The 125,754-nt window shown below is 49.2% G+C and overlaps 6 protein-coding genes and 1 non-coding gene across 18 annotated transcripts; 4 read left to right on the forward strand and 3 right to left on the reverse strand.

Moving 5' to 3' along the window:
- Positions 1-448: 448 nt before the first annotated feature.
- CS (citrate synthase) lies at positions 449-30,783 on the forward strand. 2 transcript variants are annotated; one of them, XM_055246826.2, is made up of 11 exons: positions 449-710; positions 14,493-14,543; positions 15,112-15,219; positions 17,325-17,390; positions 18,196-18,327; positions 18,581-18,769; positions 25,959-26,158; positions 27,024-27,153; positions 27,277-27,378; positions 28,359-28,568; positions 28,901-30,783. In XM_055246826.2, exons 1-11 carry the CDS (start codon positions 669-671, stop codon positions 29,069-29,071), a joined length of 1,401 nt encoding a protein of 466 aa, XP_055102801.2. In that variant the 5' UTR covers positions 449-668; the 3' UTR covers positions 29,072-30,783. The 2 variants fall into 2 exon arrangements, with proteins under 2 accessions (XP_055102801.2, XP_063477430.1); XM_063621360.1 differs by lacking the exon at positions 449-710 and adding an exon at positions 9,864-9,945.
- A 739-nt stretch (positions 30,784-31,522) lies between these two features.
- Positions 31,523-35,781, reverse strand: COQ10A (coenzyme Q10A). Of its 4 annotated transcripts, none has more exons than XM_055247695.2 (5): positions 35,258-35,781; positions 34,562-34,708; positions 33,241-33,433; positions 32,931-33,032; positions 31,523-32,339 (listed from the first exon to the last, which is right to left on the reverse strand). In XM_055247695.2, exons 1-5 carry the CDS (start codon positions 35,389-35,391, stop codon positions 32,172-32,174), a joined length of 744 nt encoding a protein of 247 aa, XP_055103670.1. In that variant the 5' UTR covers positions 35,392-35,781; the 3' UTR covers positions 31,523-32,171. The 4 variants fall into 4 exon arrangements, with proteins under 4 accessions (XP_055103670.1, XP_063477445.1, XP_055103671.1 ...); XM_063621375.1 differs by having other exon boundaries at positions 33,236-33,433; positions 35,258-35,776; XM_055247696.2 differs by having other exon boundaries at positions 35,077-35,766.
- Positions 35,782-46,786: 11,005 nt separating this feature from the next.
- ANKRD52 (ankyrin repeat domain 52) lies at positions 46,787-67,861 on the forward strand. Of its 2 annotated transcripts, XM_063620126.1 has the most exons (29): positions 46,787-46,956; positions 47,288-47,371; positions 47,838-47,916; positions 48,114-48,184; positions 49,210-49,410; positions 49,934-50,021; positions 50,166-50,308; positions 50,607-50,819; positions 51,084-51,162; positions 51,478-51,592; positions 51,794-51,876; positions 51,983-52,100; positions 52,310-52,378; positions 52,565-52,705; positions 52,785-52,865; positions 56,285-56,396; positions 56,589-56,660; positions 56,930-57,131; positions 57,380-57,467; positions 57,544-57,661; positions 59,936-60,155; positions 60,340-60,427; positions 60,541-60,624; positions 60,733-60,878; positions 61,095-61,177; positions 61,397-61,479; positions 61,654-61,745; positions 62,138-62,292; positions 67,562-67,861. In XM_063620126.1, exons 1-29 carry the CDS (start codon positions 46,930-46,932, stop codon positions 67,823-67,825), a joined length of 3,399 nt encoding a protein of 1,132 aa, XP_063476196.1. In that variant the 5' UTR covers positions 46,787-46,929; the 3' UTR covers positions 67,826-67,861. The 2 variants fall into 2 exon arrangements, with proteins under 2 accessions (XP_063476196.1, XP_055104014.1); XM_055248039.2 differs by having other exon boundaries at positions 62,138-67,723.
- On the reverse strand, positions 67,684-75,309 carry SLC39A5 (solute carrier family 39 member 5). The gene is made up of 13 exons (XM_055248041.1): positions 75,238-75,309; positions 75,069-75,124; positions 74,491-74,533; positions 73,802-74,159; positions 72,494-72,677; positions 70,555-70,717; positions 70,216-70,385; positions 69,838-69,978; positions 69,038-69,134; positions 68,784-68,948; positions 68,519-68,599; positions 68,190-68,380; positions 67,684-67,942 (listed from the first exon to the last, which is right to left on the reverse strand). Exons 4-13 carry the CDS (start codon positions 74,086-74,088, stop codon positions 67,799-67,801), a joined length of 1,623 nt encoding a protein of 540 aa, XP_055104016.1. The 5' UTR covers positions 74,089-74,159; positions 74,491-74,533; positions 75,069-75,124; positions 75,238-75,309; the 3' UTR covers positions 67,684-67,798.
- A 196-nt stretch (positions 75,310-75,505) lies between these two features.
- On the reverse strand, positions 75,506-83,355 carry NABP2 (nucleic acid binding protein 2). Of its 4 annotated transcripts, XM_055249073.2 has the most exons (8): positions 83,144-83,352; positions 81,433-81,453; positions 80,126-80,227; positions 79,548-79,686; positions 79,363-79,434; positions 78,798-78,879; positions 78,639-78,702; positions 75,506-76,352 (listed from the first exon to the last, which is right to left on the reverse strand). In XM_055249073.2, the coding sequence occupies exons 3-8, from the start codon at positions 80,202-80,204 to the stop codon at positions 76,153-76,155; spliced, it is 636 nt and encodes a 211-aa protein (XP_055105048.1). In that variant the 5' UTR covers positions 80,205-80,227; positions 81,433-81,453; positions 83,144-83,352; the 3' UTR covers positions 75,506-76,152. The 4 variants fall into 4 exon arrangements, with proteins under 4 accessions (XP_055105048.1, XP_055105046.1, XP_055105047.1 ...); XM_055249071.2 differs by lacking the exon at positions 81,433-81,453 and having other exon boundaries at positions 83,144-83,355; XM_055249072.2 differs by lacking the exons at positions 81,433-81,453; positions 83,144-83,352 and adding an exon at positions 81,326-81,345.
- A 5-nt stretch (positions 83,356-83,360) lies between these two features.
- On the forward strand, positions 83,361-111,310 carry RNF41 (ring finger protein 41). 4 transcript variants are annotated; one of them, XM_063621373.1, is made up of 8 exons: positions 83,374-83,583; positions 88,866-89,050; positions 96,591-96,645; positions 101,096-101,208; positions 104,985-105,256; positions 107,547-107,682; positions 108,086-108,189; positions 109,036-111,310. In XM_063621373.1, the coding sequence occupies exons 4-8, from the start codon at positions 101,119-101,121 to the stop codon at positions 109,385-109,387; spliced, it is 954 nt and encodes a 317-aa protein (XP_063477443.1). In that variant the 5' UTR covers positions 83,374-83,583; positions 88,866-89,050; positions 96,591-96,645; positions 101,096-101,118; the 3' UTR covers positions 109,388-111,310. The 4 variants fall into 4 exon arrangements, with proteins under 4 accessions (XP_055104492.1, XP_063477443.1, XP_055104493.1 ...); XM_055248517.2 differs by lacking the exon at positions 96,591-96,645 and having other exon boundaries at positions 83,361-83,583; XM_063621372.1 differs by lacking the exons at positions 83,374-83,583; positions 96,591-96,645 and adding an exon at positions 83,586-83,751.
- LOC129467103 (U6 spliceosomal RNA) lies at positions 98,620-98,723 on the forward strand. The gene has a single exon (XR_008652252.1). It is a non-coding gene; the product is annotated as a U6 spliceosomal RNA (small nuclear RNA).
- Positions 111,311-125,754: the final 14,444 nt, after the last annotated feature.

The following is a 125,754-nucleotide window of genomic DNA, read 5'->3' on the forward strand; positions in this document are numbered from 1 at the left end:
TCAAATGATCTCCACCAAGCAGCTAACTCTGGCATCATAGCCTGTTGTCCACATGATGTCACCTCCATGGCCGTGAAGCCATTAACCAAAGACCTTCCTCAAGAAAGCGCGCCAAGGCGGTAGGAGGATCAGGCAATGATCAGTTTCCATGATAGCATATTACAGAATTGGCTCCAAGGACCTTCAGAGGTCGAGTCCTGGAGCGTCTCCTTTAGTATTCGCCTCAGAGATAACCCCAAACGTGTTAAGGTCAAAGGGAAAAGCCAAGAGGGAAGTTAACTGAGTTCTCAGGCACCTACTTAGCCACCCGCACTTCCCCGCCCGCCACCCATCCACCCTTAATTAGCCCTAATCCGGGCGGTCCAATCCTCCCCGTCACAACTGCTGTCAAGGGCTAAGGTCCCGCCCCGCTTCCATAACGGACCAATGGCCGGGCCCGGGGAGAGTCCCCTGAGAGGGGCGGGCTTGGGTTCCGGCCAGTGGGCGGGGCCTCCTTGAGGACCCCGGGCTGGGCGCCGCCGCCGGTTCGTCTACTCTTTCCCTGAGCCGCCTCCTTTCAACCTTGTCAACCAGTCGGCGCGGCCTCTGGTGCAGCGGCGGCGGCTCCTGTTCCTGCCGCAGCTCTCTCCCCTTCTTACCTCCCCACCAGATCCCGGAGATCGCTCGCCATGGCTTTACTTACTGCGGCCGCCCGGCTCTTGGGAACCAAGGTGAGCAGCGAGGGGAGGGAGCACGCCGTCCCAGGGTGGGGCTGAGGCGACCGCAGGCCCTCCGGCGCCGGGGTCTCCCTCCCACACCCGTGCGCACCCTGCGCGCCTTAAAGGACCCTGCGCTTGGCTGGCCGCCAGCCCTGCGTGAAGCTCCCAGGACCATGTTCCACGCTTCCCTTCTGGCTCCTGGGGGTGAAGTGCACGCCGTCCGCCCTCGGCCCGCAGTCTAGAGCGCGTGAGGAGGCCGACCCTGCTGTCACCCCGCATGTCTGAAATGAAAGGGGAAGGAATGCGTGGCCCTGAAATAGCAAGGAGCCGAGACAGGAACCTCTGGTAGAAGACTAGAGATGCGGTGTTCCACTGGAGTTACAGTCAGTTTTGTGGAGGGAGCGGGAGTGAAGAGATGTGCTCACTCTGGAGCAGTGGCTAATTTCGTCTTCTTTGTAGGAAGGGCCTTGTCAGTTCCCGAACTGCCTGTTTCCATTTCTCCAAGCCTGTTATTTAAGCCTTCGGTGACCACGCCAAGCACAAGAGTGGGTCATTCAGGCCCTCCTCTTTGTCCTTGGGACTCTTGCACTTTTTATATAGGAGGAGCTTGGGTGGGGTGGAGCACTTCTATACAACCTCCTGCATGACTGTCATACATGATTGCAGAAAGAACCAGAAAGGTGGTTCCACCAAACTGCAGGCCAATAAATGAAGATCCTTGGCAAGAGATACTAATGCCAAGGTCACATGACCGTCATACTACTTGGTTACCCAGGTTATGCCGTTCATCTTAAGTCTACTTTATCCAGGAACTTTCTCTCCTTTGGGGTCCTTTACTTGGTATTGATTGCCTTTTGGGTCATAGAAATACTGTTGCAGGTAATGATGCCTCCAATTTCAAATTGCAGCACTTTTAGTTCTAAGTAACTTGGCCCTTTTAGACAGAAACTGCTGTGCTGAGGGAGTCCCAGCCCTCTAATCCAAGCAGGGGACGGTCCCACAAGTGACCTTGACTTCTGCAAAGAACTTAGTTTTTTCTGCGGATAATTTAAAGCTGACAGCATCTGAAGGAAAGGAAAGTCTTAGGATGGTTTTGGCTTGCTATATGTAATTTTTTTTTTTTTTTTTTTGTGGTAGGATATTGCTCTGTCACTCAAGCTGGAGTCTTGTGGTGTGACCAAGGCTTCCTGCAGCCTCCACCTCCTGGGCTCAAGCAATCCTCCCACTTCAGCTTCCCAAGTAGCTGGGACCACAGGTGTGCACCGCCACGCCTGGCTAATTTTTTTTTATTTTTAGTAGAGGCAGCGTCTCCTTATGTTGCCCAGGCTGGTCTTGAACTCCTGAGCTCAAGTAATCTTCCTGCCTCGGCCTCCCAAAGCACTGGGATTACAGGTGTGAACCGCTGCACCTGGCCTGCTGTGCGTTATTTTTCATGGTTGGCACAAAGTGAAACTTGTAAGATTTACCTTGGTTCTTCCAGGCACCCAGTGGCAAGTACTAGCTGAGCATTTGGGAGATGCTTGTCTTACTTGGCTGTTGCTTCTCCTGCTGCTGGGGAAAAGGGTAAGGAAACCTCTTGGGAAATGAAGCAAGTTCTAGATAGCGTTTTGGCAGAAGGGGGGACACTATAATTAGCTCATTTCTGAGCTGCTGACCCAGACCAGATAGTCTAACCCTGCAGTGAATGTGAAAAAGCCTTAGGATTTACCTATTGAATTTATTTTGCTCCTTAAGCCCATAGGGAAGCTCAGAACACTTTTGGGATGACAGAGCTACATAATTATGGTACCATTATTTTCCTATTAGAGATGGCCTGACGATCCTAGTAACCTATCAGTTGAAAGCCATTAGAAGGCTTTTGACCCTTAAAAGTAGGCCAGGTGCAGTGGCTCACACCTGTAACCTCAGCACTTTGGGAGGCAGAGGCGGGTGGATCACCTGAGGTCGGGAATTTGAGACCAGCCTGACCAACATGGAGAAACCCCGTCTCTACGAAAAATACAAAATTAGCCAGGCATGGTGGCACATGCCTGTCATCACAGCTACTTGGGAGGCTGAGGCAGGAGGATCGCTCAAACCCAGGAGGCGGATGTTGTGGTGAGCCCAGATCGCGCCATTGCACTCCAGCCTGGGCAACAAGAGCGAAACTCCATTTCAAAAAAAAAGGCGGGGGGGTGGTAGCAAAGCCCAATAATGAGTTTATTGGACTGGAAATCTCCTGAGAAATAAGCAATATGAGCAGGATACCAAGAAGCTTGTTGGCTTGTCAGCATTGCTAGCACCTGCCTGCGCTTTCTAGCTTAGCCTGTGGATAATGGTAGTCATAATTGGTAATTTTACTTTTGCTAGTAAGGTAGACTTTGGGAAGCAGTAATTTCTCACCAGGGAGAACTGACTTTTACCACTTTGAGTCTCAGCGTCAGGTGTAGTTTTACTTTTCTGAGAATAAATTTTTTTTTGTTTTGAGACAGAGTCTTGCTCTGTCACTCAGGCTGGAGTGCAGTGGCGTAATCTCCGCTCGCTGTAACCTCTGCCTCCCAGGCTCAAGCGATTCTCGTGACTCAGCCTCCAGAGTAGCTGGGGTTAGCAGGTGTGCACCACCACGCCCAGCTAATTTTTTGTACTTTTGGTAGAGACGGGGTTTCACCGTATTGGCCAGACTGGCGAATTTTTTTAACCTTACTAGGAGACAAAATGTGAATTAGTCATTATTCTATTGTTCTACTTTCACTGTCACATAATTTAAAACCCCTGAGGTAGAGAGACATTAATTCAGAGAGCTTTGAGATTATTTGACTTCTTGTTTATCCAAATGCATTAATGCTAAGCAGTGGCCTTAGTATTATCTGTGGGTCAGTTTTGTGACATCAAAAATGTCTTTTCACAGATGATCTGGGTTTGGATTTGGGCTAGGAATTGAAGTAGGGCTACAGTTCACTTCTGGACTTTTGAAGTCAACATGCTTCACCAACCCTAGTTAAAGGGAACTGTCTCTTGAGCCACTGAAAATTGCTTCTCCAAGCTAGTATGTTTGAAACTGAGTAAATCAATTCAAAGATGTTTCTAGATTACTTCTTGACTTTTTCAAGACACTTAAATGCAAAGGAACCAATGGTTTCTTTACATAGGACTTATACCACTGTACAACATCACCTGTATAAGTCCTACTCAGAAATTGGGTTCAACACAACTGAGTTGGTTTTGTCCTGCAAAATATTTAGTTAGGTTTTAAAGCCCAAATTTTTTAAAGGTAAGGGCTCATATCTCTGTGCCTTCACTTTGACTATCAGCCTACCCAAAGTAACGGTGATTCCTTGATACTAGAATGGCAGGGGAAGCCTTATGGGGTGTTAGTGGTGAGATGATTGCTTTTGGTCTTCCTGGTGGCCTTTAGGTTGGTAGCAGGTGAATGAATGCATGGGGAGGCAGGAAGAATAGTATGGTAGGTAGCAGTGATAGAGTTGGCATTCCTGACTTAAAATCCAAGGGGCAGCAGAAGGGAAACCAGACTTGGTGGATTTCAATAAAGCCACACAATGATTCCTTCTGCCCTGTGTCAATGCTTTATGCAACAGAGTAGGATGTGAAATTTAAAACTGTAATGAGGCAACTGTAGCAATAGATCTTTCTTAGCATCTGATTGTCTTTCAGTTCTGGCTTCAACTGTGCTTCAGCTGCACAAATTCCTTAGTTCTCTGTTTTGGGTTTTTTTGGGGGTGGGGGGTGCTGGAGTGCAGTGGTGCAAACATGGCTTGCTATTACTACAGCCTCAACCTCATGGGCTCAAGCAATCCTCCCGAGTAGCTGGGACCGCAGGCACACACAGCCACGCCTGGATAATTTTTTTGTAGTTTTTTTAGAGACAGGGTTTTGCCATGTTGTCCAGGCTGGTTTCGAACTCCTGGGCTCAAGCAATCCACCAGTCTCAGCTTCCCAAAGTGCTGGGATTACAGGCATGAGCCACTGCACCCAGCCCTCTGTATTTCTTTTAACATGATGCTATTTTAAAAGGTCTGTAAACTCACAGTGGGCATTGTCACCCGTAATGCTTGTTTATGTTGCAGTTTCCTGGATCCTACCTTCAGATTATGATTCTGCAGAGTAGGATGGGATCTGGAAAAGTTTCTTGTAAATCCCAAAAGTGTCAGGGAGGTAAAACTTGTAAGAACTTTTTTTTTTTTTTTTGAGACAGAGTTTCGCTCTGTCGCCCAGGCTAGAGTGTGGTGGCTGGATCCCGTCTCACTGAAAGCCCCGCCTCCAGGGTTCACGCCATTCTCCTGCCTCAGCCTCCCGAGTAGCTGGGACAATAGGCGCCCACCACTGCACCCCGCTAATTTTTTGTATTTTTAGTAGAGATGGGGTTTCACCGTGTTAGCCAGGATGGTCTCGATCTCCTAACCTCGTGATCCGCCTGCCTCCGCCTCCCAAAGTGCTGGGATTACAGGCGTGAGCCGCCGCACCCGGCCGTAAAACTTCTAAGAACTTCTAGCAGAAGTAAGGGAATAGTTTCTAATTCCTGAGAAAGTATTATGGTGACAGATCCTATATTCTTTATTCACTAGTATATACTTAGTGTACACATAATAAGTAGGTGTTCAATAATTTTTTTTTTTTTTCTTGAGATGGAGTCTCATTCTGTCACCCAGGCTGGCGTGCAGTGGTGTGATCTCGGCTCACTGCAACCTCTGCCTCCTGGGTTCAAGCGATTCTCCTGCCTCAGCCTCCCTAGTAGCTGGGACTACAGGCGCATGCCACCACACCGGGCTAATTTTTGTATTTTTAGTAGAGATGGGGTTTCACCAAGTTGGCCAGGATGGTCTTGAACTCCTGACCTCGCGATCCACCCGCCTCAGCCTCCCAAAATGCTGGGATTACAGGCATGAGCCACCGTGCCCGGCCAAGAAATATTTATTAGCTAGGCATGATGGCTCATGTCTATAATTCCACCACTTTGGGAGGCTGAGGTAGGAGGATCACTTGAGCCCAGTAGTTTGAGATCAGCCTGGCAACATAGCAAGACCTGTCTCTTAAAAAAAAAAAAAAAAGTTCATTAAATTAAAGTACAGTAAGTGTTGGCCGGGCACAGTGGCTCACGCCTGTAATCCCAGCACTTTGGGAGACTGAGGCGGGCGGATCACTTGAGGTCAGGAGTTCGAGACCAGCCTGGCCAACATGGTGAAACTCCGTCTCTACTAAAAATACAAAAATTAGCCAATCTTGGTGACAGGTGCCTGTAATCCCAGCTACTAGGGAGGCTGAGGCACAAGAATCGCTTGAATCTGGGTGGCAGAGGTTGCAGTGAGCTGAGATCATGCCACTGCACTCCAGCCTGGGCAATAGAGTGAGACTCATCTCAACAAAAGAACAGGAAGTGTTCCTACTGAAAGGATAGTTTAATACTTGTGATTCCTGGCTGGGCACGGTGGCAGGCACCTATAATCCCAGCTACTCGGGAGGCTGAGGCAGGAGAATCGCTTAAACCCAGAGGGTGGAGGTTTCAGTGAGCCGAGATCGCACCACTGCACTCCAGCCTGGGTGACAGAGACTCTGTCTCAAAAAACAAAAATAGACTTGCAATTCCTTTCTGAAGATGGAAGCTGGAGGAGTATCTTTTGCAGTCCTCCTTACTGAGTGATCAGTGCATCTTTTTTTTTTTTTTTTTTTTTTTGAGATGGAGTCTTGCCCTGTAGCCCAGGCTGGAGTACAGTGGCATGATCTCGGCTCACTGCAACCTCTGATTCCTGGGTTCAAGCAATTGTCCTTTCTCAGCCTCCCGATTAGCTAAGATTACAGGTGTGCGCCACCACACCCGACTAATTTTTGTATTTTTAGTAGAGACAGGGTTTCATCATCTTGGCCAGACTGGTCTTGAACCCCTCACCTCAGGTGATCGGCCTACCTTGGCCTCCCAAAGTGCTGGGATTACAGGCATGAGCCACTGCACCCAGCCGTGATCAGTGACTATTCACGTGAAGAGACTGTTGGAAAATGACAATTAGGTAGAATTATTAAGGAAATGTCTGTAAGTATGAAGGAGGTCAAAGTATGAAATCTGTAGATTGCTCAGGCTTTTAAGTGGCCTGACCATGTAATGCCAAACTGACTTCCAGTATCACCATTGTGAAACACACACATTAAATGGCTTTAGTTCTCTGACCTGGTTCTGGGGAGAGAGGAGCCTTTGTCCTACTTGTGTTCGTGTTCTCTGAATGCATGTTCTTCCTTCTGCATTGGAAGTGTCTGTAGCACAGGATTTTTTCCTACTGGTTATTAGTGTATTGTGTTTGCTCCATCAGCTAAGCCAGTCCTGCTGGCTTGGCAAGCTCTGATCTTTTGTTGATGAAGGACGAAGTCCCTGTTAAAATCAGGAGCTTCTCCCCCAAGGTTTTTCTGTTTTGTTTTCTAATTTTTTTTTATTTTTTATTTTTTATTTATTTATTTTTATTTTATTTTTATTTTTTTTTGAGACGGAGTCTTGCTCTGTCGCCCAGGCTGGAGTGCAGTGGCACGATCTCGGCTCACTGCAAGCTCCGTCTCCCTGGTTCACGCCATTCTCCTGCCTCAGCCTCCCGCGTAGCTGGGACTACAGGCGCCCGCCACCATGCCCGGCTAATTTTTTGTATTTTTAGTAGAGATGGGGTTTCACCATGTTAGCCAGGATGGTCTCGATCTCTTGACCTTGTGATCCGCCCGCCTCGGCCTCCCAAAGTGCTGGGATTACAGCCTTGAGCCACCATGCCCGGCCTCTAATTTTTTTTAGTGTTATTATTTTGAGACGGAGTCTTGCTCTGTCACCCAGGCTGGAGTGCAGTGGCACGATCTCAGCTCACTGCAACCTCCGTTTCCCGGGTCCAAGCGATTCTCCTGCTTCAGCCTCCCGAGTAACTGGGACTATAGGCATGTGCCACCACGCCTGGCTAATTTTTGTATTTTTAGTAGAGATGGGGTTTCACCATGTTGGCCAGGCTGGTCTTGAACTCCTGACATCAGGTGATCCACCCGCCTTGGCCTCCCAAGGTGTTGGGATTACAGGCGTGAGCCACTGCATCCAGCCTGTTTTCTAATTTTTTAAATTATTTGTTGTAGAGACAGAGTCTTGCTTTTTAATTCGGAAATGCTGGGATTATAGGCATGAGCCACTGCGCCCAGCCTCCCCCAAGGTTTTAATGTTGGTTATGTGGATATGTGGTAGGACATATCCTGGATATGCGGAAGGACGGACAGAGTCTGGATGTACCTAGGATAGAGAATCAAAGAAAATTTGGCTTCTTGACTGTAGGGTGAGGGTGCCAGATGTGGAACAGTGATGGTAATAGGCTAAGGAGTAAGAGGAAAATAACCTATATTGAGTAAGTGGGGTTTTTTTGTTTTGTTTTGTTTTTTGAGATAGTCTTTTCTGTTGCCCAGGCTGGAGTGAGTAGCACAATCTCAGCTCACTGCAGCTTCAGCCTCCTGGGTTCAAGCGATTCTTCTGCCCAGCCTCCTGTTGGAAATGCTTGTTCCCTGGTGCCGTAAAGAAATAGCACTTGAACATAAATTTAATTAATTTAATTTAATTTACTCAGCAAGGCCTTTTTTTTTTGAGATGGAGTCTCGCTCTGTCGCCCAGGCTGGAGTGCAGTGGTGCAAACTCGGCTCACTGCAAGCTCTGCCTCCCAGGTTCACGCCATTCTCCTGCCTCAGCCTCCTGAGTAGCTGGGACTACAGGCGCCCGCCATGACGCCCGGCTAATTTTGTGTGTGTGTGTGTGTGTGTGTGTATTTTTTTAGTAGAGACGGGGTTTCACCCTGTTAGCCAGGATGGTCTCGATCTCCTGACAACATGATCCGCCCGCCTTGGCCTCCCAAAGTGCTGGGATTACAGGTGTGAGCCACTGCGCCCGGCCATCAAGGCCATCTTTATACTTTCTGCAGAAAGGGTACACGCCAGCAGTTTTGCCACGAGAGTACACTGAGCAAAGGAAACAGGGTCATTTATACCCTGACACATCCACCCTACTGCTGTGTCCAATTCCAGTTTCCATTTGCTGGAATGGGACCTCACATTTTGCATTTGTCCTGATTGGCTAGCAACTTAGAACTTTTTTTTTTTTTTTTTAGACCAAGTCTCGCTCTGTCAACCAGGCTGGAGTGCAGTGGCACAATCTCGGCTCGCTGCAGGCTCCGCCTCCCGGAGCTTCTCCTGCCTCGGCCTCCCAAGTAGCTGGGACTACAGGCACCTGCCACCACACCTGGCTAATTTTTTGTATTTTTTAATAGAGACGGGGTTTCACCGTGTTAGCCAGGATGGTCTTGATCTCCTGACCCCGTGATCCGCCTGCCTCAGCCTCCCAAAGTGCTGGGATTACAGGCGTGAGCCACCGCACCCAGCCGCAACTTAGAACTTTTGGCAGAGGAGAACAAAGGAAGGTGTGAGTCACCATACCTGGCCTCTTTCAATTTTTATATTTTTTCATCTTACCACATTTGAGGGCTACAGCCCACCTCTATCAGTAATAGCAGACTCACTAGAGGAGTTCTTGTAATGGGTGGCAACAAATGAGCTCTTAGTGGTTGTGGGGGAAACCTCTTCGTGATTGTGATAACCCCACCTCCACCCTATAGAGAATACTGGCTGTCAGACATTGTGAGCCAGGCCCTTGTCTTTGGAAGTAGCCCTCTCCATCTCTCCCCATGAAGGAGCTGACCTATTGAGTGAGATGACTGCCTGATTCACCTGAGAGCTGCTGTTCCAGTAAGGTGACTCTACAGGTGGCATGCATCCAGAAGCCAAAAGCCCAACTGTTACACCTCCAGGGTTAGGGGAGAAGCTGGGAGGTAGAAGTTCAGGGATGATTCAGAGGTTTGTAATCTACCTGTCTCATCACTCATCAATGAACATAACCTGAGTGTACTGTTCAGAGCCATTCAGCAGCTTTCTTTGGCAGCCATGGGGTAGAGGAAATGAAATGTAGCCTTTGGTGTTACAGTCTTCAAGCACCTCCTGTCTAGAGTCATTTGCTCTGCTGGTGGCCATTAGGGTTAGTTAAATTTGTTTCCTCTCCCTGAGGCTCCTCCCTTCTTGGTTCCTTAAAAAGAAAACTGGTATCTTTTCCTTGATGGCTGTTAAAAAAAAAAGAAAAGAAAGAAAGAAAATTGGAACTTTATTTTGTATTCCACAGCTAGAAGGAATTATCCATTCACCTCTGCCTCAAGCTTGACTGCTTCTTTCCTGGGATCCAACTCCCAGGAAGTTCTGACACTTGATGGTAGGTGATAGGCCAACACATTTCTAAGAAACAAATATTTACTGAATTCAGCTATGCACAAGGCACTGTTCTAGATGCTTTTATGAAAATTATTTAGTTTACTTAACTACTCTGAAATTGGCTTTTATTATTACCATTTTAGAAATGTAAAAACTGAGACTTAGAAATTAGGTTACATAGCCAAGATAACACAGGGGGAAAGTGGCAGAACGTTAATTTAGGACTTGGTCCTTGGTAATTTCATATCTCAACTGTTTGGATTCAGTAGGTCTGAGGCCCAAGAAATGTGAATACTTCTGGCGAGGAGGTCACATTTTAAGTAACAAGACTTGACTACTTTTGCATATATGTCCTTATTGGAGCCTGAGAATCAGACTCTGAGTTAAGTAGTGTGTTATCTTAATTATGGAAATGGGAAGAGAAATAGTAGTTAATTGTTTTCCTTTGGTTGTCTTAGTTAATTAGTAATGGAGCTAGGACTAGAACCCAGACTTCCTTTCCTAACTCCAAATCAAGTGCTGTGTACTCTACATCATTAGATAAAGTTGTCCTAAGTTGAATTTTTTCTACTCTATCCTTTTGAGCAATCTTACCAATGAATTGCTGCCTTTAAAATTCCTCTGGTAACTTTTTTTTTTTTAAGCTTCAGGTTTAGCAAAAAACATGACTGAACCTGACACCGAAGGGTGCTAGAAAGTGGCTATCAGGCTGAGTGCGGTGGCTCACGCCTGTAATCCCAGCACTTTGGGAGGCCGAGGTGGTGGATCAGAAGGTCAGAAGTTCGAGACCAGTCTGGCCAACATAGTGAAACCCCATCTCTACTAAAAATACAAAAAATTAGCGGGGTGTGTTGGTGTGCACCTGTAATTTTAGCTACTCAGGAGGCTGAGGCAGGAGAATCGTGTGAACCCAGGAGAGAGAGGTTGCAATGAGCTGAGATCGTGCCATTGGACTCCAGCCTGGGTGACAGTGCGAGACTCCTTCTCAAAAACAAACAAAAACAAAAAACAGAAAATCTGCCAGGCACTGTGGCTCATGCCTGTAGTCCCAGCATTTTGGGAGGCTGAGGCAAGTGGATCATTTGAGGTCAGGAGTTTGAGACCAGCCTGGCCAACGTGGTGAAACCCTGTCTCTACTAAAAAACTACAAAAATTAGCTGGGCATGGTGGTCGGTGCTTGTAGTCCCGGCTACTCGTGAGGCTGAGGCAGGAGAATTGCTTGAACCTGGGAGGCAGAGGTTGCAGTGAGCCGAGATCAAGTCACTGCACTCAGCCTGGGCAACAGAGCAAGACTCTGTCTCAAAACAAAACAAAACAAAGTCAGCTGGTTGCAGTGGCTCATGCCTGTAATCTTAGCACTATGGGAGACTGAGGTAAGAGGATCGCTTGAGCCCAGGAGTTCAAAACCAGCCGGGGCAATATAGCAAGACCCCCGTCTCCATAAGAAAAGTTTAAAAGATAAAATTAGCTGGCCGGGCACAGTGGCTCACACCTTTAATCCCAGCACTTTGGGAGGCCGAGGCGGGCGGATCACGAGGTCAGGAGATCAAGACCATCCTGGCTAACACAGTGAAACCCTGTCTCTACTAAAATACAAAAAATTAGCCAGGCGTGGTGGCGGGCGCCTGTAGTCCCAGCTACTTGGGAGCCTGAGGCAGGAGAATGGCGTTGAACCTGGGAGGCAGAGCTTGCAGTGAGCTGAGATTGTGCCACTGCACTCCAGCCTGGGAGACAGAGTGAGACTCCGTCTCAAAAAAAATAAAAAATAAAAAAATAAAAATAAAAAAAAAAATCACCACAGCAAACAACCACCTGCAATTAAAAGGTCTCTTGCTGGGCTGATGTAGTCTCTGGGACACGGGGCCTCTATAATAGGGAATCTGTGGGACTCTAAACCATGGAATAGCTTGAACAAGGTTAACTGTAGAACAATAGTTTGAACTTATTAACATGTTTTCTTTGCCCACTTTTTTTGTGAAAGAAAGGGCAAAGTTACATCTTCAGTGCTGGGTTCAGCTTCCTGTTTGCCCATGTAGGTGCAGGGCTATGAAGGGCTGTTTGTGCTGCCTATTTCTTGCTCAAATGATCCTCAGTAAGATAAGAGGAGACTCTTTAGGAAGTTAAGAAAAGGAGTTAAGGACAGCCCTGGTAACAACTTGAGGTGTTCCTCCTTTGCTTTGGGAACATACTGGCTTGGTCTATGCTCTCTGAATTTACCTTTGGATTGATTCTTGTAAAAGTAATCTTTTCTGGCTGGGTGCGGTGGTGCATACCTATAATCCCAGCACTTTGGGAGGCTGAGAATGGAGGATCACTTGAGCCCAGGATCACTGGAGACCAGCCTGGGCAACATAGCAAGACCCCATCTCTACAAAAATTTTTTTTTTTTTTAATTAGCTGGGTTTGGTGATGTGCGCCTGTAATCCCGGCTACTCAGGAGGCTGAGGTGGAAGTATCACTTGAGCCCAGGAATTGAAGGCTACAGTGAGCTATTAACATGCCACTATACTCCAGCCTGGGGGAAAGAGTGACCTTTCTGAAGGGCTTCTTTTCGTTCCTCCTCTCCACCCCAACAGAAATAGGGGAACTAAATTTTAAAAATTCTAAAAATCTGGGAGGTCGAGGTAGGCATATCACCAGATGTCAGGAGTTTGAGACCAGCCTGGACAACATGATGAAACTCTTGTCTCTACTAAAAATACAAAAATTAGCCAAGCATGGTGGTGTGTGCCTATAATCCCAGCTACTCAGGAGGCTGAGGCACGAGAATCACTTGAACCCGGGAGCCAGAGATCGCGCCACTGCACTCCAGCCTGGGCGACAGAATGAGACTCCATCTCAAAAAAAAAAAAAAAAAATCTAAGAAGCCTTCAGCCCTATAGAACTCTCACCCCAGGCAGGTAGCAATTTTTTGCACAGAGAGCAGTGCAGTAGTTACTAGAAAAGGTGTCTCTGGTCTTTTGACAAAAGGAGGACAGGTGCAGCCTTGCTCCAGGATTAGTTTATTTCTGTGTGTAATCTTCTAAGTTTGCAAAGCACTTTTATGTCCACTGTAATTTAATTATCATAGGACTATTCTGTAAGGTGTGTGGTGAGTATTAGAGCCATTTTATAGAGCAGGAAACTTAGGCTTAATTTGATTATCTCAATTTGTTTTCAAAATCTAGTACAGAAAAATTAATTTCCTTGCCTCAGGCCGTATTTCTAGTTAGTAACCTGATTGGTCATCTTATTTCAAAGTTGGTGTATGGCCGGGTGCGGTGGCTTACGCCTGTAATCCCAGCGCTTTGAGAGGCCAAGGCAGGCGGATCACCTGAGGTCAGGAGTTTGAGACCAGCCTGGCCAATATGGTGAAACCCCGTCTCTACTAAAAGTACAAAAAAATTAGCCAAGCGTGGTGGTGCATGCCTGTAATCCCAGCTACTAGGGAGGCCAAGGCAGGAGAATCACTTGAATCCGGAAGGTGGAGGTTGCGGTGAGCTGAGATTGTGCCATTGCACTCCAGTCTGGGCAACAAGAATGAAACTGTCTCAAAAAAAAAAAAAAGAAAAGAAGAAAACTCACAAAGTTGGTGTGGAACTTTTATTGCAACTTGACAATCTTCTCAGAGATGTATTTTTTATTTGAGGAAAAAAGAAACTACCTGTACACATAGAAAAGCATAAACTAGCTAAACTATTTTCTCTCTCTTTTTTTTTTTTTTTTTTTTTTTGACAGAGTCTTGCTCATTTGCCCAGGCTGGAGTGCAATGGCACAATCTTGGCTCACTGCAACCTCTGCCTCCAAGGTTTAAGCCATTCTGCCACCTCAGTCTCCTGAGTAGCTGGGATTACAGCTGCCTGCCCATACCACGCCTAGCTAATTTTTGTATTTTTAGTAGAGACGGGGTTTCACCATGTTGGCCAGGCTGGTCTTGAACTCCTGACCTCAGGTGATCCACCCACCTCAGCCTCCCAAAGTACTGGGATTACAGACGTGAGCCACCGCACCCAGCCAAACTAATTATTTTCTTTTGACACTTTTAGAAACTTTGCAAGTTTCCATTTCTGCTAATGAGTAGTTTTCTGTCAGCTTCTTTGTAGATAATCTTTGTGCTTTTTCCAGGAGGGTCAGAAGTACCGTTGTGAACGGCTGTCCTCTGCCTGTGGTCTTTCCCAGACTAGAGAGGTTGAAGTGCTGCCGAAAGACCAGGTGCAGGAGAGATCTTACTAGCAGTGTTAAGTAATTGCTCAGTTTCCTCGTTCGTTTTCCTTGGGGTCACTCAAAAATATTGACAACTGCCCTGTTCTGGAACCCAGATGATGGGAAAGAGTCTGTCTTCAAGGAATGCTAGTGAAGCTGTAGATGAAAAAAAGCAGTTAAACCTCCTGCTGTCTCCATAGTGGTAACTCCTTCCAAACTGTTTGGGGACTTTTACAGCTTTCTTATGTCAAACTGCCCTAAGAGGCTAAGATGAAGAGAGAGAGGTTGAGTCACTGTAATTCCTTCTTGTTAATACAAAGGAGGGAGGGGTAACAGTTACATAAGGTTTTCTTTTTTGCTTTGCAGAATGCATCTTGTCTTGTTCTTGCAGCCCGGCATGCCAGTGCTTCCTCCACGGTAAGGTTTGGAAAAGAAGACTAAGAATAAGAATCATTGCGGCCAGCCTGACCTTGGGGCAGAGGATTTGGCAACCACCTGGCCTCTTATTATCCTGAATATTTCCTGGAAGTGTTTGTTATTATTGTTATTGTTATAGCTGCTATTATTATTATACTACTATTTAACAAATAATTTACTCAGTGGTATAGTGAGATGGGAATATCAATACATTTGCCTAATTCTTTTAAATGTTTTAAATAGTGTAAAATATACATAACATAAAATTTACCATTTTAATCATTTTTAAGTATATGCTTTAGTGGCAGTAGATATGTTTACATCATTGTGCAAGCATCCACCTCCAGAACTTTTGTCTGCCCAAACCAAGAAACTGTTCCCATTAAACATTAACTCCTGATTCCTTCCTCCCCCTGCCTAATTCTTTTACTCTCATTGTGCAGAGTAGTTGACCAGACTTCCCTGGCAGATAAAGCCAACTTCTAAAAAGCAAATTCTTGACACCTACTTTGCAGGAAATCTAATAAACTTTTAGACCATCGCTTAGCCCTTCTACTTTTCTTTTTAGAATTTGAAAGACATATTGGCTGACCTGATACCTAAGGAGCAGGCCAGAATTAAGACCTTCAGGCAGCAACATGGCAAGACGGTGGTGGGCCAAATCACTGTGGACATGGTAAGGGTTATGTGGCTTTGGCTGGGAAAAGTAGCTCTGTAATGTGCTTCAACAAAAGTAACGTTCTCTCCACTGACTATTCAAAAGCATTCTGTCCCATAGGCCCTGTAGGACAGCTTTAGGATGACTTTTCCCCATCCTTCAGATTCTGAGCAGCTCAGCTGATAGTTTCTCAACAGTTTTTAGCTTATTGGTCTCCATCCCCTTCTTCTAGAATGGAACTCATTCTGTTTGTTTTGATTGGTTGGAATTTGAGGGTAGGGTATGTTGGGGAGTGGTTGAGTGGGCAGGAGAAAAAAAGTGAAATACAATAAGAAAAGGAATCAGAGGCAGAAATATTAAAGATAGTAGGCTGGGCGCTATGGCTGATGCCTATTATCCCAACATTTTGGGAGGCTGCAGATGGAGAATCACTTGAGGCCAGGAGTTAACAACCAGCTTGATCAACAAAGGAAGATACCATCTCTATGAAAGAAAAATTTTAAAAATTAGCCAGAGATAGTGGGATGCCCCTGTAGTCCCAGCTACTGGGGAGGCAGAGGCAGGAGGATTGCTTGAGCCCAGGAGTTCAGGGCTGCAGTGAGCCATAATTATGCCACTGTAGTATAGCCTGGGCAACAGAGGGAGACTCTATCTCTAAAACAAACAAAAAAGAAAGATAGTGATTTCTCAACTTAAAAAATTTCATTTCCAGGCCTGTTGCAGTGGCTCATGCCTGTAATCCCAGCACTTTGGGAGGCCGAGGCGGGTGGCTCACCTGAGGTCAGGAGTTCGAGACCAGCCTGGCCAACATGGTAAAACTCCGTCTCTACTAAAAAATATAAAAATTAGCTGGGCATGGTGGCAGGCAACTGTAATTCCAGCTACTCAGGGAGGCAGGAGAATCACTTAAACCCAGGAGGCAGAGGTTGCAGTGAGCCGAGATTGCGCCATTGCACTCCAGCCTGGGTAAGAGTGAGACTCCATCTGGGGGAAACAAAAAAAAAAGATCAGCCTGGGCAACATGGCTGGCAAAACCCTGTTTCTTTTCTTTTTTTTTTTTTTTTTTTTAAGACGGAGTCTCACTGAGTCACCAGGCTGGAGTACAGTGGCGTGATCTCGGCCCACTACAACCTCTGCCTCCCAGGTTCAAGCAATTCTGCCTCAGCCTCCCAAGTAGCTGGGATTACAGGCCCGCGCTACCATGCCCAGCTGATTTTTGTATTTTTCGTAGAGACGGGGTTTCACCATGTTGGCCAGGATGGTCTCGATATCCTGACCTCGTGGTCCGCCCGCCTTGGCCTCCCAAAGTGCTGGGATTACAGGCGTGAGCCACTGCGCCCGGCCTAAACCCCATTTCTTAAAAAAAAAAAAAAAAAAAAAAAAAAGAAATACAAAAAATTAGCCAGACATGGTGGCACGTGCCTATAATCCCAGCTACTCAAGAGGCTGAAGTGGGTGGATCACCTGAACCTGCAAGTCCAGGCTGCAGTAAGCCGTGATTGTGCCACTGCGCTCCAGCCTGAGTGACAGACTCTGTGAGAGGCTCTAGGGATCTTCCCTCCTCCTCAGCCTCCCAAAGTGCTGGGATTACAGGCATGAGCCCCACCGCACCTGGCCACAAAGTTTCTTTTTTTTTTTTCCTTTTTTTTTTTTTTTTTTGAGATGGAGTTTTGCTCTTGTCACCTAGGCTGAAGTGCAATGGTGTGATCTTGGCTCACTGCAATCTCTGCCTCCTGGGTTCAAGCGATTCTCCTGCCTCAGCCTCCCAGGTAGCTGGGATTACAGGCACATAGACCATGCCCGTTAATTTTTTTATTTTTAGTGGAGACAGGGTTTCACCGTGTTGGCCAAGGCTGGTCTCAAACTCCTGACCTCAGGTGATCCACCTGCCTCGGCTTCCCAAAGTGCTGGGATTACAGGTGTCAGCCACTGTGCCTGGCCACAAAGTTTAATTCTTTAGTAAGCTGACTCCTCAGACATCTCTCACCAAATGAAGTCTTACAAGTCTAAGAATAAATTTTCTCTCCCAGATCCCATGAAGCTCTAACAAGTTCTAGTCTGAATCATTCTGATTACTGGCCACAGTCTCTCTTTTTTTTTCCTTTTTTCTTCATCCTCTTTAGATGTATGGTGGCATGAGAGGCATGAAGGGATTGGTCTATGAAACATCAGTTCTTGATCCTGATGAGGTAAGACATTTTCATGTCAATTACTAATAATCATTAAGTTTGTGCAAATATGCAAACCGTGGATTAGACCAGTAAGGGTAAGCACAAAACAGAGCACCTAGCTTCATATATTGGAAGGTAGAGAAGACATATGTATGGAATAATTGAAGAACAAATTTACCTTTTAAATATATCAACTAGTAAAAATAAAAGTACAAAACCAGAAGTAAGTTATGTGAAGATTTAAGCTTTAAAAGTTCTGTTCTGGGCCGGGTGCAGTGGCTCACGCCTATAATCCCAGCACTTTGGGAGGCTGAGGCGGGCAGATCATGCGGTCAGGAGGTTGAGACCGTCCTGGCTAACACGGTGAAACCCTGTCTGTACTAAAAATACAAAAAATTAGCCGGGCATGGTGGCAGGCACCTGTAGTCCCAGCTACTCGGGAGGCTGAGGCAGGAGAATGGTGTGAACCCAGGAGGCGGAGTTTGCAGTGAGCTGAGATCGCGCCACTGCACTCCAGCCTGGGCGACAGTGTGAGACTCCGTCTCAAAAAATATATATATATATTAAAAATTATATTCTGGGCTAGGCATGATGGCTTGCCCCTGTAATCCTAGCACTTTTGGAGGCCAAGGTGGAGCATTGCTTGAGGCCAGAAGATTGGGACCAGTCTGAGCAACATAGCAAGACCCCACCTCTACAAAAACAATAATTAATTAACATAAAAAGTCCTACTCTAACTTGTTGTAAGGTCTGATGAGTAAGACCAGTCGTGTGACTTCCAGGCTATAAACTTGATTTGTAATTCTCTCTCTTCTCTCTCAAGGGCATCCGTTTCCGAGGCTTTAGTATCCCTGAATGCCAGAAACTGCTACCCAAGGCTAAGGGTGGGGAAGAACCCCTGCCTGAGGGCTTATTTTGGCTGCTGGTAACTGGGCATATCCCAACAGAGGAACAGGTAAAGCAGAAGGATGTTATTAGCTCTTCTCATTACCCTTCTTCATTGCCTTTCTCTAATCTCAGACACTTAATGCTGATCCGGCATTTATAGAGATGTGTAGTGAGGGGAAGGAATCAGAGCAGAGTTCTGCTGTGTAAATGGATTGGGTTGAACTCTCTTGGGTTTTCTTTACTCAGATGTTGCTGTCCTTTTTTATTTTTCTCCTTCCTTGTCCTTGCTGGTGTTCTGAGCACTGTCTCTTTTTCCACAGGTATCTTGGCTCTCAAAAGAGTGGGCAAAGAGGGCAGCTCTGCCTTCCCATGTGGTCACCATGCTGGACAACTTTCCCACCAATCTACACCCCATGTCTCAGCTCAGTGCAGCCGTTACAGCCCTCAACAGTGAAAGTAACTTTGCCCGAGCATATGCACAGGGTATCAGCCGAACCAAGTACTGGGAGGTAGGAAATTTGGGTGGGGTGATCGGTGTGTGATGGGGATTCAAAAGACTTGACTGAAGAGAGGGAAAAAATACAGAATCTTCAGAAAAATTACCTCCGAATTAATCAGAAACTAACTTAACAAATTTTCATTGGAAGCTTGTTTTTTGTCAGTTGTTGGAATTACAGAGCTAAGTAGAGCATGGTTTCTATCACCAAGACTGTTTGTTTGGTTAGGCTGACACACGTGTAAAAAAAGAAATTATTAAAATTCCATAGTCGGCCGGGCACGGTGGCTCATGCCTATAATCCCAGCAATTGGGGAGGCCAAGGCGGGCATATCACGAGGTCAGGAGTTCAAGACTAGTCTGGCCAATATGGTGAAACCCCATCTCTACTGAAAATACAAAAATTAGCCAGACGTGATGGCGGGTGCCTGTAATCCCACATACTCAGGAGGCTGAGGCAGAAGAATCACTTGAACCTGGGAGGTGGAGGTTTCAGTGAGCCGAGATCGCACCACTGCACTCCAGCCTGGGCGACAGAGTGAGACTCCATCTAAAAAAAAATTCCATAGTCTTGCTGTAACAGAGGTATGTACACACGGCTGTTGAAATGGAAAAGAGACCTAGGTAGGTGGCTCATGCCTATAATCCCAGTGACTCATGAGGCTGAGGTGGGAGGATTGCTTAAGGCCAGGAGTTTGAGATCAGCCTGGGCAACATAGTGAGATCCCATCTGGACATTAAAAAGGAAAAAACAAGAAAAGAAAAGGATGTGACTTAACTGCAGGGTCCCTGAGGAAGGTTTCACAGGGCAGTCTCACGCTAGCGCCAGAGGGTCACTTTCCCTCCCCATCTTCTTCAAATACAGAAAACTTTGAGAAATCTTACAAGTTGGGAGAACAGCAGTTGCAACTCTGGAGTCTAGGAGGACTAATGCCAGTCAGTCATGTTCTCGGCTAGCCAACCTAAGATACCCATCAGGAGTGGGAGAGTGGTTAGTATCCTTGGAGTATGCTCCAGATCCAGAAACAAATGAGCTTTATTCTCTGAAAATGAAAAGTGTCCTTAATAGTTTACAACTCTGGTTAGGGTATGGAAAGATTGTTTCTTATCCCAATGCATAGTACATAATTCCTTCCATCCTCTTCTAGTACCCCACAAACTCAAACACTGGGTAAAAGTACAAATGATCTGGCTAGGTTTACAGGAGAATGTACCATTTTCTTCTGTTTCTTTTTTTTTTTTTTTTTTTGAGACGGAGTCTCGCTCTTTCACCCAGGCTGGAGTGCAGTGGTGCGATCTCGGCTCACTGCAGGCTCCGCCCCCCGGGGTTCACACCATTCTCCTGCCTCAGCCTCCCGCGTAGCTGGGACTACAGGCGCCTGCCACCTCGCCCGGCTAATTTTTTTTCTTTGTATTTTTAGTAGAGACGGGGTTTCACCGTGTTAGCCAGGATGGTCTCGATCTCCTGACCTCGTGATCCGCCCACCTCGGCCTCCCAAAGTGCTGGGATTACAGGCATGAGCCACCGCACCCGGCCTTTCTTTTGTTTCTTATTTGGAGATAGGTAGTATAGGAACAGAAAATTTTCTTTTTACAAAGCAGGTACATTAAATGATTTTTGGCCAGGAGGTGCCAGCCACCAGGAAGGCCCTAAAGAGTTCACTGTGGTGCAAGACACAGAAGAGCATGATCCACTGCTCTGATGCAACCCCCTTGGGTCCTTGGCAAATCTAGATTCATTTAGTTGGTCAATATTAATTCGGCACCAACTGTGTGTGGAGAATTGTGTTTGCAGTTGAGGAAGACAGAGAGCATTTAAAATTGATATTAACTTGGTTGGCATTGGGGAGTTGGTATCAGAATGATGCAAAATATATACATTCACACCACATAAAGCATTTATTTATAAAGGCTTATTTATAAACACTTTAGGTGGTATGAATGTGTATATTTGTACCTGCACACATTAGCAGGTACAAAAGATCATATAATCTTAATATTTTATTTTTCATTTTCTTTATTTATTTTATTTTTTTGAGATGGAGTCTTGCTGTCACCCAGGCTGGAGTGAAATGGCATGTGAGCCACTGTGCCCAGCCATTTTTATTTTTATTTTTTTAGAAATAGGTCTCTCTCTAGTCACCCAGGCCAGGATGCAGTGGCATGATCATAGCTCACTGTAACCTCGAACTCCTGGACTCAAGTGATCCTCCCGCCTCAGCCTCCCAAGTAACAAGGACTACAGGCACATGCCACCATGCCTAGCTGGCATTACAGGCACACACCACCACTCCTGCCTAATTTTTGTGTGTGGTTTTTTTTTTTTTTTTTTTTTTGAGACGGTGTCTTGCACTGTCACCCAGGTTGGCGTGCAATGGCACGATCTTGGCTCACTGCAACCTCCACCTCCCAGGTTCACACGATTCTCCTGCCTCAGCCTCCCGAGTAGCTAGGATTACAGGCGCACACCACCACACCCGGCTAACTTTTTGTATTTTTAGTAGAGACAGGGTTTCACTATGTTGGCCAGGCTGGTCTCGAACCTCTGACCTCGTGATCTGCCCACCTCGGCCTCCCAAAGTGCTGGGATTACAGGCTTGAGCCACTGCACCTGGCCTTGTCTTTTTAATAGAGACAGGGTTTCACCATGTTGGCTAGGCCGGTCTAGAATGGCTGGTGCAGAACTCCTGACCTCAGGTGATTCGCCCACCTCTTCCCAAAGTGCTGAGATTATAGGCGTGAGCCACCACGGCCTTTTTGTTTGTTTTGTTTTGTTTTTTTGAGATGGAGTCTCACTCTGTTGCCCAGGCTGGAGTGCAGTGATGCAGTCTCAGGTCACCACAACCTCTGCCTCCTGAGTTCAAGCGATTCTCCTGCCTCAGCCTCCCTAGTAGCTGGGACTACAGGTGCACACCACCACGCCTGGCTAATTTTTGTTTTTTGTTTCTTTGTTTTTGTTTTTGTTTTTGGTTTTTTTGAGATGGAGTCTCGCTCCGTTGCCCAGGCTGGAGTGCAGTGGCGTGATCTCAGCTGATTGCAAGCTCCGCCTCCCTGGTTCAAGCGATTCTCCTGCCTCAGCCTCCCGAGTAGCTGGGACTACAGGCACCCACCACCATGCCTGGCTAGTTTTTTGTATTTTTAGTAGAGTCAGGGTTTCACCATGTTAGCCAGGATTGTCTTGATCTCCTGACCTTGTGATCCACCCGCCTCGGCCTCCCAAAGTGCTGGGATTACAGGCGTGAGCCACCGCGCCTGGCCTTGTTTTTTTTGTTTTGTCTTGTCTTGTCTTGTTTTGTTTTGTTTTGAGACAGAGTCTCGCTCTGTTGCCCAGGCTGGAGTGCAGTGGAGGGATCTCCACTCACTGCAAGCTCCGCCTCCCGGGTTGACGCCATTCTCCTGCCTCAGCCTCCCGAGTAGCTGAGACTACAGGTGCCCGCCACCACGCCCGGCTAATTTTTTCTATTTTTAGTAGAGACAGGGTTTCACCGTGTTAGCCAGGATGGTCTCGATCTCTTGACCTCGTGATCTGCCCACCTTGGCCTTCCAAAGTGCTGGGATTACAGGCGTGAGCCACCGCGCCCGTCCAGGCCTTGTGTTTTTAATAGAGACAGGGTTTCACTCTGTTGGCCAGGCTGATCTCGAACTCCTGACCTTGTGATCTGCCTGCCTCGGCCTCACAAAGTGCTGGGGATTATAGGAGTGAGCCATGGTGCCCAGCCTTCTTGAGCTTTTAAGGAGTTTTTTTTACATATACCTTAAGAGGATGATCTTCTGCACGAACATTTCTTCTATAATAATTTCCATTAGGCCGGGCGCAGTGGCTCACGCTTGTAATCCCAGCATTTTGGGAGGCCGAGGCGGGCGGATCGTGAGGTCAGGAGATCGAGACCACGGTGAAACCCCATCTCTACTAAAAATACAAAAAATTAGCTGGGCGTGGTGGCGGGCACCTGTAGTCCCAGCTACTCGGAGAGGCTGAGGCAGGAGAATGGCGTGAACCCGGGAGGCGGAGCTTGCAGTGAGCCGAGATCGCGCCACTGCACTCCAGCCTGGGTGACACAGCGAGACTCCGTCTCAAAAAAAAATAATAATAATAATTTCCATTAACTCTAGATGAATAGTGTAATCTCTTGAGTTGAAAGAGTTTAATTAGCTTCTAGGCCTCTGATTGACTTAAGATCACTCAGAACAAGGAGATTGATTGCTCTGATGCAACCAGCTGTTTAATTGTGAAGTAGCCTTAAGCTGTTGAATTTAGTCAAATTTGTGAAGTAGCTGACAGATCAAGTTTTGCTAGTAGGCCAGGCATGAGGACTCATGCTTGTAATCCCAGCACTTTGGGAGGCCACGGCAGGCAGATCACTTGAGGTCAGGAGTTCAAGACCAGTCTGGCCAACATGGCAAACCCCATCTCTACAAAAAAATACAAAAATTAGCTGGGCGTTGTGGTGCACACCTGTAATCCCAACTGCTCGGGAGGATGAGGTAGGAGAATCGCTTGAACCTAGGAGGCAGAGGTTGCAGTGAGCCAAGATAACACCACTGCACTCCAGCCTGGGTGAGGATAAACCAAAAATATATGCTTTTTATTTACCAACTTTTTTTTTTTTTTTTTTTTTTTTTTTTTTTTTTTTTTTTTTTTTGAGACAGAGTCTTGCTGTGTCGCTCAGGCTGCAGTGCAGTGGCACGACCTCGGCTCACTGCAACCTCCGCCTCCCAGGTTCAAGCAATTTTCCTGCCTTGGCCTCCCGAGTAGCTGGGACCACAGGCGCACGCCACCACGCCCATCTAATTTTTGTATTTTTAGTAGAGATGGGGTTTTGCCTTGTTGGCCAGGATGGTCTTGATCTGTTGACCTCGTGATCCGCGCGCCTCAGCCTCCCAAAGTTCTGGGATTACAGGCATGAGCCACCGTGCTTTGCCTGTTTATCAGCTTTTTAAAAAGTGGCATGGGCTGGGTGCAGTGGCTCACGCCTGTAATCTCAACACTTTGGGAGGCCGAGGAGGGTGGATAACCTGCGGTCAGGAGTTCGAGACCGACCTGGCCAATATGGTGAAACCCCATCTCTACTAAAGATACAAAAAATTAGCCAGGCATGGTGGCGCACGCCTGTAAGCCCAGCTACTCAGAAGGCCACGGCACAAGAATCGCTTGAACCCTGGAGGCGGAGGTTGCAGTGAGCTGAGATCGCGCCATTGCACTCCAGCCTGGGCGACAGGGTAAGACTCCGTCTCAAAAAATAAAAGTGGCATGAGTTAATAACGTAAGCTAGGTAATGCTTCTTGGCTACGTGGGTGACCTTGTGCAAGTTAACTTAGCTAAGCCCCAATTTCCTCATCTATAAAAAGAGGTATATGTTACCTTACAGGATTATTGTAAGAAAAGAAAAAGTAATACTGCAAATAATATAACTAGCACAGTACCTGTTGCATAGTAAGTGCTTAAAGAATGGAAGCCTCGGCCAGGTGCGGTGGCTCGCTCCTGTAATCCCAGAACTTTGAGGGGCCAAGGCGGGCAGATCACCTGAGGTCGGGAGTTCAAGACTAGCCTGACCAACATGGTGAAACCCCCCTCTACTAAAAATACAAAATTAAGCCAGGCATGGTGGTGCATCCTGTAATTTCAGCTACTCAGGAGGCTGAGGCAGGAGGATGGCATGAACCCGGGAGGCAGAGCTTGCAGTAAGCCGAGATCGCGCCACTGCACTCCAGCCTGGGTAACAGAGCGAGAATCCATCTCAAAAAAAACAAAAAAGAATGGAAGCCTTTGTTATTAAACAACAATTGAATATCACTGTTTGATCCTTGGCACATACAGTGAATTTTCTTTGAAAGATGGAACATAGAATTCATTATTAAAACCTAGTGTCTTTTTTTTTATTTTTTGAGATGGAGTCTCACTCTGTCACCCAGGCTGGAGGGCAGTGGCATGATCTCGGCTCACTGCAAGCTCCACCTCCCGGATTCATGCCATTCTCCTGCCTCAACCTCCCGAGTAGCTGGGACTACAGGCACCTGCCACCACACCCGGCTAATTTTTTGTATTTTTAGTAGAGACGGGGTTTCACCATGTTAGCCAGGATGGTCTTGATCTCCTGACCTCGTGATCTGCCCGCCTCGGCCTCTGAAAGTGCTGGGATTACAGGCATAAGCCACCGTGCCCAACCCCTTTTTTTTTTTTTTTTTTTTTTTTTTTTAAGACAGAGTCTCGCTCTGTGGTCCAGGCTGGAGTGCAGTGGCACAATCTTGGCTCACTGCAACCTCCACCTCCCGGGTTCAGGCAATTCTCCTGCCTCAGCCTCCCGAGTAGCTGGGATTATAGGCGCCTACCCACACCACGCCTGGCTGATTTTTTGTATTTTTAGAAGAGACCAGGTTTCACCATGTTGGCCAGGCTGGTGTTGAACTCCTGACCTCAAATGATCTGCCAGCCTCAGCCTCCCAAAGTGCTGGCATTATAGGCGTGAGCTGCCGTGCCTGGCTGTAAAACCTAGTGTCTTAACACATTGAACGTCAAGTCATGGTGTAGTGAAAAAGATCATGATTAAACATATCAGAGGGCCAGCCATGGTGGCTCACACCTGTAATCCCAGTACTTTGGGAGGCCAAGGCAGGCAGATCACCTGAGGTCGGGAGTTTCTAGACTAGCCTAACCAACATAGAGAAACCCCGTCTCTACTAAAAATACAAAATTAGCCGGGCATGGTGGCACATGCCTGTAATCCCAGCTACTCAGGAGGCTGAGGCAAGAGAATCACTTGAACTTGGGAGGCGGAGGTTGCACTGAGCTAAGATTGCGCCATTGCATTCCAGCCTGGGCAACAAGAGTGAAACTGTCTCAAAAAACCATATCAGAGTTCAAACTTGACTTTGGCATTTAACCTAATACTATGAGCCTTAGTTTGCTCATCTTTAAAATGGCAGTCATTATATACTTTGTAGTAGTAAGCGTTGGGAATAATGTTTTAGTGTACATTAGATGGTATTACAAATCACTTAGTGCCTGGGTCATAATAGTTATTTGGTGAAATGGTTATGATTGTTATTCTCTACTTTCAAACACACTCAATATATAACAACCCATCATATAACTAACCATCAACCCAAATAGCCCCAATTCATGGAGGACAGACAATATCCCTGCCTAATTCTTCTTTGCTGATAATTCCTTTTTTTTCTCCATCTTGCTCCCCTTCTGTCAGTTGATTTATGAAGACTCTATGGATCTAATCGCAAAGCTACCTTGTGTTGCAGCAAAGATCTACCGAAATCTCTACAGAGAAGGCAGCAGTATTGGGGCCATTGACTCTAAGCTGGACTGGTCTCACAATTTCACCAACATGTTAGGCTATACTGACCATCAGTTCACTGAGCTCATGCGCCTGTACCTCACCATCCACAGGTGAGCTAGACCTAGCAACCATAGCCACTAGGTGCCTCAATTGGTGGGAAATTTTTTTAAAAGCTCCTTTATGTTCTCATCTTCTGAGAACAGGTGATAGGCAGCAAGAAGACAGAAATGTGGCATAAAGGATGATACAAGGCAAGAAAGGGGTCTAGTAAGCAAGGTCAGGAGGCCTAAAGAAATTACTGTAACCATGCTAAGAACAAGATGGTGCTTCTGGCTGGGAAAAGGCACTAGCTGCTCACATTAGATGGTCCTTCAACTTTCCAGGAGCTCCCTCTTTGGGGCCATTGCTATTAAAGCTAGGTTGGAGTCATGGAGCAGAGCATACAGGCATCATCAACCAGTAACCTCTCCAGCTCTGTGGATGAGTGAACAAAAGCTGGTAATGAGATTAGGATGCTTTTTTGGTTTTTTTTTTTTAGATGGAGTCTTGCTCTGTCGCCAGGTTGGGGTGCAGTGGTGCAATCTTGGCTCACTGCAACCTGCACCTCCAGGTTCAAGTGATTCTGCTGCCTCGGCCTCCCAAGTAGCTGGGACTACAGGTGTGTGCCATCACGCCCAGCTAATTTTTGTTATTTTTAGCAGAGACGGGGTTTTACCATGTTGGCCAGGATGGTCTTGATCTCTTGACCTCATGATCCACCCGCCTTGGCCTCCCAAAGTGCTAGGATTATAGGCGTGAGCCACTGTGCCTGGCCAAGATTAGGATGTCTTTTACAAGAGTTTAGGTATAACTGACTGGCTATAGGCTGGCATGAGCCCATAACTAGGCTAGTAAGTGGCAAATAAGAGAACAGCAAGGTTTCCATAATCTGCTCTTTCTTTCTCCCCTTGGCTCTCCCTTCTTACTTCCCCACAGTGACCATGAGGGCGGCAATGTAAGTGCCCATACCAGCCACTTGGTGGGCAGTGCCCTTTCAGACCCTTACCTGTCCTTTGCAGCAGCCATGAACGGGCTGGCAGGGCCTCTCCACGGCCTGGCAAATCAGGTAAGACTATTCTTTTTATTTTCCTGCTACATGTTTTCCTTACCCCATGCTTTGTTTCTGATCTTGCCATTCTCTTCTGGCATATGTATTAACATTCCCTTTTTTCCCAAACCTTACCCATAGGAAGTGCTTGTCTGGCTAACACAGCTGCAGAAGGAAGTTGGCAAAGATGTGTCAGATGAGAAGTTACAAGACTACATCTGGAACACACTCAACTCGGGACGGGTAAGCAGAGATGCTTAACAAATGGGAAAGAAACCAAGACCCAAGTTCTGCAATTTGGAAGAATTAATAAGAAAAGAATGAAAGATGTCCCTAAATTAGAGATTTTTTTTTTTCTTCATTTATCTACCTTGAAGAATTTAGAAAAGAATTTCTAGGTGGGTACAATGGCATGCACCTGTAGTCCCACCTACTTGGGAGGCTGAGGCAAGAGGATTGCTTGAGGCCAGGAGTTTAAGGCTGCAGTGTGCTAAGATCGCTCCTGTGAATAGCCACTACACTCCAGCCAGGACAACACAGCAAGACCCCGTTATCTAAAAAACAATTTTAAATAGGTTGAGTGTGGTGGCTCACGCTTATAATCTTAGCACTTTGGGAGTCCAGGTTGGGTTGGATCACTTGAGCCCGGGAGTTTGAGACCAGCCTGAGCAACATAGACCCTATCTTTTTTTTTTTTTTTTTAAGACAGAGTCTTGCTCTTGTTGCCCAGGTTAGAATGCAGTGGCGCAACCTCAGCTCACTGCAACCTCCGCCTCTCAGGTTCAAGCGATTCTCCTGACTCACCCTCTGGAATAGCTGGGATTACAGGCATGCGCCACCATGCCCAGCTAATTTTGTATTTTTAGTAGAGACGGGGTTTCTCCGAGTTGGTCAGTTGGTCAGGCTAGTCTAGAACTCCCAACCTCAGGTGATCTGCCCATCTCGGCCTCCCAAATTGCTGGGATTACAGGCATGAGCCACCGCACCCAGCCAGACCCCATCTTTGCCAAAAAAAAAAAAAAGCCAGGTGTGTTGCTGTGCACCTGTGGTCCCAGCTACTCTGGAGGCTGAAGTGGGAGGATTGCCTGAGCCTGGGAGGTCGAGGCTGCCGTGAGATGTGATCATGCCACTGCACTCCAGCCTGGGTGACAGAGTGAGATCCTGTCTCAAAAAATAAAAGAATTTCTACTGAGAATACTATCTTTTTTCCTCACTCTTTACAGGTTGTTCCAGGCTATGGCCATGCAGTACTAAGGAAGACTGATCCACGATATACCTGTCAGCGAGAGTTTGCTCTGAAACACCTGCCTAATGACCCCATGTTTAAGTTGGTTGCTCAGCTATACAGGATTGTGCCTAATGTCCTCTTAGAGCAGGGTAAGGCCAAGAATCCTTGGCCCAATGTAGATGCTCACAGTGGAGTGCTGCTCCAGGTAAGTCCTCCTTTCCCTCTTTTCCCTCTAATTTGTACCAAACCCTATTGTTATCTGCCATGCACAAAGTCAATTAACTCCTAGTCAGAGCAAGGACTTCCCTCACAGAGCATTTTGATAAAGTTGACTATGAGAGGGTTGGGGATTGGGGTTGCTCTGTTTTCAGAATCCCAATTGCTATACTTTTCTCAGTGTCATTTCTATTTAAGGTTGACTGGGCTAAGTCCTTGGAGAAAAACGGAAAATTGAGCTTTTAAGGTTTCTATCACCCAGGACTTGTACATGCCACTGCCTCTGCCTTAAACAAAATATTTTTCTCTTCTACCTTACAGTATTATGGCATGACGGAGATGAATTACTACACGGTCCTGTTTGGGGTGTCACGAGCATTGGGTGTACTGGCACAGCTCATCTGGAGCCGAGCCTTAGGCTTCCCTCTAGAAAGGCCCAAGTCCATGAGCACAGAGGGTCTGATGAAGTTTGTGGACTCTAAGTCAGGGTAAAACTGGAGACTGGGGGAAAGTGACTACCAGAAAGTGAGGAAGCCTAAATAAAAAGTATACTTTTGTTTCAGGGGGCCTTTAAAGACTTAAGGTTAAATTATATCTGAGGCACTGATATGTTTGAGGTTAAAATATAAATTAAGACTTTAAAAGATGAAAAATGGTCCCTTCCCTAATAAGCTCCCTTCCCCTGCCTGGTATGAGTTGCCCATCATAGGCATGGTCCTGGAGGATGACCAGGACTAATGCATGTGGTGAGTAGGTTTGGCCCCCTCACTATCTCTAGAGTGAGAATCTGGCTCCTGTTTCCATGGGTCAAAGCCGGTTGCAGAGAATCTGCAGTCACTTCAGAGCTTTAGCTTCTTCTCTGCCAAGCCCTCAATAAGCCAGCAAACCAGGACTCTGCCCCTTCTGTTTCCATAGGAATCATGTTGGATAGTCATCTGTACCAAGCCCCTTGGCCCTCTCCCATGCACACAAACACCTCCTAGCAAGACCTGTTGGTTAGCTGGACATGGTTTGGCAATTTTTTTATACTACCAAGTGACCATAAAGGCATGGCATTTGTTGTGACCGGCACCCAATGTTTGATTTCTTTTTTAAAAGCTATCCAATTAAAATTAAGGTCTGGGAGTGTTCTGTTTCCCATTACTTTAATACTCACCTCCTCCCAGACTTTCTACACCTGTTACACTTCAGGCTGAGGATGTTCTAGACCTCCCTCTCTTGGTCCCTACTAGAGACCTCTCAGCAGATCTGTGGGCCCAGTCATTGGGTTTTATCAGTGCTTAATGTGAACTAAATTTTTTACTTCCACAGAATACAAGCCACTACCTTCTGACCTCCCCACCCCGCACCAACCCCCATCTTTTAATATGCTGTGGGGCATAGAACAGGGACTCTGGAATGACCAGCATGATATTTTCAGAGTCTTGTCCCTGGGGTATTAGCACCTCTTTTTGAACAGAGAATTGATTCAAGATTGGACATGGTCTCCTCTGATTATCAGGTACTGGGGCTGAGGGCATTAAAAATAGTAAGCCTTGGCTGGGCGCGGTGGCTCACGCCTGTAATCCTAGCACTTTGGGAGGCTGAGGCGGGCGGATCACAAGGTCAGGAGATGGAGACCATCCTGGCTAATACAGTGAAACCCCGTCTCTACTAAAAATAAAAAAAAAAATTAGCCAGGTGTGGTGGTGGGCGCCTGTAGTCCCAGCTACTCGGGAGGCTGAGGCAGGAGAATGGCGTGAACCCGGGAGGCGGAGCTTGCAGTGAGCCGAGATCGTGCCAGTGCACTCCAGCCTGGGTGACAGAGTGAGACTCCATCTCAAAAAAAAAAAAAAAAAGAAAAAAAATAGTAAGCCTCCCTCCTGGTCCCCTGCCTCAAGAAATTGCCTCCTTAATTATCAACATCTTTTTCCTCTCTTTCCCTGAGAGATCACAGTACAATGTTTGTTTCAGAAGCCTCATTAGCACAGGTTTTCAGCAACTCAGAATGCTCTACTTCTTTTTCTTTGAGAAAGGATTTCGATACACTCCTGCTGTGCCCCCATCTTTCCTCCAAACTCCTGCCTGTGTTTGTGTGGATACCCAGTCCCAGAACCACACTGTTGAGTTGGACACACTGTAAACCCCTGGGTAACTGTGAAGTCATGATGCAGACTTCAGGTTGTTCTGTACAAAATGCAAAATAAATGTTTTTATTAACAATGCTTGAGCCTACTATTAAATAAGGCCTGGAAGAATCTTTATTATGAGGTAAAGAATCTGGCTAGCAAGATCCTGAACTTAGTGGGTTATAAGTAAAGTAATCTGTATCCATTTATCTTTAGGCAGGTTTGGCTTTCTTTTACCTTAACCAGAGGAAAGCCTCCCTGAGAAACTTCCAGAGGAGATTTCTGTCCTTCCTCAAGGTTAGGAAGTCCTTGATGTTTAGCCCCTAACCTTGCTAATTTTGTTGTAAAGTAACATACTCAAGGGCTATAGCTGAGATTCTCACTTGCTTATGTGACTAATCCAAGAACTGGTCTAGCCCACTGAGAGAAAGGAACAAACTGTACCAAGGACGAATGGGCTAGTACTGCTACCTCAGGACCAGAGCCACTAGAGGGCTCTGGTACTTCTTGGAGTGCCTGCTCTTTACAGCTTCTCTGAGGGAGGTCCCAAAAATAACAAGAGGTGGTCCTGAGGGCATCACATATATGGGAGGTCCGAGACCAGATGATTCTGTCCTGAGATCCCTGCTGCAACTGACCTTCTGAAAAAGTCTATAAATAGACAAGGGGGTGGGTACTAGGTCCTGGCTTGTAGAATGTGCTACTATAGTTAGCAGGGACACTGTGTCCAAGAGGCCTTCTTACACCTTCACTCCCCCAGGAAGAGAAGCCATAACTTCCTTCTACTCTACTATATCTACATTATTGCCCCAAGAAACAATATAATAAAGCCAAATTCACACTGTCACAATTTATTGAAATTTTATAAAAACTCAGGCCAACTGGAAGAATAAGGTACAACTCAAGAGTACAAAGACAACTCCGTTTCCGTTCAGTACTTTTCTCCTTGGCTCTGGTGGTAAGAAAGCCCCTTGCTCTCTAGTAGCCAAGCAGCATGGACTTATAGTCTTAAAATGAGGCTCTATGTATTTCAGGCTGGAGGCAGGTTGCCTTTTCTCCTGAGGAATCTCAGGCAGTGTAAAAGTTACTTACCACTCAGTACCTCTGTGCCAGAAGAAAAGCTCAATTGATTCAATCCTTAGAAAAGTTACTATCATCCCCTGGTCAGACACTAAGGTGTCTTGATAAGGTCCAGAGACAACCACATAGTCCTTATTCTAATTCATAGTGAAAAGGCTGCAGGCATATGGTGCTCCTACGATGGGCCTGACCCTTTCCTAAGCACATCTCATTTCCACATCCTTTGCCTTCTCTTTCCCCCAACATTTCCAGCCAGCATAGAACCCAATTTCTGGGGAATTGAGAGGAGAAACAGTATTATGAACACAGACTCCTTTCAAATTGGAACAGGAGCCAAACCAAATAAATAAGAGAATTGCATAGGGAAGTGGGGTAGGAGGGAGGTCAGGGAGCAATCCCTTGCCTCAGGTCTGGTGCACCTCATGGAACATCAGTTCACGGGGGATGGCTGTTTCTGGACCAAACTTGGTGGCTGCCCGACGCTCAAAGGCAGCAACATTCTGTTTGACAACCTCATCAAAAAACATGGTGGCCAGCTGGGAGTGCAGCAGAGAACGAAATTCAAAGGAAATCTGGGAATGGGTAAGAGACAGTCAGAAACTTCCAGACCATGTTGGATAGTCCCTGGCCAAATGCAAGGAAACTGTTCCTCAGTGCCTTTTCTCCCCCCTCCCCATCCAGTTCGTTGGATCCCCATAAGAGCCCTAACTTGGGACTGAGCACAGAGTACAAGTCTGACACAAGCTCAGACTAACTGACTTGGGAAATGCTAGCTATACTTAAAGAATAACCCTGTCAGGTCTGTGCGGTGGCTCACGCCTGTAATCCCAGCACTTTGGGAGGCCAAGGCGGACAGATCACCTGAGGCCAGGAGTTTGAAAGCAGCCTGGCCAAAATGGTGAAACCCCGTCTCTACTAAAAGTACAAAAATCAGTCGGGCTTGGTGGCGGGCTCCTGTAATCCCAGCTACTTGGGAGGCTGAGGCAGGAAAATCGCTTGAACCCGGGAGGTGGAGGTTGCAGTGAGCCGAGATCGTGCCATTGCACTCCAGCCTGGGTGACGGAGCAAGACTCCATCTCAAATAAATTAATAACCCTGTCACAGTACCCCAACCCTTCCTCATACCCAGTCCTCGTCCTCTGCTACACAACCTCCTGACTCACCGAAAAGTCCACAGTGCAGGTTCGGGGATAGGCAGGAATACCAGGGCTGAATCGCCAAATGGTCTCCAAGTGGTTGAAGAGCTTGCCATCAGTACAAACAGCCTAGAATAGGGTAATCAGGTAGTTAAATAACATTACTAAGTATAGGATACAATATAAAGGAATTGAAAGCCATTTTCCTTCTTTTCTGATACTAGGGAAATACTTGACACATGGACATAAAGTCATTACAAGGAAGGCCAAAATAGCACTTTTATATGAAACTGCTAAAAACAAAAAATCTTGTCAATCCCTCCCATACAGGCCTCACCTTGACCATGTGAGGTTTGACCATGGAAACTGCAGAGGTGTAACGTTCCATGACAGGTGGAAAGCCAACCTCCAGCTGGGCTTTCAAGTGACCCGTACGGCTGGATACCACCAGAGACTTCTTACACCAGGGCACAAACTCACGATACTCCTGGACATTGGACACCACCTCATACATCTCCTGCATTGAGTACCTAGGAGAAGAAGAATCATAGGCCAAGGAGCTGCCAGCTGGGTCAGGTTCCTCCTTGCTATAGGTCCCTAATTCATACCTTTGCCCACTAACCATGCACCTTCAGGAATCAGAGATCCCAAATAAGCCTGGATGAATAACTTCCCAAAAGCAAACGTGTAAATCCTTATGATATTGTTATCTTATATTTTGCAGTTTACAGAATGCTTTTGCATTCATTGTTTATTTTGATTTTAAGAGGGACCATCTAGGGAGAACAGAGGCTGTCAATTTTACTGGTGATCACACAAGGATCAGATCCCAGCTCTTAACAATTTTTTAACAATGTGGCCTTAGGAAATTACCTGTGTCTCCATTTTCTCACCTGATTTATAGGTTTATTGTGAGAATTAAATGAGAAATATCTATGTAAAACATCTAAGTCAAGCTGCTAGCATGTAGCAAGTGCTCGATAAGTTAGCTATTATGCTCAAAATATACTAAAAAGGTTACGCTGCAAATTTACACATACTATGTACCCATAAAAAATTTTTTTAAATGGTCACCAGAAAAATACACCCTGTTTTTTGTTTGTTTTGTTTTTTGAGACAGTCTTGCTCTGTCGCCCAGGCTGGAGTGCAGTGGGGCAATCTCAGCTCACTACAACCTCTGCCTCCCAGGTTCAAGCGATTCTCCTGCCTCAGCCTCCCAAGTAGCTGGGATTAAAGGCGCCTGCCACCGCGCCAGGCTGATTTTTGTGTGTGTGTGTGTTTTTTTTTTTTTTTTTAGTGGAGACAGGGTTTCACCATGTTGGCCAGGCTGGTCTTGACCTCCTGACCTAAAACGATTGGCCCGCCTCAGCCTCCCAAAGTCCTGGGATTACAGGCGTGAGCCACTGCACCCAGCTACGCCCTGTTAAAGTATACTCCAACCCTAGTCTCATGTCACTTAAGCACATGCACAGCAACCAAGAAGGAAGAAATTAAGGTCGGGAGGGTGGCAGGGGAGGATTGAGGATCAGTATTGTAGCTGGGGAGGGGGATGGCTAGGGATGAATCTTGCCCACTAATGATACCCTGACATTCTTGCCTGGACATGGTTATTTGGAGGGAAAGGGGAAGTGGAAGGATGCAAGGCAGAGAATGCTTACCCCATGATTCTACGCTCGGAGTAAGCCTTTCGCTTGTTGGTGAAGGGAGCAGCAAATCCCATGAAGGAACGGCTTGAAGGTAAGCCAGCCTCAGCCGCCAAGATCTGGGCAGCCCGAGGCAAGAGGAGGCTGCAGGAGGTCAGAAACCTAAGGCCAAAGGAAAGAGGAGCCAACCTTATAGTTCTTTGTAATCCTCTATCATTTGTAGGTGAAGGAGAAGAAGAGTGCATCCCAGACGAAGGTCGTCCAGACAAGCTTTCCCCCCAGCACCTGCTGCAGCCTGCTAGGCTCTCTCTGGCCAGGGAGTCACGAGTGCAAAAGGTCGAGGGCAGCTAAGGACAGGGCTGGGGGCGGGGTGGGGGGGGATGAGAAAAAGCGGGGTGTGTGGGAAGCGCCAGTTGCCTTTGACTGGGCCTACGCTACTGCTGAAAGCTAAGACTCTTAAGGAAGCATCACTGTCCCCGGGGACCCCAGGGCGCCCGCGAGGGCCCAGACTCTAGAGGTTGGACACTCACCCCGAGAACTTCCCTTCTCGTACAGCTTGCAAAAGCATTATCCAAAGCTCTACATTAGCTCCCAGGGCATGATTGCTGCCAGTCCCCGCCGCGCCTGCATCCCAGTATAGCACCCCTCCACCGCGGAACCCCGGGGTCCGCAGCGACCCCCTGCCCTCAGCCGCGGTCGCCTCCCTCTCACCTCATTGGTCGCGGCGGCCGCAGAGGGCCTGGGGGCGGGGCTGGGTGCGCGCCCGGGCGGAGCGACAGCGGGCAGCAGCGCTCAGCTGCCGCGCGCGTCCCAGCCGGGACCCGCCGCGAGCCCGCCCAGGCCATGCGCGCGACCCTGCCTGGCCCTCTAAGTTCTGACGCGGGCTGCGCCCTCCTCACTCCAAAGGCAGAGCGGCAAGAGGCAGCGGCCGGGCTGGTTCGGGACCTCGGAGCGCAGGGGCGACGGGAGGCGGCAGCACCTCTCGCCTTGCTCCCGTCCAGGCTGCCGGGTAGGCTAGAACTGAAGCCGGGACCGCTGCTCCCGCTGATCTCGGTACCCCCACGTCACGCTGTTGCCATGGCTCGGGCCTGGGAGAGGAAGGAAGGAAGGAAGGGGACAACGCCGCCTGTCGGGAGATGTAGTTTCACACCTCTGGCGAGAAAGGGCACTGGGGTGTGCGTTTGAGAAGCTGCAAAGATGGTTCAGGGGACTGAGGTCGCCTGTGGTCACAGGACCCGATACGTAGGCACAGAGGCGACTTCGTGGGCGTGTCTACCGCAGATATCTGTAGATCCTCTGAACGCCGCTCTTAGCGCCTTAGGTTCTCTAGAGGGACAGGGTGAATAGGATAAATGTATATATGAAAGGGAGTTTATTAGGAAGAATTGCCTCACAGGATCACAAGGTAAAGTCTCATATTAGGCCGTCTGCAAGTTGAGGAGCAAGGAGGCCAGTGGTGGATCAGTCCAAGTCCCAAAACCTCAAAAGTAGGGAAGCCGGCAGTGCAGCCTTCAGTTTGTGGCCAAAGCCCTGAGAGCCCCTGGCAAACCACTGGTGTAAGTCCAAGAGTCCAAAAGCTGAAGAACTTGGAGTCTGATGTTCGAGGGCAGGAAGCATCCAGCACGAGAGAAAGATGAAGGCCGGAAGACTCAGCAAGTCGGCTTCTTCCACCTACTTTTACTTTTATTTATTTATTTATTTATTTATTTATTTATTTAAGACAGAGTCTCGCTCTGTTGCCCAGACTGGAGTGCAGTGGTACGATCTCAGCTCACTGCAACCTCCGCCTCCCAGGTTCAAGCGATCCTCCTGCCTCACCACCCCTGCCCCGCCCGCCTCCCCAGTACCTGGGATTACAGGTATGCGCCACCACACCCAGCTAATTTTTGTATTTTTAGTAGAGATGGGGTTTCGCCATGTTGGCCAGGCTGGTCTCGAATGACCTTAGGTGATCCACCCGCCTCGGCTTCCCAAAGTGCTGGGATTACAGGTGTCAGCCACCATGCCTAGCCCTGCCTACTTTTTCTAGCGTCGCTGGCAGCGGATTGGATGGTGCCCACCATTAAGACTGGGTCACCTTCTTCCAGTCCACTGACTTAAATGTTAATCTCCTTTGGCAACACCCTCACAGACACTCAGGAACAACACTTTGCCTCCTTCAGTCCAATCAAGTTGACACTCAATATTAACCATCACAGAGCCTTTATCATATTCGGCCTTGTTTATAGTTAGAAGCACTGTTAATCTTTGTAGCTTCCACAAGTGGTTAGTGCTGAGTTCTACATTTTTTTTTTTTTTTTTTTGAGACAGAGTCTCGCTCTGTCGCCCAGGCTGGGGTGCAGTGGCGCAATCTCGGCTCACTGCAAGCTCCGCCTCCCGGGTTCACGCCATTCTCCTGCCTCAGCCTCTCCAAGTAGCTGGGACTACAGGCACCCGCCACCACGCCCGGCTAATTTTTTGTATTTTTAGTAGAGAGGGGGTTTCACCGTGGTCTCGATCTCCTGACCTCGTGATCCGCCCGCCTCGGCCTCCCAAAGTGCTGGGATTACAAGCGTGAGCCACCGCGCCCGGCCTGTTCTACATTTTTGGGAAAGGAGATTAACATTCCAAGCTCTGGGCTAAGATTGCATAGTTTTTGCCTTTAATTTTTGTAGAAAGAAGTCGAGGTAGGAAGAACCAGATATTCTTAGGACAGAGAACCATCTTTGTCTGAAAAGTGTGCACTTGATGAAGAGTGAGACCTCACGGACAGAAACCCAGGCAATTAAACATCACTATACTACTTTTCATGACTCAAGGAGAAAAAAAAATGCTCTTGGCTAGGCATGGTGGCTCACTCCTGTAATCCCAGCACTTTGGGAGGCTGAGGCAGGTGGATCACTTGAGGTCAGGAGTTCAAGACCAGCCTGGCCAACATAATGAGACCCTATCTCTACTAAAAATACAAAAATTAGCCAGGTATGGTGGCGGGCGCCTCTAATCCCAGCTACTCAGGAGGCTGAGGCAGGAGAACTGCTTGAACCCAGGAAGTGGAGGTTGGAGTGAGCTGAGATTGTGCCACTGCACTCCAGCCTGAGCAACAGCAACAGAGCAAGACTCCATCTCAAAAAAAAAAAAAAGAAAGAAAGAAAGAAAAGAAAGCAAGAAAGAAAGAGAAGAAATGCTCTTGATAAAAGTCTGGTGGGCCAGGCGTGGTGGCTCACGCCTGTAATCTCAGCACTTTGGGAGGCTGAGGAGGGTGGATCACGAGGTCAGGAGATCAAGACCATCCTGGCTAACACGGTGAAACCGCGTCTCTACTAAAAATACAAAAAATTAGCCAGGCGTGGTGGCGGGCGCCTGTAGTCCCAGCTACTCAGGAGGCTGAGGCAGGAGAATGGCATGAACCCAGGGAGCAGAGCTTGCAGTGAGCCAAGATCGTGCCACTGCACTCCAGCCTGGGCAACAGTGCAAGACTCCATCTCAAAAAAAAAAAAAAAAAAAAAACAGTCAGGTGAACAAAAGACAAAAAGGAAGGGAAGAAAGAAATCAACAATTAGAAAGAGACTGGGCTAGGTGCAGTGGCTCATGCCTGTAATCCCAGCACTTTGGGAGGCTGAGGTGGATCACTTGAGGCCAGGAGTTCAAGACCAGCCTGGGCAACATAGTGAGACCTTGTCTCTCCAAAAAGAAAAGAGAAAAAAAGAGAGAGACTAGGCCAGGCGCAGTGGCTCATGCCTGTAATCTCAGCACTTTGGGAGGCCAAGGCGGGCGGATCACGAGGTCAGGAGATCGAGACCATCCTGGCTGACACGGTGAAACTCCGTCTCTACTAAAAATACAAAAAATTAGCCGGGTGTGGTGGCGGGCACCTGTGGTCCCAGCTACTCGGGAGGCTGAGGCAGGAGAATGGCGTGAACCTGGGAGGTGGAGCTTGCAGTGAGCTGCGATCCCGCCACTGCACTCCAGCCTGAGCGTCAGAGCGAGACTCCGTCTCAAAAAAAAAAAAAAAGAAAAAGAAAAAAGAGAGACTAAGACTAGAACTAGGTGGGTGCAAGAGAATGGTGGTGCCTGCTGTTGAGTTTTAAGAAATTCATGCTATTACAGTACAAGCCTTTCCTCTGCTTGCTTTCTAAATCTTCAGTCAAGCTCTCCACTTTCAGGAAATCTTTCCCTGAGAAGTGTTGTATGTGGTGGTTATGCGGAAGGGCAGGGGATGAAGTAAATAAAGACTGTGTTGCAGCCAGGCATGGTGGCTCATACCTGTAATCCCAGCACTTTGGGAGGTGAAGGTTGTGGATCACCCAAGCGGCTCGGGAGTTTGAGACCAGCCTGGGCAATATGGTGAAACCTTGTCTCTACAAAAAATACAAAATAATTTAGCCAGGCGTGGTGGCACATGCCTGTAATCCCAGCTACTTGGGAGTCTGAGTCGGATCACCTGGGCCCAGGAGGTTGCGGCTGCAATGAGCCGTGATTGCACCACTGCACTCCAGTCTGTGTGATGGGAGTGAGACGCTGTCTCAAAAAAAAAAAAAAAAAAAAAAAAAAAGACTGTTGCAATGCTGGTCTAATTAATGTGGAAGAGACATCTGGTCTAGAAACAGGGAAGCTCTTGGGCTGCGCACGGTGGCTCACGCCTGTAATCCCAGCACTTTGGGAGGCCAAGGCGGGCGGATCACAAGATCAGGAGATCGAAACCATCCTGGCCAACGTGGCAAAAACCCATTTCTACAAAAAATACAAAACACGTCCAGGCGCAGTGGCTCACTGCCTGTAATCCCAGCACTTTGGGAGGCTGAGGCGGGTGGATCACAAGGTCAGGAGATGACCATCTTGGCTAACATGGTGAAACCCTGTCTCTACTAAAAATACAAAAAATTAGCTGGGCGTGGTGGTGGGCGCCTGTAGTCCTGGCTACTCGGGAGGCTGAGGTTGAGGCAGGAGAATGGCGTGAACCAGGGAAGCGGAGGTTGCAGTAGGCCGAGATCACGCCACTGCAGTCTAGCCTGAGCAACACAGCGAGACTCCGTCTCAAAAACAAAACAAAACAAAACAAAAAGCCAGATGTGGTGGTGCGCACCTATAGTCCCAGCTACTTGGGAGGCTGTGGCAGAGAATCACTTGAGCCCGGGAGGCAGAGGTTGCAGTGAGTGGAGATTGTGCCACTGCACTCCAGCCTGGACAACAGACGGAGACTCTGTCTCAAAAAAAAGGCGGGGCGAGACAGCTCACGCCTGTAATCCCAGCACTTTGGGAGGCCAAGCAGACGGATCACCTGAGGTTGGGAGTTCAAGACCAGCCTGACCAACAAGGAGAGACCTCATCTCTACTAAAAATACAAAATTAGCCAGGCGTGGTGGTGCATGCCTGTAATCCCAGCTACTCGGGAGGCTGAGGTAGGAGAATCACTTGAACCCCAGAGGCAGAGGTTGCGGTGAGCCTAGATGGCGCCATTACACTCCAGCCTGGGCAATAAGAGCAAAACTCTGTCTCAAAAAAAAAAGTTTAGGCCGGGCGCAGTGGCTCAAGCTTGTAATCCCAGCACTTTGGGAGGCCGAGGCGGGCAGATCACGAGGTCAGGAGATCTAGACCACAGTGAAACCCCGTCTCTACTAAAAAATACAAAAAATTAGCCAGGCGTGGTGGTGGGCACCTGTAGTCCCAGCTACTTGGAGAGGCTGAGGCAGGAGAATGGCGTGAACCCGGGAGGCAGAGCTTGCAGTGAGCCGAGATTGTGCCACTGCACTCCAGCCTGGGCAACAGAGTGAGACTCCGTCTCAAAAAAAAAAAAAAAAAAAGTTTGAGCCCATCTTCTCTGGATTTCAAGTAAGCAAGAGCCATTGGGTGATCATCAAAACCCATTTTTAATAAGCTGTTCTACCTCTATAGCAGTTAGTACTACCAATTCAAAATAATTATTGACCAAATGAATATGTTTTATTATTTACTGTGGGCGGCAAGCCACCCAGGCGCCGAGGCAAGAGACTGAAGACAGGAGCTGTTCCAGTATAATAAAATATAAAACAAGAATAGTCATACCAGATATAGATCTTAGATATGATTATATATGAATATCATTAATCATTAGTTGGTAGTAATTACTCTTTATCCCAATATTATAATAATCCTTGCTCTATAATCATAACCTAGGAAAAACCAGACCATACAGAGATAGGAGCTGAGGGGACATAGTGAGGTGTGACCAGAAGACAAGAGTGTGAGCCTTCTGTTATGCCCGGACAGGGCCACCAGAGGGCTCCTTGGTCTAGCGGTGACGCCAGCATCTGGGAAGATGCCCGCTGCCAGGCGGACCATGGTCTAGCGGTAGCAAAAGATGTCAAGGAACAACACCCGCTACTTAGCAGACCGCGAAAGGGAGTCACTTTTTCCCCGGGGGAGTTTAGAGAAGACTCTGCTCCTCCATCTCTTGTGGAGGGCCTAACACCAGTCAGGCTTTCCCACAGTTATCCGGACGCCTAACCGTCTCCCTGTGATGCTGTGCTTCGGTGGTCACGCTCTTAGTCCACCTTCATGTTCCATCCTGTACATCTGGCTCTGCTTTCTAGATAGCAGTAGTAAATTAGTGAAAGTACTAAAAGTCTCTGATATGTAGAAATAATGGCGTAAGCTGTCTTTCTCTTTGTCTTCTCTCTCTCTCTCTGCCTCGGCTGCCAGGCAGGGAAGGGCCCCCTGTCCAGTGGACATGTGACCCATGTGACCTTACCTGTCATTGGAGAAGACTCACATTCTTTACCCTGCTCCTTTTGCTTTGTATACAATAAATAACAGCGAAGCCAGACATTCGGGGCCACTACCAGTCTCCACACATTGGTGGTAGTGGTCCCCCAGGCCCAGCTTCCTTTTCTTTTATCTCTTTGTCTTGTGTCTTTATCTCTACACTCTCTCGTCGCTGCACACGGGGAGAGACCCACCGACCCTGTGGGGCTGGTCCCTACAATTTATCTGTTTAATTTTTGAGACGGGGGTCTCACTCTGTCACCCAGATTGGAGTGCATTGGTGTGATCTCGGCTCACTGCAACCTCTGCCTTCCAGGTTCAAGTGATATTCCCACCTCAGCCTCCCAAATAGCTGCGACCACAGGGGCACACTACCACATTTTTGGTAGAGACAGGGTTTCATCATCTTGCCCGGGTTGGTCTCGAACTCCTGAACTCAAGCAATATGTCCACGTTGGCCTTCCAAAGTGCTGGGATTACAGGCGTGAGCCACCATGCCTGGACTATAAATGTGTTTTGTCAACTTTTCTTTTTTTTTTTTTTAATTTTGAGATAGAGTTTTGCTCTTGTTGCCCATGCTGGAGTGCAATGGCGCGATCTCGGCTCATCGCAACCTCGGCCTCCTAGGTTCAAGCGATTCTCCTACCTCAGCCTCCCAAGTAGTTGAGATTACAGGCATGCACCACCACACCCGGCTAATTTTGTATTTTTAGTAGAGACGGGGTTTCTCCACGTTGATCAGGCTGGTCTTAAACTCCCAACCTCAGGTGATCCGCCTGCTTGGCCTCCCAAAGTGCTGGGATTACAGGCATGAGCCACCGTGCCCGGCTAACACCTTTCCTTTTATTCTCTTCCGTGAAACCCCAAGTCGGGTGATGATCTCACTTGTTTTCTTTCCTAATATCTCTTCTTTTCACTTCTGCACTCCAGAGTGAGCCTGTTAAAATGTCCACATCCCCCAGTCCTCTTCTCCACTACTGTAGTACAGTGCCTCCTTCCAGTTCACAAATGGTAATCTGGAGCCACCTTCAGATGGGCACATCACCTTAAGGACAGATTTACTCTTTCCAATTCCACTCTCTTGTCCAGCCCCACCCGCCTCTGACTAAGGGCTTATACATGTGAGACAGCTGCTTTGAATGAGGAGTAAGGATCTGGTTGAAATTAACAGGGATACATAACTGAACTGTGACCTCATTATCACTCTGCCTTAACCGAGTTGACTGCTACAGAATCCCCAAGGTCCAATAGGCCTACCAAGCCAATTTGCTTGCTTCCCCTACTAATTAGTTTAACTAATTACTGCCATTTAAACTTTCCTAGTTTAGTCCCTATACTTGAAACAACCGATTTCTTCCCATGTCTCCACCATTCTACATCAATAACTTCCTTCAAGTACTGACTCAAAACACACCTCCTCCAGCAAGACCCCCTTGACTGAATCCTTCCTTCAACACTACTCTGAACACATAATGCCATTTAATCTAGCATGTATCCTATATTCTGTAGTTGTTTCACATGTATATGTATGTTCATCTACTAAGTTATAAGCTCCTCACAAAGAGACACCATTACTTCTAATTTTTGACCTCCCGACCAGTTAGTACAGGGCTGTACATCGGGTGAGTCCTCACATTTAGTCCTCACATTTGTCAGAAGAAGGAAAACTGAGGCTTAAAAATAGGCAGCGATCTGTCTAGAGTTACCCAAATATGAATACTTGTAGTTCAATCCAGAAGGACTGTCCATATAAGGTTTTATCACCACTTCTGGCCTCCTCCTCGCATACCCTGTGTGTCTCCCTGAGCCCTGAAAGTATCAGTGTTCCCTACCTCAAATCCTTTTTTTTTCCTACTGGGAAATCCTCTTTCGGTGCTCTAAATAATATTAAAAATAACTCTTCTAGCCCGTCCTCCTCCCTCCAGTTGCCCAGAGAACCAGGCTGGCAACCTCTCTTGTTCACCTCCATCCCCTAGCCAGATCCGGGCACGTGACCCCAGCTCAACCCCTGACTCCAATTCCTCAGGTTACCTAGAGTTATTTTGGGCAGTGGATACCATGTATGCCCCTCCTCCTTATCCTCTGGGCCATATCCTAGTTTAGCCCTTCCTGGAAGGCCCATCATACCCAATAGCCAAGTCCCAACACCCGTATCCATTTGATCCTTTGCTACCTTTGGTTTCTTTTTTTTTTTTTTTTTTTTTTTTTTTTTTTGAGACGGAGTCTCTCTCTGTCGCCCAGGCTGGAGTGCAGTAGCGCAATCTCGGCTCACTGCAAGCTCCGCCTCCCGGGTTCACGCCATTCTCCTGCCTCAGCCTCTCTGAGTAGCTGGGACTACAAGCGCCCACCACCACGCCCGGCTAATTTTTTGTATTTTCTAGTAGAGACGGGGTTTCACCGTGGTCTCGATCTCCTGATCTCGTGATCCACCCGCCTCGGCCTCCCAAAGTGCTGGGATTACAAGCTTGAGCCACCGCGCCCAGCCTTGCTACCTTTGGTTTCTGCTGCTTCTTCTTCATCATCATCAATCATCAAATATTAAATGCCTGCTTCTCTATACTGATATTCTCGAGCTTAAAAAGAACTATACCTGGCCGGGCATGGTGGCTCATGCCTGTAATCCCAGCATTTTGGGAGGCCAAGGCGGGCGGATCACGAGGTCAGGAGATCGAAACCTCCTGGCTAACATGGTGAAACTCCATCTCTACTCAAAGTTAGCTGGGCATGGTGGCGGGCGCCTGTAGTCCCAGCTATTCGGGAGGCTGAGGCAGGAGAATGGCATGAACCCCGGAGGCGGAGCTTGCAGTGAGCCGAGATCCCACCACAGCACTCCAGCCTGGGCGGTGACAGAGCGAGACTCGTCTCCAAAAAAAAAAAAAAAAGGTGAAATGAGAAACAAAGGTGTACAATTTAACCAGATTGTGGCAGTATAAACTAAGTATGTAAGTGTTAAGGAGAACTGCCGGGCGCGGTGGCTCACGCCTGTAACCCCAGCACTTTGGGAGGCCGAGGCGGGCGGATCACGAGGTCAGGAGATCAAGACCATCCTGGCTAACAGGTGAAACCCCGTCTCTACTAAAAATACAGAAAAATTAGCCGGGTGTAGTGGCGGGCGCCTGTAGTCCCAGCTACTTGGGAGGCTGAGGCAGGAGAATGGCGTGAACCTGGGAGACGGAGCTTGCAGTGAGCCGAGATTGTGCCACTGCACTCCAGCCTGGGCGACAGAGACTCCGTCTCAAAAAAAAAAAAAAAAAAAAAAAAAAAGTGTTAAGGAGAACTAACAAAAGGAAAAGAGCCTATGAGCCAGGGGAGACTTCCTGGAAGAGGTAAGTTTAAATTTCTTTGTAATTTTTGTGTGTGCATGGAATCACGGAGTGATTGCTCCTAAGCAATATTTTAACTTTTATTTTCAATATGGTAAAAATTTTAAAAATTCTAAAAGGTATATAGTGATAGGTAAATTTCTCTCTCATTCCTTATTTCCTGTACCCCCGTTTTTCTTTCCAGCAAAAAAGGACTGTTACTAGTGTCTTAAGTATCTTTCTAGCAGGAAAGCAAGGGAAGGCTTTTTTTTTTTTGACACGGAGTCTGGCTCTGTCACCCAGGCTGGAGAGCAGTGGCTCAATCTCGGCTCACTGCAACCTCCTCCTCCCCGGTTCAAGTGATTCTCCTGCCTCAGCCTCTCCAGTAGCTGGGATTACAGGCATGCACCACGACACCAGGCTAATTTTTTATATTTTTGGTAAAGATGGGGTTTCACCATGTTGGCTGGGAAGTCTTTTTTTTTTTTTAATAGAGTTTCGCTCTCTTTGCCCATGCTGGAGTGCAATGGCTCGATCTCGGCTCACTGCAATATCCACCTCCCGGGTTCAAGCAATTCTCCTGCCTCAGCCTCCCAAGTAGCTGGGATTACAGGCGCCTGCCACCATGCCCGGCTAATTTTTTGTATTTTTAGTAGAAACGGGGTTTCACCATGTTGGCCAGGATGGTCTCGATCTCCTGACCTCGTGATCCGCCAGCCTCGGCCTCCCAAAGTGCTGGGATTACAGGCGTGAGCTACCGCGCCCCGCCAGGGAGCCTTTTTTTTTTTTTTTTTTTTGAGACAGAGTCTCGCTCTGTCGCCCAGGCTGGAGTGCAGTGGCACGATCTTGGCTCACTGCAAGCTCCGCCTCCCAGGTTCACGCCGCCATTCTCCTGCCTCAGCCTCCCAAGTAGCTGGGACTACTTCCGGCCGGGAAGGCTTTTTTGAAATGCCGAGAAGGCTTTTTTGAAATGTATTTTCGCCGGGAGCGGTGGCTCACGCCGGTAAACCCAGCTCTTTGGGATGCCGAGGTGGGTGGATCACCTGAGGTCAGGAGTTCGAAACCAGCCTGAACAACATGGTGAAACCCCGTCTCTACTAAAATACAAAAATTAGTTGGGCAGGGTGGCGGGCGCCTGTAGTCCCAGCTACTTGGGAGTCTGAGACAGGATAATCATTGAACCCGGGAGGCGGAGGTTGCAGTGAGCCGAGATCGTGCCACTGCACTCCAGCCTGGGCGACGAGAGTGAAACTCCGTCTGAAAAAATAAAATAAAATGTATTTTTATTTTTTAATTTTTTTTCCTCTCCCCGCAATGGAGGACTTTTATATATGAAGCCTTGACAGGACGCCAGCATGCTGCCCTTCGTCCATTTCGTGTTCTCTTCAATGTGTATTGAGTTGTGAAACTCTAAACAGGATCCTGGATCACCTTTTATAAATTGTATCAATTTTTCAATCTCCACTTTTCGTCTTCCTCCTTTTCCGTTTCTGGGTTGAGATGACCTCCATTCATTTCTTCTCTAATTGACTGCTCTCTGGCCTCTCCATTGGAGGAGGGGAAGCGCCACATGCTGTTCTGGGGAGAAATTGTTGAGTGTTTTCCACTTTAACCTTGCAATGGAATCAGTAAGGAGTTGCAAAATGCCCCTTCTGTTGGTCTTGGCGGCCTTTTCCAGCTGCCAGTTGTCATGGCCTCTTTGTGGGTGTTTTCTGCAGTAGAATCCTCCTTGGGGTTTCTCTGCAGTTTGAGCACTTTTGCTATTTCTTCTCTACCCAACTCACGCCTCCGCTAGTGGAGACACACGCTTTCCCTCCCTCTGGGGCTATTGCCATACATAATTCCCAGTTCTCCACCCGCCAGTTCCCCCTAGTCTGTGGGGGATTTCGGGGTGTGGAATCGCTGACGGGAGGAGTTAGCTTGGGCGGGAGCATTGTGGGCTGGGTAAGATCTGGCCAGCCGTTCGGTCCTCAGTTTGGGAAGCACTGCGGGACCAAGGCCCAGGTTTCCGCTAGGGTCTTGTGGGGAACCCCTTGGGCCGCCAGACTGGAGCGGAGAGCACAGAGCGGCCAGCTGCGTGAGCCAGGGAGCCGGCGCGCGAGTTCGGAGGTGCAGGGGCTGCTGGGGCAGCCAGGGTGGGGCGGAGGGCGCTGCGGCCGGGGTCCGTTTGCGCGGGGAGCGCCGGGACCAGGACGGCCGCCAGGGAGCGCTGCGACCTCCAGCTCGCCCGCCCCCCGGTAGGCGGGGCCGCGCTCTCCCTGCAGCCGCCGCCGCAGCCGCCGCCTGGGCCGCTCCGTGTCCCCGGTGGAGCCGCCGCCGCCGCCGCCGGGAGCTCGATGCGGACGGAGCCCGGGCCGAGCCATGGGGATCCTCAGCATCACGGACCAGGTCAGCCCTCCTGCCCTTTCCCGCTTCCTCCTTCCAGGGCTCGGCGCTGCCGCCACGCGAGCCCGGGGATGTGCGGCCTAGGCTGGGCCCTAGCCCGGGGCTCCCGCAGCTCCCGCCCCGCCCCATGCTGCGCTCCCCTCAACCGAGCCGGTGTCCTTGGGGACCTGGCAACCGGCGGAGGCACCGCGGGAGCCCGCTCCAGCCAGAATCCCCAGAGTGGAGCCCCTCCACGGACGCCCCCCACTCAAACCTGGGTGCTCCCCCACCCCCACCCCCACACTGGTTCCGCTCCGGCTCCAGACTGCTCTCAGAATGCCGGTTCTCTCTGCAGCCGCCCCTGGTCCAGGCCATCTTTAGCCGAGATGTGGAGGAAGTGCGTTCCCTACTCTCGCAGAAGGAGAACATCAATGTGCTGGTGAGTTGGGAGCAGGGAGGATGGCGAGACCGGAATCCTGGCTCCCGTGTTCTGGACCCCTCCCCACCGGTGGGGCGGCTCCGTGTCTCCTCTGCTCAGATGAGGCCGCAGTTCTTTCCATCCTGGAGTGAAAGCCTACTCTGCATTTGGGGATGGAGAGCAGGTCAGGCTTGGAGCCCAGATCACTTGGGCTGGGGATGCCCAGGAACGTTGTTCTCTTCTCAACCTCCGGAGTCTGCAGCGCCCCCACCCCTCCTGGAAAAAGGAGCCGGCTTCTCAGCCCATTGGCCCTGACTCCACCCTCCCTAGGTGCTTGCCTTTGACTCCCAGTACCGGGACTTAGGACGCTGCAGAAACTATGGGAAGAGGTTGTGGGGAAGGGCCTGGAGCTCTGAGGCTTGGGCTGGGGTTCTTGATAGCCCCCTCACCCCGCGCCCATAGTCCCTCCTCTTTTTTGCCTTCCCAGGACCAAGAGAGGCGAACTCCATTGCATGCTGCTGCCTACGTAGGCGATGTCCCCATCCTCCAGTTGCTACTGATGTCAGGTGAAAGTGGGGAGCTGGAAGGTGTGGCACATAGGGAGGGAAAGGAGGGGAGGAGTCTTTTTTGATATTCAAGGATTGCTCTCCTGGGCTTGGTCCAGGCGAGGCTCCAGCTCCATTCAGATTTCCTGGCCTGATTACTGGCTTCCTTCATACCCCCTCCCCACCTTCCATCAAAATAGGAAATTATATCCCCACAGGTGCTAATGTCAATGCTAAGGACACACTGTGGCTGACCCCTCTTCATCGTGCTGCTGCCTCCCGAAACGAGGTATGCACCCCCACCTTCTTTTACCCTTTCAAAAAGGATAAGTTGCTTAAAGGTGGAGGTTAAGGGTTAAGGAGCCTCAGTCCTCAGCCCTCAGCCCTACAAGCTGTTCTACCCCAGGTAGTGAGGAGATCAAATCTTGGCCCCTCCCTCCTACCCCTAGAACTGGCCGGTAAGGGGGCTGAGTGCTGCCAGCTGATGTGACTCAGGGAGAGCTTAACACTGGGCTGGCAGACTGCGGGGGCCCTGCTGCCAGGCCTGAGTGACTCATCCCTCCCTGGGGGGCCACCTTGAGTCTGATCCCCCTCTGGGCACTGAGATTTCTTTCCTTGTGATGGGGGATGGGTATAGTAATCTGTTGCATCCTTGGCCCTCAAGCAGCTTGAAAGTTGACAGCACAGGGGCCAAACGTATTTCATCAGTTGGGTCCTTTATCCTATTCCCATCAGCCCTGAAGACAGGGAAAGGGGGACCTCCTCCTCAGTTCATCACTTCCCTGGCTCCAGCCACCAGGGGGAGGGGCCGAGGCCAGTGGGAATGAGGTGGGTGGTGGTTAGGAGGGGCATTTTAGCTCGGGAACCGGTATCTGTTTGCTTACTGAGATGCTGAAAATAATTTTGGTGCCTATGAGAAGGCTAAAATGGGTGTTCAGGGCAAGATGTAGCAAGAGCATTTAGTTTTCCTAGAAGTAGTGGGGGGTTGGGATGTGTGGATCTCCACATGTGGATTTGTTTGGGAATGGATGTATGTGTGAGTGAAGATTTTCAGGATCTAAGTTGGTGAGTCAGGTGGCTTGAAGAAGAGCAAAGGGTCCTTGTTTTAATCAGCAAGGTAAGGAAGAGCTTAAGTTCTAAGAAGATCCAGAAGATGGGAAGTAGGTATTCAGAGGCTAGGTATGTTGGAAAAATGAGAAGAGACTCTGCTGGGGAAAACGGGGCTGTAGATGCTGTGCTGACCTATTCCTCCTTCCATTTCCTGTTGTTTTACCTCCTGCTCCCACTCTCTCTTTTCTCCCCTGCCCTCAACAGAAGGTGCTGGGGCTGCTGCTGGCACATTCAGCAGATGTGAATGCCCGGGACAAGCTGTGGCAGACACCACTGCACGTGGCTGCTGCCAACCGGGCCACCAAGTGTGCTGAGGCTCTGGCACCCCTGTTGAGCAGCCTGAACGTGGCTGACAGGAGCGGGCGCAGTGCTCTGCACCATGCAGTGCATAGTGGGCATCTTGAGGTGAGGACTGTTCCCATCCAGGCCCAGCTGGGGCTTTCCCTTTTCTTACTTTCCTACTCACCTTTCCCTGTTTCTGGGCCCTCAAGCCTGAAGGAGAAACAGCCCGGATGGTTATATAAACACTTAAGCTCAAGCACTAAATGAATGGTCAGACTAGATTAAAATTCTTAACTTGGACTTCAGGAGGTTGATAAAACCTTGGATTTTGCATGGAAAATATTTGCATACACGCCTTTCTGAAGAGAGTCCATGTCTTTCAGCACATTTGCAAAGACTTACATGAGTTTAACAACCACCAGATCACCTGAAGAGACTCCCTTGTTTCTCTTAAAGTTCCAAATCTCTCTAGTATCTCCTCCTTAAGTGCCTGCTTCTGCTGTTCCCTCGAGTCTTCCAGGTTGTTTTGCTCATGGAAAAAGGCATTAGGCTGCCTCAGCCTCTTCAGGAGATGAGGCCTCTGCTCTTAGGTAGGTTGAGGGCACGAATCTGGCTCTGAACAGGTGTCTTTCATATCCTGATACAGACAGTGAACCTGCTCCTCAACAAGGGAGCCAGCCTGAATGTCTGTGACAAAAAGGAGCGGCAGCCTCTGCACTGGGCAGCTTTTCTAGGTGAGAGAGAATACACGGGAAAATCAGAAATTTGACATTTAGGATTCCTAGGGCAGGGATATGGGGTTGCAGCCTTTGAAGAGAGGAGTGCAGGGCCTTAGAGTTTACCTTCTACTTCCTTTAGAGTGTATTCTCTTTTCTCAGGGCACTTGGAGGTCCTGAAACTGCTGGTGGCACGGGGAGCAGACCTCGGCTGCAAGGACCGCAAGGGCTATGGGCTGCTCCATACAGCTGCTGCCAGTGGCCAGATTGAAGTGGTGAAGTACCTGCTTCGGATGGGAGCGGAGGTCAGGGCTTTGAGCTCTGGGGTTGGGAACTATGGGCAGCAAGTAGGAGATTATAGTCTGTTATGGAGATATGAGGTATTGGGATGTTGGTGTAGTTTTGGGAAGTTGGAAGGACGTGGTGGAGAGGGTCTGAATAATGCTTACCTTAACTGTAGTACCCTTAGTACCTTAGTACCTTGGGTCAGAAACCCGAGAAGAACTGAGGCAGTCGTTGGATTTCTGGGATCTGTAGGCTATATGTGCTGGCTTCTACTTTGTTTAAACTGATACCGCCTTACTGTCACCCCTGAATATCCAGATTGATGAGCCCAACGCTTTTGGAAACACAGCTTTGCACATCGCCTGCTACCTGGGCCAGGATGCTGTGGCTATTGAGCTGGTGAATGCCGGAGCCAATGTCAACCAGCCGAATGACAAGGGCTTCACGCCACTGCATGTGGCTGCAGTCTCCACCAATGGCGCTCTCTGCTTGGAGCTATTGGTTAATAATGGGGCTGACGTCAACTACCAGGTGCCTGAAGGGATAAAGCTTAGACCAGTGGGGAGCGAAACTTGGATCTAGGGGTCCTGACTATATCTGGATAGCTCTCTTGGGGAATTATCCACTTGCTTCCTGGGGTAATCAGACCTTGCCAGGGACTCAGGAGAGAGTGGGCTAAGAAGGTGCCATATGACCCTTTTGTCCTTAGAGATATGTCCTTGGAAGGGAGGTAGGGCATTCTCTGTGCTTTGCACTGGAAAAAAACAAAAACAAAAACCCACCATGTTTCCACAGAGCAAAGAAGGGAAAAGTCCTCTGCACATGGCTGCAATCCATGGCCGTTTCACACGCTCCCAGATCCTCATCCAGAATGGTATGGACCTGGGAGACTTTGTGCTCTCATCCCCTCCTCCCCCAAGGAACTCATTTCTAGAATCTAGGGAGATTCCTAACTTCCTTCTCCTGCCCTCTTCCAGTAGGATAGGCCCTTGGAACTCTGACCAAGGGACCTGTGGAAATGGCCCTGCTCTGCCCTGCCCAGTCTCCTAAGGCCTAGAAACAGGATAAAACATGTAGAATCCTGGGCCTGGCACCTGATACATAGTAGAAACTCAAATCGTGGCTAGCTCGCAAAAGTGGTCTTAAGCCTGAGGTCTGCCTGAGCTTGTGTGTGTGCATCCCCTCACAGGCAGCGAGATTGATTGTGCCGACAAATTTGGGAACACGCCACTGCATGTGGCTGCTCGCTATGGACACGAGCTGCTCATCAGCACCCTCATGACCAACGGCGCAGATACCGCCCGGTGAGTCAGGGCCCCGACTCCACTTCTGGGCTGCCCAGATCTGCACAGACTGCTCACATCAACCATGGAGGCACAGATAAGCTTGCCAAAGGGCACCTTGGAGAACCTCCTACCCTGACTCTAGGGTGGTGGTGGGGCACAGAAGAGGTCTTACTTGGTCCCTCATTGACCCAAGGACTGAGTCCCTCAACTTCTCTCTAGGCGTGGCATCCATGACATGTTCCCCCTGCACTTAGCTGTTCTCTTTGGATTCTCTGACTGTTGTCGTAAGCTTCTCTCCTCAGGTATGTGCTGATGGGCTGGGGATTTGCAGGTGTATAGGAGAGCAAAGGCCTTTCCCTCCCTGCTGAACACTCTCAGATGTGACCTGTGGCTGTTCTGTGCCTCCAGGTCAGTTGTACAGCATTGTGTCTTCACTCAGCAACGAGCATGTGCTTTCAGCTGGGTTTGACATCAATACACCTGACAACCTTGGCCGTACCTGTCTTCATGCTGCTGCTTCCGGAGGGTGAGTTCTCTTTCTCTCTCCCATGCTTTGAGCAGGGAGCTGGGCAAAGGTCTGGGTCCCTCATTCTTGCCTGCCCAGATCTATTCCCCCTCTCACAATGAAAGCAGTCACAGCAGAAAGGCCTTGCTAGTTCCATCCATCCTTAGCCCCACCCTGGGCCTGTGGCTTCCCTTTGAGGCTGTAACTCTCTTAACACATCCTTCTTTTAGGAATGTTGAATGTCTTAATTTGCTGTTGAGCAGTGGAGCTGACTTGAGGAGGAGGGACAAATTTGGCAGGTATGCTAATATGCAGGGGTAAACATAGGGAATGTCTGATTAGAGAAACAAATGGTAGAGGGAGGAAGGGTTGAGATTGGAGAGTTAAATAAGGAGAATGTTACAAAGCAGCATTTGGCTGCACATCTGATTGCATTTGGATCTGTCTCTGATTCTCTTCCCCACCCTCCTTCACTTCTTCCCCAGGACCCCACTGCACTATGCAGCTGCTAACGGTAGCTACCAGTGTGCAGTAACATTGGTGACTGCTGGGGCAGGTGTCAACGAGGCCGACTGTAAAGGCTGCTCTCCCCTCCACTACGCTGCCGCTTCCGACACTTACAGGAGGTGAGGCTACCAGTCTGGTCCTTCTCAGCCCCATTCACCTCCCTGAGCCTGGCCCTAACTTTCTCTCTCTCTTCCCCAGAGCGGAATCCCATACGCCTTCCAGCCATGATGCCGAAGAGGACGAGCCACTGAAGGAGTCCCGCAGGAAGGAGGCCTTCTTGTGAGTAGCAGAGAGGGCCCCTGGGATGTGCTTTCCTGAACCCATGCAAGCTCTGGCCCTACTGTCCTCCTATCTAATCTGAACCTCTACCCTACACTGCCGCTGTCCTGCCAGTCAGCCAGCAGTGTCTTGAGCCCTCTGGGTATAGTCCAGAGTGGGCAAAGACAAAAGTATGAGATTGAAGCTCAGGAGCTTCAGGGAAAAAAAAATCCCAAAAGTATGAGACATAGTTGCTTCCCTGAAGGAATGGATTTTTTTTTTGGAGACAGAGTCTCACTCTGTTGCCCAGGCTGGAATGCAGTGGTGTGATCTCAGCTCACCACGCCCGGCCGGTCTTCTTGAGAGGATTAGAAAAGCTAAATGTACAAAATAATTTGTTTATTCCACAAACATTAATTGAATATTTACTTACTAGGTTCCAAGTACTGTGCTAGATACTAAGGATAAAAGATGAGGCTGGGCGTGGTGGCTCAAGCCTGTAATCCTAGCACTTTGGGAGGCTGAGGTAGGCAGATCACCTGAGGTTAGGAGTTCAAGACCAGCCTGACCAACATGGTGAAACCCCATCTCTACTAAAAATACAAAAAATTAACCAGGTGTGGTGGCGCACACCTATAATCCCAGCTACTCAGGAGGCCGAGGCAGCAGAGTTGCTTGAACCAGGGAGGTGGAGGTTGCAGTGAGCCGAGATCTCGCCACTGCACTCCAGCCTGGGCAACCGAACAAGACTCTGTCTCGAAAAAATTAAAATTAAAAATAGGCTGGGTGCGGTGCTTCACGCCTATAATCCCAGCACTTTGGGAGGCCGAGGCAGGCAGATCATCTGGGGTCAGGAGTTCGAGACCAGCCTGGCCAACGTGGTGAAACCGCGTCTCTACTAAAAATACAAAAATTAGCCGGTCATGGTGGCAGGCACCTGTAGTCCCAGCTACTCGGGTGGCTGAGGCAGGAGAATCACTTGAACCAGGGAGGTGGAGGTTGCAGTGAGCCAAGATCATGCCAATCCACTCCAGCCTGGGTGACAGAGTGAGACTCTGTCTCAAAAAAAAAACAAATAAATAAAATTAAATAAAAATTTAAAAAGAGGCCGGGCGCGGTGGCTCACGCTTGTAATCCCAGCACTTTGGGAGGCCGAGGCGGGCGGATCACGAGGTCAGGAGATCGAGACCACAGTGAAACCCCGTCTCTACTAAAAATACAAAAAATTAGCCGGGCGTGGTGGCGGGCGCCTGTAGTCCCAGCTACTCGGAGAGGCTGAGGCAGGAGAATGGCATGAACCCGGGAGGCGGAGCTTGCAGTGAGCCGAGATTGCGCCACTGCACTCCAGTCTGGGTGACAGAGTGATACTCCATCTCAAAAAAAAAAAAAAAATTTAAAAAGGATGAATTGTCCCAAATTTCTGTCTTTTGAAAACTAATAATCTATTGGGAAAGCTAAATAAAAGGACACTTATGCATACTAATGTAAGATGTTAATGACAGGGGAAACTAGGTATAGGGTATGTGAGAACTCCCTATACTATCTTCACAATTTTTTTTTCTTTTTTTTTTTTTAATTAATTTATTTTGTAGGTCAGGGATCTCTTTATGTTGCCCACACCGGTCTCGAACTCCTGGGCTCAAGCAATCCTCCTGCCTCAGACTCCCAAAGTGCTGGGATTACAGATATGAGCCACCACACCTAGCCCAAAATTTTTCTATAATAATATTCTAAAACAAAAAGTTTATTTTTTGCTGGGCATGGTGGCACATGCATATATTCCCAGTTACTCAGGAGGCAGGTGCAGGTAAGGCAAGAGGATCATGCAAACCCAGGAGTTTGAGGCTGTAGTGCACTATGATCATGCCTATGAATAGCCACTGCACCCCAGCCTGGGCAGCATAGTGAGACCCCGTCTCTAAAGAAAAGCCCACAAAAATCAGCTAGGCACAGTGACTCATGCCTGTAATCCCAGCACTGAGGTGGGAGGATTGCTTGAGCCCAAGAGTATGAGACCAGCCTGGCTAACACATAATGAGAACCCATCTCTATTTTATTTAATTAAATTTATTTATTTATTTATTTATTTGAGATGGAGTCTTGCTCTGTCACCCAGGCTCTAGTGCAGTTGCGTGATCTCGGCTCACTGCAACCTCTACCTCTGGGGTTCAAGCGATTCTCCTGCCTCTTCCTCCTGAGTAGCTGGGATTACAGGTGTCTACCACCACGCTCGGCTAATTTTTTTTTTTTCTTTTTTTTTTTTTTTTTGAAGACCAAGTCTCACTCTGTTGCCCAGGCTGGAGTGCAGTGGCATGATCTTGGCTCACTGCAACCTCCACCTCCTGGGTTCAAGCAATTCTGTCTCAGCCTCCTGAGTAGCTGGGAATACAGGTGCACGCTGCCACACCCGGCTAAATTTTTGTATTTTAGTACAGATGGGGTTTCATTGTGTTGCCCAGGCTGGTCTCGAACTCCTGAGCTCAGGTGATCCCCCTGCCTTGGCCTCCCAAAGTGCTAGGATTGCAGGTGTAAGCCACCATGCCCAGCCTAATTTTTGTATTTTTAGTAGAGACAGGGTTTCGCCATGTTGGCCAGGCTGGCCACGAACTCCTGACCGCAGGTGATCTGCCCACCTCAGCCTCCCAAAGTGCTGGGATTACAAGCGTGAGCGACCGAGCCAGGCCCCTGTCTCTATTTAAAATAAGTAAATTAAATAATTTTTTTTTAAGATTTATTTTTTAAAAAAGGACACTAAAATCCAAGAGGCTCAGCTGTTAACCTTCAGCAAGTTACTTCTTTATGCCTCAATTTCATCATCCACAGTAAGGATAAAAATAGTATCTACTTCATAGGATCTTTATGAGGATTAAATTATTTAATATACATGAAGTACTTAGAACTGTGCTTGACAGTAAGTGCTACTTTATTATTATTACTACTACTACAACTACTACTAAGGTATGAGAAGACTGCCAAGGGAGCACAGAGGAAGAGGCACCTTCCCCAGGGAAGGCTGGGAAAGGCCTCACAGAGGAGAGAAGCTGGGACTGAGTTTGAGATGAACAGGACTTATTCGGGTGGGCTGGGAGGAGAAAGCATCGTAGGGCAGGGGTTGGCGTGCCTGGAGGTGGGGAAAGCATGTTGGTCAGCGGAAGGCTGATAACTGAACATCATGCTCTAGTTTCTCTAGGAGAGCATTCAGAGGATAAAGGAGGGCATTGAAGCCAGAGGGGTTCAGGGCAGACCTTGAGAAGGTAAAGTGGGTCTGGAGCTGGCATTGGAGAATGGGTAGGATTTAGAGAACCTACCTAGAGCTGAGGATGGGTGGCGGCCAGGTAGGCCTGGAGGGGTTCCCTTGGTCCTCTCCTCTGGCCCTCCCAGAACTGTGCCCTCCTGGGCTGGGCCTGTCCCTGCCTCACAGTCTACCCCCGGCTCCTCAGCTGTCTGGAGTTCTTACTGGATAACGGTGCAGACCCCTCCCTGCGGGACAGGCAGGGCTACACAGCTGTGCACTATGCAGCCGCCTATGGCAACAGACAGAACCTCGAACTGGTATGTGTTGGGGCCCGGCCTGCAGGAGGGGAGGCAGGGGCGGGGCACAGGGTTTGTGGATTCCGAAACTAAGGGTTCAATTAAATGTGGTCTTTAGATCCAGAGGCTTAGTGGGGATTACTGCGAGTCGGGGACTGAGGTACTATCTTGGGAGTTCCAGAGTCTCAGCACCTACTTTCCTGTCCTTTGCAGCTCTTAGAAATGTCCTTTAACTGCCTGGAGGATGTGGAGAGCACCATTCCAGTCAGCCCTTTGCACTTAGCTGTGAGTCCCACGTCTTTTTCTGTTGCCTTCCTTGTCCTACCTGTTCCCAGGCCCTAACAAAGGTACCAGCACTTGTGAAGTTATCCTTGCTTCTGCCTTTTTGTGGGAGAGGGGATAAGCCCAGTGCAGGGTTGGAAGCCTTGAGGGGCCCAAGGAGCTTGTCTAGGACTAAGACCTTGAGCTTCCCAGGGACCCCAAGAGCAGAGAAGGGGAAGGGAGGAGCAGGGAAGGTCCCGAGCTGTGTGCACTGGTTGCCTGCGCCCCGCCAGGCCTACAACGGTCACTGTGAAGCCTTGAAGACGCTGGCGGAGACGCTGGTGAATCTGGACGTAAGGGACCACAAGGGCCGGACCGCACTCTTCCTGGCCACGGAGCGCGGCTCTACTGAGTGTGTGGAGGTGCTTACAGCCCACGGCGCCTCTGCCCTCATCAAGGAGCGCAAGCGCAAGTGGACGCCCCTGCACGCTGCTGGTTAGTGCCCACTTTAGGCTGCTGCCCTACCCTTGCCATGCCAGATCCCTCCTGGATGGGAATGGGGCTGGAAAGTGAAGTAGGGTGAGGAGAATGGAGACTTCAAGCCCTGATTCATAGCTTCCTATCCTCAGAGATTTCTCCATGGCCCAGGTCGTCCTGTAACATTGACCCCAAGTCCTTTAGGCTTGACCTTGCCTCCCTTCTTCCTCCTGGCCCTGCCCTGACACGGGGTCCCTTTCCCCTAGCTGCCTCTGGCCACACTGACTCCCTGCACTTGCTGATCGACAGTGGGGAACGAGCTGACATCACAGATGTCATGGATGCCTATGGACAGTGAGTGTGGGCCAGGGTGGGGTGCAGGTTTTCCAGTCCTTGCGGGATCCTCACTTCTCCTCCTGCCTTTCTGTAGGACCCCACTGATGCTGGCCATCATGAATGGCCATGTGGACTGTGTACATCTGCTGCTAGAGAAAGGATCCACAGCTGATGCTGCTGACCTCCGGGGCCGCACCGCCCTCCACCGCGGGGTGAGTGAGCTTCTAGGGGGGATTGTTTGCACATGGGCCTCAGTGTGGGAGCATGGGACTCACCAGCAGTAGGGAATCCAGTTGTCTAGGAGGCAAGCCAGGATTTTGTGCCCAGTCTTTTTTCTTTTTTCTTTTCTTTTTTTTTGAGACAGGGTCTCACTCCCATTGCCCAGGTTGGAGTGCAGTGACACTATCACAGCTCACTGCAGCCTTGACTTCCTGGGCTCAGGTGATCCTCGCACCTCAGCCTCCTAAGTAGCTGAAACCATAGGCACATGCCACCATGCCCAGCTAATTTTTGTATTTTTTGTAGATATGGGGTCTTACCATCTTGCCCAAGCTGGTCTTGAACTCCTGGGTTCAAGTGATCCCCCTACCTTGGCCTCCCGAAGTGCTGGGATTACAGGCAGGAGCCACCAGGCCCACGCTGTGCCCAGGATCTTATTGAGCTTTGTGCTTGCTCCAGGATGAGTCCCTGATGTCCCCAGCTGATTTCCCTGATATCTGTGCTTTATTTATTTATTTATTTTATTTTATTTATTTTTTTTTTTGTGTGTGTGGGCAACATGGCTGTTTATTTCAGCTGGGTGCAGGCGGGCTGAGTCCGAAAAGAGTCCTTATTTTTTTTATTTTTATTTATTTATTTTTTTTTTTGAGACGGAGTCTCGCTCTGTCGCCCAGGTTGGAGTGCAATGGCGCGATCTCGGTTCACTGCAAGCTCTGCCTCCCGGGTTCACGCCATTCTCCTGCCTCAGCCTCTCCGAGTAGCTGGGACTACAGGCGCCCGCCACCACGCCCGGCTAATTTTTTTGTATTTTTAGTAGAGACGGAGTTTCACCGTGGTCTCAATCTCCTGACCTCGTGATCCACCCGCCTCGGCCTCCCAAAGTGCTGGGATTACAAGCGTGAGCCACCGCGCCCGGCCTTTATTTATTATTATTATTATTTTTGAGACAGAGTCTCGTTCTGTTGCCCAGGCTGGAGTGCAGTGGCGTGATCTCGGCTCACTGCAACCTCCGCCTCCTGGGCGATTCTCCTGCCTCAGCCTCCCGAGTAGCTGGGATTACAGGCGCCTGCCACCACGCCCGGCTAATTTTTGTATTTTTAGTAGAGACAGGGTTTCACCGTGTTAGCCAGGGTAGTCTCAGTCTCCTGATGATGAGATCCACCCGCCTTGGTCTCCCAAAGGGTTGGGATTACAGGCGTGACCCACTGTGCCTGGCCAATATCTGTGCTTTGTAATCACGTACAACTGAGTGCTCACCACCCAGACTCTACCTGGGATACCCTGCTGGCCCCAACCCATCGCATAATGTCGCCACAACCTAGATCCTCTTCCGTGACCACCTGTCCTAAGCTGCCTCCTCCTCCCATAAGATTTTTTGATCCCTTGGTCTCCTTCTTCTCTCCATTTAGTCTTTCACTCCAGAGCTCCAGTGTTAACTCTTAGTATCCTGATTGTCTGTTGGCATAGAGAGAGTCAAGGAGGGAGATGTGGGTCCCTAATACTTAGAATTGTTGTTGTAAAGGGCTGGGCATGGTGGCTCACATCTGTAATCCCAGCACTTTGGAAGGCCAAGGCGGGCAGATCACCTGAAGTCAGAAGTTTGAGACCAGCCTGGCCAACGTAGTGAAACTTCATCTCTACCAAAAATACAAAAATTAATTGGGTGTGGTGGTGCATGCCTATAATCCCAGCTACTTGGGAGGCTGAGACAGGAGAATTGCTGGAACCCCAGGAGGCAGAGGTTGCAGTGAGCCAAGATCGCACCATTGCACTCCAGCCTGGGTGATAGAGTGAGACTCCGTCTCAAAAAAAAAAAAAAAAATAAGAATCGTTGTAAAGACAAGGATTGAGGCCAGTGGCTCACGCCTGTAATCCCAGCACTTTGGGAGGCCAAGGCAGGCAGATCATGAGGTCAGGAGATCAAGACCATCCTGGCTAACATGGTGAAACCCCGTCTCTACTAAAAATACAAAAAAAATTAGCCGGCTATGGTGGCACCTGCCTGTAATCCCAGCTACTCGGGAGGCTGAGGCAGGAGAATCGCTTGAACCCAGGAGGCAGAGGTTGCAGTGAGCCGAGATTATGCCACTGCACTCCAGCCTGGGCGACAGAGCAAGACTCTGTCTCCAAAAAAAAAAAAAAAAAAAAAAAAGACAAGGATTGGAGCAGCCCTGGAAGTGGTTCTTACTCCTGAGCCAGACTCCAGCAACAGGCCAGTGGAAAAGGAGGAGCTTTTCATCCCCCTCACACCCCCCTGTTACTCATAGGCAGTGACTGGCTGTGAGGACTGCCTGGCTGCCCTGCTGGACCACGACGCATTTGTGCTGTGCCGAGACTTTAAGGGCCGCACGCCCATTCACCTGGCCTCAGCCTGTGGCCACACTGCAGTACTGCGGACCCTGCTGCAGGCTGCCCTTTCCACAGATCCCCTGGATGCCGGGGTGGATTACAGCGGATACTCGCCCATGCACTGGGCCTCCTACACTGGTACTAGACTGGGGCCTCCACAGGCACAGGAGTGTGTGTTGGAGTGTGTGTAGAGGAGGACAGGTGGGTTGTCGGGGGGGACCTGGGTTGATCTGAATCTGGAAGTAGAATGGAGTGTCAGGACACAGGACAGACAGGGAACCTTGCCATTTTTTTTCCATCACTATTCCTTCCTCATGCCCAGGACATGAAGATTGTCTGGAGTTGTTACTTGAACACAGCCCGTTTTCATACCTGGAAGGAAACCCCTTCACTCCTTTGCACTGTGCAGTGTAAGTCCCTTCTGCTGCGTCAGCCCTTCTCGCGAGGGCCCATGACTTGAGCTTAGGACAGGTAGCCTACTTCCCTTGTCCTTCCTGATGACCCCTCCTCCCTCTTCCTCTAGGATTAATAACCAGGACAGCACCACAGAGATGCTGCTGGGAGCTCTGGGTGCCAAGATTGTGAACAGCCGAGATGCCAAAGGACGGTGAGTGATGGAAGACTTGGGAAGAAGCCCAGTTGCCTCTCGCTTCCTCTTTCTGCTTGGGCAGTATACTCTTCCCTATTTTAATCTACCCTGATCCCCGCCTTACAGGACCCCCCTTCACGCCGCTGCCTTCGCGGACAATGTCTCTGGGCTCCGGATGCTGCTGCAGCATCAAGCCGAGGTGAACGCCACTGACCACACTGGCCGCACTGCGCTCATGACGGCGGCTGAGAACGGGCAGACCGCTGCTGTGGGTGTGTAGGGGCCACTTGTGGAAGGGAGGAGCTCCCCTGGGGCATTTGCAGGATGGGTCAGTCCTGCCTGTGGAGGCTGGCTGGGGCTGGGGTTCAGAAAGCAGGAGGGTTGTCTTTGGATGTCTCGCCATCTGCAGACGGGATGCAAAGTGGAGAGCCGGGATGGCTGCTGCTCTGGAGGGAGGGGTCAGTCCCTCTATCACATTTCTCTCGTAGAATTTCTGCTGTATCGAGGGAAGGCAGACCTTACTGTGTTGGATGAGAACAAGAACACGGCCCTCCACTTGGCTTGTAGCAAGGTACTCACCTGAAGTGATTGGGGGACTGCATAAGGGGCAGAGCTTGGTGAAGAGAAGTAGGTCTCGGTTGCAGAGGGGACTGGGGCAGAAGTGAGGATTGTCCAGCCTATCTAACTGGTGGGGCAGCTGTTTGTCCTCCTGTTACTCTCCCCAACTCCTGCCCTGCACCCTGCCACGTTTCTACTTCACAAGTCTCCACTCTCTGTTCACCTCCCTCAGGGCCATGAGAAATGTGCCCTCATGATCCTGGCAGAAACCCAAGACCTTGGCCTTATCAATGCTACCAACAGTGCGCTGCAGATGTGAGTGCCTGGGGAAGGGGGCTTCTGACTGGGGGAGGCCAGTGGGTGATGAAAGAGTGGCCGCTGTTCAGAGGCTCTCTGGAGCTCATAGTATTTGTTCAGCACCCTTGCCACCATCTCTGGAGGTGGAAGGGCAGCTTAGCATCAAGCTCCTTCTTTTTCCTTTTTTCCAAGGCCACTCCACATTGCTGCCCGGAATGGTCTAGCTTCTGTGGTACAGGCCCTGCTGAGTCGTGGGGCCACAGTGCTGGCTGTGGATGAAGAAGGTGGGTGGGGTCTGGGGCCCCCTGCCTCTCTTGGGTTTGGGGTCGGGGACATTCTTCAGGAGGTGACTTCTTAATCTTGCTATACATGGGATTTTCTTCCCAAGGGAACTGTTCGGAGCAGGGAGCCCACACCAGTACTCTGGAGTCTCAGAGGGGAGCCGGCAGGGTCAGGAGGGCTCCACACCCTAGGCGTTGACTCCCATGCCCGCCCTTTAACTCGTACTTAGAGAATCTGCCTGTCAGCCTTCCTGGGCCCTTGTCACCCTTGGATTCTGCCCCTGCTGGGTACCTGCCTGCCTTGGCTCCCTCCACAGAGAAGAGACTTCAGAGCTTGGGGGAGGCTGGCTGGGATCCAGGACTCCATACCTCAGTTCTCCCCCTTGGCCCTGCAGGTCACACCCCAGCACTGGCCTGTGCCCCCAACAAAGATGTGGCAGACTGCCTGGCCTTGATCCTTTCCACCATGAAGCCTTTCCCACCCAAGGACACCGTCAGTCCTTTCAGCTTCAGCCTGCTCAAGAACTGCAGCATTGCAGCTGCCAAGACGGTGGGTGGCTGCGGCGCCCTGCCCCATGGGGCCTCCTGCCCCTACAGCCAGGAGCGGCCCGGCGCCATTGGGTTAGATGGCTGCTACTCTGAGTAGCCCCCTCCAGTGTCCCTCCCCCGCCGGTGGCTTGATATCTAATTCTATTTATTTAGAAAAAGTCTAAACATTTAGGGCACTTTAAAGGAGAACACGACTGGGTGGAGGGGGCGGAGGGGAAGGAAGCCCTGGGGAGCAGCTGCTCACCCCTTTGCCACACCATCTTGGCCTGGCAGGGGTCTGGGACTGACAGGGAGCACCCCAGGCCCTTGGTACCCCCAGGGCGACCCCTTCTGCCAAGTGTCCCAAAATGATTGCTAAATGCCTGGCTCCCCCACTCTTTGACTCCATCTCTTGGTTCCCTCTTTCTGCTGCCAGCTCCCCCGACTCTTCCCTGGGGACTCCTCTCTGTGTCCCCCTTCTCCCCTGCCCCTCCTGCCAGGCAGATCCCTACTTCTTCCATACCCATCACTGCCTCCCTGCTCGGCCGGTCCCTCCATCCCCGCAGCAGTGAGAAGCCTTAATTTCTGGTACTGTGTGAGCACTCTGGGGGTGTCCCCCTCCCCCTTCAGGGGCAGCTAGAGGATGAGGGGGGAGGATATTTAGCACTGGGGCCTGGAGCTTTTTCCCCACTTCTGTACCCTATCACCCCTAAGGTTCAAATGCAAAACACTTGAAGCAGCAACTACTGTACCTGGGCCCCAATCCTGCACTCTCCCCTGGCTCCTCATATGCAAATCAAGGGCTGGTTCTGCCCCCACAGCCTGCCCCCTCCCTCTTCCCTCCCACTCCTAGCCTGGCCCCTAACCACGCACTTTAACCTTGCTTCTTTCTTTTATCTTCTTTTGGGAGGGCAGAGCCTGTGGTCATTCCTGCCCTGGCTCTCCTTTCCTTGAACTTTGAGGCTTGTCATGAATTTTTAAGTAAGCGTTTTATCCTTTAGGGGAAGAAACAAATTAATTTTCTGCCCATTTCAAAACCACAGCCCTAGTATGTCCACTGTGTTTCAGGCATGTGTTTGCATGTATATGGAGGGAGGGACCATGTTCTTCCTCCTGTGCCCCCAAGCCCATAGTTTATCTGTGCTCCCTATCTGCCTCCACCTTCTGTTATGTCCAAGAGTACCCACTGCCCCAGTCACTCCTGATCTGAAGCCAAAGATGGTAGGAGGGGCAGGGCTGACAAGGGACCGTGGCTACTCGGGACCCAGGCTTCCCCTCCAGTGTGAGGAAGAAGCTCTGACCTAGAGAGAGATGAATAGGTACTGGGGCTTGGTCCCTGCCTTCCCAGCAGGGAGGAAAGATGGGATTGAGCTAGGGGCTGCACTGTTAAGATTTCTAAAAGTCCCACCCCAAAAGCCAAACTGGGCTGGAGTGAAGAGGGGGCAGTTTTCTCTCTAAATGTAGCATTGAATTTGGCCCTGGTCCCTTTAAGTGCTCTGTCCACCCATCTCCTAGTGCAGCCTCCTGGACAGTTGGACCCACTCCTGCAGCCCAGTGTTCCCTTCCTCACACTCAATACCTCAGCCAGGGGCCAAGACACAGAACTTGAATAGAGGTCATGCCCCCTCCGCCCCCACAGTGCATCCTTGCCCAGTTTGGCTGCCATCAGTATTGTCCCCTGACAACTGGACAGGCTTCGTTTACACAGTGCAGGGTCTCCCCCTGAGGGGGGATCCTTCAGCCTCCCACCCCTACCCAAGTTTGCTTTATTCACAGTCTTACCCATCTTTTAGTTGTATACCCTGAATGTCTTGCCACCCTTGTCAAGGGTGGGCTGAAGGGAGGGGGGCGTCCCAGGGACCCCCTTCCTCCCCAACAGATACCTTTAACCATACCTCATGCTGGTTTCCAGAAGCCTGGGGTGTTGTCCAAGTCCTTATCTTTTCATGATCCCTTTTGATCCCCTGTCTCTCTGTGTCTTGCTTCTCCCAACCCTCAGTTCCTAAATCATTTCAAGGCTTCCAAATGACCATTATTGATGAGAAGGATTGTGCAGCTTTTAGTTTTTATTTTTATTTTCAAAGCCAAAGGGCCTTGTGACGCCCCTCTTGCCCACCTCCCTCCACACCGTGTCCTCCCCTATATGACAATCAATGTGACCTCTCTTAAGGGCTGCAGCCCCCATCCCCAACCCTGCTGGCTCTGCAAAGCTTGCCTTCCCTTCAATTCTCTCTCCTGAAATCTTCCCATTCCACCCCCTCCCTCTCATCTTGGTGCTGGGAATTAGGTGGTGGGGGGCAAGGGGAGTGAGGAGATGGGTCCTCCAGAGAGAACTTGCGGGGTGAGTCGTGTTCTCCTTTCGTGACGTTTGGCGATGGCGGGAAGCATCTGAGTGTCAGGAGCCCCGTTGTCTTGCTAGATGAGATTTCTGGGGGCTGTCTGCTCCCTGCTGCCCTCAGCGCACTGTCAGCAGTGCTGGGAGGTGGTGGGGAGTCCTCTGTCCCTCCATGTGTGGCTGTGAGGAAGCCTGGGGGACAAGCAGCCTCCTCTCCTTATGCCAAAGGAAACCCCACGCCCCACCCTGGGCTCCCCAGCCCTAGTGTTTTTTGAAGCATTTTGACCATTCTCATGGCCACTGCATATTTATTTTAATGTTAAGATTTTTTTTAAACCTCTTTGACTTAAACGGGTGTGGAGAAGTAAAACAGGCAGAATGCCCCCCAGTCTTCATGGGGGAGGGTGGGGAGGGAACAGCGCTTTCCCTTTGCCCTCCCACTCCCCCCTCTCCCCACCACAGCTCTAAAGCACTTGCTTCAAGTAATAAGCACTTTTGTGAAAAGGCCTATTTTAAGCGAGGACCCTGGGAGCAGCCCCAGGTCCCAGCAAAGGAAACAGAGCGAGGGCAACATAGGAGACAGGGAAACAGACGTGTGAATCAGAGGGTGAGATGGAAAAAGCCAGTTTTTAGTTTCTGATTTTTGGGGAGCTATTTCTGATTGGGCGGTGGCTCTGGTAGGGTCATATACTATCCTTCAGAAAAATGAATGGCACAAACTGTGGGTCCCAGGAAGGACCAGCAGACCCGGGTCACTGCTACTGTCCACTGAGACTGACGGGCCACCTCCCCCACCCCGTGGCCCCCTGAGCCATAGGACTGCTGAAAACCACTGAATGTACAGCCCAGGTTGGGGTGGGGAGCAGCCCCTGGGGGAGGGGGCTTCTCCTTTTGTTTGGTGCTGTGGGGGGTGGGAGAGACGAGACTGAGGGACTGCCACCCCATGTAGATGTGTTTCTTGGGGTGGAGGGGCTGAGGAGGGCCTACCTCCCTCTCCAACCCCAGCCATGGCCCCTCTTCCTTCCTCACCCCTATCCTTTTTGACTGTAAGTCCAGCTCACCTTTGCCTTCAATATGTAACCAAAGGAAAACTCAATACTGTTTCCACCACTGTCTGCCCACCCGAGCACCTTCTTACTCCCTGGACCTAGAAGGGGAGAAGAGGCTGGGGGTGGGGTGGATGGGGCCAGAGTGAACGGTTCTACAGCTGTATCCCCAAAACCTCCTCCAGGGTCTTGGAAGGGGTCCTGCGAGGTGGAATTGGGGCCGGGCTGGCAGGGCTGAGTTTGCGCACTGTGTATCTTATGCACATGAGTGTTTTTGTCTAAATGACTCCAGTGACTGCTCCAGCGGGGAGGCCCTTTCCTCCTTCCCTCTCAGCCATTTCTCACCCGCTTCCCATACCCAGTGTTCATCCCCTACCTCCCCTTCCCACCGCAAAGGAAAATAGCCTTACAGACCCTAGCCCAGAAACCCTACTCCTGGGGCAAACCAGTATGGGCCCCCATCCCGCCTAGTTTGAACCCTACCTTTTAAGAAGGAGGGATAAGGAACAAAGCAGCCCCTTCCCCTCTAATTGTGGTGGCTCCAGCCTTCTGCAGCCTTGACCCAGGTTGGGCAAGGGCGGAGGTGAGGAATCTTTGAGGACCAAGCCCAGTGGTCTGGGAAGCGGGAGGTAGAGAGGGAAGGGTCTGCCTTGGGGGCTCCCTCCTCCCAACCCAACCCCTAGAGAAGTGACCAAATCCCAGAGATGGGGTGAAGCTGGGGTGGGGAGGGTCTGCTCTTTGAATTACTTGAAGGTACTGACTCCAAGGCTGCTGTTGCCCACTTAGGTGTGAGGGGGACACTGTCACTGCATTTGGGAGGGCAGAGGGTGGCGGGTGACCAGAGGATCCACCTTGGCCCTCACCCACTCCTGCTAGGCCCTTTCCCTGGGGAATCTGGAAGCCTGACTTTGCCCCCAGGGAAGTTGGGGAGCGCCTTCCCTCCCTTCTCCACCCCTCACTCTGGGCACCCTCTCCAATTGCACTAAAGTAGCTGTTGTGCCAGTCTGCCCCCCACAAGGGGGGAGGTCTCTGCTTCCAGTCTTCTTCCCCCGCTGCCTCTGCTCCCACCCTGGACAATCTCCTTGTTTCCCTTGTGTTCCTGGATAGCTCAGCTTTGTATGTGTGTTTGGGGGGTGGGGGTGGGTTCTGGCTGGAGTGGGTTTGGCAGGGGTTTGGGAAGGGTTAGGGGAGGATGGAGGATGAAGTCTCCTACCCCCTTCCCCAGCTCCAGGCCACAGAAGCCTGGGAAGGGAGGGTGCCTACTCTCGCTGCTGTGTGTCTTGCAGATGTGCCAAAATGGGGGTGGGTGGGAGGGGAGGGTGCCTGGCAGAGCAGCCCCTGGGGTGGCTCTCTCAAAGCAATATAGTTCCCCTGCGGGGGACAGCAAGACAGGGGAGAGGGTTGGGGTGGGGACCTGGGGGTTCCCCATGTACAGCTGTGTATATTCAGGGGTGTTCTCTGTCTGGTACCCACTGTGGGCATCTATGTGTGTGTGAACCTCCCCTTCCCCATGCCCTGCATGACCTGTGATGCTGCAGACACCACCATCCTGTGTGCAGGTGTGTGTTGGGGGGCACGGAGGGGCATGTTCCATGTCCTGTTGCACCCTCCACCCTGTGACCCATGTACTCGGTTGTAGGAAGTAAAGAGAACTGAGCACAATTCACTGGATTCTAGTGGAATCTTTCTCTAAGCAATTTTCCCATTCCTGCCTCTCCCTGCCCCGGAACCACCTGTGGTGCTAGTGTTGGGATCGGGGGCGTTTAACGCTGGTGGGCAGCAATAAGGGGCCGATGTGCCCAGATGCCTGCATCCCCAGGGTGCCGAGGGCAGCAGGAAAAAGTGGGGACCTCGGTGCATTTGCCCCACCCCTCCCCTCCCTGGGCTAAAGCACAATGTTCTCCCTGCAGATTAATGACCCTGCACCCTCCAGGCCCCTACTCACATCCTCCCCCAGCCGGCTTCGGGTCCTCCCACCACACTCTGGTTTTCTATGCTGTTTTGGTGCAAGTACAACTGTCGTAGTCATGGCTTTGGGATGGGTTCTGTTTATTAAAATCCTATTGCTCCTACTGGCCCTGTGTCCCGCCTCCATTCCTGTGGTTGGGGGGAAGGAAGGGCAACCCGACCCCTTTCCACTGGCCCCGTCAGCCCTCAGTGGTCACGGGCAGTAGCCGCTCCTCCAGCAGGGCTATGGCAAGCATGAGGCCACCCCCCAGCAGCAGCCCCAGCCCCTGCAGGAGCACATGGGGCGTAGGCAGGGGCTCCGGAGGACGAAGCAGGGCTGGTAGCTGAAAGAAAAAGAAGATGTCAGGATTCTGGCCTTGCCCCTGACCTCTCAACACCAGAGGAGGGGTATCAGAAAGCATCAGCAGCCCCCACCCAAACACCTCAGTCCCTTGTTTCTCAGACTTTTGCGGGCCTGTGGTCTGACGCCCTTCCAGGAGCTAATGGTAGAGGCGCAGGGACTGCTATCTCCCTCTCCACTCCCGCCTCCCCACTGCCCTTGATTTCTCTGCTCTACCCGACATCTCTCACCATGTCCACAAGGGCCACATAGAGGAAGACCCCAGCAGTGACCCCAAACACCCAGGGAGTGAGGGGGACAGGGCCCAGGCTGAGCCCCACCCCCAGGACTGCACCCCCCAATCCCAGGGCTCCAGACACGAGGCTCAGGAGCAGCAGCCGCTGAAAGGACAGCCCTGACTGGAGCAGCATGGCAAAGTCACCTATTGGAGACAGAGGACAGGATGGGAGGGAGTAAGCTGGGGTGCCCCTCATCCATGCCACCCACCAGCCTCCAAGCTCTACCCCTTGGAGCTATCTCCTTTCTGGAGTCCACCCCACCCTGCTCCTGCCATTCCTACCCAGTTCGTGGGGCAGCTCATGGCAGAAGACCGCTAAGGTGGTACTGAGGCCACTGGAGAAGCCATCAGAGAAGGCAGCACCTGGGGCCAGCAGGGTCAGAAGTTGTCAGTCCAGAAGAAAAGTCTCCTCAGAAGCAGGTTCCTGTGTTCCGTGGTCCTCCCATCCTCTCCCCATCTTCCTGACAGCCCTCTCCTAGCCCCAGCTGATAACTAGGAGCCCCGGCCTCCCCTTGGACCTGCTTCCCTCCGTTCCCACCCCTCACACCTATGGCCAGCCCATCAGTGAGGTTGTGTAGACCATCTCCCAGGAGGACCATCCACGTGATATCAGCGCCACCCTGGTGCCCATGACTGTGGCCTTGGTGCCCAGGAGGGGCCAGGGCTGGTGGGTGCTGGCTGTTCTGCTCCCTCTGGCCCTGAGCCCCTGGCTCTGCAGGAAGAAGCACAGGACAGTGTTGGTGACTGCAAATAAGGACTGTGAGCTTGGAAACTACTCTTCAAATTTTCTCCTCTAGTCACCTGGAGCTGCCTGTAGGGGCTGAAGGGCCATCCCACTGCCATTCTCCGGGTCCAAGTTCCGTGTTTCGAGATTCCTTCGTTTTTGCCTGCAGCATCTCTGAAATAGGAGGGCATCCCTCCTGGTGGAGGAGGCAGCAGAGCCAGGGACTAAGGGGAAGCCAGGCCACAAGCTGGGAAGATGAACACCTGGTTCCACCTCTGGCACCTGGGATGTTCTTTGGCCTCTACCTTCTTCCCAAGTTGGCACCTCCCCTCTGTTTCTTGTTGACTTGAGCTCAGAATAGGATGCCATTTGGCCAGAAATCCTGGGTCTGTGCTTAAGGAGCTGCTACCCACTCCCTGTTAGCTGATAGGTCCCGCACACCAGGCAAATGTCAGAGATCCAGGAGCACACACTGCTCCTCATCTCTTGGCTTTTTGGCCCAGTTTGTTGTTGTTGTTGTTGTTGTTGTTGTTTCTGAGATGGAGTCTCGCTCTGTCACCCGGGCTGGAGTGCAATGGTGCCATCTCGGCTCACTGCAACCTCCATCTCCCAAGTCAAGCGATTCTCCTGCCTCAGCCTCCTGAGTAGCTGGGATTACAGGCATGCACCACCACGCCCCACTAATTTTTGTATTTTTAGTAGAGACAGGGCTTCACCATGTTGGTCAGGCTGGTCTCGAACTCCTGACCTTGTGATCTGCCTGTCTTGGCCTCCCAAAGTGCTAGGATTACAGGCGTGAGCCACCGCGCCTGGCCTGGCCCAGTTTTTGACTGGGACTCTGGTCTCAGCAGAAGGAGGAGAAAATGGTATCACTCACTGGCCTGAGCCCTCGGTGCCGCAAAAGCCTCAGCATGTTCTCCAGCACAAAGAGCAGGAAGAGGCCTCCGAGCACTGACAGCCCCGGGCCCAGGTCCTTCTCTGGTAGTCCGCCAGGTCCTGCATGCCGCCCTTCTTGTGCCTGACAGAGAGAAGGTCAGGGCAGACCCTGGAAGCCCCTATACCCAACAACATCCCCTTGCATGGGTGGTGGCAAGCCTTCGCTCATATGCTCCACTAGAAGGCAGCACACCGTGGGCTGAAGCCAGGATCCGGGAGTGGGATGTGGGAGCTGATGGAAAGGGGGAGGGGATGTCCTATGGCTGGGGACACCTTAGATCCATGGAGGCCAGGGGTACAAGGAAGGGGCTTCACATACATGCGGTAGCAGGTGTAGCAGTGCATCCCCACAAAGAGTGCCCACGGCCAGGGCCCCCAGGAAGTCCAGCAAGGGCCGCAGTAGACGAGGTCCCAGGAGCCGCAGCAGCAGCAGGGATAGGGGAGAAGGGAGGCTGAGCAACAGGACTGCCAGGGCACTCTGAAACAGGGCTGGGGAGAATCGGGCTGAAGTTAGGGCAGGGCAGGAGGAGGGTCCCACACGTAAGGTGGGGCAGAGAGAACACTACAAGGAGAGGCAGGACCCCAGTGAGCCTCCTTCCTTGGCATGGGCCCCACTTCCAGGATTCAGGGTGCCCCCCACCCACTCCTACTTGCTGACCAGATAGTAGATCCCCTGGGGGTGCAGGGGCCGGAGCTCCGATGCAGACGCGGCTGTCAATCTGATAAAGCAGGGCTGGGCACAGCAGAGCAAACTGACGAGGGGTCAGAGGAGCAGCGGGGCTCAAGCCAAAATTGACCAGCAGCTGGGAGCCGTTCAGACACTGGGGAGTCGAGGGTCATACATTGGAGAATCACCAGGAACTATGACTCAGATCGTTAACACCTGGCCAGGTGCAGTGGCTCACACCTATAATCCCAGCCCTTGAGAGGCCCAGGCGGGTGGATCATCGGAGGTCAGGAGTTCGAGACCAGCCTGGGCAACATGGTGAAACCCTGTCTCTACTAAAATACAAAAAAATTAGCTGGGCATGGTGGCATGCGCCTGTGATCCCAGCTACTCAGGAGGCTGAGACAGGAGAATCGCTTGAACCCAGGAGGCAGAGGTTGCAGTGAGCCGAGATTGCGCCAGTGCACTCCAGCCGGGGCGACAGAGTGAGACTCCATCTCAAAAAAAAAAAAAAATTTAGCTGAGGATGGTAGTGAACACCTATAATCCCAGCTACTCTGGAGGCTGAGGCAGGAGAATTGCTTTAACCCAGGAGGTGGAGGTTGCAGTGAGCTGAGATCGCGCCATTGCACTCCGGCCTGGGTGACAGAGTCAGACTCTGCCTCAAAAAAAAAAAAAAAAAATTATATTTAACACCTGTCCTTCCATTGCATAGACTCTTGGGTCTCTCCCAGGGTCCCCTTTGCTCCTACTGGCAGGTACCTTGGGGACTGGGTCCAAGGGTACTTATAATCAATGTGCATTATTAGTGAATATTCAGTCCAATGCGGGTATTCAATTCGATGCAAACTGGGTGCTAGTGAGCATTGTCATCATTTTCCCTGCAAACTCTGATCATTTCAATCATTTTGTTGATTTGATAAATGAAGCTGGTTGGAAAACTAGAGCTCTCCATGCCAGAATCTTAAAAGGGAAAAGACCCTGAAGTGCCATCTAACCTCCCTCTCAACAGCCCTGTTGATGTTCATCCAGCCTCAGCTTGAATGCTTCCTGCAATGGGCACTCACTGGACCTCCATCAGGGTTAGGCAGCTTTGTCTGCCCTCTGGTGTAAATGGAACATATTCTCTGTCTTTCTGGATGAAGACAGCCATCCATTCCCTGCAGGTCTCCTCTCCAGGTAACCATCCAGATTCTACCCTGGGCTGCTTCTCTAGATTCTCTGCTTTGCCATCTATTCCCCTAAACTGAGTCTTGGAGCTCTGGATATGGGCTCACCTGCTCTGATCCCAGAGGGAACATAGTTCACTATTGAAATAACATCCCCTAAGACCACAATGGGATATTTTTTTTATTTTTTTGTGTTTTTTATTTTTATTTTTGAGACAGAGTCTCGCTCTGTTACCCAGGCTGGAGTGCAGTGGTGTGATCTCGGCTTACTGCAATCTCTGCCTCCTGGGTTCAAGTGATTCTCCTGCCTCAGTCTCTGAGTAACTGGGATTACAGGCATGTGCCACCACGCCCAGCTATTTTTTTTTTGAGACGGAGTTTCCCTCTTGTTGCCCAGGCTGGCGTGCAAATGGCGCCATCTCAGCTCACTGCAACCTCTGCCTCCCGGGTTCAAGCGATTTTCTCACCTCGGCCTCCTGCATAGCTAGGATTACACACACCCGTTACCACACCCGGCTAATTTTTGTATTTTTTAGTAGAGATGGGGTTTCATCATGTTGGCCAGGCTGGTCTCGAACTCCTGACCTCAGGTGATCCACCCACCTCAGCCTCCCAAAGTGTTGGGATTACAGGCGTGAGCCACCACGCCTGGCCCATGTTGGGATTTAAAAACAAAACAAAACAAAAAACTACTGACTATTTAAACATTTCAGGCCATCTAATCCCATGGCTCCTTCCCCTCTAGAGACTGTCAGACTCACATCCTCATGCAGGTGGTCAGCCAATGAGTGGTCCAGCAGCAGAAGCCTGTGAAAGAGGTCCAGGCCCGAGGGGGCTGGCCCACGGGGTAGGTGAGGGGCCTTTGACTCTTCCAGGTCACCCCACCCTGAGGGAACCAGAGGCATCCCTGCCCAGACATCCACACTCAGCTCAGGGTTCTGTGGCCTGGAATGGGTGAGACAGCAAGTCAGCCTCCCTTGTGTTCTCTATCAACCCGCTTTGAGAGGCTCCCAGGGATTTTAGGGGGAATGGGGGGACTAGCCACTGACTGGAGATCCTGGGACCCAGAAACCATAGAATGTCATTCTTAGGAAGATCTGTGAGTTCTCCATTTTCTGCCACTAGGGGGGACAGAAAAAAAAGGAGGACAACCAAAAGGGCTATGAATGGCTGGGCATGGTGGCTCACGCCTGTAATCCCAGCACTTTGGGAGGCTGAGGTGGGTGGATCACCTGACGTTGGAAGTTCGAGACCAGCCTGACCAATATGGTGAAACCCCGTCTCTACCAAAATTACAAAAATTAGCCAGGCGTGGTGGTGTGTGCCTGTAATCCTAGCTACTCAGGAGGCTGAGGCAGGAGAATTGCTTGAACCCGGGAGGCGGAGGTTACAGTGAGCCAAGATCACACCACTGCACTCCAGCCTGGGCGACAGAGCGAGACTCTGTCTCAAACAAAAAAAAAAAAAGAAAAGAAAAGAAAAAACAAAGGGCTACGAATTTGGAGCCAAATCAGCCCAGAGACACTGAACAGTGACACTAAGAGCAAGAAATTTAAGGGTTTAGAGATTTGGAGGAGGAGAGAATTAGAAGCAACGGAGGGCTAGGGTGGTAGTTCACATCTGTAGTCCCAGCACTTTGGGAAGCTGAGGCAGGCAGATTGCTGAGCTGAGCCCAGGAGTTTGAGACCAGCCTGGGCAACACGGCGAAACCCTTGTCTCTGTAAAAAATTTTAAAAATTAGCCGGGCATGGTGGTGTGTGCCTGTGGTCCCAGCTGCTCAGGAGGCTGAGGTGGGAGGATGGCTTCAGCCTGGGAGGTGGAGGTTGCAGTGAGCTGTGAATGTGTCACTGCACTTTAACCTGGGTGACAAAGTGAGACCCCCCAGTCTCAAAAAAAGAGAGAGAAGGCAATAGAAACATGAGAGGTTTTGAAGAGATACCAAGGAGCTGGGTTCTGAAGAATTTGTAACTCCAGGGATCTCGTGAGGAAGCCAGAATGAGGCAACTGGGGGCAAGCACTGAGAGGACCTGGGGGATGTGGTCCTGTGGAGTGGAGGAAGGGGTCAGTACCTGTGCGTGGAATTGTCTGCAGCTGGGGGTGCAGCCCGTCCAGTCAGAGGCCCATGCTGTCCCAGGCGAAGCCCCTGAACTCGGCCTAGCCCCAGGCTGTGGAGAAGCCGCGCCAAGCCCCCTGCAGTCAGCGTCCCATTCTCTCCGTACAGGCCAAACAGCTGGGCCAGGTAATGGTTCTGCTCCTGCTCAGCAGGGCCCAGGTTGGGGACTGAGCCCCCTACCCAGCCCAAGATGACCCACACACAGAAGCCGGCCAGCAGATGACTCACTGGGGACCCCATCATTGGTGAGGGGAATGGCTTAGGGGCTCAGGTTCTGGCTCCTATTCTCCCCGAAACATCCTGAGGACTGTGCCCTGGAAGAATGAGGAATGGGCTGGAGCTGCTGCTCTGCTCTCCAGCTCAGGTCCATGGGGGAGCCAGAGCTCCTTGCACCTGCTCCCCACCGAGTCCAGCAGCAGCCCCTACTGCAGCCTTCTTTCTCCCTTCACACTGCCTCCTTTGGGAGCAGCCTCTTGTTTGCCAATTCCTGGAGCACTTCCCTGACTCAGAGCTCTCCTCATACTTCATCCAAAGCTGGCCGTCCATTCCTTGTCCCCTAAACCCCACCCCTCAACTTTGCCCCACCTCTTTATCCCCCCTCAATCCCCAGGGTCTCACCCCTACTGGCAACATGAGAGCTGTCACCTCAGGTCCCCTATTAGGCCTTGCCGTGGACGTTAAGCAGTTCCTGAGTCAGGGAGGGGGGAATCCAGGCTTAGCCTCCAGGTGTTCAGGTGGATCGGAGGCCACGTCACATAGAAGGCTGAGATGGACACGCACCCCCTCCTAGCCCACCTGCCTTGGGGCGGGGTCAGGGGTGGGGCCAGTGTGTGAAGGCTCACATAAGACAGGAGTTAATGGTTCACTGGTCTCTGGGGTGGGGGTCAAAGGTCAGTCTCTGCTGGGCCTCTGAGTAGGGAGGGGCCACCCTCTGCCCTGGGAAAGCCACATGGCTAAGGAGAACCTGGGCCTAGTCTTTTTCCTCTTAAATAATTCACCCCATCCTTAACACAGTTAGTACCATTTTAGCCCTTTCCCGCATGTACTTCCACCCCACCTACCTTACAGTCTAGCACTAAACTTCATCTCCAAGCCCCATCCCCATATTCCTTGGGAAGGTTGGACCTAGGTGTCCCTAACCTGGGGATGAGGGGGGAAAAGGCAGATCAGTGGCAAGCCGAGATGCATGCATGGGAAATAAACTGTTCTTAGCAATTTCTCACCCCAAGAAGAGAAAGAGCCAGAGCTCTAGGGATCGATGACCAAGAAAGGGGAAGCCCTGCGGGGCGAGAGGAAACAAGGATCTGGGCTCTTCTCTGATGTCTGACCTGGCCTAAAATCAGGCAAAGTCTGATCGGGGTGACTGGTCCAGGGGGTTGAGGTTGGCATTACCTGATAGCAGGAGACAAGGACACCCAGAGGAAGGGGGACACAGCCTTCTTGGTTCCAGCTGGGGGGGCAGGCAGGCAGGCGGGCAAGGGTCACTTGCAGGGAGGGGGTAGGGGAGGGACACTACCTTAAAGGGGCAGGTCTGCTTTGCCTGGGCCTCCTTACCTGTAACCTATCTTCCTTCCACCTTTTAGGGACACCCCACCTTCCCAAATGCCTAGTTGCTAACCTCTTCCTTTTCCCACAAAAAGCAAAGGAGTCCAACACAGAGTAGAGTGGTAACATTTATTAGGAAGGAGAGACTTCAGTTAGACTCCCATGTCTCACACAGAAGAAACAGATGGTAACTGCCATTTCTTTCTTCTTTCTTTCTTTTTCTTTCTTTCTTTCTTTTTTTGAGATGGAGTTTCGCTCTTATTGCCCAGGCTGGAGTGCAATGGTGCAATTTTGGCTCACCTCAACCTCCGCCTCCCGGGTTGAAGCGATTCTCCTGCCTCAGCCTCCTAAGTAGCTGGGATTACAGGCATACGCCACCATGCCTGGCTAATTCTGTATTTTTAGTAGAGACGGGGTTTCTCCATGTTGGTCAGGCTGGTCTTGAACTACCGACCTCAGGTGATCCGCCCACCTCGGTCTCCCAAAGTGCTGGGATTACAGGCGTGAGCCACTGTGCCCAGCCAGTAACTGCCATTTCTAAAGAGGAAAGAGAGCAGGCAGAGGGTCCTGACTCCCAGGGGACAGGCAGTTCATCTGGACGATGAGGGAGTATGAGATTAGGGTGGATAAGGACACTGCTCACCACCCTCCACGGAAGTTCAGTGGCTAAAATACTGCTACACCAGCCAGCCAGCGGAAGGCTATCTTGCTCTCCAGGAGACACTTGGGATGTGGTTGGTGGCAGGAAGAAAGAATGTCATGCTATCTCTTGCTGCTCCTCCGAGTTTCTTTGCCATTACTAACAGGGTTGCTGGAAGGGCCAGGCGGGCCTGCAGGTGTGTGGTTGGGCTGGCTTCGAGTGATTCGGGTGCTGGGAGGGTGGGAGGGAGTATGAGGGGGATGTGGGCCACCACCAGGACCTGGTGGGGCACTCAGTCCATTCCCATTCTGGTTCTCAGAGGCTAATTGTGGGAGGAGAAGAAACAAACGAATTAGTTAACATAGGAAAGGGGTCCATCCCAAGGCCTGCCTCCATGCCCCAAAGAGTGGCACAGTCTTCACCATGCACAACTGCATCTTAATGCCAACTGGACCAAATGCAAAAGACTGTGGGCTGCGAGTATGAATGGAGCTCCAGAGAAGACTCACACGATCATTTAGGAAGTTGCTACATGAACCTCGGTACGGTATTTTTCTCTTGTAGTTATCTTACTATTATTGAGAATCAGACCTAGAATTAGCTGTTTAGTTCTAGGCTCAGGGACCTCTGACAAAAATGCCCCTTTACTGGGCCAGGTGCGGTGGCTCACACCTGTAATCTCAGTACTGTGGGAGGCTGATGCAGGTGGATCACGAGGTCAGGCATTCGAGACCAGCCTGGCCAACATAGTGAAACCCCGTCCCTACTAAAAATACAAAAAATTAGCTGGGTGTGGTGGCAGGCACCTGTAATCCCAGCTACTCAGGAGGCTGAGGCAGGAGAGTCGCCTAAACCTGGGAGGCGGAGGTTGCAGTGAGCCGAGATCGCACCATTGCACTCCAGCCCAGGCGACAGTGCGAGACTCCTTCTCAATTAAAAAAAAAAAAAAAAAAAAAAAAGGCCCCTTTACCAAAAGTGATTACAAAACTGGAGAACAATGGCAAGGGGAAGGGCCTGAAGTCTCTGCGTTAAAATACGAGGCACTTAAAAAAAAAGGTGTGTATGCGTGTACCATAATGATAATGTTCATTTTAGAAAATATAGATAAGCATCAGTGAAAAGATTATTACACATAATCTTACCCACCAAAGATAATAACAAGTCACATTTTTGTGTATATAAATATTTATTTTTAAATTTTTACTGTTTTAGAGATGAGGTCTCACTTTGTCACTCAGGCTGGAGTGTAGTGGTGTGATCATAGCTCACTGCAGCCTCAAACTCCTTGCTCAAGCAATGCTTCTGCCTCAGCCTCCCAAGTAGCTAGGATGATGGGTGTGCACCACTGCATCTGGCTTATATTTTCAATGTTTGAAGCCAGGTGCCTGGGATTTGTTTGAGCTCTCATAACTCTGGACATACCACGTCATTGAACTTAAGCATGGCGTATTATAATCATTATCTCTCTCCTGGATAAACCACAAGCCCCTAAAGGCAGGTAGTGTGTTTTATTCCGTGGCAAATAGTAGGTGCTCTAGAAACATTTGTTATATGAAGGCAGAGGTTTGCTTCTTGCATACAGTAGGGACTATGAACCTTAAATGGCATGGAAGTTATAGCCTAGTGGTTTTTTTTTTTTTTTTTTGAGAAAGAGTCTCAATGTCACGCAGGCTGGAGTGCAGTGGCATGATCTCAGCTCACTGCAACCTCCACTTCCCAGGTTCAAGCCATTCTCCTGCCCTGGCTTCCCAAGTAGCTGGGATTACAGGCTTCTGCCACCACATCTGGCTAATTTTTGTATTTTTAATAGAGATGGGGTTTCGCCACGTTGGCCATGGCTGGTCTTGAACTCCTGACCTCAGGTGATCTGCTGGCCTTGGCCTCCCAAAGTGCTGAGATTACGGGTGTGAGCCACTGCGCCCGGCCAGCCTAGTTCTTAAACCATATCTCTACTGAACCCTGCTGCTCCACTGGACTAAGATACCTGCAGCCCATGGCTGGGTGCGGTGGCTCATGCCTGTAATCCCAGCACTTTGGGAGGCTGAGGCGGGCAGATCACCTGAGTTCAGGAGTTCAAAACCAGCCTGGCTAACGTGGTGAAACCCCATCTCTACAAAAATACAAAAACTAGCCAGGCATGATGGCGGGTGCCTGTAATCCCAGCTACTCAGGAGGCAGAGGCAGGCAAATTCCTTGAACCCAGGAGGCAGAAGTTGAAGTGAGCCGAGGTCACGCCATTGCACTCCAGCCTGGGTGACAGAGACTCCATCTCAAAAAAAAAAAAAAATTAGCCGGGCATGGTGGCAGGTGCCTGTAATCCTAGTTACTTGGGAGTCTGAGGCAGGAGAATCAGGAGAATCACTTGAACCTGGGAGGCGGAGGTTGCAGTGAGCCGAGATCACGCCATTGCCCTCCAGCCTGGTTGACAAGAGCGAGACTTCATCTCAAAAAAAAAAAAAAAAAAAAAAGAGGGGTCTGGGAGAATTGGGTGAAGGAGGATACACTGAGAAAAGAGAGATTTGGAAAAGGAATGAGGGAAATGCATCTTTCTAGGCTGAGGAGAGTGGGAGAGCTAGGAGGACCAGTGGATGGAAGGGAACAGATTTACCTGGAGAAGCAGCAGAGGGTCCAGTGTTAGGCTGGGAAGCTGAAGGGTTGCTGTCGTTCTGCACCTGAAGGCACAGATTACATATTCAGATCCTGCTCCCTCCCATGCTTCTTGTCTTGATCTGCCCTCCTTTCCCACCATTGTGGCCACAGGACTCACCGCCTTGTTGGGTGCCTGCTGGGTGCTGTACTCTGGGTTTGGCTCACTGAAGTTAGGAACCTCAGAATAAACCATACAGAATCTGCAATGGGAGAAAGTAGCTAAAGCCTTGGATTCATCCTCTGGGCCACTGCTAGAGGCCTCAGAAAAGTCCAGATAGGTTGGGTGTGGTCACTCACACCTGTAATCCTAGCACTTTGGGAGGCAGAAGTGGGAGGATCACTTCAGCCCAGGAGTTTGGGACCAGCCTGGGCAACATGGCGAAACTCCATCCCTATAAAAAATACCAAAAAATTAGCTGGGTTTGGTGAAGCACGCCTGTAGTCTCAGCTACTTGGGAGGCTGATGTGGGAGGATCACCTGACCCCGGGAGGTCAAGGCTACAGTGAGCCAAGATCATGCCACTGTACTCCAGCCTGAGTGACAGAGACTGTTTCTCAAAACAAACAAACAAACAAACAGAAAAAGTCCAGAAATGAGGCCTGGACTGCACACCCTATGCTGCCTCCTTGCAAACCCCTTTGCCCTGGTGCTTCTTCATGCCAATCCCCAAGACAGCACTTACTCTCCAATCTTCTGCAGATCACCCCCACGGCCAGTATATAGTGTCAGACAACCTTTGAAAACTGAAGCGTACCTATGGGAGCAAAAAAAGCAAAATTCAGAGTACTCAGAAGTGTTATAGGGACTGTTAACCCCACTCTTGATTGTTGTTGCCTTTGGAAGGCCAGAAGTCACCAGCTGGCTGACCCTTTGGTGAGCCGGATAATGTCCCCAGGCTGGATCAGATTGCCGACATCGTCCCAGACAGAGATATTGATGCTGCCTGTTTTGTCCGCCACTTTGCAGGTCCGAACCTCATGCCCGTCCTTTGTCTTGGTCACTCGGCCTGAACGGAACAGATAAATCGAGGTGGGAGGATGGTCAAATAAATGGGGTGGTAGCTGTCAGAAGGATGAGATTGTGGATATTGGTGGAATGAGGGTAAAGGTGTACAAACAGGGGAAAGCCCAAATCCCTGGGGAATAAGGGGTTGGGATTGTGGAAGGAGTGGTGGAGGGTGAGGGTGGGAGTTCAGGGGCCAGCACCATGGAGAGGGCCCTGAGTGGAAAGAGGCCCGCATGGCACAGGAGATCTAGATCTGGCAAGAGTTCTATCTACCCTATACCTGACTGCAACTTTCTGTCCCAGGGTGGAAGAGAGAGATTGGGAGTGAGGAGTGTCTTGCAGCTTGCCTTGCCATCCCTATAGCAAGTTAAGAACGCAGACAGCGTTCCCCTCCTGCCCCCCACCCCCATCCCGCGAACCGGCCACCCCAGTATAGACACCTGTCTCCAGCACAATGAAGATAAGGTTCAGATTCTTGAGCCCAGGCTTGATATCCTTCACAAAGGTCTCCGTCGTCATGCTGCCCGAGCCTCGGCACCCCACTGGATGGGGAATAGAGGATGAAGGCTCAATGCTTGGATCCTTTGCCCCATGCTCCACTTCCCAAGGCCTACCTACCCCATTAGGCTGGGGTCAGGCAGCCTCAACCCCTCTAACCCTTCTAAAAGATTAAAAAAGAACATCCCCGGAGGCCTCCAACTTCAGGATCAGAATTTGGGGGTCTCTGGACAGGCTGCTTTGGGGCTGGAAGGCCCCCTGCCGGGATGCTCTTTTAGTCTCAAGCCGTGAAGTGGCGGAGCCGACGTAGACAGGGGTAGGGAACCCGGTGCACAGCCAGGGAGTAGAATCTTACTGGCCAGACCTTCCCGAACCCTCATCCCGACAATCCAGGACTCGGTCCATCCCCTCCCCTACCCGCAGCCCACCACCCACCCAGTCAGCCGGCAGGACTGTGCACGCCGCTGAGCAGCCCGCAGGGGGAGCCACAGGCTCCGCTGCCGCCGGATGCTGCCCGGTGGAACGCGGGAGTGCGGGCATTCCCGGAAGTTTCCCCCGGCTGGCCTCCTTCGGCCAATCAGCACCGTCCGGGCGCGCCCTGCGTCCCGCCGCCTGCCCTGCCCAGCCAATCGGGATCAGAGACTCGTGCGCCGCGAAGGGGGCAAATTTCAGGTATTAAAGGAACCTTGGAGATAGTTGGCTCTGCAGGGGGAAAAATCCACCACTAGAAGGCGCACAGGGCCCCCAATTTTCCTTAACTTGGCTAGGGAGAATGCACTTAGGTTCTAAGACGTTTCTTTCCAAAGAGTGACACAATGGGAAAAGGAGCAAGGGCTTCGGAATCCTGGCTCAATGCTTCACTTCTTTTCTCGACTATTTAAACATATGTAATTCCAATTCCGCTAGGCGCGGTGGCTCACGCCTGTAATCCCAGCACGTAGGGAGGCATAGGCTGGAGGATAGCATGAGTCCAGGAGTTCCAGACCTGCCTGGACAATATAACGAGACCCCATTCTCCACAAAAGAGAAAAAAAAAGACAAAAAATATGTAATTGCATCTTACGAGAAAACGGAAGTTATATAAAAAAAGTGCCTTGCACACAGTAGGCACACACGGTTTCCTCCCTTTTTATTGCTCTAACCCTTATCTTTGTTCCTGATTTGGAGTTCTCATCTTTAATGCACTACCCAGCTTGGTCAAGTCTCTGGGAAAAGTGGCATTTACACCAGAGACAAAAGGCAGGCTCACCCTTCTTGGAAGAAATGGAACCTGCGGCAAAGAGAGAAACATTTGTTAGTCCCTTTTTTTTTTGAAACAGGGTCTCGCTGTGTAACCCAGGCTGGAGTGTAGTGGTGCAATCTTGGCTTACTGCAACCTCCCACCACAGCCTCCGTAGTAGCTGGTACTACGGGTTCGCACTACCACCCTCGGCTAATTTCTGTATTTTTTTTGGTAGAGACAGAGTTTCGCCATGTTTCCCAGGCTGGTCTCGGACTCCTGACCTCAAGCGATCCGCCCACCTCGTCCTCCCAAAGTGCTAGGATTACAGGCGTGAGCCGCTGCACCTAGCCATACTACTCTTCCCCGCCCCGCCCCACCGCCCCACCCCGGCAAAGGAGTCTTGCTCTGTCGCCCAGGTTGGAGTGCAGTGGCGCGACCTCGGCTCACTGCAATGCAACCTCTGCCTCCCGGGTTCAAGCGATTCTCCTGTCTCAGCCTCCCGAGTAGGTGGGATTACAGGCGCCCGCCACCACGCCCGGCTACTTTTTTTGTATTTTTAGTAGAGACGGGGTTTCACCATGTTGGCCAGCCTGGTCTCAAACTCCTGACCTCGTAATCCACCCGCCTCGGCCTCCCAGAGTGTTGGGATTAAAGGCGTTAACCACCGCGCCGGGCCATACTACTCTTATCTTACTTATCTCAGAGTCCCGCTAGAGGACAGCAGAAAGGAGGCCTGAAACTGTAGTTCCTTTTGGGACCTGTCAAATTGTCCACAAAAGGTAGCTAGCTCTGTATTGTTGTGTATAAACAAATTACATAAAGATATGTGTGTATGTGTGTATTAATGTGCATTAGCATTTGCTTAGCCAATGTGCACAATAAATACCATACTATTTAATACCAGATTAGTCTAGGAAGTCATGTAATTGTAATGCCTTGGTTTGCTTAATTAATCCCTTATCTGCTTACGGATCTCTTTAGGCTCCACATTGACTTCCCTTGGATCCCAGGTTCTCTACCGCCCACATGCCCAACACCACGGTGTTGTAAGCTAAGGAAATCAAATCCCAACTCAGGAAGAGGGAAATTTTTTCTCCCTTCCTTCCTCTTAGGTGTTTTAGGGAACTCCACAAGTGTTCGGGGAGCCATTGTGGATACGGCAGGAGAGCGCCTGGGAGAGAGGCAGAGAACCCGTTGAGCACCCCAGATCTAAGCTTTGCGGTCAGACTCCCTCACTCCCCACCCCGCGGCCGCCTTTTTCTTTTGTTTTGTTTTGAGACGGAGTCTCGCTCTGTCGCCCAGGCTGGAGTGCAGTGGCGCAATCTCGGCTCACTGCAAGCTCCGCCTCCCGGGTTCACGCCATTCTCCTGCCTCAGCCTCCCGAGTAGCTGGGACTACAGGCGCCCACCACCACGCCCGGCTAATTTTTTGTATTTTTAGTAGAGACGGGGTTTCACTGTGTTAGCCAGGATGGTCTCGATCTCCTGACCTCGTGATCCACCCGCCTCGGCCTCCCAAAGTGCTGGGATTACAGGCGTGAGCCACCGCGCCCGGCTGGCCGCCTTGTTAACTGCAATATCCATTCCCATGACAGGAGTCAAGGGGTTACGAAGCTCTGGGATGCTGACCAGGGCTCTGGAAAAGGGAGAGGGGCCGGACCCGCAGCAGGTCACGCTGCAGGCCTGCCTCTCCGCAATGATCTCGCACCAATCTGCGTCAGCTCTAAGACACAAGTCACCTGCACCCCTCCGAAGCGAAGCGTGGCCGGCCAGGCCCACACGTTTTTGCCGGGAAGAACATTGAGTTCTCCCTCCCAAATGGCTATATAGTCCTGGTTGGGACTATATAGACTCTAGACTAGACTTCCTGTCTAGGGTGGAGGCCTGGCCAGCCTTGGTCCCTCCTCGTACGCCGCTCGTGGCTGCTGGTGTAGGGGCTGAGTTAAACAAAGAGGCGGGGTTTGGTGACGAGCTTCCGCCGGGTTGCGTAGCAGCGGTGGGCGGGGCAAAGGATCCGTCTAAGACGGCAACGAGCGGTGGGAGTCTTCTTTCCCCTCCTTCCCCTTTCCCTTCCCTTCCCGGGAGAGGCTGGGACCCGGCACCAGGGCACTACTGTGGCCGCTGCGGCCTCAGCTGCAACTGGGTCAGGTTGCGGAGACTCCAGGCCGCTTCCAGGGCGGTGCGTACTGCGCCTGCGCGATCTTCCACCTAAAAGAGGGTGTGGGAGGGGAGGAGGTGATGTCCCAGGGGTATTGGGGCGGGGGATTGAAATACTGGGGTTCGGGAGGAGGGATGGTGGTAGAGATAAAAATGTGAGAAGGGAGCAGCACTGGCGAGGAGTCGGGAGGTGAGAAAGGGGCTCTGGAGATTGGGTTGTTGGGGAAGGTCCATTGGAATAGGGGAGCTTTGAGAAGTGCGGGAGGGGGCCGGGGCTAGCTGGAGGACCGGCACCTGCAGACCTTGGGGAACAGCGTGGTGTTTAAATGGACAATGATTGACGGGCCAGAAGGGGAGGAAGGGAGCGTTCCGGGGGCCAGCCTGGGCAGGGGCGGTGGAACCTAAACCCCCGCCCTCAAAGCGCCATAGCTTGGCTCCTCTCCCATGCCTTGTCTTTGGCAGCCTTGTCCTCTCATTCCTTCCCCGCTCCTCACCCCCTCCCAGCCCTCCATGAAGGAATCGCAGATTCTTCACATCCCTGCGCTTCGTTTGCAGCCTGGCTCTCTGGCAGGGTTCACACACCACACACTGGAAGGCCTAACCTAACTCAGGACTTTGGGAAATTGGGGAGTGGGGAGGAGGGGGCCAGAGGAAGAGCAGAAAGCCAGGAGGGGTGAAGGCCTTTTGCTTGAGGGACTGACAGACTGCTTCCCCATTCAGAAACTTCATTTCACCTAATAGCAAGTGGGGCTGTTAATGAGGCCACTGTTCTTGGGGACTGGCCCGTGATAGTGTTATCCCTTTCTATACAGGGGTTTTAGAGTCTGACAATAGGGCAAGAGCCTGATAGTGTTGTTGGCTGATAGTTTTGCCCCAAATAAGAATGTAGTGGACTAGTGGTAGGGAATGTGAGTGATGCAATGTTAAGCCGACCGACCTGTGGCTAGGCCTGCCTTCTAGTAAAAAGAAGGAACAAGCTTCTTTCAAGCATTTCCTCTCCGACTCTCAGTACTCTAAATTTATTTTGCATTTTTTTTTTTTTTTTTTTTTTGAAACGGAGTCTCACTCTGTCACCCAGGCTGGAGTGCAGCGGCACAATCTCGGCTCACTGCAACCTCCTTCTTCTGGGTTCAAGCGATTCTCCTGCCTCAGCCTCTTGAATAGCTGGGATTACAGGCACCTGCCACCATGCCCGGCTAATTTTTTGTGTTTTTAGTTGAGACGGGGTTTCACCGTGTTGGCCAGGCTGGTCTCAAACCTCTGACCTCAGCCGGGCGCGGTGGCTCACGCCTGTAATCCTAGCACTTTGGGAGGCCGAGGTGGGCAGATTGCCTGAGCTCAAGAGTTCGAGACCAGCCTGGGCAACACGGTGAAACCCCGTCTCTACTAAAAATATAAAAAATTAGCTGGGCATGGCTGCGTGCACCTGTAGTCCCAGCTACTTGGGAAGCTGAGACAGGAGAATTGCTTGAACCTGGGAGGCAGAGGTTGCAGTGAGCTGAGATTCCACCACTGAACTCCAGCCTGGGCAACAGTGCGAGACTCTGTCTCCCCATGCACCCCTCAAAAAAAAAAAAAAACCCTGACCTCAGGTAATTGGTCCACCTCGGCCTCCCAAAGTGCTAGGATTACAGGCATGAGCCACTGCACCCAGCCTTATTTTGTATTCTGTTGCTACAAATAATCTTACTTGAGGATAACAGTATTCAGTATCCTTTCATATTTATTTATTTATTTATTTTAGAGACAGGATCTCACTCTGTCACCCAGGCCGGAGTGCAGTGCTGCGATCTCTGCTCACTGCAACCTCTGCCCCCTCGGCTCAGTTGATCTTCCCCCCTTCAGCCTCCTCAGTAGGCGGGACTACAGGCACTCACGCCATCATGCCCGGCTAATTTTTGTATTTTTTGTAGAGACAAGGTTTCACTATGTTGCCCAGGCTGGTCTCAAACTCTTGGACTCAGGTGATCCACCCACTTCGGCCTCCCAAAGTGCTGGGATTACGGGTGTGAGCCACTGTGTCCAGCCTCCTTTCATATTTATTATTTCATTTGATTTGCAGACCATATATATAAGGGGTGTGCACGTGTGTGTGTATATATATGTGTATACACACACACACACATATATACACTTTACATTACGCCGGGCGCAGTGGCTCACGCCTGTAATCCCAGCACTTTGGGAGGCCAAAGGTGGTGGATCACATGAGGCCAGTTTGAGACCAGCCTGGCCAACATGTTTGAAACCCCGTCTCTACTAAAATATAAAAATTGGCTGGGTGCGGTGGCTCACGCCTGTAATCCCAGCACTTTGGGAGGCCGAGGCAGGCAGATCACGAGGTCAGGAGATTGAGACCATCCTGGCTAACGCGGTGAAACCCCTGTCCCTACTAAAAATACCAAAAAAATTAGCTGGGCGTCGTGGCGGGCGCCTGTAGTCTCAGCTACTTGGGAGGCTGGGGCAGGAGAATGGCGTGAACCTGGGAGGCGGAGCTTGCAGTGAGCTAAACTCGCGCCACTGCACTCCAGCCTGGGCGACAGAGCCAGACTCCGTCTCAAAATAAATAAATAAATAAATAAATAAATAAATAAATAAATAAATAAATAAAATAAAAATTAGCCTGGCATGGTGACACATGCCTGTGATCCCAGCTACTCAAGAGGCTGAGGCAGGAGAATTGTTTGAACCTGGGAGGTGGAGGTTGGAGTGAGCCGAGGAGATCGCATCACTGCACTCCATCCTGAGCGACAGAGCAAGACTCCATCTCAAAAAAAAAAAAAAAAAATAGGCCAAGCATGGTGGCTCACGCCTATAATCCCAGCACTTTGGGAGGCCGAGGCAGGCGGATCACAAGGTCAGGAGATTGAGACCATCCTGGCCAACATGGTGAAACCCCGTCTCTGCTAAAAATACAAAAATTAGCTCAGCATGGTGGCACATGCCTGTAGTCCCAGCTACTTGGGAGGATAAGGCAGGAGAATCGCTTGAACCCGGGAGGCAGAGGTTGCAGTGAGCCGAGATCGTGCCACTGTACTCCAGCCTGGCAACAGAGCAACACTTTGTCTCAAAAAAAAACATATATATATAATATATTTATTATATATATAATAAATATATTATATATATAATAAATATGTATATATTATATATACCTTATATTAATATATATTTATTATATATATAATAAATATATATAATAAATATGTATATATTATATATATACCTTATATTAATATATAAGGCAGGTATCATGTTCCCTACTTGACAGTTGAAGAAACAGAAAAACTACAGCAGGATTACTTGACTTGTTTAAATGTGTAGATTTGGGGGTGGGCACAGTGGCTGGTGCCTGTAATCCCAGCACTTTTGGGAGGCTGAGGTGGGAGGATTGCTGGAGCCTGCCCAGGAGTTCAAGACCAGCCTGGGCAACATGGCAAAACCCCGTCTCTACCAAAAATACAAAAATTAGCCAGGCATGGTGGTATGTGCCTGTGGTCCCAGCTATTTGGGAGACAGAGGTGGGAGGATTGCTGGAGCCTGGGAAGGTGAGGCTGTAGTGAGCTGTGATCATGCCACTGTACTCCAGCCTGGGCAATAGAGCAAGACCCTGTCTCAAAAAATAATAATAATAATTTATGCGGGCCAGGTGCAGTGGCTCATACTTGTAATCCCAGCATTTTGGTAGGCTGAGGCAGGTGGATCACCTGAGGTCAGGAGTTCGAGACCAGCCTGGCCAACATGGTGAAACCCCATCTCTACTAAAAATACAAAAATTAGCCAGGCATGGTGGTGGGTGCCTGTAATCCCAGCTACTCTGGAGGCTGAGGTAGGAGAATCACTTGAACTTGGGAGGCCGAGGCTGTAGTGAGCCAAGATCACGCCATTGCACTCAAGCCTAGGTGACAGAGCGATACTCTGTCTCAAAATAATAATAATAATTTGTGTGAAAGCACTTTGGAAACATTAAAGCAGCATCCTCAGCCTTTTTGTGGAAGATAGTTTTTCCACAGACGGTGGGCGAGGGGATGGTTTTGGGATGGAACTCTACCACCTCAGATCATCAGGCATTAGATTCTCAGGGAGTGGGCAACCTAGATCCCTCGCATGGGCAGTTCACAATAGGGTTCGTGCTCCAATGAGAATCGAATGCCGCTGCTGATCTGACAGGAGATGGAGCTCAGGCCTTAATGCTCGCTTGTTTCCTGCTCACCTCCTGCTGTATGACCCGGTTCCTAATAGGCCACAGTCTGGTACTGGTCCATCTGGGGATTTGGGGACCTCTGCATTAAAGCATCATCCTGTACACACAATGTATTATGGATCTATGCGTTTTGCTTTTTTTTTTTGAGTCAGAGTCTTGCTCTGTCGCCTAGGCTGGAGTGCAGTGGCATGATCTCGGCTCACTGCAACCTCCGCCTCCTGGGTTCAAGCAATTCTCCCTGCCTCAGCCTCCTGAGTAGCTGGGATTACAGGCACCCGCCACCATGCCCGGCTAATTTTTATATTTTTAGTAGAGATGGGGTTTCGCCTTGTTGGCCAGGCTCATCTCCAACTCCTGACCTCAGGTGATCCACCCGCCTCGGCCTCCCAAAGTGCTGGGATCACAGGCGTGAGCCATCGCACCCGGCTGGATCTATGCATTTTGTAGTCACAGATTTGGAATCATTATTACTGGTAGTTATGTGCACTGAATAAAAGAATCTTAAATCTCCAACGACTCCTCTTCTCTACTTTTCCTCTTCTCTACTTTTCATCTTGTCCTCTTCTTTTTTTTTTTTTGAGATGGAGTCTCACTGTGTTGCCCAGGCTGGAGTGCGGTGGCGCCGTCTTGGCTCACTGCAAACTGCAGCTCCCAGGTTCACGCCATTCTCCTGCCTCAGCCTCCTGAGTAGCTGGGACTACAGGCGCCTGCCACCTAGCCCGGCTAATTTTTTGTATTTTTAGTAGAGATGGGGTTTCACCGTGTTAGCCAGGATGGTCTCGATCTCCTGACCTCGTGATCCACCCACCTCGGCCGCCCTAAGAGCTGGGATTACAGGCGTGAGCCACCGCGCCTGGCCTCTCTTGTCCTTTTCTTTCCCCCTCCCAGCTATGTTCAAATCTACTGGACCCTGTGTGTGTGCTTCGTTAGCTGGTGAGCTCCCTCCTTAGAAGGTAGTCTTATTTGCCTAGCACTGAAAACTGTAGTGCTTAATGGAGTTGTCTTATCCTCCCCAACTGCCAGATCCATCTGTCCAGTCTCCTTGCCAAGTGGAGGTAGTTCTCCTGACTCTCCTTTCTCTTCCTTGTTCCTATTACTAGAGTACTCCTGATTGTGACATCACATTCATCCCCTGGGCGATGAAGCTTGTCACTGGGAAGGAAGACTCAGTCGGAGAATAGCCAACAAGATGGGTTACTGGGAGAATCTCTTCAGTAGCACTGAGTGGAGGCATCAGGGGGTTGGAGCCTTGTGAACAGGGAACCTGCCCCCCAACACTTGGAAGGTAAAGAGCTTTGATTCAGAATCCCATTCCAGGCCTCAACCCTCTTCTCTATCGCTTGGGATTCCTTCTGCCCTTGAAAGCCCAGTTCTTTTTTTTTTTTTGAGACGGAGTCTCGCTCTGTCGCCCAGGCTGGAGTGCAGTGGTGCAATCTCGGCTCACGGCTCACTGCAAGCTCTGCCTCCCGGGTTCACGCCATTCTCCTGCCTCAGCCTCTCCGAGTAGCTGGGACTACAGGCGCCCGCCACCACGCCCGGCTAATTTTTTTGTATTTTTAGTAGAGACGGGGTTTCACCGTTGTCTCGATCTCCTGACCTCGTGATCCGCCTGCCTCGGCCTCCCAAAGTGCTGGGATTACAAGCATGAGCCACCGTGCCCGGCCGAAAGCCCAGTTCTTAAAACTTCTTTCTGCAGAAAGCTTTCTGTGATTAATCTGTACCATTTGTTCTTTTTTGTATATTTACAACTTACATAAATTATTAACTTTTACTTGTTAATAATTTTCTTAATACGTTTATGTGTTTTTATGTGTTTTTTCTCCTATGTACTCATTGGGCTCAAGCCTACACCTTAGTTTGAGGACAAGGATTATGTGTTTCTTCTTTTTCTTTTTTTTGAGACAGAGTCTTGCTCTGTCGCCTAGGCTGGAGTGCAGTGGCATGATCTCAGCTCACTGCAACCTTAACCTCCTGGGTTCAAGCAGTTCTCCTGCCTCACCCTCCCAAGTAGCTGGGATTACGGCTAATTTTTGTGTTTTTAGTAGAGATGGGGTTTCACCATGTTGGTCAGGCTGGTCTTGAACTCCTGACCTCAGGTGATCCGACTGCCTTGGCCTCCCAAAGTGCTCGGATTACAGGCATAAGCCACTGCCCCTGGCCATGTATTTCTTCTTTATGTCTCTACTGACAAGGAGATTATGTATTTAGGATGATGAAGTTTGGGGTAACCACACAAATAGTGCTTGGAGCTGGTGACCAGGTCATTGCCGGCCTTTGATGCCTGGCAGGCCTCTTTTTAGACATTAGATGAGTTCTTGAAGAATTCTATCATTCTGGATTCTTTTGTAAATTGAATAAATTAAAACTAAAGAGGCCTAACTTTAAAATCCCTATGTGGTTAATCCAGTATGATCCACGGCATTCTGGAATGATCCACGGCATTCTGGAATTAGAACCTTAGAACCACTCATCTCGCAAGTGAGGAAACTGAGTTCGGAAGAGGGAAGAAGGGAAGTGATTTCAGTCTAAGGGTTCTATTGCTTAAGTAAAAAAGATCACTTCCCTTCACTTAAAAAGTCAAGAGCTACTTGGAGAGAGCAAGGTCAGTTAGTGTTAAAGCCAGGATACCTTTTATAACATAATTACTCATTAATTTATCTTTTTTTTTCTTTTTTTTTATTTGAGATGGAGTTTCGCTCTGTCGCCAGGCTGGAGTGCAGTGGTGCAATCTTGGCTCACTGCAGTTTCCACCTCCTGGGTTCAAGCGATTCTCCTGCCTCAGCCTCCCGAGTAGCTGGGACTATAGGCACGTGCCATCACACCCAGCTAATTTCTTGTATTTTTATTAGAGATGGAGTTTCACCATATTGGCCAGGATGGTCTCGATCTCTTGATCTCGTGATCCACCTGCCTCAGCCTCCCAAAGTGCTGGGATTACAGGTGTGAGCCACCATGCCGGGCCTATTTTTGTTTTATATGCTCAATCTCAGAACCTTAGAATCATAGAACTTATAGAGCACCCTAGAACTTATGTAGCCCAGGATGCTTCATTTCACGTAGGGAACCGAGGCCCAGAGAGGCTAAGTAAGTTGTCCAAGGTCATACATTTGGTTAGTGATAGAGCTAGAACTAGGACTTGGGTTTCTGGATTCCTAACACAGTTGTTTTTGTTTGTTTGTTTGTTTGTTTTTCCAGAACTATTTATTGGGAGACAGGGAGATACGATGAAATGTTTTAGGGACACCTGTGAGATCCTTTGCCAGCTAATTTTTTTACTATATTGAAGTTTCCAGGAGTCATCTGTTTCCTTAGATCAGGGCAGGTTATGGGGCCCTTTCCCTATATGTTTAATTGTAGTGATCAGAGCTGGAGAATCCTCAGACATCTGCACCTTTGTTGTATTCAGGGCATAGAGGAGAGAGAATGGTAGGTGGGAGACTGCATACTTATACCTGACTTTTGCCCTTATGTTTTTGCCACAAAATTGGTGGCAGTATGCCCAGTTACCCAAAATGTAAATCATGGGTTAGAATGACTTCTCTAATGGTTCTCTAAGCATGTGTGCATGAATGAATGTGCATGGTTTCATCTATGCTTATGGATTCAAGAAATCCTGAATAAGTGAAGATAAATGTCCTTTAGGAAAAATGTGAATTCCTAGCTTTCTTTAGTGGGAGACCACAGAAAACAACCACAACAGTAAGTTAAAAGGGCATAGAAAGGGGTCTGATAAGGCTCTTGTATTCCTTCATAAAAATTATTCTGTTATAATGCTGACCGGGAATAGAGAAATATCCCAGTATAACACTGAGGAGGTAAAGTAGCATAGTTACCTGTTTTGGATTTGGCCTGTGGAATAGGAGACTGGGAATGCAGTTTTCATGTTGGGTTTAGTATGGTCAGATAAGGGAGGTTGGCAGAACTCTTGTAAGGCCTCAAGGGACACTTCAGTGCTACTTCAGTTCAGCTCCCCAGGTTTGAGTAAAACCTTCTAAGGCCTTTTCCTATCCTACACCCAAAGAGAATATCCAGGAAACTGCTTCCAGTGGCTGTGGTCACTGGCTATGACTCTTGAGGTCCCTGTGGTTTCAGTTTTACTGAGGGTTTCTGCCCCAGGGCAGTGAGCAGCTGAATTCTTTTGAGGCATCCCCCCCGGAATGATAACCTTTCCCTATGACAACCCACCGCAGTGTTAAGAGTCCCCAGAGATTAGAAGGAATAGTCAAGTAAACCTAACCTGACAGATTTAGATTGTCTGCCTGGGGGCAGTGCAAGGCAGCCTAGTCTAGAGCTAACTTCCAGGGTTGCATATAACCATGTCGACATTGGTTTCCTGGCGGTGCAGTGGCTCACACCTGTAATCCCAGCACTTTGGGAGGCCGAGGCAGGTGGATCACGAGGTCAGGAGATCGAGACCATTCTGGCTAACACAATGAAACCCCATCTCTACTGAAAATATAAAAAAAAAATTAGCCGGGCATAGTGGCGGGCGCCTGTAGTCCTGGCTACTTGGGAGGCTGAGGCAGGAGAACGGCATGAACCTGGGAGGCGGAGCTTGCAGTGAGCTGAGATCGCACCACTGCACTCCAGCCTGGGCGACAGAGCGAGACTCCATCTCAAAAAAAAAAACAACAACAAAAAAAAACACTAGTTTCCCGTAGATGACCAATAGGAAATACTCTAACCAGATTAGAAATCTAAATTTCCCCTTAATTCTTTTTTTTTTTTTTTTTTTGAGATGGAGTCTCGCTCTATGGCCCAGGCTGGAGTGCAGTGGCACAATCTCGGCTCACTGCAAGCTCCGCCTCCCAGGTTCACACCATTCTCCTGCCTCAGCCTCCTGAGTAGTTGGGACTACAGGCGCCCGCCACCACGCCCGGCTAATTTTTTGTATTTTTAATAGAGACGGGGTTTCACCATGGTCTCGATCTCCTGACCTCGTGATCTGCCCGCCTCGGCCTCCCAAAGTGCTGGGATTACAAGCGTGAGCCACTGCGCCCAGCCAATTTCCCCTTAATTCTTAAGGCCAAATCCCTGAAAGGGTACAGTTATAGAAAGGTGAATAAAGCAGAACCTCCAGAAAGATAAAGAGGGGTTTAGATTTAGGAATAACATTGCTTAGCATCTCTGCAGTTTTGTAAATGCTGACTTTATGGTGGGGACCTTACAGCTCCTAATTTGGCTGGCAGGTTCCCATACCCTGTGGCCATCTCTGCACCAACTCAGGCAAGTTCTTTGCTGTTTATTTTGGGGGACATGGGATCTCCTGAAATTCCACTAGGAAAAATTTTAAGAATTTGTGTTCCTCCTCAAGACAATATTATTAGCATTGCTTTAAAATGAAAAGACGGCTGGACACAGTAGCTCACATATGTAATCCTAGTACTTTTGGGAGGCTGAGGTAGGAGGATCGGTTGAGCCCAGTAATTCAAGACCAGCCTGGGCAACATGGTGAGACCCCATTTCTATTTAAAAAAAAAAATACACCAGCTGGTATGGTGGTGCACACCGGTAGTCCCAGCTACTCAAGAAGCTGAGGTGGGAGGGTCGTTTGAGCCTCGGAGATTGAGGCGGCAGTGAGCCATGATTGTGCCACTGCACTCCAGCCTGGGTGACAGAATGAGATCCTGTCTTTGAAAGAAAAAAAAAAAAAAGAAAGAAAGAAAATACAATGAAGCACAGTACAAGCTCTAGGCTTATTTTCTTATTTTCTTTTTTTTTTTTTTTGAGACGGAGTCTCGTTCTGTTGCCCAGGCTGGAGTGCAGTGGTGCAATCTCGGCTCATCGCAACCTCTACCTCCCAGTTCAAGCAGTTCTCCTGCCTCAGCCTCCCGAGTAGCTGGGACTACAGGCGCATGCCACCGTGCCCAGCTAATTTTTTTTTTTTTTTTGAGACGGAGTCTTGCTCTGTCCCCCAGGCTGGAGTGCAGTGGCTCGATCTCAGCTCACTGCAAGCTCCGCCTCCCGGGTTCACGCTATTCTCCTGCCTCAGCCTCCCGAGTAGCTGGGACTATAGGCGCCCGCCAACACGCCTGGCTAATTTTTTTTTGTATTTTTAGTAGAGACGGGGTTTCACCATGTTAGCCAGGATGGTCTCGATCTGACCTTGTGATCCGCCCACCTCGGCTTCCCAAAGTGCTGGGATTACAGGCTTGAGCCACCGCGCCCGGCCGATTTTTTTTTTTTTTTTTTTTTTTTTTAGTAGAGATGGGGTTTCACTATGTTGGCCAGCCTGGTCTCGAACTCTTGACTTTGTGATCCACCCGCCTCAGCCTCCCAAAGTGCTGGTATTTCAGGTGTAAGCCACCGCACCCGGCCCTAGATTTTTTTTTTTTTGGAGACGAAGTCTCACTCTTGGCCCCCAGGCTGGAGTGCAATGGCAGGATCTAGGCTCACTGCAACCTCTGCCTCCCTGGTTCAAGCAATTCTCCTGCCTCAGCCTCCTGAGTAGCTGGGATTACAGGCATGTGCCACCATGCCTGGCTAATTTTTGTATTTTTAGTAGAGGTGGGGTTTCACTATGTTGGCCAGGCTGGTCTTGAACTCCTGACCTCAGATGATCTGTCCGCCTTTGCCTCCCAAAGTGTTTGGATTACAGGTGTGAGCTGCCACACCCAGCCTTGGCCCTAGATTTTTAAAATGTGTATACTACATTTATTTTCCTTTGTTAAGTTTTTTTTTTTTTTTTTTGAGACAAAGTCTCCCTCTGTCACCCTGGCTGGAGTGCAGTGGCACAATCTCGGCTCACTGCAACCTCTGCCTCCCAAGTGCAAGCGGTTCTCCTGCCTCAGCCTCCCAAGTAGCTGGGGTTACAGGTGCATGCCACCACACCCAGCTAATCTTTTTGTATTTTTAGTACAGATGGTGTTTCACCATGTTGGCCAGGCTGATCTCGAACTCCTGACCTCAGGTGATCCATCTGCCTCGGCCTCCCAAAGTGCTGGGATTACAGGCTTGAGCCCCTGCGCCCGGCCAAGTTATTTTTATTAAAATGGGTCTATACTATACATACTCTTTTTGCCACTTGTGTATTTCAGTTTGAGAGGCAATTTAGCCAAGTGGTTAAAAGCTTGGGCTTTGCAGCCAGTCTGTCTGGGTTTGAATCTGGCTCTACCACTTGTTAGCTGTATGATTCTGGAAAAGCTTTTTAACCTTTGCACCTCTGTTACTCATCTGTAAAATGTGAATAATTATAGTCCCAACCTTCTAGAGCTGTTGTAAGGATTAGATGAGTTAATAGGCAAAAAATGTTTAAAATACTATCTGCCATATAGTAATGCTCAATAAATGCTGGCTTCATTATTATTTAATTATATATGTAGAATCAAGGCTGCAGTGACCTGTGATTGTACCACTGTACTCCAGCCTGGGCAACAGAATGAGACCCTATCTCTTAAAAAAAATAGCATGATAGCAGGCCAGGCACGGTGGCTCACGCTTGTAATCCCAGCACTTTGGGAGGCCGAGGCGGGTGAATCACGAAGTCAGGAGATCGAGACCACGGTGAAACCCCGTCTCTACTAAAAATGCAAAAAATTAGCCGGGCGTGGTGGCGGGCGCCTGTGGTCCCAGCTACTCGGAGAGGCTGAGGCAGGAGAATGGCGTGAACCCAGGAGGCGGAGCTTACAGAGAGCCAAGATTGCGCCACTGTACTCCAGCCTGGGCGACAGAGCAAGACTCCGTTTCAAAAAAAAAAAAAAAAATAGCATGATAGCATATATAATATCTATAAATAAATTATTTTTTATTTCTATATAATAAATATATTAAAACAATTTATTTAGAGACAGGATCTCACTCTGTCACCCAGGCTGGAGTGGAGTGATGCAATCATAGCTCACTGTAGCCTCTAGCTTCTGGCCTCAAGTGATCTTCCTGCCTTGGCCTCCCACAGTGCTGGGATTATAGGTGTGAGCCACTGTACCCAGCACAAATAATTTAAATAAATAATATGAAATAAATATATCTAGGTCATATTAATGTGACATGATATTGCATTTTATGGATGTAAGGAATTCTACTGGATAGATTTTTTGCTACGATAATGGTTAAACAGTTTAGTACAATTCTTTTTGCACCCTTGTTTATTTCCTTAGGATAAGTTCCTAGAAGTAAGATTGCTAGGTAGAAGGGTATATGCTTTTTTAGGACAGTTTGTGGTTTTTGTTGTGAGTTAATTTGATCAACATTTTCTGGCAAGAGTACATTTTTTCCCAGACATGTTATATGTGTCAGTATATGACATGTTATATGTGTATGTGTTATATAACATATATGACACTTATAGCGTATGAAACATAAAGTAGTTTTTTTTTGTTTTTTGTTTTGTTTTGTTTTTGTTTTTTTTTTTTTTTGAGACAAAGTCTCGCTCTGTTGCCCAAGCTGGAGCGCAATGGCACGATCTTGGCTCACTGCAACCTCTGCCTTTCGGGTTCAAGCAATTCTCCTGCCTCAGCCTCTCGAGTAGCTGGGATTACAGGTGCCCGCCACCATGCTTGGCTAATTTTTGTATTTTTAGTAGAGACAGGGTTTCACCATCTTGGTCAGGCTGGTCTCGAACTCCTGACCTCAGGTGATCCACCCACCTCGGCCTCTCAAAGTGCTGAGATTACAGGCGTGAACTACCACCTAAGTGGATTTTCTTATTTTTTGTTTTAACCTTAAGTCTGTCTTTCACAGTTTAGCGTAATTATAGATTTGTTTACTTATTTGAATAGTGAATACACACGCACACACACACACAGAAAAGCTTTTTCAAAGGTACAAAGGGATGATTAGCGAAATTAAAAATTCCCTCCTATCTTTGTTTCTTTGTACCTCCTCAGCAGCAAACACTGTTGGCAGTTTTCTGTTTATCCTTCTGGAGAGTTCCATGCACATGTAAGCATACACACATACATTATTGTTTTTTGTATTTGTGGTAGTATACTTTACATATACTATTCTCTATCTTAGCTTTTTTCTCTTAGCAGTATATCTTGGAATTTTTCCGTACCTGGTGCATTTTAAGGGCAGCAAGGATTTTTTTTCTCTGATTAATTTTATAGCTATTGTCGAGAAAACAAATTACAATTTATTTCATTGAGGTAGATATTATAAAGTCAGCTGTTTAATGGATGAATTGTGGATATTTGGGGATATTTTTGCTCTCAGGTAGTAGCTATCTCAGCCAACTCCTCTTCTTGACCTTTTCTCTTGCCCCTTTCCCTTCTTCCCAGCCCTTTGTATTTGTCTGGACTATGAAAATAGCAGTAGCTGTCATCTGCAATAGCACTAAGCAGTCTGAGATTGCATTAATTGAAGTAGGGAAGAAAAGTTGTGTCCATATTGGTCAGTCCACATGTAGAACTCTAGGCACCCTGTTTTTTTGTTTTGTTTTGTTTTGTTTTTTTGAGACGGAGTCTCGCTCTGTTGCCCAGGCTGGAGTGCAGTGGCGCAATCTCGGCTCTCTGCAAGCTCCGCCTCCCGGGTTCACGCCATTCTCCTGCCTCAGCCTCTCCGAGTAGCTGGGACTACAGGCGCCCGCCACCACGCCCGGCTGATTTTTTTTTTGTATTTTTAGTAGAGGTGGGGTTTCACCGTGGTCTCGATCTGCTGACCTCATGATCTGCCCGCCTTGGCCTCCCAAAGTGCTGGGATTACAAGCGTGAGCCACTGCGCCCGGCCTACTAGGCACCCTGTTTTATCTTTTTTTTTTTTTTTTTTTTTTTTTTGAGACTCACCAGGCTGGAGTGCAGTGGTGCAATCTCAGCTCACTGAAACCTCTGCCTCCCGGGCTCAAGCAGTTCTCTTGCCTCAGCCTCCTGAGTAGCTGGGATTACAGGCGTGTGCCACCACACCTGGCTAATTTTGGTATTTTTAGTAGAGATGGGATTTCATCATGTTGGCCAGGCTGGTCTCAAACGCCTGACCTCAGGTAATCTGCCCGCCTCGGCCTCCCGAAGTGCTGGGATTATAGGCGTGAGCCACTGCGCCCGGCCTTTTTTTTTTTTTGAGACAGAATTTCACTCTTGTTGCCCAGGCTGGAGTGCAATGGCATGATCTCGGCTCACTGCAACCCCCACCTCCCGGGTTCAAGCGATTCTCCTGCCTCAGCCTCCCGAGTAGCTGGGATTAATTTTAGTAGAGACAGGGTTTCTCCATGTTGGTCAGGCTGGTCTTGAACGCCTGACCTCAGGTAATCCGCCTACCTCAGCCTCCCAAAGTGCTGGGATTACAGGTGTGAGCCACCGCGCCCGGCTGTTGTTTTTTGAGTCAGAGTCTCAATCTGTCCCCCAGGTTGGAGTGCAGTGGTGCAATCTCCGCTCACTGCAACCTCTGCCACCTGGGTTCAAGTGATTCTCCTGTCTCAGCCTCCCAAGTAGCTGGGATTTCAGGCACTGGCACCACTCCTGGCTAATTTTTGTATTTTTAATAGAGACAGGGTGTCACAATGTTGGCCAGGCTGGTCTGGAACTCCTGACCTCAGGTGATCCGCCCACCTCAGCCTCTCAAAGTGCTGGGATTAGAGGCGTGAGCCACTGCACCCGGCCTGATTTTTACAGTTTATCAGTGTTATTTTTTGAAAACCTGTCTCTGGACCTCTGACCTCTGTTTACCATTTTCCCTTCCTTCCCGCTTTAGAATTATCTCGTTTTTGTTTAAGATAATTCCAGATCTCCCTACTGCTATCTCAGTGACCAGATTCTCTCCTGTCTTTATCTTTCCCTTTTCCCCTGTACTTTCCTCTCGGTACATAAAGACACTTAAGCCTTTCTCACCATAAGGAAAAACACCCCCACACAACCCACTTCCTCAGCTTCCTTTCCCCCTCTAGCTAGTTTGGTTTCCCTTCCTTTGAAATTAGGCTTTTGAGTGCTGGTTTCAGCATCACATACACTAAAATTGGAATGATAAAGAGATTAGTAGGGCCCCTGTGCAAGGATGACATGAAAATTTGTGAAGCGTTCCATATTTTTCCTGCAGCCCCACAAGGTCCTAGCACAAGCCAACACTTCACCACCATGAGGGCCAGCACCTTCTTCTAGGTGCAGGACCCTTACCCTGAGTCTGCCCAAGTAAACTCCTTGAGAATGCTTCCCCACCAAAAAATCAGGCTTTTGACAGAGTTGTGTCTTTGGTCCCTGTCTCTCCATCTCACCTCCTGTTCACTTTGTGCCACTGAAGTCTGGCTTCACTTTCATTGCTACACTAAAACTACCCTCCACAACTCCCAACTCCATGGAACTGCTTTACTATGGCGTCCACCGTCCCACATCCTAGCAATTCTTTGTTTTCTTTATCTGATTTGTCTGTTCGTAGCTTTCGACAGTTATCTTCCCTCCTGTAAGTTCTCCAACCCCTTGACAATTTTTTTTTTTTTAGACGGTGTCTTGCTCTGTCGCCCAGACTGAAGTGCAGTGGCACAGTCTCCACTCACTGCAAGCTCTGCCTCCTGGGTTCACGCCATTCTCCTGCCTCAGCCTCCCGAGTAGCTGGGACTACAGGTGCACACCACCACGCCTGGCTAATTTTTTTTTTTTTTTTTTTTTTGAGACGGAGTCGCACTCTGTTGCCCAGGCTGGAGTGCAGTGGTGTGATCTTGGCTCACTGCAAGCTCTGCCTCCCGGGTTTGCGCCATTCTCCTGCCTCAGCTTCCCGAGTAGCTGGGACTACAGGCACCTGCCACCGCGCCTGGCTAATTTTTTGTATTTTTAGTAGAGACGGGGTTTCACCGTGTTAGCCAGGATGGTCTCGATCTCCTGACCTCGTGATCCGCCTACCTCGGCCTCCCAAAGTGCTGGGATTACAGGCATGAGCCACTGCGCCTGGCTAATTTTTGTATTTTTAGTAGAGACGGGGTTTCGCCATGTTGGCCAGGATGGTGTTGATCTCTTGACCTCATGATCCATCTGCCTCAGCCTCCCAAAGTGCTGGGATTACAGGCGTGAGCCACCATGCCCGGCCCTCTCTTCTTGTCTTGTCTATCCCCATCACCACCACCACCTAAGTTCGGACTCTTACCGTCTCTCTCTTGACTTAGATGTTCTTCTGGTCTCCAGTTTCTCCCCTGTTAACATACTGATTCTAAAATGGAACTATTACCACATTCTTTTTTAAGTCCTTCAGTGGCTGTCTCATACCCTTCAGAATAAAGTCCGAACTCCTCACAGATTTTTCACAGCATGGCCCTTGCTTGCCTCTCCAGCCTTGTCTCTTGACAGGCCCTCCCTCCCACCTCTCAGGTCAGCCTTTTCTTGAATCACTTGAAATTCTCTGAACCTATCATATGCCCTCTTCTGGGCATTTGGATGTGCTATTTTATGTGCATAATACCCTAATGCCCTGCTCACCCAACATTTAGCTGACTCTTGCCCTACAGGATACATTTCTGGTGATGCCGAGTCCTGGAAAACTTGTTAAAACCACCCTCTGCTTTCAGCCTGGGTTAGGTATTCATGTCTCTTGTCCTCATAAGGTCCTGTGTCTACTCTGAGTATTTATCACTTTATATTTTAAATGTGTGCTTATATAATGTCTTCCCCCATTAGAATTACATTTCTTTCTTTTCTTTTTTTTTTTTTTTTTTTAAGACAGAGTCTTACTCTGTCGCCTAGGCTAGAGAGCTGTGGTGCAATCTCGGCTCACTGCAACCTCTGCCTCCCGGGTTCAAGTGATTCTTGTGCCTCAGCCGTCCAAGTAGCTGGGATTACAGATGTGCATCACCACGCCCAGCTAATTTTTGTATTTTTAGTAGAGCTGGGTTTTCATCATGTTGGCCAGGCTGGTCTTGAACTCGTGACCTCAGGTCATCTGCCTGTCCCGGCCTCCCAAAGTGCTGGGATTACAGGCGTGAGCCACTGTGCCAGGCCTTAGAATTATTATTATTATTTTTTTTTTTGAGACTGAGGCTCGCTCTGTTCCCCAGGCTGGAGTGCAGTGGCGCGATCTCAGCTCACTGCAACCTCCGCCTCCTGGGTTCAAATACTTCTTCTGCCTCAGCATCCCGAGTAGCTGGAATTTACAGATGCGCATACCATACCCGGCTAATTTTTGTATTTTTATTAGGGACAGGGTTTCCCCATGTTGGCCAGGCTGGTCTTGAACTCTTGACCTCAGGTGATCCACCTGCCTCGGCCTCCCAAAGTGTTGGGATTACAGGCATGAGCCACTGCGCCCGGCCAGAATTAAATTTCTTGAGTCAGCTTCCACCAAACCAAATGACTGCTGCATAGTAGACTCACAATAAATATTTGTTGGATAAATTAATGGATCTTTGCAATGAGTTTATGTTTGTCACATATTTGTAGGCTTCTTCTGAACTGGCCTCTTTTTCCTGTTGTCCTTTCAGGACCTGGGTTTCAGTGATGAGACATGGGGTATGATGTAACCCGTTTCCAGGGGGATGTTGACGAAGATCTTATCTGCCCTATTTGCAGTGGAGTCTTGGAGGAGCCAGTACAGGTGAGTTGGTCTGATGGCAGGTTTGGTGGGGCAACAGGTAGCAGTGGAACTAGTAGAAAATATTCATGGGCAGCGGGACCCATGGGGAAGTCACTGTGTTCTTCTCTCCACCCTCACCCAATAGAGATTTAGGTCAAAGGAATAATGGTGGCTACAAGAATAAGGCCTTCCGGAATCAATCTAGAGGTGGATGCCACAGAGATCCAGTGGTTGAGATTTTTTTCTGAGGTCACTCTGAAAGATTTCTCCTGTAAAACAGTCAGCTGCTCGTTTCTGTCTTGTGATAGTAGCTGGGTAGCTTCCTTTTGTCTATAGGAACTCTTACTAGGTTCCATCTTCCTGTCCATGATTGAACTTCTGGACTCTCCTAATAAGTTCTCTCTGCATTTTTATGATGTAGTGCTTCAGGTAATCAGCCAGTCTCCCTGCAGGCCTCTTCTACCTGCCTACTGTCTAACGAATAGGAAGGCTGGCTGCAGTGGCTCACACCTGTAATCCCAGCACTTTGGGAGGCCAGGGTGGGTGGCTCACGAGGTCAAGAGCTATCCTGGCCAACATGGTGAAACCCCGTCTCTACTAAAAATACAAAAATTAGCTGGGCGTGGTGGCACACACCTGTAGTCCCAGCTACTCAGGAGGCTAGACAGGAGAATCGCTTGAACCCGGGAGTAGGAGGTTGCAGTGAGCCGAGATTGCGCCACTGCACTCCAGCCTCGGTGACAGAGTGAGACTCCATCTCAAAAAAAAAAAACAAAAACAAATAGGAAATGGGGAACTGTATGTACTGACCTATTTTTTTCCTGGGATCTACTGAAAAGACCAGCTTTTGATGCAGCCATGCACTCTGCATTTTGATGTGAAAGCTGCCACCTTCAATAGGTCATTTCTCTGCCAGCCTTGCCAGACCAGAGTCAGTTGTATCATCCTGGGGCAAGTATGAGGAGAAGCTCACGATTACCAGGCAAGTACAATGAGTGAGGTGAATCCTTAAGAGTTGTATTCATGGGACAGCATCCTCCAGGATCCTTATTGCCCTCATTCTGTAAATACCGATTAATCCTTTCTCTTTCCTGGCTATCTAGAGATTATCACATTTTCCAAACCAGGATACTAGGTAATGAGGTTTCATGGCCCTTCCCCCATTCACTGCTCACCTAACTCCCAGGGGCTCCCCTTGAGCCTTTGAGTTTATTTTTTCTCCCAGTACTCCAAAAGGAGTACTGATGCCTTGAGCTGAATAAAATTCAGACTGCATTCCAATGGCAACCAGCTCTGGACCTGTCTTCTTTCTAGGCCTTTGCAGTCTGCTGCCATTAGAGGCATATTAGATGGGTGTAGAGCAAGTCATCAAGTAGTAGTGTCAAGAGGTCACAGGGTGTGTCAGGTTCCCTCCTCACCCTGGCAGGGCCTTGTCTGTTTTCTGGCACTATCATTTTAGGCAAGTCACTTATGGAAATGTGAGTCGTAGTTGGTGACAGTCTAGTCAGAAGCCACGCATCTACCTCTGGGCTTTACCTTCTGAGGAGCAGAGCAGGCAACCCTCATGATGCCAGGTTCCCAGACACATTTCTAAGGTTAGAAGGCTCAAGGCCGGGCGTGGTGGCTCACGCCTGTAATCCCAGCACTTTGGGAGGCTGAGGCAGGCAGATCGCGAGGTCAGGAGATCGAGACCATCCTGGCAAACACGGTGAAACGCCGTCTCTACTAAAAACACAAAAAATTAGCTGAGCATGGTGGCAGGCGCCTGTTGTCCCAGCTACTTGGGAGGCTGAGGCAGGAGAATGGCGTGAACCTGGGAGGCGCAGCTTGCAGTGAGCCGAGATCACGCCACTGCACTCCAGCCTGGGCGACAGAGCGAGGCTCCATCTCAAAAAAAAAAAAAAAAGAAAGGTTAGAAGGCTCCTGCTAGGGATGCTGATTTCCCCACATCATAATAATTTATTTTTTGAATAGGTGAAAAATGAACATAGTTCAAAAATCAAAAGGTATACAGTGAGAATTCTCACTTCTGTCCTTATTACTGTGCACCTAATTCCCCCACAGATAACTATTTTTATTAGTTTATTTGGTATCCTTCCAGTGTGTCTTAAGGCAGATACAAGCAAATATGAATAGCTGTCTGCATATATATGTATTTGTGTATACATATGTATATATGAATATATCTGTGTTTCACCATGTTGGCCAGTCTGGTCTTGAACTCCTGATCTCAAGTCATCTGCCTGCCTCAGCCTCCCAAAGTGCTGGGATTACAGGCATGAGCCACCATGCCCAGCCTTATTTAGCTTTCTTTTTGTTTTGTTTTGTTTTTTTGAGATGGAGTCTCACACTTTAGCCTAGGCTGGAGTGCAGTGGCATGATCTTGGCTCACTGCAAGCTCCGCCTCCCAGGTTCACGCCATTCTCCTGCCTCCGCCTCCTAAGTAACTGGGACTACAGGCGCCTGCCACCATGCCTGGCTAATTTTTTGTATTTTTAGTAGAGACGGGGTTTCACTGTGTTAGCCAGGATGGTCTCGCTCTCCTGACCTCATGATCCGCCCGCCTCAAATCCCAAAGTGCTGGGATTACAGGTGTGAGCCACCGCGCCCGGCCTAGCTTTCTTACATTGAATTTTTGCCAGTAAATATGTCCTCCTCCTCTCTAAATCTATCATCTGAATTATCCTTCAAGACCCATATCAAATTCTGTCCTCTTCATAAATACCTGCCGTGATTGAGCTAGCCTGAAGAGACCTCACCTTCCTCTGGACATTTTTGGCAATTATTGTGTATGCAATCCAGATGGCAATTAATAATTGGCTGCCTTGCGTCATCTGTCCTATTGTCCTAGAATATCACTTGTATCTCTTATTGTTATATAACTTTTTACTTGTTTGTCTTGTTTCACAACTCATTTTTAATCTTGAGCACAGGGAACATATATATATATGTATATATATACGTATATATATACATATATATGTATATACGTGTATGTATATGTATTTTGAAACAGGTCCTGGCTCTGTCACCCAGGCTGGAGTGCAGTGGTGCAGTCTTGGTTCACTGCAACCTCCGCCTTCTGGGCTCAAACCTCCATCCTCCCACCTCAGCCTCTTGGCTAGCTGGGACTATAGGCACATGCCACCAGGCCCAGCTTTTTTTTTTTTTTTTTTTTTTTTTGAGATTGAGTCTCGCTCTGTTGCCCAGGCTAGAGTGCAGTGGTGCAATCTTGGCTTACTGCAGCCTCCACCTCCTGGGTTCAAGCTATTCTCCTGCCTTAGCCTCCTGAGTAGCTGTGATTACAGGCATGCGCCACCACCCCTGGCTAATTTTTGTATTTTTAGTAGAGACAGGGTTTCACCATGTTGGTCAGGCTGGTCTTGAACTCCTGACCTCATGATCCGCCTGCCTCGGCCTCCCAAAGTGCTGAGATTACAGGCGTGAGCCACCGCGCCCGGCCTATGCCCGGCTGATTTTTGTAATTTTTGTAGAGATGGGGTTTTGTCATATTGTCTGGGATGGTCTCAAACTCCTGAGGTCAAGCAGTGTGCCTGCCTTAGCCTCCCAAGGTGCTGGGATTACAGGCTTGAGCCACCGTGCCCAGCAGGAAACATATCTTAAGCCTGTCCCCTACAATGCCTTGCCGGTAGTAGATCTATACTTTGCTGTGACCCAACGGACCTCTTGTCGTAGAAGCTGCTCAAAGGCTTGATTGGCTTTGTAGAGTTATCATATCCAGGCTCTTAGCTCCTGCTAATTCCCTTGTGCCCCTTTTGCCTTGTTCTCTCTTCTAGGCACCTCACTGTGAACATGCTTTCTGCAATGCCTGCATCACCCAGTGGTTCTCTCAGCAACAGACATGTCCAGTGGACCGCAGTGTTGTGACGGTCGCCCATCTGCGCCCAGTACCTCGGATCATGCGGAACATGTTGTCAAAGCTGCAGATTGCCTGTGACAACGCTGTGTTTGGCTGTAGTGCCGTTGTCCGGCTTGACAACCTCATGTCTCACCTCAGCGACTGTGAGCACAACCCGAAGCGGCCTGTGACCTGTGAACAGGGCTGTGGGTGAGATTTGTTCCCTTCTGCCCCACATGGATAAGGGCCATCTCATTTATGCCCCTGTCTCTGGCTGCCCTCCTCACTAGCTGAGGAGGTCTCTTTGGCAAGGAGTATTCTTAGCCTCCTTGGCTTCCTGCTCTAAGATCTTACTTTCTTGCTGCTTTTCCAAGTATAATCATTTTGCTCTTGCTTTAACAAAAGAAAGGGCACAGCAATTTAGTAAATTTGTGTAATAACATTAAAGGTTGATTGACTCTATTCTTCCCTTTCAGTCCAATACTACTTTCTGTTTGTCAGGTTCACTGATATAATTGCCAGCCTTCTCATATTTCCTCTTGCCCTATTTTTTTATTTCTGTGGATTATGAAATATTTGACTAAATGTTGATAGCTGAGAGGTGTGTTAGCTCACACCTGTAATCCTAGCACTTTGGGAGGCCGAAGTGGGCAGGTCACTTCAGGCCAGGAGTTCAAGACGAACCTGGCCAACATGGCAAAACCTTGTCTCTACTAAAAATACAAAAATTAGCCAGGTGTGGGGCCGGGCACGGTGGCTCACACCTGTAATCCCAGCACTTGGGGAGGCTGAGGCGGGTGGATCACGAGGTCAGGAGATCGAGACCATCCTGGCTAACACACTGAAACCCCGTCTCTACTAAAAATACAAAAAATTAGCCAGGCATGGTGGCAGGCGCCTGTAGTCCCAGCTACTTGGGAGACTGAGGCAGGAGAATGGCATGAACCTGGGAGGCGGAGCTTGCAGTGAGCAGAGATTGGGCCACTGCACTCCAGCCTGGGCAACAGAGCGAGACTCCATCTCAAAAAAAAAAAAAAAAAAAAAATTAGCCAAGTGTGGTGGTGCATGCCTGTAATCCCAGCTACTCGGGAGGCTGAGGCATGAGAAGTAATTAAAACCAGAGGTAAAGGTTGTAGTGAGCCGAGATCACGCCATTGCACTCCAGCCTGGGCGACAGAATGAGACTCTGTTTCCCCTAACTAAAAAATAAAAAGAATGTTGGCCGGGTGCGGTGGCTCACGCTTGTAATCCCAGCACTTTGGGAGGCTGAGGCGGGCAGATCACGAGGTCAGGAGATGGAGACCATGGTGAAACCCTGTCTCTACTAAAAATACAAAAAAATTAGCCGGGCGTGGTGGCGGGTGCCTGTAGTCCCAGCTACTCGGAGAGGCTGAGGCAGGAGAATGGCGTGAACCCGGGAGGCGGAGCTTGCAGTGAGCCGAGATTGCGCCACTGCACTCCAGCCTGGGTGACAGAGCAAGACTCCGTCTCAAAAAAAAAAAAAAAAAAGAATGTTGATAGCTGGGGCTGTGAATATAGGGCTTCTCTGAAGGAATAAGTGCACAGGCAGAATCTGTAGGAGGAAAAGGAGAGCTGTGCAGTAGATAAAAAGTGTCAAAATAAATAGGCCCCGTGCGGTGGCTCACACCTGTAATCCCAGCACTTTGGGAGGACAAGGCGGGGAGATCACCTAAGGTCAGGAGTTCAAGACCAGCGTGGCCAACATGGTGAAACCCCATCTCTACTAAAAATATAAAAATTAGCCAGGCGTGGTGGCAGGCACCTGTAATCCCAGCTACTTGGGAGGCCAAGGCACAAGAATTACTTGAACCCATGAGGCGGAGGTTGCAGTGAGCTGAGACTGCCATTGCACTCCAGCCTGGGCGACAAGAGTGAAACTCGGTCCCAAAAAAAAAAAAAAAAAGTAAAATAAGAGGCCAGGCACGGTGGCTCATGCCTGTAATCCCAGCACTTTGGGAGGCCAAGGGGGGCGGATCACGTGAGGCCACGAATTTGAGACCAGCCTGGCTAACATGGAGAAACCCTGTTTCTACTAAACATACAAAAAGTTAGCTGGGCATGGTGGCGTGCACCTGTAATCCCAGCTACTCAGGAGGCTGAGGCAGGAGAATCGCTTGAACCCGGGAGGCAGAGGTTGCGCTGAGCTGAGATTGTGCCATTGCACTCCAGTTTGGGCAATAAGACTGAAACTCCGTGTCGAAAAAAAATAAAAATAAAAAATAAAATAAATTTAAAAAATAGATAAAACACTGTGTCTTGATTGGGGAAAGAAATTTAAGGAAAATAGACAGCAAAGGAGCAAGTAGGAAGCTTGGACGAAGAAAGTGAAGGGAATAAACAAGAGGGAGGCCTGAAATGAATGTTAGAAATTTTGGGTAGGACAAAGTCTACTTAGCAGTTATCTGCCACAGAATAGGCCATTTGCATACATGTCCCAGTGATCACCCCTGTTCTGCTTTTTTCCCACCCTGGTCTGCAGCCTGGAGATGCCCAAAGATGAGCTGCCCAACCATAACTGCATTAAGCACCTGCGCTCAGTGGTACAGCAGCAGCAGACACGCATCGCAGAGCTGGAGAAGACGTCAGCTGAACACAAACACCAGCTGGCGGAGCAGGTAGGCCCCAAGACATGGGGGAGAACATATCCCTCATATGCAGATAACTGCCTGCCTGTGGGTAATAAAAACCAGTTGTGAACACACAGACCGGTGCTTACACTTGTGAACCTAGATGAGTGGATATTCTGCCTGTGGCTTAGCAGGGAATCAGATTGGAGCTCTCCTTGACTTTTCTCCATCCCATTCATAGCATTAATTCACCTAACAGTTATCAGATGCCTCTTCTGTGAAGGCACATTTGTAAGTACTAAGGAGACAGCTGTGAGACAGTCTTATCCGTGTCTTCCTGAAGCTTACAAACTGGTTGTTCTTCAGATCTCTCAGTTGCCCTCATTCTTGGATAAACTTTTGTCTTTTTTCTGCTGTCTGCCTTAACCATTATTCTTCTTCCCCACAACAGAAGCGAGACATCCAGCTGCTAAAGGCATACATGCGTGCAATCCGCAGTGTCAACCCCAACCTTCAGAACCTGGAGGAGACAATTGAATACAACGAGATCCTAGAGTGAGTGTCACTCAGGACGTGGAGCGATTTCACGTCCTGACAAGGCCTGAAAGGAGGAAGAGCAGGAGAGTAGCAGAAGGAGGGCATTGGAGAGCTGGGCTGGGGGTCACTGCTTCTCAGATATTGTCATTAAGGAAAGGGGCAGAGGAGAAGGGGATAACCCTTAGCTCCACTACAGGATGTCTTATACGTTTGGGTGGATGGAAGGGAAAGCCTGCCCAAGGATGCACTTTATCCAGAATTAGGTGAGTACCCATGTACAAAACACTGTATTAAAGGCTGTGGAGTGCTAGGAGGGCCAAAAAGAAATAGAAGATATCGTCCCTGTCTTCAGGTAGCTTACAACCCAGAGAAGAGGAGGCAGAGTGCAAGTCCAGGAAAGTGATCTCTAAAATGCAGCAAAAACAAGCGAAGTATACAAGTGAAGTCTAAGATCTCTTTCAGTTCTGGAGTCCTATACAGTTCATAGACTAAACTGTAAGTGTGAATCAATATATATAGGGCAAATAGTGCTGAGTGGGACATAGGATAGAGGAATAATTGTTTTACTCACTAAACATAGAGCACTAACTGTGTTAGGTGCTATATGTGCTAAGTATTGGAATTTCAAAGAAAAGTAACAGAGACAGAGTGCAGACTTGTGGAATTTAATCTGGTGAGTAACGTGTGGTGACTCAGTTGGGACCAACTGGGGAAAGATTTGGGGTTTCTGAGCCAATGATGGAAGAAAAGAAGGAAGAATAGGTAAGCTGAGTGCAGAGTGGGTAGTTATTTTTATTAGCAGAAAAAGCCAATACAGAGAAAGGAGATGAGCTGGAATGACCATCTTTAACCACCTCCACACAGGTGGGTGAACTCCCTTCAGCCAGCAAGAGTGACCCGCTGGGGAGGGATGATCTCGACTCCTGATGCTGTGCTCCAGGCTGTAATCAAGCGCTCCCTGGTGGAGAGTGGCTGTCCTGCTTCTATTGTCAACGAGCTGATTGAAAATGCCCACGAGCGTAGCTGGCCCCAGGGTCTGGCCACACTAGAGACTAGACAGATGAACCGACGCTACTATGAGAACTACGTGGCCAAGCGCATCCCTGGCAAGCAGGCTGTTGTCGTGATGGCCTGTGAGAACCAGCATATGGGGGATGACATGGTGCAAGAGCCAGGCCTTGTCATGATATTTGCGCATGGCGTGGAAGAGATATAGGAGAACTCGACTGGCTATCAGGAAGAGATGGAAATCAGAAAATCCCATCACTCCAGCAGCTGGGACCTGAGTCCTACCCACCATTCTTAATACTGTGGCTTATACCTGAGCCACACATCTCCCTGCCCTTCTGGCACTGAAGGGCCTTGGGGTAGTCTGCTCAGCCTTTCAGGTGGGAAACCCAGATTTCCTCCCTTTGCCATATTCCCCTAAAATGTCTATAAATTATCAGTCTGGGTGGGAAAGCCCCCACCTCCATCCATTTTCCTGCTTAGGGTCCCTGGTTCCAGTTATTTTCAGAAAGCACAAAGAGATTCAGTTTCCCTGGAGGATCAGGACAGAGTAAGGAATCTCTAATCGTCCCTCTCCTCCAAAACCAGGGAATCAGAGCAGGCAGGCCTGTTGACTCTAAGCAGCAGACATCCTGAAGAAATGGTAAGGGTGGAGCCAAATTTCTAGAAATAAGTAGTGAGGCCAGTAATTGGCCATCACTGATGGTCCTTAGGGAAAGACTGGACCTCTGTGCCAAGCAGTATCCCTGTTCAGCCCACCTTAAGGGTGCAGGCACCCACTGGGTCTACCAGTATGCAGGTTGGGATACTGAAAGTTTCCAGATGAGCTCTTTCCTACAAGTTTTCATAATTAGGGAATGCCAGGGTTTAGGGTAGGGGTTGATGTGTTTAGCAAGAAGCTACTCCTAGCTTTTGCTAAAATATGGTTGGCACTGCCTCTTGTGGCACAGGCCATAATTGTTCCATAGACCTCTCTCTAGCCCTGTGACTGTAGTAGTTACTTTGATAATTTTCTTTGGCCATTGTTTGTTTATATTTTACAAACTCCACCTACTGCCCACCCCCCCCGCTTTTTTAAGAATGGCCTGATCATGGCTATCTCAGCCACATTGTTGGCAATTTAATTTATTTACTTCCTTTTTTTTTTTTTTTTAAGAAAGGAAAAAAAAAATCAAACTTGAAACTTTTCTTTTGATGTTCCTATTGTGGGGATTCTGGATAGGGTGGGACAGGGATGGGGGTGTGTTTTATGTTTTTTCCTTTTCAGCACAACCTTTGGCTTTAATATAGGAAGAGCCAAGGGAGTCCTCGGCTGAACTTACGATATCTGCCCCAAACCTCTGTAACCCCAACTGAAATGAGGAGCTTCCTCTCTTCCTGTGAAGGATATGACAGTCCAGCATCGATGCCTGTGCCCTCTGGAAAAATTTCCTCCTAGCCCTTCCAGGGCCTCATCATAAAACTCTGGATTTAGAGTATTCATTTTGAAGGCAACCCCCCCTTCCCCAAGTTTCCTTGGAGCTGTATAGCTGGGTTCTAAGCTTCACCGTGCAAATCAGAAATTTTCTCTCTAAGTACAGGCTGTGCCGTGTCTCACCCACACCCCCCTGGGGACTTCAGTTCCATTTCAGGTTACCTGGGGCATACCTTGATCCCTAGAGTGACTGGCAGAGTAAGAGAAGGGGAGAGATAATAGGTGTGATTATTTTAATATGGAGGTGGGGGTGTGGTTGGAGATAGAAAGGCTCCTCCCCACCATGTCATGACTTCCTCTCAGAATTTTATTCCAGGCTAGCTTGCTGCAGGTCTGGGTAGTTGGATCATGGCTCCACTGGGATTGGGGTGGAAAGCTTGAGGGGAGTAGGGTTCCAGCTCCGGGACATTGTGCTCAGGAATTTGAAAACGCTGCTATACTTATTCTGGTTACTACATTTCTTCCACTCCCCTTTCCCCTACCTGCCTTACAAAGGCTCATACTGTCCTGTCCTTACCCTCAGATGGAGCCAGGAAGCTCAGTGAAAGGCTTCCCTACCCTTTGCACTAGTGTCTCTGCAGGTTGCTGGTTGTGTTGTATGTGCTGTTCTATGGTGTTGACTGCACTAATAATAAACCTTTTACTCAACTCTCTAAATTCTTCAACATTACTCCCTTTCTTGGGAAGGTTTCCCCTCTGCTTTTGCCTTTCTCTCACCTTAATTCCCCTTCTTCCTTACTTTGTTACCTATCCTTATCTTAGCGCTAACTTCTCTTTCAGGAGGATGTCTGGGAGTAATGTGCACTTCACAGCTGCTTTCCGTGTACCCTCCTGCATTCTTCCCTCCTAATTCCTGTTCTGTAGCAGCCAAAGCTCTCTCTCTAGTGATCTGAACTGTGTGCTTCCCAGGGTCTGCCTTTATCCTAAATTCCATGTCTTCCCTGAGTGGTTCTGAGATTTTGGGATAATTTCTACAGAAGATACGTATATATCTTTTTCCTTTGTCCCACAAGCAACTTTGCTTTAGAATCTAGATTCCTTTGCAGGCAGAGAAGTCTCCACCTCCCAGTGTTTCCTAACTAAGAACATAAATGTGAGGAGGGAAATGTACTTGCAGAGGTTTCATAATTATTTACTTATAAAAATAGTCTTCATAGCCGGGCGCAGTGGCTCACGCCTATAATCCCAGCACTTTGAGAGGCCGAGGTGGGTGGATCACAAGGTCAGGAGTTCGAGACCATCCTGGCTAACACAGTGAAACCCCGTCTCTACTAAAAATACAAAAAATTAGCCGGGCGTGGTGGTGGGCGCCTGTAGTCCCACCTACTTAGGAAGCTGAGGCAGGAGAATGGCGTGAACCCAGGAGGCGGAGCTTGCAGTGAGCAGAGATTGGGCCACTGCATTCCAGCCTGGGCGACAGAGCAAGGCTCCGTCTCAGAAAAAAAAAAAAAAAAAAAATAGTCTTCCTAGGCTGGGCACGGTGGCTCACGCCTGTAATCCCAGCACTTTGGGAGGCTGAGGTGGGTGGATCGCAAGGTCAGGAGATCGAGATCATCCTGGCTAACGTGGTGAAACCCTGTCTCCACTAAAAATATAAAAAAATCAGCTGGGCAGGCGCCTGTCCTCCCAGCTACTCAGGAGGCTGAGGCAGGAGAATAGTGTGGACCTGGGAGGTGGAGCTTGCAGTGAGCTGAGATCATGCCACTGCACTGCAGCCTGGGCAACAGAGCAAGACTCCGTCTCAAAAAAAACAAAACAGTCTTCATAAGTATTTGCTGCTACCTTTCCCTGTCATAAGAAAAAGGATAGCCAGGCATGGTGGGACGCCCCTATGATCCCAGCTCCTTGGAAGGCTGAGGCACAAGAATCACTTGAACCTGGGAGATGGAGGTTGCAGTGAGCTGAGATCATGCCATTGCACTCCAGCCTGGTGACAGAGCAAGAGCCTGTCTCAAAAAGAAAAAAGAAAAAGGGATATCTTTTCCCCCTCTCAGAAGTATGTTTTAAATTTGTTGAGTATTTATCATGCACTTGATGTAAACCTAATAGTACTTTAGATACTCTAGCGGCTTGAAAAAAAAAAAGGCATTTCTGTGCTCATTGAGTCTGCGCTTCTATGCACACAAGGTATGATTATAAAATACTGATAAGCATGTCACAGTATAGAGCAAGAGGCAATGTATGTATCCTAGTGACATTAGCAGTGCTTTTCACCCCTTAAACTCCTTTAAAATTACTTCTAGAACTTGCCGCTCCTTCTTGTAAATGTTATGAATGGTGTCATATTGTCCTTTTACGGTAGATTCGATTTTTAGAAACAAATATTCATTGAATGTCTGCCCTGCGAGATACTCAATAGAGTGAACATGAGGAGGCTTATGTAGCAAAATGGCACCTACCTGCAAAGAACTTAGTCCCTAATGGAGATGAATATATAATAAGGGATCATAAATGTGCTAAGTGGATTTACTAGTAATATGTGAGCCAAGGACGGTAAAGCTCCTGATTCTGATGGGTATCAGGAAAGGCTTTTCAGGAAGTGTTACTCGTTCTAGGTCAGAGGTCAGCAAACTACAGGTTACAACCCCACTGCCTGCTTTTGTAAAAAACTTTATTGGAATACAGTTATGCCCATTTGTTTATATATCGTCTGTGGCTGCTTTCACATTACAACAGCAGGGTTAAGTAGCTGGAACAAAGCCTAAAATACTTGGTCTTTTACAGAAAAAAATTTGCCAACCTGTTCTAAACTTTTAAGGTCAGGAGAACTGGGGGAAGGAGGGAGTAGAAAGAACACTGTCACCCAGACTGGAGTGCAGTGGCACCATCATATAGCTCACTGTAGCCTCAAACTCCTGGGCTCTAGTGGTCTTCCCACTTCAGCTTCTGGAGTAGCTGGGGCTACTGCACCTGGCATTGTCTTAATCTGTTTTAATACTATTAAATTTTTTTTTGTTTCATCTCTTTCAGTGACTTTGATACATGGTCTTATTTTTATTTTATTTTATTTTTTTTTGAGATAAGGTCTGGCTCTGTAGCTGAGGCTGGAGTGCAATGACATAATTTTGGCTCACTGCAACCTCCACCTCCCGGGCTCAAGTGATCCTCCTACCTCAACCTCTTAGGTAGCTGGGACCACAGGCGCGTGCCATCACACCGGGCTAATTTTTTGTATTTTATATAGAGATGGGGTTTCACCATGTTGCTGAGGCTGGTCTCAAACTCCTGAGCTCAAGGAATCCACCTGCCTTGGCCTCCCAAAGTGCTGGGATTACAAGTGTGAGCCACTGCACCTGGCCTCATTGTCTTATTTTATTTTTTTTTTTTGAGATGTTGTCTCGCTCTGTCACCCAGGCTGGAGTGCAGTGGCGCAATCTCGGCTCACTGCAAGCTCCGCCTCCCGAGTTCACGCCATTCTCCTGCCTCAGCCTCTCCGAGTAGCTGGGACTACAGGCGCCTGCCACCACGCCCGGCTAATTTTTTTATATTTTTAGTAGAGACGGGGCTTCACCGTGGTCTCAATCTCCTGACCTCGTGATCCGCCCGCCTCGGCCGCCCAAAGTGCTGGGATTAGAGGCGTGAGCCACCGCGCCCGGCCATTGTCTTAATTTTTTACTTCAGTATGTACACTGGAAAAATAAAAATATTTTTGACATTACCTAAATAACAAGTGTTTACAATTAACAATGTATAATGAATAATCTAATATAAACCCATGTTTACATTACCCTAGTTGTCCCAAGAAAAGTCTTTTTTTTTTTTGACGCAGGATCTCTGTCACCTAGGCTAGAGTGCAGTGGCACAATCACGACTCACTACAGCTCACTATAGCCTCGACCTCCTGCTGGGCTCAAGCAGTCCTCCCATCTCAGCCTCCCAAGCAGCTGGGACCACAGATGTGCACCACCATGCCCAGCTGATTTGTTTCTTGTATATTTTGTAGAGACAGGGTTTCACCATGTTGCCCAGGTTGGCCTCAAACTCCTTAGCTCAAGTGATCTGCCCACCTCAGCCTCCCAAAGTGTTGAGATTACAAGTGTGAGCCATTGCACCTGTCTGAAAAGTCCTTTTGTAGCTAATTTTTGTCTGAACCTGGGTCTAATCCAGGACCACGAATTACATCTGGTTATTTCTCTTTTACCCTCTTTATCTGGGTTAATGAAACAACCTTTTTTGTGTAACCCTAATTTGTTGAAAAGATTGGCCGGGCGCAGTGGCTCACGCCTGTAATCCCAGCACTTTGGGAGGCTGAGGCAGGCGGATCAAAAGGTCATGAGATCGAGACCACCCTGGCTAACACAGTGAAACCCTGTCTCTACTAAAAGTATTTTTAAAAATTAGCTGAGCGTGGTGGCGGGCGCTTGTAGTCCCAGCTACTCGGGAGGCTGAGGCAGGAGAATTGCGTGAATCCAGAAGGCGAAGTTTGCAGTGAGCCGAGATCGTGCCACTGCACTCCAGCCTGGGCAACAGAGTGAGACTCTGTCTCAAAAAGAAAAGAAAAGATTGAGCCAGTTTTCTGGAGAATGGTCGTTTGAACTTGATTGACTGCTTTTTTTCTTTTCAGATGGGGTCTCGCTTTGTCCCCCAGGCAGGAGTGCAGTGGCACGATCTCAGCTCACTGCGACCTCCACCTCCTGGGTTCAAGTGATTCTCTTGCCTCATCAGCCTCCCAAGTAGCTGGGACTACAGGCACGTGCCACCACGCCCAGCTAATTTTTGTATTTTTAGTAGAGATGGGGTTTTACTATGTTGGGCAGGCTGGTCTTGAACTCCTGACCTCAACTGATCCACCCGCCTTGGCCTCCCAAAGTGCTTGGATTACAGGCATGTGCCACCACGCCTGGCCTAGCCCCTGTTTTACTAAACAAAATTAGATAGGGCCTTGAGAGATTCAAGTTAAACAGTTCTGGGGATAGAAGACATCACAGGAGAGAGAGATGTTCTTCATTTTGTAACATTAGGAGATAGGCCCTATTGCCCCACCATTAGCCTGATCTTTTTTTTTTTTTTTTTTTTTTGAGACCAAGTTTTGCTCTTGTTGCCCAGGCTGGAGTGCAATGCTGCTCACTGCAACCTCTGACCTCCGGGTTCAACCAATTATCCTGCCTCAGCCTCCTGAGTAGCTGGGATTACAGGCACCCACCACCAAGCCCGGCTAGTTTTTGTATTTTTAGTCAAGACGGGGTTTCACCACATTGGCCAGGCTGGTCTCGAACTCCTGACCTCAGGTGGTCCACCCGCCTCGGCCTCCCAAAGTGCTGGGATTACAGATGTGAGCCACCGTGCCTGGCTATGCTAAATTTCACAGCTTTTAAATGCTGGCTCAAATTAAAAAAAAAAAAAAAGAAAAAGCTTGTGGGCCAGGCACAGTGGCTCATGCCTGTAATCCTAGCATTTTGGGAGGCTGAGGTGGGAGGACCATTTGAGCCCAAGAGTTCAAGACCAGCCTACAAAATACAGTGAGACTTCGTCTCTACAAAAAGAATTTTTTTAAAATTAGCCAAGTGTGGTGGCATGTGCCTGCAGTCCCAGCTGCTCGAGAGGCCGAGGTGGGAGGATTCCTTGAGCCCAGGAGTTGAAGGATACAGGGAGCTGTGATTGCACCACTGCACTTCAGCCTGGGTGAGAGACTGAGATCCCATCTCCCTTTTTTTTGAGGCAGGGTCCCGCTCTGTTACCCAGGCTGGAGTGCAGTGGCGTGATGTTGGCTCACTGCCACCTCCCTGTTCTGGGACCTCATCTGCTTAAAATGCTTGTGGGCAAAAAACAAAAAGTAAGGTCCACCAATTTGCACTTTCTTTTAAGTTGAGATCCCAGCATGAATAAAAACAAATAAGAGGGCTGGGTGCAGTGGCTCACACCTGTAATCCCAGCACTTTGGGAGGCTGAGGTGGGCGGATCCCCTGAGGTCAGGAGTTCAAGACCAGCCTGACCAACATGGAGAAACCCCCTCTCTACTAAAAATACAAAAAAAATTAGCTGGGCGTGGTGGTGCATGCCTGTAATCCCAGCTACTCGGAAGGCTAAGGCAGGAGAATCACTTGAACCTGGGAGGCAGAGGTTGAGGTGAGCCGAGATCACACCATTGCACTCCAGCCTGAGCAACAAGAGTGAAACTGTCTCAAAAACAAAAAAAAAGGGTGAAGAAAATGTTGAAGAAGGCAGAGACTAATGTAATCTGGAGCATAGAGTTTATTGGAAGACGAATAATGAAGGGAAATAATGGAAGATAAGACTAGAAGTAATTTGGGGCCAATTATTGGAAGGCCTTGAATGCATGCTAGGGAATTTGGACTTTACTGGTAAGTTTCTGAGAAGAGGAATGACTTCCAACCCATTACTCTGGAAAGAATGCAAGAAACGGAGAGAATGCAAGAATGGGAAGAATGTAAGAAACTGGTGTCAGCAGTGTTAGTAAGCTTTGTAGTAATTCAATGAAGCAGAGGATAAGGGCTTGAAATACTGCAGGAAAGAGAGAATGACATTTGGGAAGAAAAATTGACAGGTTTTAGTAACTGATTAGATTCAGCCAACATTTATGGTGTACCTGTCATGTGTTAGACATAGTACCAAGCATTTAAGATATATAAATAATTGAGAAATAAGACTGTAAAGGGGCCAGTGCCTCACGCGTGTAATCTCAGCACTTTGGGGTCCAAGGTGGGTGGATTCCTTGAGCCCAGGAGTTTGAGAACAGCTTGGGCAACATGGCAAGACCCTGTCTCTCTGGAAAAAAAAATGGCATGGTGGCACATGCCTGTGATCCCAGCTACTTGGGAGGCTAAAGTGGGAGAATCTCTTGAGCCTGGGAGATTGAGGCTGCAGTGAGCTGTGTTTTCGCCTCTGCACTCTAGCCTGGGTGTCAAGAGTGAGACCCTGTCTCAGAAAAAAAAAAAAGAATAGACTTTAAAGGAACTTGCAGCATTGTAGGTGACGCACACTAGAACAACAAATAATGGGAAATACAGAATAGTATGTTGCTAATAGATAGGGACTAAGTACAATGGGACAATGAGGAGGAAAGGGGCCAACTACATATCTGGTGGAATGTGGGAAGGAAGGCTTCATAAAGGAATTATCAGGGCTAAGTTCTGAACAGGATTGGACACTGGCAATAAAGAAATGTAATGGCCAGATTATTTACTGTGAGGCACTATTGTAAACATTAAACATTAATTTAGTCATCCTAACAACTTTTAATAAAAAGACACTATTGCTGGGCATGGTAGTGCATGACTGTAGTACTAGCTACTTGGAAGACTGAGACAGGAGGATTGCTTGAGCCCAGAGGCTATGGTGAGCCAACAGAGTAAGACCCATCTCTTAAGAAACAACAGGCCAGTCACGGTGGGTCACGCCTGTAATCTCAGCACTTTGGGACGCTGAGGCAGGTGGATCATCTGAGGTCAGGAGTTTGAGACCAACCTGGCTAATATGGTGAAACCCCGTCTCTACTAAAAATACAAATATTAGCTGGGCGTGCTTGTGCACGCCTGTAATCCCAGCTACTTGGGAGGCTGAGGCAGAATTGCTTGAACCTGGGAGGCGGAGGTTGCAGTGAGCCGAGATCGCGCCATTCCACTCCAGCCTGGGCGATAGAGTGAGACTCCATCTCAAAACAAGCAAAAAAACAAAAAAAACGGGCAAGTAACCAAAAATGAGTCACAGATAAAGATGGAGATTTCCAGACTGTGGATGAGAACATGGTATCATTAACCTAAATAGGGAGTAGAAGAGGATGAGCAGGTTTTGGGGGTGAAGAGATGAGTTCATCTGGGGAACATTGGGTTGGGAGTACCCCCACGTAGATGTGTTTAGCCAGGAAATGGAAACATGGTCTGGAGCTTAAGAACAGGAAGCTAGGAGGCCGGGCGCGGTGGCTCAAGCCTGTAATCCCAGCACTTTGGGAGGCCAAGGCGGGCGGATCACGAGGTCAGGAGATCAAGACCATCCTGGCTAACACGGTGAAACCCCGTCTCTACTAAAAATACAAAAAAATTAGCCGGGCGTGTTGGCGGGCGCCTGTAGTCCCAGCTACTCGAGAGGCTGAGGCAGGAGAATGGAGTGAACCCGGGAGGCGGAGCTTGCAGTGAGCCGAGATCGTGCCACTGCACTCCAGCCTGGGGGACACAGCAAGACTCCGTCTCAAAAAAAAAAAAAAAAAGAAAAAAAAAGAAGCTAGGGGCCAGGTGCGATGGCTCACGCCTGTAATCCCAGCACTTTGGGAGACTGAGGTGGGTGGATCACCTGAGGCCAGGAGTTCGAGACCAGCCTGGCCAACATGGCGAAACCCCGTCTTTACTAAAAATAATAAAAGTTAGCTGGGCGTGGTGGTGCATGCCTATAATCCCAGCGACTTGGGAGGCTGAGGCAGGAGAATCACTTGAACCCAAGAGGCAGAGGTTGCAGTGAGATGAGATCACTGCCATTGCACTCCAGCCTGGGCAACAAGAGTGAGACTCCATCTCAAAAAAAAAACAAAAAACAAAAAAAAACAAGAAGCTAGGGCTAAAGATGTGTATGGAGTAGTTATCTGCACAGAGGAGATCAAGAAATGCTAGGAATGCATGCAAACATTTAAGAACAGGAAGAAGGCTAAGAATGGGACTTCTTAGCTATCTGGAATGAGGAATTCCAGATAAAATCTGGGACAAAATCTGGCAAATAGATGCATAAGAAAGTTGGCTAATTTTTTAAAAGTAATTTTGAAGTAATGAATCATTTAAATGTGGCTCATAAACTAGCTGTGAAGGAGTTCCGGAAATGTTTTGTGCCATGAGAGCATTCCTGATACAAGTGTAGGATGAGGTCATTTCAGCCCAAGTCTTAAAATGATTTGCTTTACTGGATAAACTGCAGAGACCCACTGGGCACGGTGGCTCATGCCTGTAATCCCAGCATTTTGGGAGGCCGAGGCGGGTGGATCACCTGAGGTCGGGAGTTCAAGACCAGCCTGACCAACATGGAGAAACCCCATCTCTACTAAAAATACAAAATTAGTCGGGTGTGGTGGCACATGCCTGTAATACCAGCTACTCAGGAGGCTGAGGCAGGAGAATCGCTTGAACCTGGGAGGCAGAGGTTGCGGTGAGCCAAGATCACGCCATTGCACTCCACCCTGGGCAATGAGCAAAACTCTGTCTCAAAAAAAAAAAAAAAAAAAAAAAAAACTGCAGAGACCCAAGCCTCTTAGAATTTGGAACAAGTCAACAACTTGAAAGAGGATAATACTAAAGTATTGCTGGGTGCAGTGGTTCGTGCCTGTAATCCCAGAACTTTGGGAGGCCAAGGTGGGTGGATTGCTTGAGCCCAGGAGTTCAAGACCAGCCTGGGCAATATGGTGAAACTGTGTCTTTATAAAAAATTTAAAAGTTCATTGGGTGTGGTGGTGCATGCCTGTAGTCCCCAGCTACTGGGGAGACTGAGATGGGAGGATTGTATGAGCCCGGGAGATGGAGGTCACAGTGAGCCAAGATCGTGCCACCACACTCCAGCCTTGGCAACAGAGGAAGACCCTATCTCAAATCTTATATATAGTTCTTCCCCAACTTTAGCTTTAAAAAACATTACCGGCCAGGCGTGGTGGCTTACGCCTGTAATCCCAGCACTTTGGGAGGCTGAGGCGGGCGGATCACAAGGTCAGGAGACTGAGACCATCCTGGCTAACACGGTGAAACCCCGTCTCTACTAAAAATACAAAAAAATTAGCCAGGCATGGCAGCATGCGCCTGTAGTCCCAGCTGCTGGGGAGGCTGAGGCAGGAGAATGGCGTGAACCCGGGAGGTGGACCTTGCAGTGAGCCAAGATCGCGCCCCTGCACTCCAGCTTGGGCAACAGAGCAAGATTCCCTCTCAAAAAAAAAAAAAAAAGAAAACATTACTAGCCGGGCATGGTGGCTGACGCCTGTAATCCCAGCACTTTGGGAGGCCGAGGCAGGTGGATCACGAGGTCAAGAGAGCGAGACCATCCTGGCCAACATGGTAAAACCTCATCTCTACTAAAAACACAAAAATTAGCTGGGCGTGGTGGCATGCACCTGTAGTCCCAGCTACTCCGGAGGCTGAGACAGGAGAATCACTTGAATCCAGGAGGCGGAGGTAGCAGTGAGCCGAGATCGCGCCAGGGCACTCCAGCCTGGAGACAGAGTGAGACTCTGTCTCAAAAAAAAAAAAAGTTAGTTACATAAAAATAATTTTAAGTCCAGGCCAGGTGGGTCATGCCTGTAATCCCAGCACTTTGGGAAGCCCAGGCGAGCAGATCACCTGAGGTCAGGAGTTCATGACCAGCCTGGCAACGTGGTAAAACCCTGTCTCTACTATGCAAAAATAAGCTGGTGTGGTGGTGTGCGCCTATAATCCTAGCTACTCGGGAGGCTGAGGCAGGAGAATCCCTTGACCCTGGGAGGCAGAGGTCATACAGTGAGCCGTGATCGCACAACTGCACCCCAGCCTGGGCGACAAAGTGAGACTAATTTTTTTTTGAGACAAAGTCTCACTTTGTCGCCCAGGCTGGGGTGCAGTGGTGCGATCACGGCTCACTGCAACCTCCGCCTCCGGGGTTCAAGCAATTCTCATGCCTCAGCCTCCTGAGTAGCTAGGATTACAGGCATGCGCCACTATGCCCGGATAATTTTTTTATTTTTAGTAGAGATGGGGTTTCATCATGTTGGCCAGGCTGGTCTCAAACTCCTCACCTCAGGTGATCCACCCGCCCAGGCCTCCCAAAGTGCTGGAATTACAGGCGTGAGCCACCGTGTCTGGGCAAAATAATAATACTTTTAAGATCTAAGAATTTATTGCTGAAAAGATCATTATATGGTGAGACTACCTAGTTAGTAAAGAGAAGGAACTTCATGAGGGATGGCAGGGGTTGGGCTGTCACACGGAGATGACCAGCCAGATTAGATGGAAGGTATCTTAGTGGAAAGATGTAAGGGTAAGAAAAACGGGCAATTTAGGCAGGGTATGTTGATAATAGGATCATGTGTTTGTTTAGACGGGGAACTGAGGTTCCTGGACAGGGGAATAATATGATGAAAGCAGTGTAATCACACTAATATAGGGTGGATTTCAGTTTGGTGAAACTAGGGCACCTTGAGGGCCATTGTAACAGGCACGAATTAAGATGATGTGCTTGGGGAAGCAATTGATGAATCAGTGTGATGTGCTTGGGAGAAAACAAAACTTCAGATAATTAATTCTTAGAGCTGGAAATGAAGGAATTGAGTGAATAGTGGCATCAACAAAAGTGGGAAAAGTTCAGAACAATGATTGTGGGAGAGGAAGAGAAGCTTTGTTTGCATATTCGGTGACACTAGGTCAGCTGTGCAGAGATGTAGGCAGCTGGAGATAAAGGACCATGGTTTAGCTGAGGACATACCTAGAAAGGTGGCTCTGAGATTTTGTCTCGGGAGGAGAATGAAGCTTTGGTGGAATTCCACAGGAGTAAGAAGAAAGCAAATGAGGTGGAGAAGCAGTATACCGAGAAGGAGAAAAACAGTAAGTGTTTCTAAGGCCTGTAAGAAATCAATGTTGTTTCAAACACAGAAAGGATGGAGACTGAGAAGAGATTATTAAATTTGTCCAGTGGTTTCTATTAACGTCTAAAAAACTTCAGGAGGCCGGGCACGGTGGCTCACACCTGTAATCTCAGCACTTTGGGAGGCTGAGGCAGGTGGATCACTTGAGGTCAGGAGTTCAAAACCAGCCTGGTCAACATAGCAAAACCCCATCCCTACTAAAAACACACACACAAAAAAATTAGCCAGGCGCATGGCGACAGGGACCTGTAATATCAGCTACTCGGGAGGCTGAGGCAGGAGAATTGCTTGAACCTGGGAGGTGGTGGTTGTAGTGAGCCAAGCTTGTGCCACTGCACTCCAGCCTAGGCAAGAGAGCAAGACTCTGTCTCAAAAAATAAATAAATAAATAAATAAATAAATAAATAAATAAATAAAACAACCAAAACACTTCAGGAGGCAGAAACCAGATGACAGGGTATCTGATAGTATAGAACTGGAGGCAGAAAGGTATACATTTTATTTGAAAAATAAAAGGAAGTAGAAAACAATGTGGAAATTTGAAAGTGTCAGATGAAGGTGGGGTTTTGTTTGTTCTGAATTCATGAAGGATTGATCCAGTGGAGTAGAGGAATTTGAAGGTGTTATGGAAGGATATTTATGGAAGGTTTCTTAGGAGGTTTAAATGAGTGGGACTACAGGCCTAAGTGGAGAAGTTTACTTCAGGGAAAATATGCAAGGCCACACACTGTAGCAGGAACTAAAGAATGCCAGTGGGTGATATGTAAATGTGTAAGAATGGTGAGAGAGAGGTGGTCAGATCATGCAAGGTAAAGAAAGGTAAAAGAATAGATAGGATTGGCCGGGCACGGTGGCTCACGCCTGTAATCCCAGCACTTTGGGAAGCCGAGGTGGGCGGATCACGAGGTCAGGAGATCGAGACCATCCTGGCTAACACGGTGAAACCCTGTCTCTACTAAAAATACAAAAAATTAGCCGGGCGAGGTGGCGGGCGCCTGTAGTCCCAGCTACTCGGGAGGCTGAGGCAAGAGAATGGCGTGAACCCCAGGGGGCGGAGCCTGCAGTGAGCCGAGATTGCGCCACTGCACTCCAGCCTGGGCGACAGCGAGACTCCGTCTCAAAAAAAAAAAAAAAAGAATAGATAGGATTTGTTGGAGTGAAAGAGGAAGGATGAAGGAATTGGGGAGATGGGGTGAGTACATGGGGATGGTAGAAATTTAAAATGATCTATTGTATATGAAGGTTTAAAGTCTTGGCCTCTCACCCACAAAAGTTACGTTACAAGAGAAGCATTTGAGAGTAAAAGGGATGATCTTCAAGCAGCAAACTACCTCTGCCATATTTCCCTTCTTGGTCCAGATCCTCCATTTTGTAAACCATGGAGCCTTCTTCCCTTCACAACATAGTTGTTGGTTGCCCTCTGCTGGTCAATTCTGGTCTTGGCTCTCCACATATTTAAATATGACAACCTGGCCGGGCGCGGCGGCTCAAGCCTGTAATCCCAGCACTTTGGGAGGCCGAGGCGGGTGGATCACGAGGTCAGGAGATCGAGACCATCCTGGCTAACACGGTGAAACCCCGTCTCTACTAAAAATACAAAAAATTAGCCGGGTGTGTTGGCGGGCGCCTGTAGTCCCAGCTACTCAGGAGGCTGAGGCAGGAGAATGGCGTGAACCCGGGAGGCGGAGCTTGCAGCGAGCGGAGATCGCGCCACTGCACTTCAGCCTGGGGGGACAGAGCAAGACTCTGTCTCAAAATAAACAAATAAATAAATAAAACTTAAAAAAATAAAAAATAAATAAATATGGCCGGGTGCGGTGGCTTATGCTGGTAATCCCAGCACTTTGGGAGGCCGAGGCGGGCGGATCACGAGGTCAGGAGATCGAGACCACGGTGAAACCCCGTCTCTACTAAAAAAAATACAAAAAATTAGCCAGGCGTGGTGGCGGGCGCCTGTAGTCCCAGCTACTGGGAGAGGCTGAGGCAGGAGAATGGCGCGAACCCGGGAGGCGGAGCTTGCAGTGAGCCGAGATCGTGCCACTGCACTCCAGCCTGGGTGACAGAGCGAGACTCCGTCTCCAAAAAAAAAAAAAAAAAAAAAAAAAATATGAGAACCTGTGCAAATTGGGATTTGGTAGGAAGGAGAATCACGAGCCTATGAGATTTTATAAATTCATTCAACACATAGTTGATCACATCTATAAGGCCTTGTAGAGAAGATACAAATAAATAAAATACACAGCCCTAACTCTCAAGAAGCTTATATAACAGTCTAAAGATTAAAACATGTATACATAACTACTGTAAAAAACCTCCATTTATGCAAAAAAATTTTAAAAACTGATTGGTTTATCTGTGTTTAATGTGTTTATATGCCACAGGGGAAGAAAGACTTCACATAATAAGATGAGAGCATAGGATGTGGTAGGCAATAAGTGGTCAGAGAAAACTCCACAGGAGAACCAACATTTAGGTGGAGAATGAGTAGAAAGTGGAAGAGAAAGATTATTCCAGGCAGAGAACAACATGAGCAAGGCTAAATAACTACCAGGAAGAACTAAAAGAATGCCAGTGGACAGAACGTAGTGAATATGGAAGAGTGGTGAGAGAAACGGGGTCATATCCTGCAACACAGAAAGCAGCCATAGAAGGGTTTAAGGTCCTGGACTGCAGTGTGGATGCTTTAGTGCAGCTTTCTATATATTACCTCGTATGGTGCTCACAAATACCACTACCTTCCAAATGAAGGCTCTAGCTCAGCCTGCACTCACCCCTGAGAATAGTGAGCATATTTGAGACATACTTAGAAGGTAAAATAAATGGAATATGTTTTTATTTTATTTTTATTTTATTTGAGACAGAGTCTCGCTGCATCGCCCAAGCTGGAGTGCAGTGGCGTGATCTTGGCTCACTGCAACCTCTGCCTCTTGGGTTCAAGTGATTCTCCTGCCCCAGCCTCCCAAGTAGCTGGGATTACAGGTGCCCACCACTGCCCCCAGCTAATTTTTGTATTTTTAGTAGAGATGGGGTTTCACTACATTCGCCAGGCTGGTCTTGAACTCCTGACCTCGTGATCCACCTGCCTCGGCTTCCCAAAGTGCTGGGATTACAGGCGTGAGCCACCACACCCAGCCCTGTTTTTATTTTATTTTTATGTTAGCATATCAAGGGAGAAGTCCTTGCATGCAATTTAGTGAATGGTGGTGGTGGTAGACTGACAGGTAGCTGGAGTGATCAAGAGCATCAAAGAGGAGGGGCCTAAAGGATTTTGGAAAGTGTTAATGGTGAGGGACAGGGAGGCAATGTGAGGGTCATGCTGGAAAGAACAGGCTGAGCAGTGGTATGAAGGTGGGAAACTCTAAGGAATAAATGTGTAGAAAGCTCTATGTATTACCCTAGAGCCCCCTGCCCTTTGGGATTCCTTTTGGACAAGAGGCTGTGCAAGAAATACAAAAAGAACATCCTTGGCCAGGCACAGTGGCTCACACCTGTAATCCCACCACTTTGGGAGGCTGAGGCAGGCGGATTGCTTGAGTCCAGGAGTTCGAGACCAGTCTGGGCA

This window comes from Symphalangus syndactylus, chromosome 17 (genome assembly GCF_028878055.3).
Source record: "Symphalangus syndactylus isolate Jambi chromosome 17, NHGRI_mSymSyn1-v2.1_pri, whole genome shotgun sequence".
NCBI classification, from domain to species: domain Eukaryota; kingdom Metazoa; phylum Chordata; class Mammalia; order Primates; family Hylobatidae; genus Symphalangus; species Symphalangus syndactylus.

Coding starts and splice junctions, on each gene's coding strand:
- CS (XM_055246826.2), top strand. CDS start 669: ATGGCTTTACTTACTGCGGCCGCCCGGCTCTTGGGAACCAAG. Junction 711..14,492: donor CCCGGCTCTTGGGAACCAAG/GTGAGCAGCGAG, acceptor TTTGCTTTGCAG/AATGCATCTTGTCTTGTTCT. Junction 18,328..18,580: donor ATATCCCAACAGAGGAACAG/GTAAAGCAGAAG, acceptor CTTTTTCCACAG/GTATCTTGGCTCTCAAAAGA.
- COQ10A (XM_055247695.2), bottom strand. CDS start 35,391: ATGGCCTGGGCGGGCTCGCGGCGGGTCCCGGCTGGGACGCGCGCGGCA. Junction 34,709..35,257: donor CGGCCGCCGCGACCAATGAG/GTGAGAGGGAGG, acceptor CTTTGGCCTTAG/GTTTCTGACCTCCTGCAGCC. Junction 32,340..32,930: donor CCTGCACTGTGGACTTTTCG/GTGAGTCAGGAG, acceptor ACCCATTCCCAG/ATTTCCTTTGAATTTCGTTC.
- ANKRD52 (XM_063620126.1), top strand. CDS start 46,930: ATGGGGATCCTCAGCATCACGGACCAG. Junction 46,957..47,287: donor TCCTCAGCATCACGGACCAG/GTCAGCCCTCCT, acceptor TTCTCTCTGCAG/CCGCCCCTGGTCCAGGCCAT. Junction 61,746..62,137: donor GCTGGCTGTGGATGAAGAAG/GTGGGTGGGGTC, acceptor TTGGCCCTGCAG/GTCACACCCCAGCACTGGCC.
- SLC39A5 (XM_055248041.1), bottom strand. CDS start 74,088: ATGATGGGGTCCCCAGTGAGTCATCTGCTGGCCGGCTTCTGTGTGTGG. Junction 70,386..70,554: donor CCCAGGGGATCTACTATCTG/GTCAGCAAGTAG, acceptor GATTCTCCCCAG/CCCTGTTTCAGAGTGCCCTG. Junction 68,381..68,518: donor TGAGCTGCCCCACGAACTGG/GTAGGAATGGCA, acceptor TGTCTCCAATAG/GTGACTTTGCCATGCTGCTC.
- NABP2 (XM_055249071.2), bottom strand. CDS start 80,204: ATGACGACGGAGACCTTTGTGAAGGATATCAAGCCTGGGCTCAAGAAT. Junction 79,687..80,125: donor CTTCATTGTGCTGGAGACAG/GTGTCTATACTG, acceptor TGTTCCGTTCAG/GCCGAGTGACCAAGACAAAG. Junction 76,353..78,638: donor ACCCTCTGCTGCTTCTCCAG/GTAAATCTGTTC, acceptor TCCCACAATTAG/CCTCTGAGAACCAGAATGGG.
- RNF41 (XM_055248517.2), top strand. CDS start 101,119: ATGGGGTATGATGTAACCCGTTTCCAGGGGGATGTTGACGAAGATCTT. Junction 101,209..104,984: donor TCTTGGAGGAGCCAGTACAG/GTGAGTTGGTCT, acceptor TCTCTCTTCTAG/GCACCTCACTGTGAACATGC. Junction 107,683..108,085: donor AACACCAGCTGGCGGAGCAG/GTAGGCCCCAAG, acceptor TCCCCACAACAG/AAGCGAGACATCCAGCTGCT.